The sequence below is a fragment of the Typopeltis vanoorti genome, chromosome 6 (assembly GCF_054136105.1).
Source record: "Typopeltis vanoorti isolate ZY-2024b chromosome 6, IOZ_Tvanoo_1.0, whole genome shotgun sequence".
NCBI classification, from domain to species: Eukaryota; Metazoa; Arthropoda; class Arachnida; order Uropygi; family Thelyphonidae; genus Typopeltis; species Typopeltis vanoorti.
The window spans coordinates 96868299-97012477 of record NC_143554.1 but is presented as its reverse complement, the minus strand read 5'-3'; the positions used below and the strand labels follow the sequence as shown (position 1 = coordinate 97012477).

The 144179-nt window shown below is 35.1% G+C and overlaps 2 protein-coding genes across 2 annotated transcripts in view; both read right to left on the bottom strand.

Annotated features, from left to right (window-relative positions):
- LOC150105731 (uncharacterized) overlaps positions 1 to 45569 on the bottom strand; it is a 58744-nt gene extending 13175 nt beyond the window's left edge. Inside the window, exons 1-3 of the mRNA XM_090394326.1 lie at positions 45258 to 45569; positions 9729 to 10765; positions 4553 to 4979 (exon numbers count right to left, since the gene is read on the bottom strand). Coding sequence (XP_090250452.1) covers positions 4553 to 4979; positions 9729 to 10765; positions 45258 to 45345 — 1552 coding nt within the window. The 5' untranslated portion in view covers positions 45346 to 45569. The remainder of the gene's footprint in view (positions 1 to 4552; positions 4980 to 9728; positions 10766 to 45257) is intronic.
- A 28101-nt stretch (positions 45570 to 73670) lies between these two features.
- LOC150105730 (proton channel OtopLc-like) lies at positions 73671 to 143401 on the bottom strand. The gene is made up of 7 exons (XM_090394323.1): positions 142856 to 143401; positions 105291 to 105598; positions 105067 to 105190; positions 99024 to 99222; positions 96570 to 96724; positions 92867 to 93083; positions 73671 to 75956 (listed from the first exon to the last, which is right to left on the bottom strand). Exons 2-7 carry the CDS (start codon positions 105572 to 105574, stop codon positions 74983 to 74985), a joined length of 1953 nt encoding a protein of 650 aa, XP_090250449.1. The 5' UTR covers positions 105575 to 105598; positions 142856 to 143401; the 3' UTR covers positions 73671 to 74982.
- Positions 143402 to 144179: the final 778 nt, after the last annotated feature.

The following is a 144179-nucleotide window of genomic DNA, read 5'->3' as shown; positions in this document are numbered from 1 at the left end:
TATATTTTTCTATGATCTGTCTAAGGCAAAGGATCTTATCTCTGGTGCCCTTACCTTTCCTAAAACCTGCTTGTTCCTCGGGCAATTCTGCCTCAATCCTATTTACTACTTACTACTACCTACACATCTAAATGTTCCGTTAGAAATTAATTTTCTTCATGAAAAATGATAGGAGGAAAACTTCTGGATTTGGGACGCGCACACACTCTGTTCCGTAATTAGTAAACATCCCTATTAATGCTTGTGTAATACATTATATAAATATATATTATACATTATGTATATTATAAATATATATTATACATTATGTATATTATAAATATATATTATACATTACATTATTCATATTATACATTACATTATTCATATTATACATTACATTATGTATATTATAAATACTATATATATTATAAATGTATATTATACAGTACATTACATATATTACGTATAATGTTTATGCAATACATAACATTACTCGGCCAACTAAGTTGGCGGAGTGGTTTGCATATTTAGTGCAGGTTCGAATTTCTCGCTGTGGGTAGGGATGTTTATGGTTGTCTTTAAGTGGGAGATGAATTTTCACCACCCCGCTTATTGGAGTCATGAAATGGCTGAAAAAGTTCCATGTTTGGTTTCTAGAGCAGGGTTTCCATATTATGTAAAAACAAATAACATATCTCCCCCCCAAGAAAATTAATAAAAATAGAAAAAAAAGCATTAGGTTACCGATTTGCAAAGTACTATATATATATTAGGATAACCAAGTTATTTTATAAACTTGGTTATTTTAACTCCTAATCCCAAGTATGCAAACAATTAAATTTGCGCCTGAAACAAAGTTCAAGTCTAAAGATGTTACAACACCAGGGCAACTCAGTGTAAAGGTGGGTAAAGATCTGATCACTATTCTTAGTATTTTCCCATAATGTAAAGCACATCTCACTAGAAGTTGTATACTGCAATGCATTATGGGTGGGGTCTACCCAGACCGGTTTCAACTTTTTTTGAGGTTTCCTCAGTGAGTAGCTAGACCCTAAATACCAAGGTTCTTAAAGTTCTTAAAAGAACTGGGAGATGGACTGAGTCCTTGACTCTTTATCCCGTCATCTGAATGAAGAAAATCTGTGTGGATAAGGTGTTATTGAGCTAAACGCTCTAGTCATGGCTGGATAACGGCAATAGCCGGGCCTCAGTTAAAACTTCATTGGCTGCAGCATTGCCATTTGTTATCCTGGAAGTCCTAAAAACGACTTCTCAAATACCAAGGTTATAGTAATACGGAGCCTTATCAACTTTACCTGTAGAAGTTGCAACAAGGTGTTTTTATTTTTAATAAAAATCTCTGGAGGAGATATAGATGTAATAGATTTTTTAACTTGGGGATATTGTATATTAGGATAACCAAGTTATTTTATAAACTTGGTTATTTTAACTCCTAATCCCAACTATGCAAACAATTAAGTTTGCGCCTGAAACAAAGTTCAAGTCTACAGCTGTTACAACACCAGGGCAACTCATTGTAAAGGTGGGTAAAGCTCTGATCACTGTTCTTAGTATTTTCCCATAATGTAAAGCACATTATGGGAAAGCACATTATATTTACTATAACCTTGGTATTTAGGGTTTAGCTACTCACTGAGGAGACCTCAAAAAAGGTTGAAACCGGTCTGGGTAGTGACCCCACCCATAATGTATTGCAGTATACATCTTCTAGTGAGATGTGCTTTACATTATGGAAAAATAGTAAGAATAGTGATCAGAGCTTTACCCACCTTTACAATGAGTTGCCGTGGTGTTGTAACATCTTTAGACTTGAACTTTGTTTCAGGCGCAAACTTAATTGTTTGCATACTTGGGATTAGGAGTTAAAATAACCAAGTTTATAAAATAACTTGGTTATCCTAATATACAATATCCCCAAGTTAAAAAATCTATTACATATATATATATATATATATTTTTTTTTTTTTTAAATTTATGTTGCTTTTTATCACATTCTTTATGACGTTCTTTATTATGTGACAAGTTTTCATTTTTTTACAGTGATGGTTGCAGTTTGGTATTTGCAAGAACTCATTTTCCTAAAGGAAAGATTATCTGAAGTATGTATTCTTAAAAATTTCAGAATGCATGATAAGTAGTTATTAAAATAAAATTAAAAAGAAACACTATCCTTCCATAAGATGTTTTCAGAGAATGTATACTTTAATTTTCTGTCAACCTACTGAGAGAACTTGCATACACGTATGAACGCAAAGTTAGAAATGAGGGTAGCACAGTAATAGGAGTGTCAAAAAAAAAAAAAAAAAAAAAGATGGTAGTAAATCAAATCGATTGAAAGTAATTGGTAAATTGTGCTTTATTTTACAATTGGTAAATTTATTTTTAGTAACAGTAAAATAAAAGATGACAGTAAGCCAAACTGATTGAAATTAACTGGTAAATCTTTGTATTTTAATTTCCCCAAGAGGTTGCTTGTTTGTGAGGTCCTAAAATTAAAGTAACTAGAATAATCTGCGCGAGAAGGTAACTGTTCCAGCTGGTATTTATTTTATAGTCAAAGTTTTCCTCAAGTTTACTTGTCTGACTATTAATATCAGAATTTCTAATCATAGTAAGTGTACACGACTCTAGATGGAAATTCCAGGACCATTACGGATAGTTATAATCTTAATTTTATCTATAAATATAAGCAGATCTTAATTATGTCTTATGAATAATTAAGATATATTTATTAATAACATAGTGTTAATACCGATAGCTATATCTTTTTTGATTTTGATATCTTAATTATATGAGAGTTAATACTTATATCTTTAATGTTCAAGTCCATTACTGATCTTTTCTTCTGACTGATTAAGTATTAAAATGTCTGAAGTATGTATGTGCGTGTATGCTGAGAACGTAGCCGATAACATAGCTCATTTTGGTCTAGTTTGCAAATTATAAGGAAGACTATTCCTTAAAATTCAATTTTTAAATGAAAAAGTTTTCTAAATAGGGTCACTATTTAATGCCGTAATTTTAAGATCTAGTAATTTTAATTCTAGATCTGAATTTCAACGATTTAATCTTACGTTTTCTTTGTGAACATAACAGTAGTTGAAAAATATAATCTAAGTTTGCAATTCCATCGATAATTATGAAACCATTTTAATTCAGATTTTCTATTGTTTTATTTGAATTTATAATAAAAAAATATATGGTGACATAATCAGCTGTTTTATGCGATGCTAAACAAGCCGCTAATGAATTTTGATAGTTTTTGATACAAGTATTTTGCTGAAGATGACTTTCTTGACTATGACCCTTTTTCTGAGTTTTGGTTCGAAATCATAAGTATGTTTAATACTTTGATATGAAGATGGTGTTTTAGATTCTTAGATATCGTGCTGTTAGCTACTAATATATTAAGCAAATCACAAGCTGACGTGATTTGTTATCATTAGTTAATAAACTTATCTAATTAGCGAAGCAATTAATATGATTTGTATTTTATTGATTGTTCCACCATTCATACACTGTGGTTCTCCTTTATCTTTTTATTTGCATTAAAAAACTTATAAGAACTTGAAAGTTGAGTTAGCCTGTCTTATATGGTAGTGATGATAAGGATATTTTTTACCGAAAACTACAATTTGTTTTACTGCAAAAACAGACAAACAGAGAATATACAGAATGCATATGTAGCAGATTACGTAGGTAGGATTAACTGCCTTTTTATGGTTTCATAGTTACCTATCAATACCATTCATGGATATTAATGGGAATGAGTTCAAGTTCAGTTGGACACTCGATTTCAGGGGATAAATTGCAAATTCATGCATCTAAATGGCTTGTCACAGCCAAGTAACTTGGTTCGACAAGCCATTTAGATGTATAAATTTACAATTTATTTTCTGAAATCGAGCGTTGAATTGAACTGAACTGAAACTCATTTCCATTAATACGCGATTAAGTTTTTCAATGAAAGGTGGACATACCGAATATACTGCATTATAATAGCTTTAATGCAGCATTCTTTGAAACGAAATGGAAGGAAACTAAGTACGTAATCAACAATTACAGCAGTGCTGTACTGAGAAAAGGTTTTAGTAGAAGACTTAAAAGAAAGGGGTAGTGTTTTTTTTTTCTGATGAATAAACTTATAAATAAATACATCGATATTTTTGCGAATTTCTGGTAGAATCCCAGATGAATACTATTTTACGAATAAACATCACTTCTATTCCTATAGAAAATAGGCTACAACAGACAACAATGAAACATCTAATTTCGAATTTCAAATATAGAATGCACAATTGGCTTTTATACGATAGAATCAATTTCTTAAGTGAAACTGAAAGGTTAGACACCCGTTCTATCTAGCAATATTTTATGTTTTTTTTTTTAATTTGAATGAAATAGGGATTAACTCATTATACTTATTTTGTTTGAATTGGGAATGAGGCTCTGTGTTATTGTGATTTTTGAGAGTGTACAGAATTATAGAAATGATTGAAATAAATAAATAATGAAATATATATCGAAAGGTACTAAAATATAGACTTACCACCTAAAAGACGGTTGGAAATAGCTCGATATTTGTAAATCATTTCCAAAGGCTTTATGGCAACTTCATAGATTTTCTTTAACTCCTTCAGAACTGATTGTTCAAATGTTCGTTGCTCTTTCTCGTAAACAGTACCAATTTCATCTAATCCGAGGATTATGTCGATATGATCTCGTTTTCGGTATTCACCTTTTTTAGGTAGAGGAATGAAATAATCGTCTTCTTCTTCCTCTTCTTCTCCTTCTCCCTCTTCTTCATCCTCCTCTTCCTCCTCTTCTTCCTCTTCTTCTTCCACTACTACTTTATCAGTGGTTTTTTCCATTTTCTTTTCTTTAGTTTCTTTGGTTTCGGGCCGCTCAGAGGGTAATTCTTCTTTAGAAAGTTCCTGTGCCACTCTAGCTCCAGAAGGATGGGAGTCATCTCTAGCCTTGCAACAGCACATTTAGGAAACAAAATTGTAAACGAATGTTAACTTTAAATGAAAAAATATAGTCACGTACAAAACATTTTATCTAAGAAACATTTGATTATATACTTATTATTACATTAAATACATTTTACAATAATAAGTAAACGAATAGTTTCTTAACATAAATCATCAACTACCAAGAATAATTTATATTGCCTTGCATTAAAATAAAGTAATTAAAGAATTTCAAAACATGACGTTAAGAATGTTTACATTCCACATTTATTTATCATAATAAGATATGTTTTAGCTATAAGAAAATTTTATACACAAAACTATAACCCACTGTTATTCAAAGTTTCAATTTTTAGGTGCATTTCTCAACACTTCGTAAGCATAAGCATCTAATTAGCAGTGTTGAATTTTTATGTCTACTATAATACAGAATTCTATACGTTTATCATGCATCAGAAAGCATACAAGTGCTACCATAATATCAATCATGCGGTTTGAAAGAATACTTTCATTTATGTACAATGAATTGGTGACCAGATTAATTGAGAAATGTGTGCAGTCATTGAAGCATCTCTGGTTTTCTGCATTCTCAACTTCAATTTTTTTAGAAGCATACGCCATTGCCTCATCACTTAAGACTGTGAAGCGTTTGTATGAGGAGAACAGAAAAAGGTAAGTAAGGTATATGAAAGACTCTCTCTCTCTCTCTCTCTCTATGAATCTGGTTGTTCAGATTATGTAAAATTCACTAAGGACTGTGAGGCGAGTATTATTTATTCTTTACCTGCAGTTTACATATATCTGTAAATACATGTTCTTTGGCCGGTTTTCATATTGTTATGTGGGATAAAAAAAATCCTGTCACTTCTGTACTGAATCTGCTAGCCCATCTCGCTGAAGAGTTGTTATTAATTTTTCTCTCGGTAAAAATCGCCTATCTCTTACTGCGGTGAAACAATTCCTGTTTAACTGTGCAAATACTTTGAATTATGTCAGACTCGATAGTACTTACTGAAGTCATCCTACATATATTGCTATGCTGTATTTCACAGCAAGTTCTTTTGATTTTTATTTATAGGGTATATAATAAAAGGTACGAAACATGTTTTATATAAAAGTCTGTTCGCCTATCTCTGGCTCAATGTATGCTAGGAATTTAGACGAAAAAGTATAAGAGAAAATCTGATTGGCTGAATTAATTAATCAGCTTTCTCATCTTGTTATAACATATGTACATCCTAATTGTAATCTGTAGATATTCGCTTTCATGGTATCTATGACTGCAGACTTTTTTCAACTGTAATTAATCAATCACAAATTAGCATATACGATGTATAAATAGGAAATTAGCATCTTGATTTATATTTCAGTTCTAAAACTTGATCTTGCGAATGGAAAATTATACTAATGTAAATTGAAAATATTTCAGAAACCATTCTCAGTCGCGTGTACCAGGAGAAGATTTTTTTGTTATGTAAAACCTGTTAAGCGCCTCTGCAGTACTCTGGTACAGTACAATCGCCAAGACGTCGTGACGGCGTCACTGCATTTGTTCTTCGTTTGGAAAGACATTATTCGAATCCAGTCCTAGGAAGCGAAGAACGTAGAATGACTTCTCATCAGAAAGTAAGCTAGCTGGTATCACACAAAAGATTCTCCTCCCTTAAACTCAGAAATTTTCATCCTGTAAACTAGAAAAACCGAAACGAACACAAACAATCATCAATATGTATAACATACTAGCCTCGTGGCCTTAGTTGCTTCATCTATAAGAATGGTCAACAAACTAAACTAACTAAACCTCCAAAATGACAAAGTAATGGCGCATTCGAATCATGCTCCTCATTTAACAATTTTATCGTAATAAAGCTGTATAATGCCGTGCTATTAACCTTAATGAATGCGTATATTCCGGAATAGACGTGTGATAACTTTGTAATTACTTTAGTTGATACATTAAAGTAGAAAAAAAATGCTTGTAGGAAGTTACGTCATACATTCAGGCATGCATTCGGTTATGTTATCTATGAATCGCGGAAATATCTTTCTCATACGCTTTCTTACTTTCATCAGATAGTTCAATGCAAGCAAGACTTCTAAAAGTGATATTTTCTTTGTGAATTGAGAGGAGTACTTTAAGTTCTGAAATGCGTATTCGCTTTTCTTCCTTTCCGTGTTGGATTTACTAAAAATAATAAGGACGGAAAATTCACATAGGAAATTTTGATGCATATATATTAAACAAGCATCTTCAGTACAAAAAATGTAACAGAAAATTATACAAATAACAGAAAGATTCTAAAAAAAGCTCTGCTGTTATAGTTAATGGAAGGTAAAAACAAAATCGGCCAACACACGCACACACACACACACACACACACACACACACACACACACACACACACACACACACACACACACACACACACACACACACACACACACACACACACACACACACACACACACACACACACACACACACACACACACTTAATGAAACAAATTAAGAAAGACAGCAGATTGAAAAACTATCTCCTATCAAGGAGATAAACGTCCATTTGACGTTGGGAAATATCTATATCATAGATACCATCGTATCTACGATGGTCTACTGATTCCAGAAATTCAAACTTTCACAAGTTTCCTTGTAAAGACGTTCTATAAGAGACCTGCTCTTGTGAAGAATTTTTTGTCTTATTCTAGTTCTGTAGAGATGACGTGTTCAGCAAGTCCCGATTGTTCAGGCTGATGATGCTCGATGTGAGATTTAGGTTCTTCGCGACGGATCTTCCAGATTGTCCATAATGAGACAAGCCACGGAAGCAAGGAATATGGTAAACACCCTGATGACCAAGTGGAAGACATCTCTCCTTAGGAAATGAGAGAAAGGTAGAGATTTTTCTGACAGGACAAAAAGCCATAAAAGTTTTAAGAGGGTTTAACATTTTTGCAATACGTCCAGAAATTCCTTTCATATAAGGACGTGGATTATGAATGATTTACCCTTCAACAGAAGAGGCAGGGGATTCTGTAGTTGCTGCATGCTTTATTGATGAAGACCACTAAAAGCTAATTGACTTAATGTGTTGATGTAGAAATTTATTCTTTTACAGAAGTTTTTCTCTGTAGAAGTGCATCTGAAGAACATAAAGAATGGAAACGATTAATAGTCTTGATAGTCTCGATTTTTTGACGAGGACGGTCGTGTCATTCCATACGAATATAGTGGCCTGTGTGAGACCTCTTCCGAAATACTGAAAATTGTAGGCTGTCGTCATGTTGACGAAGAATTAGCAGAACCAAAGAACCAAAAGCGCTATTTGGTTGTTTTCTTCTTTTTCTAAAATAAATTGAATTCCGGGATTCTTTAAGATATACACAAGTAGTATGTCTTAGAAAAATGCTGTTGAGAAGATGTCTTTCAAAGTGTTCTATAATGCAGTCTGCAAGAGTTAGAGAAAGAGGACTTCCCATTGCATATTAGTGCATTCAATTTGTTGTTATAGTTTGTTTGTTTTGAAGGTAAAATAACTACAGCGGATAACAATGTCTAAAGATTTAACGATATTAGATGGAAATTCTTGCTAGAGTAATACGATGGTCTGTTATTGCCTATTGCCCACACAGCTACTAAAGTACTAGAGGTTTTGCGACCTTTTGTGTGTGGATCTGACAACATAAAACAGCAACAAAAAATAACGAATGAGATTTATATATATTTATATGAATCCTATCTTCATAGCCTCCAATGGCATGGTTTTTGGACAGCTTATCGGTTTTACAACGGGAAACAGATAAGCGATAAATAGATAAACAGCGGGTTGCGAGAGAAAGAAAGTCCTATCACTTCCGTTAATTTGTTTTCAGTTATAAAGTCCTTGTAGATGTTCTCACATCTTAGGATTAGAATCTAGAGCTTTCCAGCCGAATGGTAATATTACTACAACTTATTGCGATACGGAGACACTTAGTACTTATAATTCTGGATATTAGTAATTCTGACAATTAAAGTACGCCTTTAAATGAAGTCTTGCTTTTGAATAATCTTTCGTAGCTACTGCATTAATTGCTTTTAAGTAATCACAATACAAGAGAACTTCCATAGTTCATAGAAACTTCGTAGAAACCGAAGCCCTTTAGTTGGAAAGACTTGAATTTGAATCCAGTCTAGAATGCGAAGATCCTTTATCAGGGTTTTTCAGCGTAAGGTGTATTAGCCGGTCATGTGGAGCCGACAGGGCTTTTCATTCCGCAATCAGACAAACAGGTCAGGAGAATGTTCAGAATAATGTATATTTAGCATAAGATTAAACTACCTTATCTTATAATTATGACTGTCAATGTCAAATCTGGGCAGATTGTGGGAAGAGCCACGCAGTAACGTTAATCAAAGGCGTTGGTTATTTAATTGGTATTACTGCAGAGCGACAGAAAGTCTGAATATTATATCTGATAATTACGTGTGTCTTGGGCTCAGAGAAACCATAGTTTTCGAGTGGAAAAAAGTCTACCTCCATCCGATACTAATTAACTCCCCTTTCACTTGGAACGAAACTAGTTTGTTCCAAGTGAAAGGTGACGCCATTTTCGCTGTCGTGCCATGTGGAATAGAGATGCACTGTTTTTAAATCAACTGATTTGATATAAACTTTGATATTGAAATCATTCACTTGACTGGATCCCTTTATTTGCATGCATGTCTAGTAAAATCGGAGATAAAATCAAACAATAACATGACGAAAATATTACCTCTGATACTTTGCTCTCTTTAGCAACATTCTCATCCTCAGAAGCCTGTCTAGTTTCATCTTTAAGAACTGGCACATCTTCTTTATCACTTTCACTTTTTTCCTCAACAGATCCAGGCTCTTCCGGTTCTTCATCTTCTTCTTCTTCTTCTTCTTCTTCTCCATTACTTTTTGAATAATGTTCTTCTTCTTCTTCTTCTTCTTCCTCCTCATGTTCGTCGCTCTCATCCTCTTCCTCTTTAGACATATCATTTCCTGCGCTTTCCTCTTCTTGTTCTTCCTCCTCTTCCTCTTCTTCCTCTTCATTCTCCTTAATATTTTCTCTTTCAACACTTTCATCATCATCCTCTTCTTCTTCTTCTTCTTCTTCTTCTTCTTCTTCTTCTCCGTTTGTTTCTTCCACTTCTTCGTCTTCTCCTGCTTCCTCTTCATTTGCAGTAACCGATTCTTCAGGGCTTGAGCTTTCCTCGTCATCCTCCTCCTCCTCCTCCTCTTCTTCTTCCTCCTCTTCTTTGTTTTCAGCTTCTTCATCATTAGCTTCTTCATCATTAGCTTCATCAACATCATCATCTTCTTCTTCATCACCTTCTTCATCCTCATCTTCTTCCTCCTCTGTTTCAGCTGTTTCCGTTTCGTCGTCTTCTTCCTCTTCGTTTTGCTCAGCCATTTTTTCGTTTACTTGTTCTTCATCTGAATCATCAGTTCTTGCTACTTCTTCATCATCATCATCATCAGCTCCTTCTTCTTCCTCTCCCTCCTCTTCCCCTTCCTCATCTTCTTCTTCTTCACCCGTTCTAGTGTCTTCGTTTTCATCGTCCTCTACTTCTGTGGTATCACCCATATGATTTTCATCTTCGTGAGCATCTTCATTTGGTCCTTGAATTGATGATTTGGTTTGATGCGATTCCTGGTCTGTTACTTCGATTTTATCTCCATTGGTCGTCTGCTCCCAGTACTGTTCTAAAGCGGCATCAATATGTACCCGGCATTCTTTGGCTGAAGGATTTTTTGCTGCAGAGGCAGGGCTCTCAGTTTCGCCTGTAATAGAAATATATTTATTATAAATAATATCACATTTTTCCATTTAAAAAATGTTATACATTTGGTTTTTTGGAATGCTTTTCTCTTCAGAACTGTTTTACATATTAGAAATTCCTTAAGTTACTAATGTTGCCAGACTATGTTAACTTACGATCTAATTTATTTTTGATACCCTGTACATCTAATATTAATGCAGAGTTCGACTAGGAAACCAAGAAACTGTCTTAATGAATATCTTTAAATGAAAACAAAATTGCCTAAATTTAATCGCAGGTGATTACAACAATTAAAAAAAGTTATTCTTTCATATCTATCACTTCCTTTACCAAGTTTCGAAACAACTACTAAATCATTTTCTGTGAAGTTGTGTTTTTAAAAAAAGTATTTATTTTTGTCTTCTTGTATGGACTAAAAGATATATGGATTTATTTATTTTATTTATTTATTTTTAATTTTGTGAATAAAAGAAGGCAAACAGGAAGTGGCTAGTAGAGCTAAGCTTTTCTTCGCAACTTTTTTTTCATTGGTGAGATTTTTTGGCACAAACTTTCCAGATGACCAAATTTCAACTGAAAATTAATCTTCCAGTTTAATTTCAGTTTTATATTTATTTATTTAATTTAAGTTGCATTTAATTCGTCTAATTCCTCAGCCACATACGCAGTAAAATCTCACTTTTTACCGTTTTCTTCTCAATGTATGATGTTGTTATCATTATTGCTTACCACCATTAACATTTTCTCTGTATTGAGGAAACAATTTTATATTTAAAACGCAAATCTTCATTTCAGTAATTTCGAACCTTTTCCCTCCCCTAGTTTCATCAAAAATTAATAATGGAACTCTCTTTCAGAACATTTGTTACCAAGTTCTAGGGAAAAAAACTTCTAGAAAACGCATTTTCAATTTTCTGCATTATCTTCAAATCAGCTTTATTGCTGAACAGAATTCAAGAATGTAGGACATATCCCAACCCCCACTTACTAATTCAGTATTATTGCCATACTCAGTAATAATATATGGTGTCGAAAATTATTAAATAATGAATACACTCGACAGCTCTTTTTAGTACTTCTTATACTCTTCTGATTTTATGATGTCTCCTCCCATTGTTTATGATTATACATCTAGAATAATTAAGCGTTAAGAAATGCTTATGAGCTCTCACTTCAAATGGTTTGGACATCATGAGAATGAAATTAGAAAAAAAAAAAAACATTCTTCTTGGTGGAAGAGGAAGACCACGGAAAAGGTGGAGAACCCAGATAAGAGAAGATCTAGAAACGAGAAGCCTGAACTTGCACAGTATTCATGAAGGAAGAATTTGAGAGGATAGAAAGAAATGAAGCGATTTGATCCGCCTAACCTGACATTTTCTTTCGGAACTGTTGTTGCTAAAGAAGAATGCGTTTGCTCGCTTACATTAATATCACTTTTAAAAGTACTTTCTTCCATACAAGAGATTTCATTTCAACATCCTTAGGAACATGTGAATATTATAAAAAAACAAAAGAAAAAAACACGAGTAACTTGCTAACTCCTTTTTTTATTCTCCAAAGGGAAGTAAGCGGGCCACATTAGCCCTAACGTTTTGGAAATCGGTTGGTAGCTGATCTCTGACCTTGCCATGGCTGTAGATGAATGTTTTTATTCAGCACGAAACGAATAGACTAAGGTGACAGAACAATATTGCGTATAACTACTTTGGAATAACTAAATTATGAAAGAATTAAACCAAGAACCAGTAATAGAAAAAATTTAAAAATATAAACATAAATGGACGGAACACGTTCAAAGAATGAAAACAGAAAGATTACCAAAACAAGCCTTAAAGTACAAGCCATTAGGAAAAAGAAAACCAGAACGTCCTCTTAAATGATGACTTCTAAGGCTGGAACAGGCCATGCTAGGCCTAAATCCTCGATACGCATGATGATGATGAAGATGCATATAACTACTGCCGTCTTGTTTTCTTATCCTGAGTAGTATATTATCTGTACATATTATCGTATGTATTTGTTTTGTATGGTCGATATCTTTCGGTTGTTTCGAAAGAAAGACCAGGAATTTTCGTTCAGGACGCAAGAAACTTTTATAAGAGCATTTCAACTAAAGGGGAGCAGTCGACTTATGGAGGTTACAGGTTTCCCTTACAGAAACTCCAGATTTTCACCGTAAAAATAGCATCGACCAGAAGAATACATTTAATTGTTTACAGACGGCTGACCTGGGTGCCCAAGTGGTTATCGTATCCACTCTTCAGCCAAAAGGCTACGGGCATGGATGTTTGTGATGTTCTTCATTCATGCATGCAGATATACACTCTCCCAAGATGGACATGGAAGAATTAAATCGAACCCTCTCCCAATAAGGGGAGATGAAATCCTCCTCAGTAATGAGAGATAGAGACTCACCTTATACCTCAGCCTTATTTACAGATGTAATATACTGGCCTCGTATCCTTATTTGTTTTGGTAGTTATTCAAACCTAGCTGAACTCTGCATTGTTCTTTTGAGATGCAAGATTAAAATCCATAGTATCTCCAAAGCAAACAAATAAATAAACCACTATTTACCTGCTCCAAAGATCGATTAATGCTGGAACCAACTGAAAACAAAAAGGTTTGGGAAAGTTAAGTGTTCCTTTAGTTGCTGATTAGCTAACGTGTTATTCTTATGCCGATTTAGTGTCGTGAAAGGATTTTTCTTCCGCTGTTTTGTGGAAGGAAAAAACTTCAATTTGTGGGAGAGAAAACGCTGCCACCTCCTTAGATCTTCTGACTCATTCACTCATCAGCTAAAATACTTTTATAACGGATCTTCACTCCCAGATGGAATTCAGAGCAGATTATACCAACCATTGAATTCTTTGTTGTAGTCCTTGTCAAACTAACTATATTATTAATCTCTGAAGTAATTTAATTTCATAAAATGATTTTATTAGCATGTAAAGAATATTTCATATATTTCTGAAATAAGCTTTTATTCTTTTCATGAAAAATTGATTTCGATTATCTGGATAGTGATAAATATACTGTATACTTGATTCCAAAACAAAACATAAAAATTCATCAAAGAAAAAAAATACTTCCGTATAAATTTTTAATATTTATTTCACTCACAGGTTCCGATATCGCAATACTAACGAATCACGTAAGTTGTTTTTATGACAATCCATTTCCAATATGTTATTCTATTATTATGTTAATCAATCAATCTCTTTGATTAGCAGAAATTTTTTTACTGAAATTTTCCATAATGCAGATAGGGTTTTCAGTATTCTCTACAAAAGCTGTTCCTTTTCTGTCAACCTTGCTTAAAACTTGCAAAAATATTTTTTTAAATCAATTAACGAGCTCTTCTTAGTGTACGCCATCAAGATGGTGTATACTAAGAAGTTTAGGGCTTCTTAACTCGTTAAATGAGAATTCATTTTTTTCGTTGCCTTTAGACCTTCTGTCACAACATTTTACAGAGCTTTGTAATCTTAAAAATACAGAAATATATCAAGTTCCATCTTTAAAATTTTCTGATAAATTAACTTTTATTTTTATAACTCTATTAATTACATGCCTACATGTAATTAAGCTTGTTTGTTCTCAGCATTTCCTTTGAATCGTTTTGCAATGATTTTGCAAACACTTCCCTTCCTTCTCCTCCTCCTCTTTGACATCAGTTAAGGATGACTCTTCTACAGAATTTGTTGCTGGTGGACGACACAAACCACTAGTGATTTATTAATTATTTTACTTACTATGTAAGACCAGATTAATTACTGAATGAAGTACGTTAAGAAATATTAAGCATTTAGTATTGGGACATTTTGTTTTTGAAGATCGTGTACATGTTTGGGTTTGTTTCCTTTTTCCATGAATCTATGTGCAGATTAATCTTCCCACATTTCCAAAGTAAGGGTGTTGTTATAAGGACGACTTAACAGCTCATGTAATCGCCTCAGATGGTCTTCTGTTAAATCATTCTTTTCTTCTCTTTGGTGGCGTCTTAAATTACGAGTACTAAATTTATCGATTTGTAACATATATTTGTTCCCTTTTTCAAGATACAGCTGTATATTTTTTATGTGCAACTTACTCACCCAAGGTTAGTAACCTATAGTGTACCTATAGTATATTAGTATCGTGGACAGACTAAGGGTTAAATAATCTGCGGCGCTCTAAAGACCAAACATGGTCTTATTTTTCTTTCTTTTTTCTTTTTTTTTTTTCAAGACACTTCAGGTCCTCAATAAGCGTTTTTATATTATGCAGACGTTCTCAAACCAACTATTGCAATCAAGCTGACGTAGTATAAACTCCCAGTTATTTAGAATCGATTATCTCCGTACTAGAATTTTTGACTATATTAGAAAATAAAATACGTACGAGTTGGGAAGAATTAGTTCTTTTCCCTTCCAAAACGCTCGTATGTTGATATTTTAACATTTTCAACAGTATTATCAGTATCCTAGTAGACTACGATCGATTGGCATATGTCTCATGTTTGACAAGATGATGGATATCTGTGCATCGATTTAAAATTTTATTGACTTCTCTGATCTAAGAGAATTGACACAGAATGAGGTTTCGTATTTACTGGAATTTATCATCTCCTTTTTTGTCGTTGCTCATGTTTTGTAATTGCATAAAATCCTTTTAAAAAGCTGAAGAGGATGTGGATATCATATGCTTATGTCAGGATAAGCTAAATTAAAGTCAACCTGAGAAGAAGAAGAAGAAAGTTCTTGATCGGAGATCAAAACATTATCAGTAATAAGGGGGAGTGAAGTAAGATTTATTTTCTGGGCAGTAACAACAAGTCTGTGTTTTGATAGCATTGAGATTTGCTAGATTATCTTTGTCCCACTTGAGAATCCTAAGGAGATCACTGTTTAAGACATTGATTATGAAAGATTTTGAAACTTAAATCATTTGGGTAATGTAGAGTTTCCCAAATAAAGAAGAGCAATGAAGAGTATTGTCATCAGCAAAATGATATGTAGGATTTGAAGTTGAGAGAGAGAGAGAGAGAGAGAGAGAGAGAGAGAGAGAGAGAGAGAGAGAGAGAGAGAGAGAGAGAGAGGAGTGTGTGTGTGTATGTGTGTTATGGATATATGAGTGCGAGTAAGAGGTACAGACTCCTGCGTTACTGCAGTGTTGATGAAAAAAATCAGATGACAGAACCCATCTACCATGACACTCAGTAAAAGACTTTAGAGGACACTGGAAATCCACTTACAAAAAACAAGAGGGGAACCATACGATAGTAGCTTGGTAAGAAAGCTTCAATACGAGACACGACCATATGCTCTGCAAATATCAAGAGAAACTACACGAGTTTCTCGAAATCTTTTTATGGCCTAGGGTAAGGTTAGTTTAGTAGAGAGGTCTGCTCTGGAACGAGAATGCCGGAATCTATATTGGTAATCACTAATTCACTGATGAGTCTCTAGAGTGGGGGTCGCCAAAGTTATTTGTCCGTCGACCCCTTCAAGAGTTTCTTGACTTGTTATCGACCTCCTATATTTTACTATTACGTAATTATAATAGGACAAGCAAAAAAAGACGCTTATGTGAGTTTTTATATTGTTTATTTTATAGTTACAGTGTTTATTGTATGTATAATATAGTATATATTATTATATTACTATTACTACTACTAGTAATTTCACTGGTATTACTAGTAATATTAATAAACTACTGGTATTAATATCACTGGTATTACTACCAGCGCTGCTCAACTCTTCAACATAGAGAAGTTTAGTTCGTGAATGAATAACGATTGAATTATAATATGTATGTTGATGAATTTTAGAACATTAACGCTCACTTGTATGTCGATGCTCAAAAATGAGACTGGGATCGAATACTTGTATCAGTAAATAAGAACCACGCACGTGTTGCAATCTCGCTCCCACTGCGCCGGCCGGCAGGAACCACCAACATCCGTTTATTGGTAAATACGTCATTTTGGCCTACTTGATTCGCCTCAGTAACTATTTTCATGACCTTACTCCATCTTACAGGTCCTATTCATGGACCTGTAAGATGGAGGTACTGATCCCACGATTCACTCTTAATTGCGTTGTCATTACCTCCATGTCTTTTGTCATGGAGGTAATCCAAGTTAACCGAATTAAATATTACCCATACCATGATGTCTTATATTTTTCTGTCGACCCCCAATCGACCCCTGAGCCCGAATCGACCCCTAACAATGTCATATCGACCCCTTTGGCGACCACTGCTCTAGAGTGTGAAGAAGCTAGTTGTTTACGAACTAATCATCACTTTCAGGAGTATGGAAGTGAGGGAAATGGAACGATAGTTTGATGGTTGAATTTATTATTTTTTTAAGGAACCGGTTGGATAAACGCTTGCTTCCATGCTGTTGAGATGTCAGATGAATACGATAGTTTATATAAGCGATACAGGATATATGTTCATTCTAAAGCGCGAGTTTTTAGCAGGAGATTAGTATCAAATTGCGGTGAATTTTTCCGATGTTCTTCTTGCGAAAGATCAGAGGAGACACGCTGTAAAAAGTTCTGGTATTGTAGGAGGCCATCTGCCTTGGTTGTCTCTCTTGGAGATAAAGACTGTATCCTTTTGAATGATGTTACCATATTACCATCCTGATGTGAGACAGGTAAAAACAAGGAAGGATAAAAGTGGTGCTCAACAACTTTAGCTAGTGATTAGAACGCTTGATTGCCAGTTCAGCTAGAGGCAGGGTTATTGCACTTGGCCGTTACGAAGTTTGCTTTGTATTTTGGTGATTTTCTTACACTTGTTTCGGCTGTAGTGTATGCTGAGTGAAATAGGCTGGAGTTTTAGATTTGAGCCATTGAATATGCGCGAGTTTTTATCTTGGACTACTTTTAAACATTTGCTGGAGAACAATGAGTTAGATAGAGGTCGGGGGCTTGCAGTAGAATGAAGGCCCGCATTTCAGTAATCATTATTTTAGTTATTTGGTTAGAGCAGGAATCTGAATTGGGAGAGAGAAAGAAATAATCAGACCATTGATATCAACATCATTGATGTTGATATCTTGCGATCTGTTTTCGATAGTTTACTAACTACAATTATGAAAAAAAAATATTCCCTCTTACCAGATACAGCAGAAATCGCAGATCGCTTCCTAATATAATTATGAATAAAATCATTTTTAAGAATTTGAAGAAAAAAGTTTTATTTGTCAAAAATCTTCAATTTAAAGAAAGACCAATTCTATTCTTTCGAAATTTTGAATTAATAAAGCTATAAAGGATGTTATACGCTAGCCTGATTAACCGACTAGTTACCGTACCAGCTCTGCAAGTAGTTGAGCATGGGTTTAAATCCCGATATGGATGTTGGTGATTGTCATTAGATCGGGGATGAACTACAGTGCCCGATACGAGGCCACCTTCTCGCTCATTGGAGGTTTCAAGTAGCTAGAAAAAAGTTCCATGTTAGGTCTCTAGTGCATGGTTTCTGGACTATGCGAAAAATAAATAAAAAATATAAAAAATAGGGAAAAAAATTAGTCCATCTACTCATGGTAAAAATGTATTACAGGTTCACAAATAAACCTTTCGTCGGTGAGAGCCACATAATAAAATACAATGCTGCCAGTCTTAAAAGAACCTTAGTGAAATATAAATGCAATAGGGCTGCTTTACACAGGAAAAAAATTGAATGTGTAATTTTACTAAGCCTTGTACATCACATTGTATTATGAAGTTTTTTTACAGAAGTCATAATGAAGCAACATCGTTTTATCGGTCTTATTGAATCGTTGGAGAAGAATGCGAGTAAATTTAAGTTTGACCATCCTTTGAATTGCTTAGAATTTCCTCTCTTCGTCAAGTGATCACTGCCTTACATTTTTTTCCCTCTTTACTTTCCTTCCAGTTATGCTAACCTCTGCAACTGTATTCAGTGATTCCACAAGGTTGCAGCGTTGCCCATTTGGCAAAAGAGCAAAACGAGTAGCGTCATTCTAGTCACTGTCATCGGCCAGAAATATTCTAACTCACCTGTAACATAATTTATAATAATTCTCAAAAATAATAGTACTTTTAAAGTGGTGACACATATGGGAGGAATCCACCATTGCACTTTTCATGGCTATAAAACCCTATAGATTCATTACATTATCAGTTTCTTATAATATCTTAATTGTGTTAATTAATAAAATATTCATCGTGACTTGAGAGAAAAAGAAGTATTTCTTATAATGCTTAAGTCTTATCTTTGTGGAGCCAATCAAATCAAAGATAAGACATAAAAGTCCTATCTTTGGATGACTATTATGATAGAAAGCTGGGACACACACCTACTATATTCATGCTGTCTATTTGTCTTTAACATAGCCGTTTCTTTCTGTATGTGAATGGATATTATAGATATATAATATCCATTCCCATTCAGAAATAATTCGTAAATAATAGTCAATGCTGCTACTATATTTCAGAACGCATATACACATTTTTTACCATTATATTGTGTGTAAGTAAACGAAAGAACGCTCACATGAAAACATGAATTAGAACTGTAAAACGAACGGTCAGCATATTTTCATAATGTGTTCTTTCCGTAACCTTCCTTCTCTTGCAGTAACGAATCGTATTATTTAGCCATTCTTTCGAATTTCTTCCCCCCCCCACAAAATATTTATTGCCTACAAAAAGAAAAAACTTGGTTAATAAACTTATTGTGTTCATAATTATTTTTCGCACCACACATACCACTATTAATATATTATTATTTATAAGCATGTTTAATAATTATGTGCTTTAAAATTTCAACTACGGGGCTTAAAAATACCGCGGACATTTAAAAAAAACGGGAAATTTTTATACTGCAAGAAGAAGAATATAAATGAAATAACATTGGATTAAATATACTTATATATCAGGCAAAACGTTGATTGATTCTGCCAGAGAGGCATGTGGTTAGGTTGTGGGCAAGGATAAAAAAATCAGAACTCCCTGGTGGACACAGGAAGTTAAAGAGGCAGTGAAGGAAAAGAAGAAAGCATATCAAAAGTTCCTGGCAAATAAGACAGCTTTTACTCTTACAGAATACAGAGACAAATGTAAGAAAGCTAAACAGTGTGTAAAATAAAACTAGCTAAACAAAAGTCATGGGAGGACTTTGGCAAGAATATAGAAAATAAATATCAAGAAGGTCGCAAAATATTTTGGAGGTTGTTGAAGAAGCTTAGCAATAGAGGAAAGAGTGCTGTAAAAGGAATTAGAGATGATAAAGGTGACATGAAAACAGGAGAAAAAGATATCCTTGAAGTATGGAGTAATTACTTTGAAAAACTGCTAAATGAAACAAGCAGTGATGACAGCACAGTGATAAAAAACACTGACCAGGCATGCAGTCAGGAATACATATCCATACATGAAGTAGAAAAAGCCATCAAAGGCTTGAAATGTGGAAAGGCAGCAGGAGTAGATGATATTCGACCAGAAATGCTGAAGTATGGTGGTATAAGATCTTACACTGGCTGCACTGCATAATTCAGAAAGCCTGGACAGAGGGACGAATTCCCGATGATTGGAGTAGAGCTCTCATAGTACCCATATATAAAAAGGGAAATAAAACTGAATGTGAGAATTACAGAGGTATTTCCCCACTGAGTGTTACTGGCAAGATCTATGCAAGTATACTTGAGAAACGGTTGAGAAGAATTGTGGAAGAAAAGCTTGGTGAAGAACAAGCTGGATTCAGGCCAAATAGAGGCTGTCAGGATCAGATCTTCACTTTACGACAAATAGTCGAGAAAGCATGGGAATATAACAAAGATCTGTATTTAAGTTTTGTCGATTTGGAAAAGGCATATGACAAGGTGCCAAGAAAGAAGCTATTCAATACGCTGCAGTTATATGGTGTCAATAGGGCATTATATCAAGCAATACTTAGTCTTTATTTGAGTTGTAAGTCAGCAGTTAGAATTGAAGGAAGTACAGGAAGATGGTTTAATGTTAAATCTGGTGTGAGACAAGGATGTACATTATCCCCTCTGTTATTCATTATCTATATGGATCATATTATGAAGGAATGTGGTATTAAACCTGATATCAAAATTGGAGATGTTAATGTCAGCTCTTTTCTTTATGCGGATGATTGTTATACTTCTAAATAAATCCGCTACAAGTCTGCAAGATTCTCTGACTAAATTGAATAGCTGTTGTAATAGATATGGTATGAAGGTCAGTAATAAAAAGACAAAGACAATGAAAATAGGCAGAATCATTGAAAATGTCAACTGTGTTGTGAATGGAGAACCTGTGGAACAAGTAAAACATTTCAGCTACTTAGGCACGATTTTTACTGAAGATGGTAAATTAAATATAGAAATAGACAACAGAATCAGCAAAGGTAGTATGGTGGGAAGTCAATTGAATAAATTCATATGGAATAAGAAAGAAATTAGTCGGAACACTAAATTAGCTGTATACAAGACAGTGTTCAAACCAGTTTTAACTTATGGATCTGAGAGCTGGGTCAGAAGTAAAACACTTGATCAAAGACTAGAGACCGCAGATATGAGAGTCCTGAGAAAGATTAGAGGCGTGAACAGATGGCATCAATGGCAATATCATATTAAAAATGAGGATATTAGGAAAGAACTTGACATTGTCAGCATCCAGGAATGCGTTAGCATAGCTAATCTCAGGTGGTATGGTCACTTAAATAGAATGGGAGAGGAAAGATTAGCAAAACAAGTGTTCTCTGCCATTTTGGCAGGAAAACGACCCAGAGGAAGACCAAGATATAGGTGGATTGATACGGTACAAAGTGCCTTAGACGATAGAAATATAAGATCTGATAATGTTGGAGTCTTGACAAGTAACAGACTTATTTGGAGGAAAATTGTAGATAGGAAGTTAGTAATGATGTAATTTTTTCATGTAGTACTGTCATATCCTGTACACCCCTTGAGGGTACATGGCAGGAATTTGATGATGATGATGATAGATCAGGCATCCTAAAGTTAAATGATGAAAAGAAGAGTGAGCTGAAATATATACGATGGAACATTCATTGCCGGCTTAACTCTTGGTATATTCATTTTGAAAACGATAAAAATTAATACCATATGATAAGGTCAACAATTATTAACATATCCATTAAAGTATTAAACACTTGAAAATAAAAATGATATAATAAGTATAATACAATATATTATTATTATTATTATTATTATATTATTATTATCCTATATTAATAATATACTATAAGTATAATAATATACTATAAGTATAATAATATATAGTTCCTCAGTGACCTGACCTCATGTTTAAAGCTCTTTATAGTTGATAACAACCTCTTTCCCCCTACACAAATAAGATTGTTAAACCTATAGTACATTAGAGGCATAGCGTTTTAGGAACAGAGAAAAGAAAGTTAGCGACATTTGTCTTAAGAACTGTAGGTTGTAGTTTGGGGAAATTCTGAAGACCGAAGGTTGTTTCAAAAGTGATAGAGGTATGGAAAAGAGAAAAAAAAATCTGATTAGGCACTCGCAGTCCAATAACAATGCAATGGAGTTGGACCGCATATGCATTGACTAAATTTACTATAATAAATTTACTTTAATCCTTTATCCAAGTGTGAGCAAACAACGTTTGCGCCTGAAAGTATCTTCAGGACTGGGGTAAGGTAGTACAACACCGAGAAAAGTACAACTCGTTGCAAAGATGGAGCAAGCTAACTTGCCCCATCTTTGCAACGAGTTTCCCGGTGTTGTACTACTTTGCCCCAGTCCTGAAGATACTTTTAGGCGCAAACTTTGTTTGCTCACACTTTGATAAGGGATTAAACTAAATTTATTATAGTCTAACCAAGTGAAAAATAAACTTTCAATTAAATTTTACTGTTTTCACTCACAGTTTTTGAGAAATATGTATGTGTAAAGGGCGGGAGGCGAGATCAGTTCAGTTGAATGTTACATTATAATAACTCGGCATTGAAGTTCAGAGTTGTGATTTTTGTTTCTTTCGTTTTATCTTACACTTAATTTCAGAAATATTACAATGTTACAACTGGCCATTGATCCATCTGGTGGTTGGACGATTATTGAAACACTTCTTATTAACAGGAAAATTTAACGAGTAATTATCCTTATTCATCCATTTTATTTATTCCTGTTGATATAAATTAATAGATGTTTAGAATTAAATATAACAATGCAAAAAAAATGAACATACGAGTTTTGAGAGGAGGAAAAATTCTAGATTCTAGAAAAAGAAAAGATAAATCTAGATAAATCAGCGGCAAGACAGTATTCTTAGAAAATGTTAATATAGCATAAATATATACTTTTTTTTCCTTCTTGAGGAAAGAGACCAAACGTTAGTTATATAGTGCTCATTCTCGACACCGCAAGAAGAACTTTATTTATCCTGAAGCAGTGTATTAAGTTTAAGTGTATTATCTTGTGTGCTCTTAAGGTTAAGAGTACACAGTTTATTTATTGACTAAAGATCCACTTAAATTGCAATGCGCTTTCTTGGACACACTTTGCTTCAAGAATATGGATCACTTTCACATTCTTGATGCAAATATAGAAATATCTTCAGGTAAAAATAGAAAGAGATATACAGTAATAGAGATCTTACAGAACAAAAAATTCATTTCATCTTCCTTACTTAAGCAGAGGTGCCTGATATATCAATTACTCAGAAAAATCAGACATAGAACATGCACGATAAAATACATGTCAGTAAGGATCAGTAACACGCGATAATAGCAGCTGTTTATCTTAGTCCCAATCAGTATATTCATCTTCTGGCGATGACGAATTTGGTGTCTGATCAACTGATTTCCAAAAAGTTAGGACTAAAGATGTTGCCTACTCTTTGGTTGTGGGGGGGGGGGGGTCTGTAATTCTGTAATTCAGTATTAGTCAGATCATATTCTATAAAGAGGACTCTGTGGTCGATTATTAAAAGAAAACTTCTATTCTTCGACAAAATTATGAACATTACAAGTTAATCGTGTTTGTTTTTGCTGCTGGGTAAAGAGAAATGTAGTAGCGAAATCAAGTAGAGAAATTTTGAGTTATAAGTGCATTATAATCGACTGTGAAAAGAAAATCATGCATGCTAGAATTAAATATGACATATAGAATAGAATAGAAAAATCATATAAGTATATGTAAATATAATTCTATATCGAAATGCACTATTTTAAAATATTATTCTGGTTAGCAATGTAATTGGTACAATGAATTAAGGTTATTTATTTTTAATGTAGTTGTTATAGTATTGCTACTGGAAGCAATGTTTATGATTTTGGATTGTCCTGTTACCAGTTTTGACTGTGGTTGACGGTTTACAAGAAAACTAACTTGACTCAATAAAAACTACAGAAGTAATCTGACTCACGCACAATGAAACATTAATTTAGAAGCTAAAATAAATTACAATAAAAATTTCCACAGTACATTTTTTCCTATAGCCTATCATTGATTGGCTATACTCAATGATTAAATGATGAGTTACATTATTTCTTTACCATTCCAAGATAAAAGGAACAACCTATATTTTTATTCATCTTGTTAAATTGCAAACTTAAATGTTGAATTCAAAACATTCTAAATTTTTTCAAGTATCATCCGTTTTTAGATGCATTTTGTGATTCGTTAGGTGATTCGTTTTGTTCATCTGTACTCAAGTTATTCTTGGAACTCTCATCACTAGACAGACTTTATTTCTATATTTGGAATCTTCACAAAAATTTGTCTAGTGTTAGGCTCAATGGCCTATCACGGCCAAGTCACTTTGGCGTGGTTGAAACCTAATTAATGCTCTGATTGGGCGGTTCATCCTATCTGCATGGTATCATGGCTATCGATTGCGTACATTCTTCGGGATAGTTTGCATATTTTGCGGATGAAAAACCTCGTGTTTCCGGGATGAACAACAACAACCCTTATACCTCAGTATGAGACCGGCTAACTCACCTTCAGTTGAAAGGCCCTAATAAAGGTTCGTCGCACCTGGACAGAATTCGAATTCGTCATTCTAACAAAAGAGCATTGTCGAAACACTGAGGCTAGGGAGGTGAACTATAATATATCCACCAGTTTCAGTTTGTATTTCAGTCAGAGTTTCATAAACTGTGCTATAATTAAATTGAGACGCTCTTTGTTTTTTTCGTTTTTTTAAGTACCTCTACTAGATTGCTCTCTTTAATATCGCAAATTTGTCAAATAGATGCTCTCTCTCTCTCTCGCGCGCGCGCACGCACGCACACACACACACACACACACACACACACACACACACACACACGCACGCACGCAGGGCCGCGCCAACCCGAGGGGGTGGAAAGGGTGCACCGCATCCGGGCGACAACATTGATATTTTATTTATTGTAGTAAATGCTACATGCAATTTCTTTTAGTTATTTTTTTTAAGGGGCGGCCGATAAAAGTTGCACCCGGGAGGCAAATACCCTTGGCGCGCTCCTGCACACACAATTATAGTTCTCGGGAAAACGACAGAATATCCAATCAGATATTTCCATTTCAAGTTCATGGCTGGTTGATGAACATTTTTTTAAAGTCTGAGATCCAAGACGAACTGATGAACGACTCCCCCCCCCCCCTATCCCCGCAGAATGGATCGTCCGATTTTTCCAGAACTACCACCGGGAGCAGAGCTCTCTCTACTTTACTCTCAGACATCATGATGGTTGTCGTTGAAGCGCACGGTCCAAAATTCCATTCTAAGCAGTCTCATATCTTGCATGTATTATTTTCCTCACTAAAATAGACCATTTTAGTGACAAAATTACTTTAATGAAATTTGATATTTAGGACCTCCATAAAAATTTGGAGTATTTATTTCAAAATTTTGCTTTCAGTCGGACAATTTTAATGGCAGAATTACAAAACAAAATTTTACAATTGTAGACTGTAGATAATTTTGTTTGTTATGGTATTATGTTTTGATATTGGATTTCAGTCAGAGTTTCATTCATTTATTCGAAGAAAATTTTCATCCAATGCTGAATTAGCCAGTTTTAGATGTGTGTGTGTGTGTGTGTGTGTGTGTGTGTGTGTGTGTGTGTGTGTGTGTGTGTGTGTGTGTGAAGATAAAAAGTTCAGGAACTGAACTTTTCATCTTTTAATCATTCTAACTAAAACATCTATAGGTTTAAAACAACTTTAGATCATGTTATTAGCTTTCATCAGCAAGAATATTTTGAAAATACTCGTTTTATATTTGGGTCTTTAATTTGTTATAAAAATTTAATTTGGCGAAGCAGAAAATGTATAAGTAATAAAATATGATAAAAATGAAAAGCTAATTTTATAAAATAGTATTTCTACAATTTTCAAAACAGAAAATTGCATATATGTATAACGGAAATTTAAAATGAATTTAATTCTGCACAGGATACATTCAAATAGAAAAAAATTAAAACGGTGAGATTGTATATAATCATAAGGAAATAATCAATAATGAACATAAAACTTTTATTCACTAAATTAAAAATAAATGTCCATAAATAAAATTATTAGTGGATGTTATATGATTTATAGTATGTTTAAATGGAAATCCATACGATATTCTTCTATTTTATTACTTAAAGTATATAGATTCTAAATAATTATTTAATTATGTTATTTAGAGCATTTATATTCTAAATAATAACATAAACAGAAGAATATAATACTGAATTTCCTTTAAACAAAGAATAAATCATAAAATGACTCTGCCACACACGACCACCACTACTATAAATTTTATTTTTCTTGGTTCTGTGATGTCACGGTGTCACACATCAAGAGATTGTTGTGCCTTCTGGTTGAATAAATGAATGAATTTACAGTTTAAATTCATTCATTTATGCGAAGAACCTTTTCTAGATATTTTCATCCAAAACTGAATTAGTCAGTCTTAAAAGAGAAACTTTCTTTTTCTTCTTCTTCTTTTTTTTTTTCACTTGCAAAAATAGATTATACCAACGAACACACGCTTGTCATTATATCCTTACTCCATCACCTTAAGTGCCTGAACTTTTAGCCTAGGAAGCATTGATTTTTTCATTCATATTTAATTGCTTTTTAATTAAAAGTAGCATATAATTTCATCTGGAAACTTGTATTGACATGTAAATAAGTACGGAACTTATTTCCATGTATGCTGGCAATAATAAATTCAACATATACCACTGTTTAATATACGTTTATTATATCCTCCTAAACGAAGACTTCTGCATATATTTGATGATGTGGAAAGAGAATACCGTAAGATTAAGAGTGAGAGGAGTTATGACATATATAAAGCGCAGGACAGTTACAGAACAGAGTTTTGTACGGAAAGCTGAATCGGAGTACGAAAAACAAATTGGCTGGCATGCTAAAGCCAACTCGAAAGAATTTCATCTCTATGCTGCAAGTAAAAAAAATGAATGTTTAGAAATAACTTTAGTGAGTTCAGACGCCCTTGTGTCAGAAGCAAATGAGATTGCGCAAATAATGAGTACTCAGTTCGTGAAGATCTATCAACCCGGTGTATATAGAATCGCACACAATGCTCTCACCACACTGGTTGAAGAGATAGGGGGTCCATAAGAATAAGGTTCAAGAGCTGTTGCATAAACTGAATATCATTTCAGCAATAGGGCCATATGGAATATAATCACGTGTGCTAAAGGAATGTTCAGCGGATATTGCCTGATCCTTTACATGTTTCTATAATTTGAGTCTCAGGCCAGGAAAGATCCCACAAGAATGGAAAGAATGTATGATAGTTTCGTTGTACAAAGGTGATGCAAAAAACTGATGTATCTAACTACAGACCTGTCAGTATCTCTGGAGTGGTAGTGAAGATTTTAGAGAAGTTGGTAAGAACTCGCATACAGAAATGGGTTGACAGACAAGCTATATTTTCTATAAGATGCCCTGATCATGAAAGGCCGTTGCATAAACTAAATATGAGATTGAAATATATACTATTGGCTTGGATAAGGTGGTTGATAGACAGGTATTACAAAGTGGTATATGAATCTGCTAGATTTCGGGTGACCAGTGGTGTTCCCCAGGGATCAATCGTTGGTCCACTACTATTTAATCTATACATTAATGATATTGGGAAGGACCTCACAAGAGATGCTTAATTGTTTACTGATAATACAAAGATAGGCATGGCGATCAGGGATACTACTGATATACAACACTTGCAAAATGATTTAAATTACTTGGAACAGTGGGAAGTGATAATGGTTGTCAATTAAATGTTAATAAATGTAAAGTTATGCACTTTGGCTTGCTGAGATTTTCAACGGCATATCATATTGTTAGAATTATTACAAGAAATTGTAATTGTAATTGAGGCTAGAGATCTAGGTGTTATGTGGATAGGACGTTGAAGTTCAAAGGTAACATTGCAAAAATTGCAAATACAACTCAGAGGATAATTGCGATGTTGAAATAAACATTGACATGTAAGGATAGGGAAGTAATTTTTCCTGGATATGACTGCACTTGGACTACTGTTTGCAGATTCTGTCTCCTTGGTTCGTAGGGGATAAAGAAACTGTGGAGAGTGCGCAAAAAAGATTAAGAAAGATGATATCAGGATTATGGAATGTAGATTGCAAGAGCAGATTGAGAGTATAGACTTCTGATACTTGTAAAGAGGAGATAGAGGGGTGATATGATAGAGGTCGATAAACTTCTGAAAGGAGTTATAGGTTATCAACTGTCGAACATTTTCGTTATATGGAAGTTAGAAGAGGACAATAAGGCATTTGTGGAATTTAAATTTGTGCGGGGTTAAGAAATGGGTGAGAGCTAGATTTTTTTCTCACTGTATAGTGAGTGAGTGGCACAGTTTGCCTGTCGATGTGGTGAGTGCATCCAATGTGAACGAGTTTAAGAGAAGGTGGGACATCTTGTGCGGGTGATCTATGGCCTCACTCGATGAGTCTTTTCCTCCCTGGAGTTCTATGATGATACTGATGATAATAATAATAATTTTGATATCCTTCCTGTTTCACTTTTTTTCTACTGATTATGCCTCATACGACAAGTTGAAAATCTGTAGCTCATTAGTATCTAATTGAGACAAGAGCTATATAATCTATAACTCGTACTCTAGAAACCAAGTATAGTGCTGTTTTTAAACTTCTTCAGGCTTCCAAATGAACTTCCCTGCTATCGCTCCGTCATTATAAGGTAATAGTTTAACGCCTAAAGACATTCACAAACAACCAAGCAAAAGCAAGATTAGGATTCATCACCTGCAGAAGATGACGCTGTTCATTTGTTTAGTGAATAGCGGGGGAGCTGTTCACTCCGTCAATCAGGCCGGCTGTGAAAATGTAAATGTGACAACTGTAAAAATAAGCACGCGTGAAAATGTCGGAATCAGTCCATGCGTGTTTAAGGGGGAAAAAATAATATATAGAACATGTAGAAAATATTGGCTTGAATACAAAAAAAAAAAAAAATTGATAGACATGACATTTCGATTTCGATGCTTCTGAGTTATGCATTTATGCAGCTAAATTATACAAATTGCATATTTTGTATAATTTAGGTAAATAGTTGCACAATTTAACAATCAAAACTGAAACGTTTCAAAGAATTTAAAAATCTTAAATAGCAAATCCAGGAAATAAATAAATAAAAGCAGAAATTCTTTAATAATAATCTTTGGGAATAATGCTTTGATGCGTGATAATAATGCGCTAATAATTTTTTTTAGCGCTAATAATATTCGGAGATAGATAGATAAACAGAGAATAAAGCAGCCGTTGTTGAAAAACATATCTAAAACTATATTTCATTCCATTTAATCTAATAAAAGCATAGTTCCATAATTTGCAATCTATATAGTCCATAAGAATGGTTTATTTACTCTTGAAAACTATGATTTTGTTTAGTCATTTATAAATTTCGGCCATTCATCGAAAACATAAACAAAATAAATCCGTAAATAAATAAAAACAAATAAATTTTATTATAAATCCGTATAAACAACAAAAAATTATAAATAGATAAATAAAACAAAATAAATAAATAACTTTTAATATAAAATTATTAAAGCACACTGAAAAAAATTCAGATATGAATTTGGAGTTTTAATAAATATATTCTGCCTTGCAATATTCTCTGAAATCAATGTATCCTGCTTGCAATTTATAAATATACACCAAACAAATTAAAACACAAATAAGGCTTCAATTTTAGTTGTGATTCTAGTTACGTGTTCTTTTCGGTTATTTTAAGCCATAAAACGAATTTCATGGAGAATTAAACTATTTTCCCTTTTTAATGGTTATTAATTATGTACTTGTTAACTTTACTATAGTTTGCAAAGAAAGTGGGTTATGGGTATTCTATTTACGGGAGATCCAAAATAACCCTTAGTCAGCGTATACTAGCTCGAAGTTTACAGCCGTGAGCTCGTCATGGTAAGAGTGGCGATATTTTTAAGCGAGACAGATATTAGCAGTGCCAAAAGTTAGCTAAACGTGCCGTCATTTCTAACTACCTACGTTTAAATCACACACGTTCGATATTAAATATCGTTTTTGTTAAAAATTCTGTTAAATAAAATTATTTATTAAGTATTTATATCTCTCTCCGCAGAAATTGTACAGTGCAGACGATATTTTATAAGTGGCGATTTTAAAAGGATGGTATTTAAATAGCTAAAGGATTATTAGAATGATGCATTCGAATTGCTTTTTAACTTTATACATTTATTGGAATTTTTCCAAACAGATAAGTGACTACGAAGAAGCCAAGAAAGTCGGTTAAATTGGAAAAAAAAAAAAAAAAAAAAAGGGCATTTTAGTCAGGCTAGTTTGCTTAGTGGTTAGCGTCTTTACTCTCCAACGAATAGGCCAACCTCACTGTGGCATGGATGTTTCTAGAGAATGTTTCTAGGATCTCTTGAGAATGATTCACAGATTATTTAACGCTTGGCTCACCCAGGGTACATAATGTACTATAGGTTTACAAACTTTTGTTAAAAGAAAGAAAAAAAAAACGACTGTTAACAATGACAAATCATTGCAAACCGTTTCTTCCTTTCGCAATAGCCCGTGGAAGCCATAGGTGCACTTTCAAAACTCATTATGTGATATTCATAACTATGTAAATAAATGCAATGTTTTGAAATAGTGATATTTTGGTATACACTTTATAGTTCTAGATTTTCATTTAAACAATAATAAAAAACGTATCTATATATCCTTGAATTATAACACGCTTAAAATTTAAAATAAACGTTATTAGTAAAAAATGGAGGTAAATTATTTTTAAAAATAAGAAATATAAAAAAAACTAATAAGTAGTTGTCAATATATATATATATATATATATATATATATATATATACTTTGCGTTCAATGATAGTTTCTATACCTAAGAAGTAACATTTTTCACTTGGTGACAGTCTCAGTCTCCTAAATAACTTTCTATTTTAGGCCTGTTTATTTACGAGTCTCAAGTGTTCATCTTACATAGTTCTACTACAGGTCAATCATTTCTAGTGAATCAGTAAAAATTAAACGAGAGATATATAGTGAAAAAGTGATTGGGGGCTGCAGATTTCTATATAACAGTTTTATCTAAAATGGAAGAATTTAATGTATTTTAATGTTTTAATGTATAAGAATTTAATGTTTGTTGACCTTGATACAAGTTAAGTGATCTGTAACAATTTAGGTTTAGTAAAATAATTATCCATTTGATCACTTTGGTAGGCGAATGCAGGTCTTGAAATTCACGCTTGCTCTTGTAATCATTCAGGAAGTGAGAGGTGATTGAAGTCTGATTAGTGGAATAATGAATTACTGACCATTTAAAACTACATATTTAGAAATTTATGTAAATTTAATCATACAAATACAACATTTATTTTACAAAATGATATTCTGTCTTTTTCAATTTAGCTACTTGGATACAAATTATACCTTACGGTTCTTCTTTATGAACTGGTCAATAAGATCCTAAAAAGTTGGTTGTAACTTAATTTTCCCAGCAACACGCACACTTGTAAAGGCTGGCTAAAGCTCACTGGCTAGAGCTACGTTGGTTGCGTATGGCCTGTGTTTAAGAAACAGAGTGAGACGACGTGAATGGCTATGCGCGCGCATGAAATCACAGTGCTGCTGTGAAGATCTGGAAGCTCCTACAACCGAGCAAGCCAAGGTAGCTTTGACTAGACGAGCAAGCATCGGCCTTCGATACACAACTCAAAGCTCAGTTATTGCCGCGCAAACTTAAGACGTCTTCTGTCTACAAAAATAAAAGCCTAAATGGAATGCTTATAAATGCATAAATGCAGAATATCATTTATTAACAAATAAATATTACTTCTTTCTCAATTAATGAGCTTGAGCAGCAAGCATGGAGAATTTGCCCCTGGGCGAATGCCATAGTGCACATGTATTAGTATTAGAAACAATTATAATCATTATTTAATAATAACAAGTACGTCATACTGAAATACACATGCATTGCTGCATATACTTTGATACATGTAAAAGGACTTAATCAAATATTTTTAAAACTCAAACTCTGTTTTATAACAGTATTAATATTTTAACGACTTTTAGTTCATGAATATATTCCTTTTTTTTTTTTTACATGATATTAGGAAACATGAAATGGTGCACAAAATTAGCTGTAATTAAGCAAGTGAGAAAGATTTTTAAGTGATTCGTTTTAAGCGATCATACAGTAGTAACACTGCGATTTGCCAATTCGCAAATCGCAATGTTACGTATGATCAATTAAATTGCAAATATATAATATTGGCGGGCGAAGGGGAACTTGCAGTGTAACTATGAAATATTTTCATTTGCTGCAGCTTTTGTTTTATTTTATAAATTTATTTTTCGGCTAATTATACTGGCTATCGTCATTTCATCCTGGACTCAGTTGTTTTCGTTCCGTGTAACTTGTTTGGAAAAGAGACTTGGATTTAATCCTATCTGTGATTAGAGGACTTTTCTAGGTTATTTTTAACGAGACGTGGTTAACGGATCTTAAACTAAGGCAGGTTTATCTTCCATGAAACTCGAAATTTATCTACTTCTAAAATAGGAATATCTATTGGGCGAACACATTCGTTCGAATTATTCACCTAAGTATTGTCAAAGGCGAGTCTTATCCCGTCAAATTAGGTTTCAAAAGTTCAGTATCTGGCCATAATAAGAGACTACCAAACCTGATACGAGAAAGAAAGGTGAGCTGTTATGATTATGATGATTTCGAATTATTCACCTAAGTATTGTCAAAGGCGAGTCTTATCCCGTCAAATTAGGTTTCAAAATGTTGAAAGTTTATTTTTCACTTGGTTAGAGTATAATAAAATTAGGTGGCACACCATTTGGCAACTGCTATAGGTGGAGATGACCTGCTAATGCTTCTGCCTGGTATCTCCACTTGGGCCTGGCTACCACTGAAGAGACCTCAATAAAGGTCGAAACTAGTCTGGGTAGTGGCCCTTCCCTTAATGCATAACATTAAACATATCCGCAAGGAGATGTGTTTTGCATTATGGGAGATACTGAGTTAGGAGTGTTGGTAGCTTGCTCCACCTTTGCAAGGAGTGCCCTGGTGTTGTACCACCTTACCCTAGTCCTGAAGATACTTTCAGGCGCAAACTTTGTTTGCTCACACTTGGATAAAGGATTAAACTAATTTTATTATAGGTTTCAAAAGTTCAGTATCTGGCCATAATAAGAGACTATCAAACCATACGAGAAAGAAAGGTGAGCTGTTATGATTATGATGACTTGGAAAACTAAGTTTGTTTGTTTGTTTTTTTCTGTAAATAAAGAAAACTTTTTTTCGGAAGTAATTTGACAATTGCATACTTTTTTGTTCACTCATTTTCATTAAAAGATTCACGCCATGTTTTCATATGAAATAAAGGTTATTAATATCTAGAATCATATTAATGAAGTGCAAATACTGTTAATCTAGAATAATTTGTTCGGAGAAAAAAAATAATAATAATTAGTAGACTATTAGAAGCTTATAATCGTTTTCATCAATATATGTTGTTTAGTGTTCAACTGTTATGACTTTATAACTCCTTCCCTTTTCCTGAGGCTTGTAGAAACGACGCGAACATCAGCTGTAATACGCACAGATTCAAAACTCATTCAACTACTTTTCCCTCTTCTTCTTCTTTCATCCTCCCTCTCAGATTTCACTCTTTGAAACACCTGATAATTTTGTTATAATTAATAACACGATAAAATGAATTTTGTAAATTCATTACCATCGACACTAAACAAGTAGCTTCCTTAGCGGTTCACAGATAATTCGATCTGAGATAACCATGGCCAAAATGATTACTTAAACAGCATGCTTCCCAATACATTTTACTTAACCATATCATTGGTAAGTAATTTGAAAGCGGACCGTAATAGAAAAGAAGTTCAAGTAGTTTTCCCCTAAAATAAAGGAAAGAGATTTCAGTGAATAACGTAACATGTTAGCCGTTTACTCAATTTATTTCCATTATTTCTTGCTTGTTATTAACTTCCATCGTTATCATATCGTCACTTTGGTTGACGCATATGTAGAAAGGATATATCTAGACAAGAGGCATATCTAGGACAGAGGAAGAGTACATATGCAGAATCTGCATATGTACTCTTCCTCTGTCCTCCCCACCAGTTTGTTTGCCTCACTGTCTTTGCTTTTCTCTTCCGACATCAAATTTCCATCTTTTAATGACGTCAGCCGCATTGTAGATGTTTTAACTGCACTGTGATTGTGTGCACTGATTGTTAATTACTAGAAGCCTATGATAAATCGTCTCTTAAAGTCAGTTAACACAAATCACTCCATTTCCACTACTGTCACAACTACAGTATTTGGCTTGTATTCCTTGATACCTTACCTTTTCATATGATTGGTTTCACTGGTTTACAGTATTCAATATAAACGAACGTGGATGTAGTGTAGATGTAGGATATTTTTTGCAACATAATGCATATTTAACAGGAAAAACACATATTCTTTGAAGTTTTGTTTTCTATCCATAATTTCTACTGTGAAATATTACAATTGAAAGTTGGTCATAGTGAAATATCATTATAGACAAACACAGATTTAGCCTGAAGTACATAATTTATACTCCCAAGAATAGAGTAATGACAAGAGGATATGGATATCTAACCAGAGCATACATTCTATTATTATAGTTGGTTGCATGAAGGGAAGTAGAATCGGAGAACCGCATGGTATAAATATAGCACGAGACTGTCTTTTATCGTTTCCTTCTGCTTTACTGAATAAGTAAGTGCAGAGCGTGTTGTATTCTGCAAAGCATTCTAGCATTTAATAGGTGTTTGTTTGTTTGTGCTAAATGGTACAAAATTACAATTCTGTATATCCACAAAATGTTAAATATCAGCACAGAAGCAATGACTTTCTTCCCCAGTTATTATCTTGTAAGAAGTAGATTAGACATGACGAGATTGCAGAAAAGCTTGAAGGGAGATAATCTAAGTCTGGAAGTCATAAACTGTTTACTAATATTTAAATGGCATCCTCCCCTCACCCACTCTTAAATGTCTTCACACGTGAAGCAAAGAACTGCAGGACTGGTACTTAGAGAATGACTTTGTTGGAAATAAGGAATTCCTTTTAGCAGTATTTCCAAACTTATGTATCCCCTTAGCTTAGGAATATTTGCATTATTTTGACTTTTAGTACAAACATTTTTTCATTATATGATTTTTAAAAATAACTACCTTAATCAGTATTTTATTTTTCTAGATTTAATTGACTAATGCATTTCAGGATTAAGGTTTTATAAATTTACATAAGTAAGGATAATACATACAAATTAATACATTACATATTTCGAGTAACATAATATAGTACTGTAATTGTAAAAAAAAAAAAAAAAAAATCAGATTTGTATAGTGTAGTGTGTTTGTTTATTGACCTATTGCAATAGTGAGCTGCAATGTTGCTGAAGTTGTTACTTGGATATTACTTCGAATTTTCCTTAGGTGCGTCCGCACTTAGGAAGCCACTAAGAAACTTCAAGGACGATTTGAAATCGGCTTTTCGATTATAGTCAATTTGGAATTCGTGATAAGACCTATTTTTGGATTCCAAACAAAAACAAAATAATATCGCAAGACAAAAAAAAAAAAAAAAAACACGGCTTCATGAATGAACAGCAACAATTTAGGATGTGAAGCAGTGAAATGAAACCCTCAACAACGTTTAGGAGTAACATAGAAGGCAAAAAATCTTCAAACTAGAATGTAGAACCAACTTTAGCAGATAGAATACGTTTCGTCTTCTAGAGCTGGTGACACCAGTATAGGAGAAAGTTACCATTGTTACGAAATACACAGAATGCGTAGTTGATTCAAAACTGGCAGTATGTATAAACTTCTTTTTTTTTTTTTTACCTGATAGCATTAGTTTACCAGCAAGATAAAGGATTTTATTCAACAGCAAAAAGGTATACATGTAGTAGTGTTATAACTATAGACTTCATGCATTGAAGAAATGACATAAAAATAGACTTGCATTTCTTTGAATATTGCGCTTCAAGTCGAAACGATTCTCGCGTGATAACCAACCAACATGCGATAACAAACGAAGCTGTTATTAAGTGGCGAACACGTCATAACAAAATATTAAAATGCTAGGCAAAGAAATGCCCATTGTGATGCTATTGCAACATTGAATTAGTGTGTAACTGTATTTCGCCGTGAAACTTTCTTGTCGACTTTTCATTTGAACTTTCACTAGATTCAAAATTTAAAAAAAAAAGGTCTATAAAATCAATTGAGCCATCGTAGTTTACTCGATAAGGATGGATGATGCCGTTTGGCTGGAAAAACCTGGATTCGAATTTTGTCTTGGACACTAAGAACGATTAAAATGTATTTTAAACAGAAGGTAATTCAGTCGGTCTCATATGGAGGAGACAGGACTTTCCTTCAAGAAAACTTTTTTATTTTACATTTTTTTATCCCTCAAGACAGGACATTTCAGGCAGAGAATACACTCAGTGACTAATGCAGACAGCATTAACATTCCCCCCATCAGAGAATTAACTGGTTTTATAATTAGGCTTCCTAGAAAGGAAGCCTAATTTCTTGGCTGTTGATAGGCCACTGGGTTTAACACGTGAGGGAAAGATGAGAAGAGCTAAAGTATTATATATGTAATTATACACGCATAGTCTTAATAATGAGTGCTTTCAAAGCAAGGATGTATTTATTTTCCCAAAGCGGAAAGATATGTATCTGATATCAAATGTAAAACGTTACTGTTTAGCATTTATATGCTTGTATTTAATAAGCGGGGAACTAAGAATGTGCATCACATAGCCTATCTTTCATCAGATTACACAAAACATTTCCGTTTATAGTATCGTTTTCGTGCCATTCTTGGAGAATGGGACATCTTGGGAGATCTCAGATATCTCATGAGAAGTTCCGTAGGTTTAGGTATATTGGAACTCGGTTTACGTTATGATATATTTGAGATACTGATAATTTGAGCGTGCTAAAGTATAGGATCCTGTGAGCTGATATATATGATGCCCTTTGTTTTGAAGACTTGGATTGGAATCCCATCTAAAACGAATGCAAAGATTTATAAGAGCTTTTCTGTTGAAGGTGAGCTTTTCAGCTATTTAGGTGGCGGGGTTTTCCTCCCGAAAAGTCTTTTTTTTTCTTTTTCTTTTCCATCCTCTGAGACATGCAAACAGGCCAGTGAATATAATTGACAGACATAACAGACTACGATACTATAAGATACGGACGGATAGCCGGTGGTAGACTACAGATAAGATTAATTTCCCTATAGAAGCATTAATTAGGTTTCTATTAAGGCTTGCCAATAGCTGGCCGATGGCAAGCTATTGAACCTAACGCGTAAAGAGAAGAAGATAAAGTTAAAATATTAAGCACACAATAAGCGATGTTTTATTCCAAGATATTGGACAAAAATGAAAGATGTCAGTACGCACGCAGTCTGTGTTTCCAGAATGCAAAGTGTACTCGAACTAACTTCTCATTCTCCTCTTTTATTCCATGCATTTCTTTTCTGAAGAAAAATGCATGGAATAAAAAGGAACTCCTCAACAGGTTTCTTCTTTCTTCCTAGCCACTTGCCCATACACTGCATAGTGATATTAAAAAAATAGCTGATATTAAAAAACAACAACAACTGTATTCTAAGTGAAATATGTCATTGCTATTGCTGTTTACAGCATTGTGATCTGAGCAGTGAGAAACGGAAAGTAGATTTGAAATTTGAAAGTAGAAACGGAAAGTAGTTTGTGACTAATCCAAATTTATGAATAAATGATGTTACAATAGATTTTGTAAAGTTCATATGCACTTAGGATACAAGCGGTGAAAATAATCTCTCAAGTGAGATAATAGAGGAACTTCGGATAATAAGAACTACCAGTTTTTTTTTTTGCCTAAAACTGTCTATATATATATATATATATATATATATATATATACACACACACACACTATATTGACAAAAGTATTTGGACACTTCATGTGTTGTGCAAATTTCGGATCCTACTACATGCCAATATTCATGGGTGTCTGCGTAAGTCTGGTAATAAAAGGTGGAATGTGCTGTATGTTTTACACTGTACTCGATGTCAAGATGCCACGTTCAGCCGAACTGACGGACTTCCAACATGGGATAGCAGTTCAGTGTCACATCAGTGGTCTTTCTATCCGTGACATTGCTACTCGTCTCAGTATACCAAAATCTAACATTGCTTATGTCATTCGTTGATGGAAAGTTGATGGTGCTACCACAGCAGGAAAACGCCCTGGGAAGGCCACCGGCACTCACTGACCGAGATCGAAGAGTTCTGTCTCGGAATGTTCAAGTATCCCGCACATCATCAGCGCAATCAACCTCGAAAATGCTGCAGGGACATCTTTCGGCACTAGAACTGTCCACAGAGAGTTACATGTCTTAGGATACCACGGCAGAGCTGCTGCGAGCGAGCTGATGTGATGGTTGGAAATGGGTTATGTGGAGCAACGAATCATGCTTTCAAATGTTTCACTCTGATGGGCATGTTTGAATCTGCAGATTAACCGGGGAACGGTTCCGGTAGGACTGCATCATCTCAACTGTCAAGTTTGGTGGAGGCTCAGTAATAGTATGGGGTGTTTCAGTTGGATGGAGCTTGGTCCATTGGTGGAGGTGCCCAAAACCATGACATGGCTACCAGGACATGCTGGACAACTTAAAAGTCAAATGTGTTTCCCCAAAGGGATATTCCAAAAATTAAACCCAAATTTATTGCGATTCTGGAGTTAATCGATCTTTGGCACAGTCAAGTAGGGTTTTTTTCTCCTCTCATATATATGTATACATGTACAGTTGCGTCTCTTTTTATACGGTAGATACGTTCCACAGAAAACCGCATATAAAAAATCGCACAAAAAAGACCTAACTTATGTTGAAAAATTAGGGATACGTTCCATAATTTTCTAAAATCACATAAAACCGAAGCAATGAATTAAAATAAACCTAAAATAAATCTAAAACTACATAACAAGAGGTAACTCTCTAAAAAAACCGAGAAATTAACCTCCCTCCAAATAATAATTAAAAAATAAAATAAAATAAATAGACATACCGCCTCTGTAGTGCAGTTGAAAAATAAGTTCCCCCCCCCCCAGGAAGGTCTGGTTTCGAATCCTGTCTTGTACGCGAGAAACCTTTATAATGACATTTTTCAAATGAAGGTTTCCCAGCCAGCCTCACTAGCGAAGATCATAGGATAATAGCTATTAGAATTTACAAATGTAATATTAACTCATAGTCTCAGTTGGTTTAGCTAAATCTGAAACAACTACCCAAAGCAAATAATATTATTTTTGTCTCATAAAATATAAAACAGTGCAAAAAAGTAAAAAAAAAAATGTGTAAAAATTTGAGCCAAGTGCTAAAAGAAGGATAAGGTTGTCGCAATTAGAAGAGGCTACTTTACTGACATTTATAAAATAAATAACCATACCGCCTCCGTAGTGCAGTTGAAAAATAAGTTCCCCCAGAACTTATTTTTCAACTGCACGAATCCTGTCTTGTACGCGAGAAACCTTTATAGTGACATTTTTCAAATGAAGGTTCCACAGCCTTCATTTGAAAGAGCAGTATCAGTAATTTAATAATTACTGATACTGCTCTGTTACTGATGTTATTCCATAAGGTGAGTTAGCCCATGTCATACCGAAGTAGGGGTATTTTTTTATCTCAGAAACTCGAGTTTTTCATCCTGCAGAACACACGCAGTTTACAGACAAAAAATGCTGTTGTTGTAGGCGGTTGTGGCATTGTGTGTAGTTAGTGGATTATGTACAGTGGAGACTTAGAATACTCTCCCTTGATGAGTATTCTAAGAGGGTGAGGTGTAACGCTGATAATCATTATACTATTTTTGTAACTGTAGGATTGCTGAGAGCTGATACATGAAATAGTCTCTTCCATGTTTCATTATGCTACGATTTAGTAATTGCTTTTGTTGAAATGTTTTTGACTAATTACCTGGTTTCACCTTGAAAAGACTACCTAGCTAGAAAAATACGCTAGTGTGAATAAAAAGAACGTTACGATACATACCATATGAAGTCCGTTTTATATCATGTGAGATTTGTCGTAAAACCATATTTTTTTCATTAGACTGCAGTCTTTCTGAACTTTAGAAATGGATATAGTAACTGTTTTAAACCTTATAAACTTTTCTTTATGTAATTGAAAGTTTGTTTCTACCATATTCACGTACAAAGTATTAAAGTTTATCTGTGCACAGAATAAACATTAAAATGTTTATTCTTTGCACAGTATATAATGTATGTAATGAAAATTAGAGTTATCCTGCTCTTTATGAACTCAGTCGTTTTCCTCTGAATTGCCCTGGCATTGAACTGTGAGGATTAGATACCCAATCCCCAAAACGGAAGTGTTTTTTTTTTCTTTATTATAAGGATCTGCTTCCCAGCTGTTTCGCCGGTCATTGGCACACAGCCAGAGGACAAGTAAGCTTTTCCATTCCAGGCATACTAGGCCCTTTAGCGATTAGAGTGAAGCAAAGATGAAAAACACTCAAGAGGGAGCCAGAATGGCCAACTTTTGTTTAACGAAACAAAAGGAAAAAAAAACCATCTTTATTGGATAATAAATGGCTGATTCTCATAACTGAATATCACTCATATCAGCGCTTTTATGTGAATGTGGTAAAGCAAAGTCGTGTAAAAAACGAACTAATAATTGAAGGTTATGTTTCCTTCAAACTTTTATTGTCTTTTAACTTAAAATTAAGGTGAAAAATTTTTGCTCAGCATTTCTTTTTTCATTAATTTATTTCTGAGGTTGAAGTTATTGCACGTTTTGAAATATTTGATGAAGATAATCCTATATGTAGTTTATACCATAATGTTATATGTATTACTTGTATATTAATCATTGATTCTTACCATCTCTGATAAATGGCAACAGAGTTTGACACTCTTTGGTTAAAATTGAAGAAAGAAAAATTGTCAAGATGCTGTTAATTTGCAATGCTGAATAGTTCCATATTTAAATTTAATACCCAAAAGATACCTGAAGCGTGTGTTAAAAGTTCAAACCCTTTCAGCTGGCTTTAGGTTGGTTAGAATTTATGCAGCGACACCTTAAAGTCCGCATTAAGTGCCGATACACCAGGTTGGTCTGTTTTGTGGAATTAGAAGGGGAAAAAATTGTTATTTCTTTGAGACCGGATAACTCCCATAAGATTAAGACCTAGACACGCTTCTCCATCCTCGATAGGATTCCACCCCTATTCTTTTTAACAAAAGGGCTCTTGTCATTCTTACAACTGACAACTGTGCTATTGAGTCGTTTTCTATATATATATGTATATGAAACTGGAAATTTAAATTCTGTCAATTTAGTGAATTGTGTTCAACTGTTAAGAACGGTTACTATTGCATATGGCGCTACTTGTCAACCAAGACGTTCTTACAAAGTAGACGGTATGATAAATCCTTGTATGTCACAAAAATTATTTTTATAAAGACCTTTTGAATTTCTAGAACTATTCATGTTATAGAATAGAATCAAAGAAGTGGTAAATTCTCATATTTGAGAACGAAATGTAATTTTATACTCCAAACAATAAGAGTTTTATTGATTATTATCATAATAAGCCTTTCTTTTTTTTTTTTTTAGAAGAATTATATTCACAAAGCTTGAATGGAATTATACTTTAAACTGCATACTAAAATTAAATAAATATTTAAAACAGCATTCATTTAATATTAATGGCATAATATCTACTGATGTGTAGAGAATACAGGCTCAGATACTATACTTTGAAAATATATGATATTAATATGGAAATATGAAATAATGAAGAAATAATTGAAATCAATCGCCCTGTTACTATGCATAAGCCTGTTTGTAATTTCTGTTTTTCCTTATGAGTAATTTTTTTTTTCTAATAAACAGATGTAAGCATTTTTAATTCAGTAAATCTGCTCGATGAAATGTTGAATTTCTTTAATTATATCTTACGGGTTGGACCATTCTTGGAGCTTCCATAGCTCTGTTGGTTTCGACTGAACCGTTTGGATGGAAAGACCTTAGTTCCAATTCCATTTATGACTCGAAGACTTTTCATCAGCTCTTTTCGGTTAAGGGTGAATTAGCCGGTCTCGTTCGGCGGATTCTTCTCCTGAAACTCTGGTTTTTCATCCCTCAAAACAGGCAAATCAACCTCATGAACACATATCTGCAGACAGAAAATATCGCCCTTATGGGATGCAGTAGAGGAGTGGCAAGCCGATTTCATTAATTCCATTAAATCCGTAATTAAGGAACCCAATTGTCTCGGATGGACGAGAAATGGATGGATTGCAATTCTTCTTTTGATGAAACTTTTTGTTTTATTTACTTGCTTTCAATTTTCGTTGTGCTAATTTTGTAGTTAAGTATTTGAACTGCATATTTTTGAAATTGCGATGTATCACGAGCATATTACAACTTACGTCATAAAAGTAAGACACTTTTGTCTACTCCTCTAACATAGCTGAAAGCACGTGATCGTTGGCTGAAAAGACCTGGATTCGAATTCGGCGCAGGACGCGAGGAACATTTAAAAATACAAGGATCATGCAAGAAGCTCGGGTTTTTTCTTACCCCATGAACAGGCAAAAGTGGCCGGAGAACAAACACACTTAAAATATGCTAACTTCTTGGCCTTAGTTTCTTCTTCAGCCGGTATCATGGGTGAAACTTAAATTTTTACTACTGAAAAACAAAAACTTCCGGAGAATAAATGTAGTTAATATTCATAATAGTGCATTATGCAGTACGAATAGCTAATTTTTTTGGATAATTATATAATTGTATAAAATTATTTACCGCTTTAACTACTAATCTTATAAGTTAAACTGCATTGTAATTTTTTAAATAATATTTTATAAGAATAGTATACTATTTGAAATAACGCCTTCATGAAAGAGAAATATTGTATTCATAATTTAAATGTTGTAGCCTATTCTGCTTTCTCTCTGAATGAAGCTTATGATACATTGAGCGAAATATATAGGAATAATAAATTCTAGTTAGTTTTTTCTTAATCGTGTGAATCCATTATTTAAAATATTATACTATGTCTCTATTAAACGTGTTGTAACTGATTATGTAAGAATATTAAATGCATCAGACTGAGTGACTATTAAAGTGACATCCAAAAAAAATGGTAGTTGGAGTGACCACAGAGTATCTCAATTGTGTGGTTAGAAGGACAAGGCTACAAGCGTCCTTTGGTTGAAAAGATCCAGGTTCGATTTCATTTCGTGTGAGGAATCTTTATAAGGACCTTTTTCAGTTGAAGATTAATTAACTATTTTCATATGGAGACAGTATGTGCTTTTCGTCCGGAAAAAACGGATTATTATTTTTTTTCTTTGAAGAAGACCAAGAAAATTGACCTAAAACATGCAATTAATAGAAATATTCATTTAATGGATGAAAGGTTTGGCACCTACAGTGAGTGCCGGCACTCCATGGAGGTGTCATGTGAATGTTAATAATAATAATAATAATAATAATGAAATTAATGTGCGACCTACCGATAGTGTATACATATATTTGTGTATCTGAAGATTGTTAAACAAATAAGTGGGCCGACCGACAAACTCAAAAACTGTACTTCTGGAATTATTATTTTTGATAAACGTGTAAAAATGATCAGCGTAGAATTTCTCGTTTTATGATGCTTTTAATCATGTAAATGATTTTGATAATTTAAATGATTGTATAAGATAAATAGCATTCTCTATTTATGTCATGTAAATAGATATTTCTAATTTGCTTGAAATGTTTATTATAAATAATTGTTATCTGCTTATTAGTTCTGAGGTAAAGGTAATACAATCAAGGACTTTCGTATGTATAAAACAGAATATCATGATTAATATTATATTGGTCAATATTTAGGATCATAGCATAAGATTATAATTATAAGAATATTTACGTTCATTGTAGTAAAATCTATAAATCAGTAGATATTTATTTATCTATTTTATCTCGGTTGTCGTGTTAATTTACACGCATTGATCAGGTAGGCATTATTAAAACCAAAGGCTGGTTTGCCTTTGGTTCAAAGGATGAAATTCACGAAACTCTCATATGTAAACACTAAAAACAAACTAGAATAATCAACGTTTATAATCTACGTGAGCTTTTATATATTCTTATAGAATTAAATTTCTTCATTTACATGCATAATCTTTCAAAATGATTTCTTTTCTTTTGCTCCAATAATACCACATGTATACCGATGCCTAATTTTTTTTATAATATCCATATATTCACTATATATCAAAACACATCAATTATATATATTGCTGATAAAAATATATGTCATTTTTTTTTTGGAAAGTTGGTTTGGTCAGTGATAACAATCTATTTCAGAAATTGCCAGTATATCCTTGCGCTTGGTTAGGTTATACAATTTTACAACCTAATAAAATTGTAGAAATGATGATAAAATTCAAGCTTTCGGAACTGTTTTTTTTGCAGCTATGTATATTACTAACTGGATAACCATTGATGTAACGAATTACATATGATAAAAGAATCGCTCCTCGTATGTAAAATAAATAAATTTTGAATACCTGATACATCATATGATATTTAGAAATTTTTCCCGGTTTGATGGATGCTATGGTATTTTATGTACAATATGCTACTAATTTCCTTATTTATTTTTTAGGCTTATCATTACTTGGCATGATGCAATAAAGAACACCCTTTGTTTATTTATTATGCATATTTTATACTTCGCTGTGGTGAACCGAACAAATTGTTTTATTAAAGTCTTCAAGGTCATTAGCCTCACATGGCTGAATTTGTGGGATCGGTTTCACTTTGAAACAGTTTGTAAGTTGTGACGTCACCGTTAAGAGTAAGATATTAACAATCAACTTACATTTTGTGCAGATTCCATGTGGAACAATTAATAACACCAGTAACAGCAACCTGCGATAACACAGAGAGCTCATGCCTATGACAGCCATCTTGAACCATCAACGGCGGGTAAAGAAAGCACTTGGAACCACCCCACCACGACACCGTGGCACTCTCCAAAATACACGTGAGACTTACTAATGTCTATATAGGGGAGGAATCAACTACTCCATCGAAGTTAGTGTCTTGCTTACCCTCCCCTTCACGTGCTTCGTCTTTTCCTCTGATGACGATGAGGAGCAAGTGCAGAAGGATCTACCACCCTCCGCATCTTTAGCCAACTCTCCGTACATCGTTATCGTCATGTAGTTATTTATTCTTTGGCTTGTGCCTCTACGCTTCCCTATTGTACGTTATTCTCGACTTTGCTCAGGGGTGTAATACTAATTATTTCCGTCCGAATTTATTTGTCCATCCTCCCTCTTAGAGTTCAAATGGATTCATCCTAGACGTCACAAGTGCACGCGGAAGCCGAAGCACGAGAATGACTGCCAGAAATAACACGACAGTCCCATATGATACCCAACCATATAAGGCACCTTGGGAAAATGGTCCGGTCCATAGAATAGCTATACGTTCCTACACGAGCTGTGAGGGGTTTGTCACGGGCACTGTCACCTTGGCAGAAGTCCCGTCGTGCCAGTTGGCGGAAGCTCACGGAAATGTCGTTCGTAGTGGAATAGCGAATGAAACCGTTCCCGCAGCGTTACGGTTATCAGGAATGTCTTTAAACCTCAAGTTCACTAATCTTTCGAGTAGTACAAAGGGCGCATATCCTTATTGTTTTAATTAAGGATGTAAATTTTCATTTAACGGACTAAAGGGTATTTGCAGATTATTGCAGCATAAAAAGTGATCTGTTGAGCATCTTCTTTCTCTCTTTTTATTATAAAAGAGAAGAAGGGCGAACATGATTCGCCTTTTCTAAATATTTCTGACATGAGCTTTAAATAGGATTATTTAAATTTTAGTGGATGCACACAGTCTAATTTCCCATGTGTAAAGTAGGTCAGTTACTCAGGAGAGACATAATACAGTTAATTTTTTTTTTTTTTTGGTTCACGAAAAATTATAAAGTTTATCATATCGAATACATTTCAAGGTTATGAATATTATATTTGCATACATGAAAATAGTGTGACATTTTTGTTTCCTTTCGTGGTGTAATGTTTGCATTTTACGAGGGAACACTGTAAAACTTATGTATGTCAACAGGTGTATGATGTGTAAATCGAGCTTTAGATGCATATGCAAACTACTGATGTTTTTTTTTTTAAAAAAACATTTTAAATATATTTTTTTTTAAAAATGCATAAATAAACCAATTCTTTTGTACACACACACACTTCCTGGTTAAAGGCTTATAAATCCTATCGCTTTTCATCAGATCGGCTCAATAGCAATTTCTGCAAATTAGAAGACATCTGAGGTTCTCGTATATTGTCTTCGTGTTCTAAAGAAGGAATTCTCAAAGCCTTATGCATGCTAATTATCTTATTGTTATCTTTTTACCTCAGATCATTTCTATATTGTTCCATAAGCAACATAACTGAATAATTAAATGTATTACACTGTCTTTCTGTTTAGTCTTATTAGTGTTTCAAATAAGGCAATGGAAAAATTAAGATAACTTAAGAATTAATACTTTTTCCGTGGGTAAAGAGGAAAATAATATCAAAACTGACTATAATGTCATGAGAAGAATTATTGAATAGACAGAGAAAAACTGCAAAGTATACCCTATTTGATCACAAAAGAAACGAAAAAATTATGAAAGAATTAAACCAAGAACCAGTAATAGAAAAAAATTAAAAAATATAAACATAAATGGATGGAACACGTTCAGAGAATGAAAACGGAAAGATTACCAAAACAAGTCTTAAAGTACAAGCCATTAGGAAAAAGAAATCCAGGACGTCCTCTTAAACGATTCAACGATGACTTCTAAGGTCGGAACAGGGCATGCTAGGCCTAATGCATATCATCATCATGCATTTAATCATTAATGCATCATCATGCATTTAATCATTAATGCATCATCATGCATCATTAATGCATATTTCATCATGCATGTCATGATGAAACATCATCATGATATGCATGATGATGATGATGATGACAAAAAGCGTCATTAATTCACCTTAATACTAACCTAAACTATAACCTCTCTGATTGTTATCCCTCAGCCATTCAATTTTCATATGCATGTCATACCTGCGTAAACATGCTCAACAACACAACGGTACTCTGAGTGTCTGCAAATGTCAGAAATCCGTTTGCAACATAATTTAAGTTCTCTTATAATGTATATTTTGTAATGTACATTACAAGAGAACAACATAATATTGTTCTCTTGTAATGTATATTTTGTATTTCTGTTTTCATGTTATGCACCCAATGAAGTCTTCTAGGAAGACCAAACTAATTGTGCATTAAATAGTTTTTTTTCCCCATTTTGTTATTCCTCGGCTTTCACTAATGTTAGTTTCTTCAGTTATATCATATAGCCGTGTAAATCCTTTGCATCAAATATGTATATATATCCGATAGCCTAAATATTTGTGAAAAAAAGGGAAACTAAATATAGGCAATAGTAGTCGTTTCCCACTTCATGATACTCAGTAATATAGGTCGGTAAGTCTCCAGAAGGTCGCTTAGCTCGTTGATGAGACTCGCGGAATTTAAAGGATTAAATAGAACACGTCTTCCTGCTACACGTGTCTCTCAGGTACGCATTCAATTGTTGACAAATGTGCTTTCGTCTCTTCCACCGATCTCCACAACTGATGGCAAGCCAGATTTTTTTTTTTTTAAAGTCTTCTGCTTAACCTGATAAACAGTCCTTGTGTGTTATAACAGTACGAACTTTATAAGTCACATAGCATTGTACATTTACGTAAACATTTTTAGAATTAGAACTTTTTATATACCATGCTTTTTGTAAGTATTTTTGAAAGTTTCTCTTCTCTTCTTTTCTTTTGAAGCATTTTTTCGGTGAAAACTGATTTCATACGGCTCTTGTAAAATATTTTACATTTAATTTCAATGAAAAAGGAAATTTTCATTTCGTTTTTCCTACATTAACTGTTCAGGCAATTATTATACAGTTGTCTATCAGTAAATTCAAAATCAGTTAGCTACTAATTTGTTTTGAATATTTGCTTCATTTTCTAATTTTAATTTCTAATTTTCTTCCAGAACGTAAGACGGGCAGTAAATATTTTGAACACTAAAGTTCGAAATAATTTTCGCTGTTAATCAAAAGTCGAATTCTACACATTTATGGCGTGTTTGAAATATTTGAAAATTATTATTATATTTACCTTTTTATTTTACCTTCTAAATTATATTATAAATTATATTTATTTTAAAATTCTAAGTTATTATCTACAACACCCAAACGAAGTAGTTCCAGATGATCAGCTCTCCTGGCGTTGTCCGAAGAACAGCGCATCACTGGTTAGAAACACATCCTGTTAATAATGAAAAATAGCACAATTTTGAAGCTTTTTTTTTAGCCTGAAGGCTGAGTTATTCTATCACTAACGAATAAAAACATTAAAAACATTGTAGCAGGTTTTTTAATGCACATTAGGCAAACCGACTGGTAAAGAAATTGTTGACAAAACATAAATAGACTCATCTCGTGGCCTTGGTTGCTTCGCTATTAATTCTAAATAAATAAAAATAGCAAATAACCTACAGAGGTTACATTTTGTTTCATTCCCATATGCAGGCAATTAGAATCCAATTTTCCTTTCAAGTAAACTTTTTTCTCTCCTCTAGTGCATGTCTCATAGCATCACAGATTTTATAGCCGATAATACATTTTTAAATATTATTTTTGGTTGCTAAACCTAGAGCTGATTCGAATCAGTCACCTAGGCGCGTTCTACCTCAGATGTCTAGATGGTATTCGAGTGCTGTATTCTCTCTCATACATGATCATATGTCCAATATTCTGTACCTAATTCAAATCCTCCCTCGGGGGAGCCTGAAACCCCTAGACAGCACATCCCAAGGTGGTGGATGGGGGAAATATATGAGTGGTAGGAGGTAATGAAATATCTTCCTCGGACCACAGTCAACAGCAGCGTCTGATCCATAGTAGCCTGCTACAAAGAGCGTTTGTATCCCATGTTAGGGTGGCTGAAAGAACCATTAAGGTTGGTCCGATGAGTGTCGATACGCTGAATGTAAAAACAGAACACTATTAAAATTTGGTGTAATATGAAAGTGCAACATACCGGCTCGGATGTCGCCCGGATAAACAAGGTCCGCGTACCTAACTGAGCGATCAGGGTTGGATCGACAAGTTAGCTACCAAAATAAGTACAATAAAATTAAAAACAGCAAGAGACAAGTTATCAATAGGAACATGCACATGTCCGTACTTTATGGGCTCCTGGAAAGTTACACTTACTTTTCAAGGAGATGAAGCGATACTCATGTGATATCCTTGGACTAGGAAATGGAAGAATCATCTGGTCAGGAAATAATATAAAACATGAGGTAGGAGTTGAATTTCTTCTCTTTTAAATAGGAAGTGAAGCATTATTAGGATACAAACCAGTAAATGAAAGAATAATGATGGCAACATTTGCATCAAGACCATTTAACATCACAGCGATTCAAGTCTATCACCCACATTAGAAAGTATTCAAGAAGAAATAGGGTTATTCTACAGAACTTGGAAATAACCTTGAACTCAGTACCAAAGGAAGTTATTCTAATTATTGGAGGAGATTGGATAAGAAAGAAAATGTGACTATCGAGAAAGTAATGATAGAAGAGAAAGAATGCTTGAATTTGCTTTGAAGCATGACATGGTAATTTGCAACACACAATGCCAGCAAAAAAGACTGCAGGAAGTAGAAATGGCGGTCAACAGATGGAAGAACTAAGAATATGCTAGACATGCTATTCATAATCAAGAGATGGGACACATCGGTTCAGCAGCGTCGAACATTTCAAGGAACAGAGGTGGAACAGGATCATAGCTTAGTGATTGCCAATATCAAGTTGAAACTCAAGGGACAAGTGAAGGTGCAGTCAAAGAGATATGAGTACGCTAAGCGAGGAAATTACACGGAAAGTATACAGGGAAGTGCTCAAGGAAGAACTGAAATCCATTACGGAAAAGGAACTGGAAGAAAGAAACAACAAAGTAGTGTGTGCAACCAAAAAAAAAAAAAAAAACAGTGATACAAATGGTCCCAGAGACAGAAAAACCAAAGAAGAGGTGGATCTCATAGGAAATATTAAAGATAATTCAAGAAAAAAGAGCATTGACGATTAGGAGAGAGAGATATCTGTGGAAATTCAAGAACAGTAGAGCAAAATGCAATGAAGTGAAGAAGGCGGTTAGGAGAGACAAATCAAAATGGCTAGAGGAACAGTGTAAGATATCAATAAATATTATGGTGAATATGGAACAACAGAAGTGTATAAGATGATCAGAAACGTCAACAAGAAATAGAGTCCAAACAGAGAACCATAAAAAATGAAAATAGTGAAATCTTGATGAACACAGAAGAAATAGGAGAGAGAGATGGAGAAGATACAGATCAGAGTTATATAAAGACACAGGGGATGTTGAGGTTTAAAAAAGTTAATTGGTGAATTGAGGGAAATATCACCACAGAGGAAGAAAAGTCAATATCACCACTGAGAGATGAAGTTGTAAAGGCAGTAAAACATCACATAAACCATACAAAACAGCCCTGGAATGATGAGATCACTGGACAGATATTGAAACATAGTGGCAAAGTGACGAACTGTATACCAGTTGTGTAACATAGCATGGGACAAAGAAAAGTACCAAAAGAATGTACAAGATCAATTCCTGTAACCATTCACAAAAAATTAACCAAAATGGCCTTCAAAAATAACTACAGAATAATTGCTGTAACGATTTCGTATTTATGATTATATTAACAGAGAGAATAACGAAACTAATGGAAGAAAATCTGTGAGATGAGCAAGCAGGATTTAGAAGAGACAGAAGTATTGTGCACCAAATATTAATGTTAAGTTTATTTATGGAGAAAGCTCTACGTAAAAATAAAAACGTTTATAACTGTTTTGTTGACTTTCATATAGAATTCGACAGTATAGATGAGAAAGTGGCATGGACTCTATACTTGAATCCTACGGAGTGGACAGGAACTTGATATGTCTCTTGCAGAACATTAATAACAATGCAGAGGCTGCTATGAGAGAAGAAATAGGAAAATCGTTCCGGAAAATAAGAGGCATGAGAAGGAGACCCAATATCCTCAAGCATCTTTATTCATGCTTTTAGAAAGAATAATGAATGTCATAATACACTGGTGTCCAAAATCTAAGAACGAATTACCTTTATATGAAAAACTTTTGACTACAGCTAAATGTGGACATAAATTCATTGCCAGCATACTAATAAATTATGTTACGCAAAAAACGGGAAAAAACGGTTATAAATTTCGTACAAATTAAATTGCAATACGTTTTGGGCAAAAGGTACAAATTTCCAAGGACGTAGTTAAGGAATTAATATACAGTGCTTACGAAAATTATACGGAGAGGCGATAGCGGAGTATAAGTTCTTTTCGCTATACCCTTTGCTATTTATTTGATCTCGCTACTCACTGATGAAGCCTCAATGCTGAAACCAGTCTGAGTAGTGACCTCCTACCATAATGTAATAACAGCATACATTTCCTAGGAAATGTGTTTTTACATTATGGAAAATACCTAGAATAGCGATCAGAACTTTACCACCTTTGCTGCGAATTGCCCGAGATTGTACTACGTAATAGGACTACTTGCATTAGCTCACGCTAGTAATCGCCGATAGTTTCATAGTTTACTATATTCGGCATGAAACTCTCTGATTCCAATCTTTGAATTTCTTATTCGGTTTTAAAACAATGTGGGATTTAATATACCCTTAAATTAAATAATGCTTATATCGCCGAAATGAAGCCTACTGGCTCTTTATATTTAAGTAACTTAATGGTTGCACCTTTTTGACAACTCGTATAGCGGAGTATATAAGTTCTTTTCGCTATACCCTTTGGTATTAATTTGGTCCAGCTACTCACTGATGAAGCCTCAAAAAAGGCTGAAACCGGTGAGGGGCTATTATGAGTTCGCTCTCTTAAGGTTTTTGCCTTAAGGGAGCAATTTGAGTCTCCGGGGAAAGTGTTTTCCGGCACGGCCTGGTGAGGGGCTTTGTCGGTGAATGCATTTCTTCGGAATATGAGCGGTTGTGCTCGGTGGTGGTGAGTGGAAGGCCATCACTGAGTGGACCAACGCAGAGATGGACGGTCTTTTGTCCACAATTGAGTGGCCTAGTGATCGTCCGAATTTTTAAAGACGGTTTTACTTATTCATAAGGCTGAAACTGGTGAGATTGTTAATATGAGTTCGCTCTCTTAAGGTTTTTGCCTTGTGGGAGCAATGGGAGCAATTTGAGTCTCCGGGGAAAGTGTTTTCCGGCAATGCCCGGTGAGGGGCTTTGTCGGTGAATGCTTTTCTTCGGAATATGAGCGGTTCTGCTCGGTGGTAGTGGTGGTGGGTGACAGGCCATCTCTGAGTGGAGCCAACGCTGAGATGAACCGTCTTTCGCCCACAATTGAGTGGCCTAGGGATCGTCCGAATTTTTAGAGATGGCTTTACTTATTCATAAGGCTGAAACCGGCCTGGGTAGTGACCTCCCATCTTAATGTAATAACAGCATTCATTTCCTAGGAAATGTGTTTTTACATTTGGAAAATACCAAGAATAGCGATCAGAACTTTACCACCTTTGCTGCGAGTTGCCCGAGACTGTACTACGTACTAGGACTACTTGCATTAGCTCACGCTAGTAATCGCCGATACTTTTATAGTTTACTATATTCGCCATGAAACTCTCTAATTGCAATCTTTGAGTTTCTTATTCGGTTTTAAAACAATGTGGGATTTAATATCCCCTTAATTTAAATAATACTTTTTTTATCTTTTCTCAGATATCGTTTCCGCTGACGCACAATGTATTCTTCCAAAGTTTCGCAGCATTTGGATTACTAGGTGGCGTTCCACAAGGCCATAAACAGAGATACTTTAATTTCTATCACCCTGTAATTAATAGAATGAGGTAAAGTTTAATATTTTACCATGAAACGTTTTATGCTAAAACCAAGTGTAGGCTCCCAACGGCTTTGGATTCAATTATAATAAAAATGATGTTATCTCACAAGAATGCTATTACCAAACATATCTTTTTTGTTTGTTTATTTGTGGTATCTGCATTATTTAGTTTTCTTGAAGACCGTCACTTTACTGATTTTGTCAATTTTCTTGAACAGATGGCCACTTATGCACTTTTAAAACCTTGACACTACTACTAGTAATAATATAGTTATACAATAACAAATAACATGCCTGGAAAAGGAGTGTCGTGGGTTCGATTCCCGTCGCCGACGTGAGGAACTTACGGATCTTTCTCAGACACAGCCAAGTTAGCCGGTCTGGGGCGTGGACTGCAGGGTTTTTCTTCATAGTTTATCTGGGGCTTTTCCTTCTGCAAGCTAGCAAATTGGCCCCGTGAACACACACGCATCTACAGACATAGGACACATCGAGAGGCAGAGGGCCAGCCACCTTACCCTCAGGACGGGTTTGGCTTAAAAGGGCTAAGGATAGCCCGTAACAGGCCACTAGGCCCAATACGTGAAGAAAAGAAGAAGAAGAATAACGAATTAATAAGCCTTCTTCAGAATTGGATTTAGTCTTGTGCCTTATATTTAAATATGGTATACCCGGCTACTCTAAAAAGTAATGCTGTAAACAATATTGTTACAAGTTAAATCATGAGACAGCAGGGCTTTTCTCCCCAGTTTATCTGCTGGAGCTTTTCCTCCCGCAAGCAGGCAAGATTAATCGAGTGGCGCGGATATTATTATTATTTTTTCATTCACTGCAACAAGATTTCAGCACATCCCTTAAGAGTATTGGATAGACACCTCGCATCTCGAATTTTTCGCTATAGCAGTTGCATCACTTGTTTCAAGCATTAATATACCAGCTGTCATATCATGAAAAACTCAGATAATCTGATTTAAAATCAAAATCTCAACAAAGAAACAGAAATAGTTAGTATTAATATTGTACACACATTCATTTATATTTATTGTATATGATTCTAGACTGTTATTTATTTTTTCTCTACATTATTCTTTATTTCCTACTAGGGGGCCCCCTCACCCCGCACCCCCGTGTTCCGGACTGGTAGGCCAGTTCTCCTTGACTTCTGATGCATCGAATTTCGAAAACTCGAAAGGAGGTTCCTCCCCTGACTCGAATTTCGAAAACTCGAAAGGAGGTTCCTCCCCTGACTCGAATTTCGAAGACTCGAAAGGGGTATTCCGCCCCCCCCCCCGCCCCCCGCACCTACGGCGCCCAACCCCCCCGAGTTCCGGACCGGTAGGCTGGTTCGCCCCTGAGTTTCAAAACGTTTCAAATAACTTGAAAAAAACTACAGTTAAACGTTACACAAAAAGGCTAATCATTTTATATATATAGGGTAGATAATTCATCTGTCAGTTTTATTATATGCAGTCATTATTGTCTGTGGTAAGATCTTTACATATTTCCCCACACTCAAAAAAATATTCTGCTTTCCTAAATATGAGATTTTCACTACTACTACTACTACGTTCGTGTAAATATTGCAAGTCGTGTGTCGTTATTTTTTGCATCGACGCCACCTGTGCTATTTTTGGTACATTACCCCCCCCCCCTCCAGTTTTTTTTCTGTCTTTGATGGGCCTTTGTAAAGCATCCATTACTTCCGTTTGGAAGCACTTTTTTTTTTTTACTTCTAATATTCTAATTTGAACTTCATAGTAATTCATAAGATACTCTAAAATGTATTTTATTCGAAGTAAAACAAAGTTATTTCTTATTAATATTTCTACGAAGTTGTGGATAAGTAATTATGGGAAGGGTGATTCATTTTTGGATATATACCTTAATTTGAGTAGTCATATCAGCAACTTTTAATAATACTGGTGTACTTATAAATAAAAGAGATAGATAAATTTCATAATTATATAATTCATTATTTAATTAAGCACTCATTATTGTATCTAGATTAGCCACTGTGTAAAGCAGTAGAAGCCAACATCAACTGATAATTTCAAATAATTTTAGATTTACGTGTAAACGTATTTTACTTGAGGCGTTGTTTCTTTCTTAAAGAGGTTGAGAGACTTGCGGTTGTCTATTTTTATCTCTTGAGCGTAACTTGTCTGCACTGTTAACGTAGAATCTCAACCATTTAATCGTATTCTCAGTTAAAAAAATAAGTCGCATTCTTGGCTCTCTTTGACTGATCTTGTAAAACACCTGTCAAGCTTTACACTTTTTTTTCTACACGGAGTAGATAATCATGAAGTCAGTTTAACAGTTTTCTGAGACCCTTTATATCAGTTATTCTTATAATTGTGTTTTTTCAGTGAATTATTTAAATATTTTAAAACGTTTAATCGCTTTTCACTTCTTTTATGATTTTGTCTATTGGATATCCGATATCTTGGTTATTGGATATCCGATATCTTGCACATAACGCGAAGTAAATCCCTTAACCTTATTAATGTTAGAAAGGCATTATAAAAAGTGGCAGGTCAATTTATAAATTAAAAAAAAAAAACTCCTTGAAAAGTATAAATATACTTTTATATATATAAATATGCCCCTGAAACTTGAAGGGCATAACTTTGAACAGTTTATGAGATTTTACGATGAAGTTATCAAGCTAAAATTTCTACCGGTGATTACGTTTAGTAGTCTTCTACACATTTAGGTCGATTAATTGGTTTCAGGTGGAGGGGACAGGACTTTTAATGCAAGACACTCCGATTTGCAATTGACAGATCAGTTAGCTATATTGTATGTGGTCACACCAAATACATTTTATTTTTAAAATCTGTGCAGGAATTTTGTGGCGTGCGAAACAGATTGTAGGACCGAGTTCTTAAGAGATGAATAGAATAAGATGAAGGAAAGAATGTGACCGAGTCTCAAAACAAAATGCATCTTCTGTGTGCATGGCAGTTATAGCAACAAAATAAAGAAACATTTATCCGATTTTAGTTACTTTATCTTTGTTATTCAGTCTCATTATATACGAGAGAAACTTGTATGTATGTTTTGTGCTATGGGCCAGCTAAACAGCTTTAATAAGTTCTGGGCTGATTAATAGCTTTAATAAGCTAGAGCTTATTAACCGAAAGAGCTTTATTTCTAACTGTTAACTTGCGGATGTTTAAATGATGTTGGAGGTCTGGTTATTATATGCCATTTTAAAAATTTTGGAATATTAATTATTTGTAGCAATTTCGTTTTGTGTTTTATAATTATAAATACAAGTGTATTACTGACCTCATTTGACTGTTTGCACCAATTTATCATTTCTGGTATTGTTATATTTCTGTTTTCGCAGTGAAGAAATTTTATCATGGGAAAAATGGCTAAATTTTTTGTCTAAAAAAGAATCCAGAAATTCTTGTTTAGAAAATACAGCAAATTACGAATCGAAATTTGTGTTTTCATATGCTACTAGCGTAAGCTTCTCTTAATTTTATAGTTTTCACTGTTCATTATTTTGGAATGACATATTCTTGTAATTGATAAACTTTTATATTTTCCGGCTATCTGTAGCCTCATGGTAACATTGATGATGTTGGGAGGGGGGGAATAAAAAAATCTAGATTCGATTGTAGTCATGAAGTAAGTATACAAGAACTTTAGCCATATCCCAGTTAGTCAATCGGATTATCCCGAATTCAGTACAAGTACTTTTTTTTTTCCCTCACAGAAACTCTATTTTCAACCATGCAACTCAGTGTCATCAGTTGTGTACTCATGATATACTGCCTAGGAACAATTTGCGCCTATGACAAAGGATAAAGACTAGCTTCCAGTAGATTTCCTAAAAAGGAGTACTATCATTTACGAACTCTTTGGCGAATACAAAGCTGTTAAAGGAGTTATTTCTTGATTCTGCTTTTCCTATATATATGCAACATTCTCAAAAAAAATCTTGACACCCATCATGAACAAGGTAAGTTAGAAGTATGTTAGAAGAAATAGATATGTAAATGTGCAAAAATATATTCAGAGATATCACAAACATCAAGAATTAATGAGTGGCTTGAGAAAAGGGTGATTGTTGAGTTATTTTTTAAAAATAGGTTCTAATCAGTAGTAATTTCGATAAAGAAACAAGAGTTTTGTTGCGTGTGAGTTCATCTGGTTGGTTCTGTAACTTCAGGAAATGAAAATAAATCTTTTTATGAAGAGTATGAAGTAAAATGTTTTTCATGTATAGATTTGATCAACACAGAAAAATGAAGGTTGCGTAGTATCAGCAGTAATTCGAACTCACAAATTTGTTATAATAATTGATGTAAATGTGGTGCCATCTATTGGACATTCGAAGAACTCTTTGAAAACAATGTCCATTTAATGTTGTTTACTAGCATAGTATAGAGTCTCTTATTAGAAAAATAAAACCTCGATCCGTTTCTTTTCAGATGCCTTCAGATGAAATTGATTTTTTGTTGTACATGTTATCTGACCGGTTTGTGTGTGCTTGCAGAGAATGAAGAAAATCGCATTACGGTTAATGGCGACTGATTATATCAGTCGCCATTAATAGGTCAGAAATAGGTCAGAAATCCCTGAAATAGGTCAGAAATCCCTGGGTCATACCAGAGGCTTTTGAGAGAGAGAGAAAGAGAGAGATCTTCTGTAAATCGCTCTCCAGCCAAAGGTTGCGGTTTCGAATCCCACCATGGGCATGGATGTTTGTGATTGTCTGTGAAAATACTAGTGGTGGTGGCCGGCGGTAGATGACATTGGTGTAGATGATGAAGGTAATTGTGATTGGTGGAGTGGTGGAGACGGAAAGTTGTAGAGGAGGTGCCCTCCCTCTATAAGTCTTTGGACTCCCTGGAGGTGTTACGTAATAATAATAATAATAAAAATTAAACCCCAGACTTCTTTCGTTGCCACACATTTAACTTTCTGGTGTGTGTGTGTGTGTGTGTGTGTGTGTGTGTGTGTGTGTGTGTGTGTGTGTGTGTGTGTGTGTGTGTGTGTGTGTGCGCGTGTGTGTGTGTGTGTGTGTGCGCGCGCGTGCGTGCGTGCGTGCGTGCGTGCGTGTGTGTGTGTGTGAAACTTTGAACGGAGAATGATAATGGGAACTTGAAAATATCTCGAAAAGTCCCTGCTAGGATGGCCGTGTAGAACATTACCTCGGTAGAGGATAATGGGATAAACAGAAAGCATTGTTTTCCGTTTGGTAAATGGCCTGAGGAAAAGACCCAGAGGAAGAATAAGAAAAACAATGCTAGGTGACATGCTGAATGGAGACAGGTACATAACCTTGAAAGAGATGGCTCAGAACAGAAGAGAGTGAAAGGAAAGTTTCTGCTACTAAAAGAAGAACCTGCTGAATTGCTGAATACTGAAGAAGAAGAAGAAGAAGAAGAAGATATGGCGTGAAACAATTAATGCGGTCACTAATATGCTACGAATGGGTTAGCGATGTGCAATATATAGCCTCTCTGAGTCCGGCCAACCCCACCTTCCCACGGTGTGGCCTATTTTCATAAATTCGACTAGAGCATCCGTAGCTCAGTCGGTATAGGCGAAGCCCTTTGGTCGGAAAGACTTGGGTTCGATTCCCGTCCATGACTTGAGGAACCTTTATCTGGTCTCTTTCGACGAAAGATGAGTTAGCCGGTCTCATGCTGAGATAGGGTTTTTTTTCACCCGGAAACTCGCGTTTTTCGTCTCCCAGAACAGGCAAACCGGCCCCGTGAACACACTTGGATCTACCTTCATAAATACTTAACTCCCCATGAGGGGGGGGGGCTCAACTCGCCCCAATAGGGACAGGGGAGAAAAGGGAGGAAACTCCATACGAATAAATAAATAAATAAATTCGACTCTGATGATCTTCTCTTTCTAGTTGGAGGAAATGCCATCTTGATTCCTGTAGTAGCTGACTTTCATTGATCCATGGATACTGAACCCCCCCCCCCTCGCTTTGCTTAGTCAAGAGGCCCTGAAGTGGAACTGTTTATGTTTGGTTCCCAGAGCAAGATTTTTACTTTCTACCCTCTTTCTTCATCTTGCATGTGCTGTAGTTGATAGCCTCATGCTGAACACACTGTAGAACCCTTTCCCCGAGTTTCACGTACAGCAGTAAAACAGGCTGGCCGCTGGATAACACAGGGACCGAACGCAATGCTACCAACAGGAAGCTTCCCGATCAAATAGCAAACAATCCTGCTTCCACTTGCTCTACCAAGTCGTGTCTTGAGAAGTTTTAGCATAGTGACGTGCAGGGACCACGTAGTGGTGGAGAATAAAAACTGGGTGCTCTTTCTCTCTTTTTCATTGTGAGAGATCTGCCTATGGATCCTTCACCTTCACTATATGTCCATACTCTTCAGCTGTTCCTTACCATTAAACAACACTGAAAGACAACGCAAGAAATTTTATTAGACTGCGTATCAAATCTTTCTCCAAAAAAAAAAAAAAAAACCGCCAAAATATATATTTACCCCTCAAAAAAAAAAATAAATAAAATAAATAAAATAAAATAAAAATAAGAAACAACAAAAATTCAAGCAAAAATCAACCAAATCCCATTAAGACATTCATATTCATTTCACCAACATTTATCATCTTAACACAAATCTCACCACTTGTAGACATCCAGACCAAATCTACTATTTGGTTTGGATATCTACAACCCAAGTCACCAGCCCCACCCCTCTACTGTCCACCCCGAACAGAGGTGGACTGAACAATAAGATCGCTTTTTTCCCCCTAACTTCAGTGTTCACAACTCAGAATGGCGTCTCTTCTTTAGTTTCACCGATCAAGCTTGCAAAGCAGCTGAGATATTTGCTGTCATTAACAATCTTTCATATTGTCCACTTGCATACCAGAATATTCGATAGTTCTCTCGATAGATTCCCTGCAGATGTAGCTCTCTTTGTAATTCAGATCATAACCATAACTATATTCAGGTATCAGCAGAACATCCTTCTTTAACCCACTCTCAGCCTTCTTTCTTTGACACTACGGTAGCAAATGGGATGAGCTGGGAGATTTCTTTTACGTTCTCGTGTTGGGCTGCCTACTGATTTTGCTCTTCGGATCAATACACCTGCTCAAACCAAATGACTGAAATAATTATTATTTGAATGGAGACTTTCATTCCTCATTCCAAAAGTACAGACAACTTTTGAAAACCTTGGTTTCCAACAAGCGTGACAAATTAGTTCAAGAAAGGAATTCTGCATCTCGCAAGCGGCTCAAAACCAGAACTCTTGTATCACCTTGCACGATTGTGCTAATCAGTCAGAAAAAAGGATCATCAGCCAGTAACAATCTGACTTGCTTCTTCCTATTCAAATGGCAGTCGAGTCTTCTGATCCCACTCTATTAGGCGCAACTTCTGTCTATCCGTGTTTCCCTCCTCTATCTCACATCCAGATAATACCATTATAACATCACTCAAAGACTGTCTTTGAAAAATTAGAAGAATCCTGAACAGCTTGGATACCAACAGTCTTCTAGTCCGGTATTACCCATTTGTGCCTAACATTTGTGCTCTTGAACAATACCCATTACGTATCGTCTTTGAATCTCTCATGCTCATCTTGCATCTACCCTTCAGCATGAAAAAAAAGTTTTCTTTTTTTGTGGAGAACATTTCGCATAAAAAAAGTTCCGATTCCTGATGACATGGCCGACTCGTCTTCAGCTGAAAGAAGCCCTTATAATGGTTCTTTGACGGAATCAAACCGTAAGAATTTATCATGGAACTGCAAGAATTCATTATGGCATCGTGTCTACAATATTGTCGAGTCGATGTCACAGCGGATTGAGACTTCTGAAGGGCTTTTAGTCCTTCAGAAGTCTCTATGAATTTAACGATGTTTTTCTTAATTCAGGATCACTATTAAATTTTGTCGAGTTAACTTTAATTCTGGTTTCAATCGGATCACTTGTAGTGGCAAAATTAAGCAAAATGAAATTATATTTCATTTTGCTTAATTTGTCTACATAAACTGCTAACTACTACATAAACTACATTTCTAAATTGTCTACATAAACTACTAACTATGATGCTGTCTAAAAGAGGATAATTCATCTTATTGGAGAATGACCCCCCCCCCCTCTTTTTTTCTCACATACGCTTCAGAAACTGTCTCATAGACCGCCTTTTTCTGCATTGTGTCTTATCTGCAGGTACTTCTATGGACGCTATTCATTCAGCATCCATCGTCCCTCCACCCATTTCTGCTAAAGCTTGAATAAAACAATCAGTAGATGATCAACACCCATTTATAGTTCAACTGCTAACCCATCGAACCTGCTACTACTACCATTCATCTTTTATTGCATCTACCTCTGTTCTCTGAAACAGCCTATTTCCTGAAGTTTTCTCCAAAGTTGCCTCAGCAAATTTTTGTAGGTATTCCAAATATCGAATTTCAGTGAAATCCGTTCCTTCAGAGCTGAGAAAAACTCATGTACCGCGAATAAAACAAATTTAATAGAAGCTCATTTTCAAACTGCCCAAATAATGAAGTGAACCCTGTCTTCGTTTGGTCAAGCTTGAGTTCTCGTTGATTTTTCAAATGATTTCTCTGGAGCAACCTGTTGATCGAATCCAAACTTTGGTAGATTTTCAAAATTATCTATGTATATAATATATAAATGAAGCATATAAAAATACGGGGAAGTTTAGGATAGTGTTATCAGACAGAAGTAAGGAGAGAACGTTCAGTTTATTACAACTAATTTCACTTAACAATCAGTTTCAAAGTACATATTGGCATCTTCCCCCCCCCCCCAAGAAACACCCCACTCAAACCACCATTCATTTTCAAAGAAGTTGCAAGATCCTCAGTGTAGATAGCTGGTCCAGGATTTCTACGATTGCTGAATACTGAAAAATCCACTATCCCTCATTTCAATTTGAAATTAATACTGATTTAGAGCCGTATATTATGCAAACCCGACATGGTTGGTTAGCTAGAATTTTAACTTACCATAGAGAATATCTTCTGAGCCTCCTTACGTTAGTATGCGTTAACAGTAATTTTGGTGGAAAAATCTGGGTTCCAATTCCGTCTACGATGGGAAGAACTTTTTTTATGAAAAGTTTTCCGGCAGTAGGTGAGTTAAGTTTTGTACGAAGGTAAACGGTTTTTTTTTTCATTAAACTTTAGTTTTTTTTAAATTTTTTTAAAATTTTATCCTGCAGGGAAAAAGCATGTATACATGATTATAAAGAATATCTTTCTATGCAATTTATATTAATTTCGTTGCTGTTTAAATAATTGTTTTTGAATTTTGCATTAAAATATACTCCGCCCTCAATTGAAGAATGCACAGTATTATTTGGATCCGAATCAACATGCTTTTAACTGTCTATAACAAATTATTTATATATAGTTTCTGACTTAATTCCAAGACAAATACAACTTTTATGTAAATCTCTTAGCCTTGTTTGAATTGGAAGAACAATCGCGTTGTAAAATGTTGAGTATATTGGCGAGCAAGTTCTGTTTAGATTTGTCTTATGCAGTACCTCAGTAGAGTAATCGTTCTCCATTGATTGGGTAGCGAATCGGTGTCTTTTGTGATAATTCATGCAGATTTATTATCCACTCATCGGTGTATATACATATATTTGTTAACCTTCATCTTAGGAGATTAAGCATTTTTACTAGTGATTATTACTTTGTTTTTCATAGTTGTATTTAAAAACAAGCACGAAATATTAGAGCAAAACTACACGAACATTTGACATTCATTTTAAAAGTTCTAAATTGATAGAAAAAAATCGAAAAGCGTTTAAATTTTTTTTTCGAATAGAAAAATTTGAAAATAAGAATTTGAATAGGTAAATATACAAAGTAGCTTTTTTTAGTTAGTAGAATGAACGGATATTAATTCTTGTGATCTTTGAGAAAGAGTTTCTGAACTATAGGAGGGTGGTCTGAAAAGTTCTCGGCCTAACAATGAAAAAACGAATTCATAATTTGAAAATTATTTTTATTTTTGAACATAATCTTCCTTAAGACTAATACATTTATTCCAGCGATGCTCCAGCGCCATTATCTTGTCCCTGTAGTGGTTCTCAGTAAGATCTGCAAAATATCCCTCTATAGCTGCAATCACTCTTGATTCGAAGAAAAACGCTGACCAGTGAGGAAGAATTTTAGTTTTGGGAAGAGACAGAAGTCAGAGGGAGCCAAATCTGGTGAATACGGTGGATTCCAACAATTCATGGTGCAGATCCCTTAATTTTCCCATTGCCAAAACACTTTTGTGGGCAGGTGCATTGTCCTGATGAAAGATGGTTTTTTTTTCTTCTGCAAACTGGGTCTTTTCTCATAAATTTTCTCGTCTAGTCTGGTTAAGATCGAAATAATATTCCCCGGTTATTGTTTTACCCTTCTCAAGATAATTAATAAAAAAAATGCTTTTAGCATCCCAAATCACCGATGCCATGACTTTCTTGGTGATGGAATGGACTTTGTCTTCTTTGGCGCTAAACAACTGGCTTCTGTTCGCTGTTTTGACTGCTGTTTGGATTCGGGTGTGTAATTCTGAACCCAAGTCTCATCCATAGTAATAAATCGACGCACAAAATCAGTTTTATTTTTGTTAAAACGCTCCAAGCACTGTTGAGAGATTTTCATGCAAGTGCGTTTTTGATCATCTGTGAGCAAACGCGGTACCCATCTTGCGCAGAGCTTTTTCATTTGCAGTTCTTCATACAGAATATATCCTAAACGTTCTTTTGAAATGCATATAGTCTCAGTAATTTCACGCACTTTGACTCGCTGGTCATCCAATACCGTGCACTTGATCAATCGTGCACTTGATCAATGTTTTCTGGTGTTGTTACACTTTTTGGACGACCTTCACGTGGATCATCTTCAAGGCTGGTACGGCCACGTTTAAACTCGGCAGTCCATTTCTTAATTGTTGTAAACGAAGGAGAAGAGTGCCCATAAACGTTTATGAACTTCGCATGAATTTCTTTTGGCGTTAAACCTTCTTTTACAATAAATTTTATAACCGCACGATACTCAATTTTATCTATTTCAAGCGATACAGACAACACGTTTGCTTCAACAGCTGTATATAACAAACTACCTGACAGATTGACTTGCGATTTCGCACGGATACTTATGAGAGATATACCATTTAGAAAAAAATCTTGCAGATAGTATTGCCATCTATTGTCGAGGCCGAGAACGTTTCAGACCGCCCTCGTAACTTAAATTGCATATTTATTCTATTCATTATTAAATTATGCACTGAGTTCTAAAGCATATACTGTATCGCAATTCGCTTTTATCTGTTATGCTACTTTCAAACAATTCAGATATGAATCACACTGGCATAACCGAATTATAGCCACTGTTACAAGGGCAGAGAACCCGGCATACCGTAGTGTAACGGTACGTGTAATACTGTATCCTAACATATTGTAGTTTGGGTATATGCTTGTGCAAACCAGACTGTCAAAGTACCACCATGTGAAAAGGTTATATTATGAATGTCTGAAGTGTGGATCTCTAAACAGTTGGATGCCTCTGTCTCTGACACGATGGTTGCTTACTTCTCATAGTGATTAAACGTGCGGGTGTGTGTGTATATACAGAATAGCACCAAAAAAAAAAAAACGAACTCATCTTATAGTGAACCAAGAATGCAACACTTCGTACGGATCCCACTCTTGCATGGAGTTCTAGAGCCGAAAGTTCCCAACATATTCTCTCTCTCTCTCTCTCTCTCTCTCTCTCTCCTCGCTGAAGATTAAAAACGGCTATTATGGTGTCAGTAATATGCTACATACTAGTTGCTTCAGTTGACTTATCATGCAGTACAAAGAGTTCAATAACAATATTCCAGATGATAAAGCGCCATGCTCTTTCATGGGATTCCGCAGTCTGAATCCTCACAAAATCCTCTCATGACTGAAGATCGTTGAAAACGGTGTGTGTTGTGTAGTTGCATTTAAGATACTAGAGAGTTGAATAAAGATGTGCTGGCCAGACGAGTTGTAGTTCCGTGTTGCACCACGCCTATGGATGTATATGCATGTCATGTGGTGTAAACAACACGAGTCGATGGATGTATATGTTTCCATCATTCAGGCCGGCAGAAACGGTATCATATCATGGGGACATGTTTTGCTGATCAGATCAATGTGTGGTGTGGCAGCTTGTAGCAGATCACGTGCATTTTTGCCATGTTACACCTACTACCGGAGACAGTCTTCATGACTATAATGCGCCATACTATAATTAATTGGCTCGAAGATGACATCAGGTATATGAACCCTCTTTAACGGCCGGCGATTCCCCGGATTTCAGCACATTAGAATATGTGTAAAATGGTTTGGAATGTTCTGTGGACATACCTTCCTCCAGCCAGGAACTATGGATTATCAGATATCATGGTTCCAGATTCACACTGAAGTCACATTAGACGGCAAGAGGAATCACTATCAGAGTGGGTATATATAGGTCATTATCTAAGAGAAAGTAGTCCATCGCGATATTATGCAGCTTTTTTATGCGCATCCTACCCACGAGAGGTTGTAAACCCATCATGCATTAGCACCAGGGGCGGGCAAGTATGAGATAATCTGAAAACTCTGTTCTAAGGACTATATATGAGTATGATGGAATTCTTTCAAGCTGCAAGGTCTCACTCCAGGAGATGAAAGTAATCTACCTCGTAAAGAGATTCACAAAGATTCACTCTACAGTAGGATTCAAACCTACATCACGGTGGTTGGCGAGTGGAGAAGCTCTCCACTTGACCAGCCAGGTAGTCATAATTCAGTGTTATGTCACAATATAATAAGCTCGATATTGGTCTTTTGTGTATGCACAATGCAGTTCCTGTATCAAAGAATCTCAAAATTTATAGAGGATAGATTGTTCCACTGAAGGCAAGATAATCAATCTTATATGGGAGACAGCATGGTTTTTCTGCTAGAAATCAGACAAACCGTCTGGAGTGGAATATGTGTAGATTGCTGAATTATAGAGGGCAGTAGAAGTGAGTCGTTAGTATAACCTTCTGCGATGAGTCCTGGCACTCTCTGAGGGTAAGAAGAAATAATAATAATCCACAGTAGGGGTTTCAGAAATAGCGTATGTAATTAACAGTAATGTTTCAATCAACTTTTTTCTTCCTCGCTCTTGTGTTACTTCCTCCTTAAAATAGACATAACGATTGGAAAACACACGCATACTTAACGTATATAATATATTGTCCTTGTAGCCTTAGTTACATGGGCAGTAATTACAGCACTAAAACAGAAACTTCGGAATTGAACACAATTTCGACACGATAAAATATCTTCTTAATAAAAAATAAAAAATAAATCAGCTAACGCCTTTTTTATTCCCTTATAGGGAGTAGGCGAGGCCTTTATACCATATCTAGTTTTGGGAGACTGAGTGGGCAGTTCAATCTCCACCGGTAACCAATCAGAGATAGCTGGCCAATGTCTATCACTAATTATAGCAGCCACCGATGAAGAGGCTGGCAAACAAGTGCTGCCATCTCTTGATACCTAACCCTAACATGATATGTCACTGTCTGAAATAATGTGGGTACTACGGTCGATTTTCTTGAGTTTACGGGAGAAAAAACCCGCTTGCCCGTGCCAGAGATCGACTAACTCGAGAACCGGTCGAAGAAAGGCTTAGAAAAAGTTCATCCAGTCGGCGACTAGACTTGAACTTAAGTCAAATTTCTAGCGACCAAGCGCAGAGGACGCAAGCGCCACTTTCACTGAACTACACAGGTCTGATGAAAAATATCTTCTTGATTAATATAATCCTTGATAAACTCTATGACTGTTAGAAACATTAAACATTCCCATTCGATAAACGCATTTAAATTGGCATAGTCCACAAAAATATTCACTTTTCTTAACACCCCTTATCCATTGAACTGAATAACATCAGAGGCGCTGTGATTAAATTTCAACTTGTATTCATTGAATACAATTAAGTACGGACACCACAAATATTTCGTTAACTATTACCACAGATTCAGATCTTTGGTAATAGTTAACGAATGCAGATGTCCCATTTCGTTCTTGTAATTTCGTGGAAACTTGTATAATGTCTGTTCTTTTCGTCTTCTTCGGAGTACATTATCACGAAACATGCGTGGGGCGAGCATCATTTTTCGATTTTAGTATATACGAGGATTGTTTGAAAAGTTTGGTAAAAAAAATAAATTAAGCAAATTTTTGGAAAAAAAATCACCTTTATTTCTCAACATGGTGTCCATCGAGGTCTACACATTTCTTCCAGCGAATTTCCAATTTTTTCATCCCATCTAAAAAGCAGGATTTGTCACATTGTGCAAAATAGTCATTGACGGCCTTGATGACATCCTCGTTTGAAGAAAAGTTTCTCCCACCGAGGCAAATTTTCAAGTTTGGGAACAAGAAGTCAGACGAGGCCAAGTCCGGCCAATACGGTGGATGTGGAACCAATTCGAACCTCAATTCGTGCTATTTTGCCATTCCATTGCGACGCCTAATGTGTGGGATGTCTTGAAGAAAGAGCACTTTTTTTTGCGCCAATCTTGGCTGTTTTTTTTTCAGTTCTTCTTTTAAACGGTCCAACAATGACGCATAATAGACTCCTGTTTTTGTCTTACTATTTTCCAAATAGTGTATCATGATAATTCCTTGGGAATCCCCCAAAAAGTAGCCATCACCTTCCCAGCTGACAAAACTGTCTTCGCTTTTTTTTCGGTACTCTTTCACCGGTCATTGTCCACTGTTTTGAGTGCTGCTTGGACTGAAGTGTGTAGTGGTGAATCCAATTTTCGTCTACAGTCACGAATCGACGCAAAGAATCCTGCGAATTGCGATTTAACACTGCGTTGAAATGCCTTTTCGCATGCGTTTTTTGATCGAAGGAAAAAGCTTTTTGAAGGAAAAAGCTGTGTGCGCGATCCCAGCTAGTGGGATCGCCCACACAGCTTTTTCATGTGCAATGTTTCGTGCAGGATATTATACACCGGTTCAGTTGAGATGCCTACAATCTCAACAATCTCACGTACTTTCACTCAGCAGTCTTCTATTACGATACCATTGATTTTGTCAATCATTTCCTTCGTAGTGACCTCAGTCGAGCGTCCTTCATCTTCGATGGACTTACGACCATGTTTAAACCCATTTATCCAAAAATAAATAGTCTTTAATGCTGGTGCATAGAGTCCTCATGAACTGTATCTTTAAACTCGGCTTTGATCTGCGCGGCCGTCCACTTCTTCAAATAAAAGTGTTTTATCATTGCACGAAACTCTTTTTTCTCAATTTTTATGAAAAATGCGAACACGGTCATTTTAAATGTTTGCCAAACGAGAATTACGCGTTGCACGTGGCTAAAATTTGTCAGAGGTCAGGCAAAAGATGATAAGTGCCGACACTGGTATGAATGAACGAATTATGTCGCTCTGTTGGAAATTTACCAAACTTTTCAAACAACCCTATGTAGGCAGCTCAGTTTTGCATATGTTGATAACAATTATATCGTAGCACTATTAACAGATGAACTCTCGAAACCTGTTATATTTCTACTAGCAGAACAAAATATACAGTTGGGTGCTGCTATAGACCAGGTGATGGAATAGATGGTGGAGATAATATGCATAAGCAAATAGAAGAGATGTGCAGACATAGATATGCAGACTTTAGGGAGACAGTTGAGTGTATGAATGTGTGTAATTTGCCCGAGCGAGTGCGAAGGACAACAAATCAGAATGGGATAGTTAGTATAAGGTATGAAAATAAGGATGGGACAAATGGGCTTCTGTAATTCTAATGACAGAAGTATTAGGAACAAGAAGGAAAAGGAAGAATTTTTGGCCTTGATTAGCACTTCCAGGCCACAGGTTATTGGCATTAGTGAAACATGGCTGACAGAAGATTATATAGCTAGTGGGATTGAATGTGAGGGTTAAGGTGTGTTCAGGAGTGACAGGGAGAATAAAATGCGGGAGGAGTGTTATTGATGATAGCTGATAAGCTGCAACCAAGGAGAATAGAAGTGGAACTGCAGGATAGAAAAAATAGCACACTTGAGGCTATTTGGTGTGAGATTGAGACTAGCAGAACAAAATATACAGTTGGATGCTGCTATAGACCAGGTGATGGAATAGATGGTGGAGATAGTATGCATAAGCAAATAGAAAAAATGAGTGGAAGGATGGTAATTATTATGGGAGATTTCAACTATGGTAACATTGATTGGAAGGAGGAGAGGACACATGGGAGGAAGGTATTGGATTTAATGCGGTTATTAAGGGATCACTATCTGCCACGGCATGTAATGGAAAATACTAGGGGTCAGAGAGTGCTTGACCTAGTAATTGCATCTGAGAATTTATCATTGCACGTTGGTGGTCATTCGTTATGACCACGTTGGTGGTCATAACGAATATGACCACGTTGCCTCCTATTGGTAAGAGCGATCATAGGGTCTTGACTTGGGAGGTGGCTAAAGGTGTGGAATTTACAATTAAGACAGGGTACATGTGGAATTATCGGGCTGGTAAGTATGACAAGCGTAGGAGTTTGATTGATTCAGTGCCATGGCATGTAAAACTGCAAGGGCTGGATGTTGATAGTGCATGGAAGGCGGTTAAGAAGTGTCTGCAGGAGGCAATGTTTACTGGGCAAGAGTGTGGTTAGCAAGGGTGTTAGAGCTAGATTTTTTACTTGGAGAGTGGTGAATGAGTGGAATAAGCTGTCAGAGTCTGTTGTGGGTGCCATGACTCTGAATGAGTTCAAGGCGAGGTATGATAGACACTGTGTGAATGTCGAATAGTTGTTCTTGACATGATGCTAGGGCCTCCCTCGATGAGTCTATCGACTCCTTAAAGTTACCTGTAATAATAATAATAATAGTATTAATAATAATAGTTACCGGCAAAGTGTGAAAAGCAGGCATTCTATAGAATGCCCAGGCGTTTTTTGGCAAAGTATGAAATGTCTGTTTTTTTTTTTTTTAATATTTTACGTACTTTCCCTAGGCATTGTACAGAATACCTAGGCATTATATAGAATGACAAATAATATTTCGGTTATGTTTTCATTTTGAAGTTTTAAATTTTGCCGCCATGGGAAGGTTAGGTTAGGTGCTGGCGGTTGTTATGAGTGTGACAGACGATGGTTTTTTCCGACTTGGAACTGCTGAAGGAATTTTAAACCAACTCTATGCCAGATCATTTTCACTTTATGTCTCAAGGACTTACTGAGAGTTGGTAACGTTCTGGAATGGCATTTTGAATTGCATTTAACTGCCTTTTTCATACAAAAGCACTTCAAATTTTGGCACTTGGTCTTGCAAGTACACCTCATGAACCCTTTGCCGCTACCTGTGGACCGAGTGAAGCGGCTGACCGGAGAGCTATTTCGTGGTCAGGAACGTCTCCAACTCTCAGTAAGTCCTTGAGACATAAAGTGAATTGTGATCTGGCATAGAGTTGGTTTAAAATTCCTTCAGTAGTTCCAAGTCGGTAAAAAACAATCGTCTGTCACACTGATAACAACTGCCAGCACTAACCTAACCTAACCTAACCTCCCCATGGCGACAAAATTTAAAACTTCAAAATGAAAATATAGCCGAAATAGTATTTGCCATTCTATAGAATTTTTCTGTATATGTTTTTCTTCTTTTTCTATATATGTTACCGGCAAAGTGTGAAATTCTATAGAATTTCACACTTTGCCGGTAACATATATATAGAACTACAGATAAAAAGAATGGTTAGTTTAGGTTGTTGAAATGAGTGCCAAGGCGACGGTGGCCACGAGACTATTCGGCTTGCCTATTTCTCGGGAGAAACAATCCAAGTTTTGGAGAGGAAAACCTTGCTAGCTCCGTATGAGACCGACTAATTTGCCTTCAGCTGGACAGCTTTCATGAATGTTGTTGTCTTCCAACTAAAGGGCGTCGTCGCTGTTGAGTGAGCCAGAAGGAACTATATATGTATATGTATAGTAGCGGATAATAATTATACACGGTCGTTCTGGACACGAAATTTGTTCTCGTTTTTTCATGAAATTTGATCTGATAGCTTTTTTTTGTTATGTTATCCCTTTTTTTTATGTTTTGCCGCCATGAAATTTTTAGACTCAGAGACTTAACATATGTAAAGACTCAGAGTATGAGTCTTTACATATGTTTATATTTATGATAGCTCGAAAAGAACATTATGGTTATAGTTATGCTATTTAAGTAAAGGGTATAAAAATCCCTTATTGTTTTTCAGCCAGTATGCGAAACTCTAAGATCGAAAACTACGATGTAAACGTTTCATGCCGACGAACTGTTGGCGGATGCAGGCGTAAGTGAACACTTGGTAGTGCCACACCAAGGCAACTCGATGCAAAGGTGGAGCAAGCTCCCTCACTATTCTTGATATTTTCTCATAATGTAAAAACACACAGCTCCTAGGAGATGTAGTACTGCTTTACATTATGAGGAGAGGTCACTACCCAGACCGGTTTCAACCTTATGAATAAGTAAAACCGTCTCTAAAAATTCGGACGATCCCTAGGTCACTCAATCGTGGGCGAAAGACCGTCCATCTCAGTTGGCTCCACTCAGTGATGGCCTTCCACCCACATGCACCGAGCAGAACCGCTCAAATTCCGAAGAAAAGCATTCACCGACAAAAGTGTTCTCCGGCACGACCCCTCACCGGGCCGTGCCGGAGAACACTTTCCCATGAGACTCAAATTGCTCCCTTAAGAGAGCGAACTCATAATAGCCCCCACCGGGTCAGCCGTATGAGTAAGTAAAGCCGTCCCTAAAAATTCGGACGATCCCTAGGCCACTCAATCGTGGGCGAAAGACCGTCCATCTCAGCGTTGGCTCCACTCAGTGATGGCCTTCCACCCACACGCCACCACCGAGCAGAACCGCTCAAATTCCGAAGAAAATCATTCACCGACAAAGCCCCTCAGCGGGCCGTGCCGGAGAACACTTTCCCCGGAGGCTCAAATTGCTCCCTTAAAGCAAAAACCCCAAGGGAGCGAACTCATAATAGCCCCCACCGGGTCAGCCTTTTTTGAGGCTTCATCAGTGAGTAGCTAGACCTAGAGGATATCAAAGTTTAAGTGAAAAGAACTTACATACCTTCGCTATACGAATGCCAGAAAGGTGTGCCACTATATTATATTATAACATATTATAACTAAGATGAAAAGCCAAACGGCTATTTTTCTGGCGAGCTTGATAAGTAAAGGGGATAAAAATCCCTTATTGTTTTTCAGCCAGTATGCGAAACTCTAAGATCGAAAACTACGATCTAAACGTTTCATGCCGACGAATTGTCGGCGAATCCAAGCGTAAGTGAACACTTGGCATTCGTATAGCGAAGGTATGTAAGTTCTTTTCACTTAAACTTTGATATCATCTAGGTCTAGCTACTCGCTGATGAGACCTCAAAAAAGGTTGAAACCGATCTAAGTGGTGACCTCTCCTCATAATCTCCTCATAATGTAAAGCAGTACTACATCTCCTAGGAGCTGTGTGTTTTTACATTATGAGAAAATATCAAGAATAGTGAGGGAGCTTGCTCCACCTTTGCATCGAGTTGCCTTGGTGTGGCACTACCAAGTGTTCACTTACGCCTGCATCCGCCAACAGTTCGTCGGCATGAAACGTTTACATCGTAGTTTTCGATCTTAGAGTTTCGCATACTGGCTGAAAAACAATAAGGGATTTTTATACCCTTTACTTATCAAGCTCGCCAGAAAAAATAGCCGTTTGGCTTTTCATCTTAGTTATGCTATTTTTCCTTTCCCCCCCCCCTTTTATGTATAGTCTTGGCTCTTTGCCGATGGCATTGTTTTATCAAGCTGTGGCCTAGACAGTGCTTTCCGTCGTAAAATGCTGGCAAACACAAACGCTTTCTCTAAATTTTATTTTTTTCGATGTTAGGGTTTAATGAATTCGGACGAGTTAAAGAATTCTGATATTTTTGCCTACTCTGCGTAAAATTGGATCTGTCTGAATGATATCTAAAAGCATAATTCGAATATAAATTAGGCTAGTAATTACTTTTACTTTATTGATAATAGATCTTGGACAATAATGATACTCATCACTCATTTTCCTTTCATTTAAAATCTAATTCAATATGAACTTGCATCAGATTAAAAAATAAGTTTTGCATTGGTGTAAAATTTTGATTTCACTTTCTAAATGTGTCTAGTGAATCGGTTCTTATTAATCAGAACACACCACTGAATAATTAGAATTTTTATTGTTCATTTGATTCTGACATATTAATGCTTAGGACAACAATATTTGTAATGTGCTACATAAATATAATGGAATTTTATACAAGATACACATATTTAAGCATAATCACTTTGAAGCTTAAAGTACAAAATAATTCCTTTACTAATTCATACTGAAGTAATATAAGATGGAAGTGTCAATACTTCATAACAGTTGATAAGTGATCTAATAAAAACTTGTAGAAACGTAACGTGCTATTATAATGAACAGACAATCTATAACGAATGACAATTACAAGAGTTGTTTCTAAAACTTTCCTAAAAAATACATCAGCTGCTGCAGTATCTCTCAAGCGGAAATTGTTTGCTGGAAAATATATATTTGACGTGCCTGATCAACATGTATCGAGCTGTATATTATTATTTCGAGTTATATTGTGAAATCTGACACTGTAACAAACCTGGAAGCGGAGGCGGGGGGGGGGTGACTTCTGCTGTGCTATTTACTTTCGTTTTTGTTGATAACAGACCAAAGTATTGATGCGACCTATCATTTTATAGGTGTCTTATCAGTTCTTTACACTAATTTTTCTTCCATTACTATATGTCTGTTTTCCGCTATAGTTCACTGTTGTAGTAATGATTTAGGAACTCTAGATCTCCCAAATTTACGAGATGAAATACTGTTGAAACACATCATTGCTGTATTAATTCTTTCATTAAATTGCTACTTCTTTTCGGATAATTTTAGCAAATTCTCTCGTTATATTTACACATTGCATATATTCCAAAATTGTCTTGTTGCTAAATAGAGATATGAGTAACTTATTATGAGGAATGTCTATTTGCACAATATTTAAGTGCAACTAGCATACTTCACCGAGAGTCGGTATTAGGATGCAGTTTGAAAGTTCTCCTGTATTAAAATAAAAATCTTTGTAGGTAAACAGCCACTTCTGATAGCCGATACCAAACTTCCTTCTCATTTATGTGTTTTAATACTTCAAAGTCAACTTACATTTTATTCATCGAAATATTTCCAGTTTTTGTCCGATCGAGATGAATTGCAATCATGAATAGTTGTCATAGAATAATTATGTTGGTTGGCTGCAGCTAGATAACACTTACCAAGCCATTGATTTTTCGAAAGGTTTTTCTTGTGTGAGGTCTTAAAAGATAAAATTATCTTTTAGCTGTCATATACTGTAACCTCACGAACAGTTTGTTTTAAAGAAGTTAAAAAGGCCAAAAATACAAAGAAAATCACAAAAACACATACGCAAACAGCGAGCTTATAAATTTATTGTCTAGTAGAGTTAGCGAGTACTCTCCATATTATAAGATGTTTTCCATATCTCCATTAAGAATACAGAGGAGTGGAATCTGTAGAACACCACTAATGGTAACACAATCCTTGATATTAGTCCCCATGGAAGGGCTCCAAAGAAATGAAGCTGAAGTTGACTTGAAACATGATTCTGATCTGTAAAAGACTCCGTAATCCACAGAACGAGATTGCTGAAAGCTAAGAAAGTGACAACTTGTCTGCCAGGCCTGGAGCTCTGATGGTCGCAGCAATAACTACAGCATTTTTGCGACACTTGATGGAAAAATATAGATTGTACAATGGACTGCATTATTACTAGGGCTCCATCAATAAATACCACTAAATATCGGGTGTTGAACAAGTCGCTTGCTCCAACAACTAGGGAACAGGTGCCGTAAACAAACACTGCAGCTACTCCTATATTTTGCAGTACCATATGAAGCTCTTGTTGTCTATTTGAATGAGGACACATTTGTTGTATTTTGCATAAACCCAAAAGTATTCCGAGTATAGATATAGCCAATATACCCCCATGTACGGTTACCATAATCAATAACGTTTCCATTTTAAGATTCTTGTTATTGATTAGCAAGAAAAAAAGGATTAAAACGACAATGCCTACAGCTAGCACCAAAAGCCCCAGAAATAAACCTTTACTAGATCCTTTGCAATCCACTTTCCTTCCTTCTTTAGGTTTTTTGGCAATTGCGTTTTCGGTTCTTCTATGAGGTGACCATGATCCGGACTTTCTTGAAATCCTTTGGTAGCGATGGTTCATACAATCCCAAAGGACATAATTCACCGCCGCTCCAACTAGACTGTATTGAACAATAAAAGGAAGAATAAAAGGCAGTGATTTATCCCATACAGTACCTATCGTTGTATTTTGAAAACACTGACGAAGCATCAAAATACCTTCCATTTTCTCATCTTCCTGTTCTAGCCACCAACAATTTGGAGAAACTGCAACAAATGTAAAGATATATTATGTCAATTCCAAAAGAACCATTACAATAAATATATTTATAGTTTAAATCTCCAGTTTAAATATCGATACTTCTGTATATTAATCCAGTGGTATAGCGATGTTTATTTTTTTTTATTTGGGAGAGGGAGCTGACCTAAAACCTTTTTTGAAGTATTGATATTTTATATCGAGAATTGTTTGTTATCAGAGTCTAATAACAATATAATTTTTGAGCTTTTAAAGATTTAAGGAAGTTATTCCAATCAGAACGGAAACCTATTCATATCATATACCTTATTGACTTATTTTATTGAAAATTTTATGTTGTCACCATCGTAATAAAGAAATAATATAAACTAAATAAGAAGCAGTAAAAGATATTTAATTAGTAAATAATGATACATTATAAGTAGTCTCTCTTTCTCTCTCTCTCTCACTTTCTCTCTCTCTCTCTCTCTGCTATGTACAGGGTGGCCATAAAATAACTTTCCCTCTTTGGAGGCATCTGTAGCTAAAGCAATAAACGGAATGAGACCAAATTTAATATTGAGACTTTTGAAAGCATGGGGAGATGATTTCAGCGAAAAAAATATTTAGTACTAAAAGTCGCCGAAAATTTTGCCCTTTTTGGGAAAACCAAACAGATAATTACATTAAAGGTAGATAAAATGGAATAATAACATTTAGACGTTGTAAGCGACAACCGCTTTACTCATTCCAGTTGGATATGTGACGCGTTACGATGATAATAAGAATAATAATAATTAAACTAAAACAACAACTTGTGAGAGACACAGAAATTAATGTAGTGATTGAACTGACAGGAAATAATATTTTATTCATCAGAATCAGGATCCCCTGGACCACATACACGATTTTCAATGTGCGTCTGTTACTGTCTCTTCTTGCACTGCTTTCCGTCCTCTGCCAGGTCTAACTCCTAGTGATCCAGTTTCTTCAAACTTCTTAATCATAGCTCTCAGTGCTACAGCTGACATAGGACCTGTACGCAAGTTATGAAGCCTTCTAAATTCCTGAAGGGCCGGTACGGTTGCACTGTTTAAGGTAAAAACAACTTAACAAGTAAAGCACGCTGAGGCAAGGTAGGACGCATATCGGGCATAATTCGTGTCATGCAAATAACTGCCTGAACGTTCCAAATCCCTTTTTAAGTGTAATTGGTGGTGCCGCTCTCACGTACGCACAGTAAAATTTGCATAATCCTTTTTACCTGCGTTTACTGCAAATATTTGACTGCTTTCGGTCCCTCAAGCGCCAAAATTTCTCCTATTGGCGATTTTTGGTACTAAATGTTTTTCTCGCGGAATTCATCTCCCCATGCTTTCTAAAGTCTCAATATAAAATGTGGTCTCATTCCGTGTATTAGTTTTAGCTACACATACCTCCAAAGATGGAAAGTTAATTTATGGCCATCCTGTACATATAAATATTCACATCAAAATGATGGGATAGGACGGGACTATCTATATTTCACATGCAATAGGAAGTAAAGAAATGATTAAACTCACAGGCCAAAACTACTTTTGCCCTGCGAGTAAGTTATTATGTAGAATGACATCATGAAGATGAATGAAATTTCGTCTTTGAGGCTATGGAAGAAACATGATACTATTTTTTTTATAGTTTTTCTTTATTCACTGGATAGCAATTTAAAAGTTGTCTACGCGGTTAGCCTAGTTAGTGGCTTTGCGCTTCGCAACCATATGCCTGGGGAAGGAGTGTCCTATGTTCGATTCTCGTCGACGACGTGAGGAGTTTAAGGATCTTCCTCAACCATAGCTAAGTTAGCCGGTCTTGGGCGTGGACAGCAGGGTTTTTTCCGCCAGTTTATCTGGGGTTTTTCACCCCGCAAGCAGGCAAACCGGCCCCGTGAACACAAATGTATTACAGTCAGGAATACAATCAGGCCTATGGCTGACGAATCAGCCATAGGCCTGATTCGTCAGCTATGCTGGTCCCGCGCACGGATAAAATTTGGGGGAATTGAGATGGTGCCGTTCCTTCTTGTAAAAGGGACTCAAGGCGTTGTATCATCATATGAAACTAACTAATTTAAAAGTTCTCTGAACAAATCAGTAGGGCACAGTATATTAAAGATATTAATTAAAGTAGATGGATCTTAGTAATTTATATTTCATAGTGTATATTGTGTATTTAATTGTAAAGTCCTTAGTTATAATTTGATGAATAAACAATACCTTTCATTTTATATTATGAAACCAAGATAATAATACTTCTTTTTGATGACACTTCTGTTGTAGTTAACAGAAGATTTATATGTTATGCGCGATTTTAAGAGGGAGTTTATTTTTCGTGATCGTTTGTGATAAAGCCGAGTGAGTATAAAAATCGGAAATTAGCGCTGTGTATTTTACAGTAATTAATGTAAAGGTCCAAAGTATGTTTTGCAAGTTTTGTACTGTTTTAAAAGAACTGAAATATAATAATAAATAATAGAAGAATAACAGAAGAATTTAATAGAAGAATAATTCAGTAGTATGTCATAAAATTATTAAAATATAGAAATTAAATTAAGAAGGGGTGGGAAATACGCGAAGAATAACGATGTTATATGGAGGGAATGCAACAAATGAAATTAGATGTAACATCTGGTGAGTAATAACATGTCCTGAGTACGCTTCTCGACAAAATTAACAAAACACTTTGAAAATGGGATGTAACTCGTGCAGTCTGAGATGAATTAGGACAGGTATAAGTTACATTGTAATTGGAGTATATATGAATTAGATCATATGAATATATATGAATCAAAAAAAGATCACATTACAGCAATCGACATAATATGCTCAAAAATATTGTCAATACGGCGTATGATTTCCTCTAACGGCTAAATATACCTGACGGCGGTTGACCATGGTCAATATAAGGGTGTCTGTGAGATTCTGTAGCAACGAATTAGTAGAATATATCTCCACTGGATATAACTGGCACCAATACACGGAGGCTGTCTTCCTTGACATAGCCAGTGCATTTGATAAAATCTAGCATTTTGGACTGCTACATAAAATGATCTCAGCTGGAATACCACTGGAAATGGTACAACTAATCAAATCATACCTTTCCGACAGGCATATGCAAATCAAGATCAAAGGCGCAGTATCAGCTCAGAAACGTCTCACGGCTGGAGTCCCACAAGGATCATTACCAGATCCGACTCTGTTTTCCATAAACATGGCTGATATCCCTCACAATCCATTGTCATCCCTCTACGCAGATGATACAGCGGTATTAACCAGATCTCTAAAACCACACACACAGCCATCAAAAAACTACAAGAAAACATACTACAGATTGAGAAGTGGTTCTCTAAATGGAGACTACAAGTAAACCCCCAGAAGAGCATAGCCATACTATTCACCAGAAGACCGATGCTTCCCAAAGAGCACATCCTCCTATTCAACACAAAAATCCCCTGGAAAACAGAAGTCAAATACCTTGGTGTACTACTAGACAGAAGGCTAACTTTCAATTCTCATATCAAGGCTCTCTGTGCAAAGGCATCAAAAACCATTGCTCAACTCTATCCTCTAATCAACAGGAACAGTAAACTAAACACCAGAATCAAACTGCTTATCTACAAACCGATGGTCCGCACTATACCCACTTATGCTTCTCCAGCCTGGAGTCATCCCGCTGATACTAACATTCTAAAATTACAACGAGTACAGAATAAATGCCTTCGTATGATCCTAAACGCCCCATGGTTCATTAGAACTGTGCAGCTCCATCGAGACACAGATGTCCCGTACATATACTTTTCTGCAAACTACAGCAACAAAGTTCTTCAAAAAACATCTGCACACCCCAGTGAACTGGTTCAACTAGCTATAAATTACGATGCCACAGACTGTTTCAAATACAAAAGACCCAAAGCCATACTAATCCCCCCCTCCGACATTTAACCTCCAAGCCCGCCCAGGGCGAGCAGTTAGCTCACAAACATTTCCATCACTGTTTCCATGTCAGATAGGGGGAACATGAAAAGCGCTTTGCTTCACCCTTAGAGTCAGAAATGTTAATCGTTAATCTGTAGCAACGAATCTTTTTTTCTTCCACCAGAGAACAAAGAACCCGAGGCAGTGACTGTCGGCGTGCAATGCGATGCTCAACGGCGTCTCTCACATGCTCGATTGCGTTTAGGTCTGGTGATCGTGCTGGCCACGGCAATCGTTGGATAATAATAAATAAGTAAACGGAACCCTATGTGCTACAAAGCTGCACATTGGGTTCCAGGATCTGTTCTTAGTACCTCTGCGATACCTCTACGATATCTCTATTAAAAACATGAAGAGAGGTGCGGCCGTAGATCATTATTCCGTCTCAGTCATTATTCCGCACGAGTACTACCTCCGTCGTAAATGTCCATTTCTCTTATGTTTGAAGAAATGTTACTGCATTCCTCGTTCTCTCCAGATCACACAACGTCTAGAATCCGTTTGTAGGCTAAAACCGGAACTTATCAGAATCTCTTTCTATCTCTTTATCAGAGAGCAGAACTGTAACTTATTTGTCAGGGCTCCAAGTTACATGTCAATGGCACTATTTTCTCCCAGCACTGCGGTGGTTAACGGAATACAGAACACAGGATTCGGTGCTACGAACTGAATCCTGTGTTTTATGCTTAATACAAAACACATAATTCTGTTTTGTGTTTTACATTTAATATAAAATATAGAACTGTGTGTTTTGCATTTAATACAAAGCCTGTATTGTTTTGTATATTTAATACAAAATTAATGCAAAATACTGTCTTTTGTATTAAGACGCTTCTATTCAAGACGCTTCTATTTAAGTTCTATGCACTCTATTTAAGTGCATAGCACTTAAATAGAGCCTTTAACATATTCTGGTAATGTTTTCACCAGAATATGTTACCCCAGTAAGTTCAAGAAACAATTGGTGACAGGACATTGTATATTTTCCATCTTGCTGTTAGAGCCAGATAGCTGTCTTGTTCCGGATGAGATAGCCCTCTGGCGATCTTAGCCAGCTCTTCTTGTAATGGTTCCTGTCTCGTGAAACTGAGCTCCATAGTTCCAAGACAAACGATACTTTTTGACGCATTAAGCTAACGTGTCACCTTCACCTGCGACTGGCTCGGCCTCAATTCGTTCAATGGCCCGCCATCTCGAAGACTAAATTTTGATGAGTGACCATATCACTTCATTCAACGAGAATGAAGTGATGTAGTCGCAAGCCTTGCTTTATTTTAGTGATAAGTAATTTGAATTGTGTAAGGACCTATTGATTAGTAAAACAATTTCTATTAGATACTCGGAATTTCGATGCCAGAATGCTTACGATATCATTCGCCTTCGGAAACATTGTTAAAAATAAATATCCATGAAAAGCATTTTGTTTTGCTAAATTTGTCGAGCAGTGTAATCGAAGTTTTACTCCTTAGCCTTACTTGAAAAGTGGCATAAAAATGAGGTTTTAATCTCCTCACATCCCTTTACTTATTAGGACGGTGGTAGGTTATATATGGAAAAGTAACTTGGTTACCGATATTTATTAATTGTAATTATGGCAGAATCAGCTGAAGCTATGAAACTTGCATATTATGCCTATTAATTGTACTGTTTTCTGGTAAGTTTGCCTATTTTGTATGTTGGCGTCATGTAAACCTACTTCAGGTAATAATAGGAATGGTTAATCCATTTCCATATCTGTCAATGCATGTGCTATGTGTTTTCTAGCAGGATGAGAACCCTAGTTTCAGAGAGGGGAAAAAACACGCTCCCCTACGAACCACTGACTTCCCATTCAAAGGGCATAGTCACTAGTGATTGTGCTATGAAGTCGTTCTGAAGTATGTCTTCTTTTTTATGTGATCTTATGCATAAAATAATTATTTTTTATGTGAATCCAACCTATATGTAGTGTAAGCCTGTCATACATTTTGTACCAGGGTAGTTAAACAAGGAATTCTGCTCTAGCGATTAGATAATAATATTTCAAACCACTTTTCAAGCTTCCAGTAATCAGGATAGTAACCTCTCACCAAAAGATGCAAATCGTCTGCTAATTAACCACGTTCACAAACATCCATGCCGCAGTGAGATTCTAACTCACAGCCTCTTGGAAAGCGAAGATGCTGTCCATTCGGTTAACCAGACTGGCTATTAACCGATCATAAAACTATATAAGAAATATAGTTTTATGATCGGTTAATCGGTTTTTAAGAAATATAAGAAATAGATAATTGTTATTATCTATTTCTTAAAGCCAAAAATATTATGGATTGTATCTTTAAGCATGTACAAAATTACGTAACGCTTTTTTTTTCTAGCTCTCCCCTTCCGACTCTGCCTCAAATTATCATATTATGTCATGCCACCAAGAATCGTTAACTCTCTTAATGGAGAGCTCAGAAATGAGAAAGCAGAAGCAACCTTTAAGAGAGGGAATTAAGAATATTTCTTGCAGCCATAAATGAAGCCGAAACATTGCTTATTTTTACCGATAAGCACAAATGAAGTTCAGCTTTTTCGATGTACATGTATATATTTATTATTATTAAATAACTATTTCATTTACAAAACAGATATATCATTACGATAGAGGATAATAATTATTAAGTTTTTATAATTAAATTGTTATTATTAAATTGAATACTCAAGAAAAGACACTGTCTACTCAAAATAAATATATATACACGATAACACATGAATCTTGGGCGGATCATTTGATCCTTTACACTCATACTTTAGCACAGCAGAGTATACACCAACGTGTAATGCGGTAATCAGTACAGAATTTTGTAGGAAAAAAGCAAAATATATTTGTAAATGAATATACGTAAATGTGATGTAAAATGTAAACCTAATGTTAAAAAGCAATATAAGTAGTACAGAGTTTGTGTAACAAGATATGTTACAGGTTCCTCAAATATTATTTTGTTTATTAAAAGTATTATATATTAACTATTAAGAGTATTAAATTATTATTATTATTTTATAATGACATACCGGCCATTGAATTAGAAACCTTTATGCAGATTTACGTAAACGTCACTTCACAGCGTATATGCAAAATCATTACTTGGTCAAGTGCGTCACCACGTGTTGTAGGCAACTATTTAAGAATGCTGCTGGTCAGTAATCGTCAATAGTGTTCATCACAATGGGAAAAACAAAAGATCTTTCTGAGTTCGATAGAGGGCTTATTGTGGGCGCCCATCTGGCTGGAGCCCCGATTTTGAAAACAGAGGAGCTGACTGGTTTCTCAAAAAGGTGAGATATCCCAGGCGCTTGATCAGTGGAAAAATAACCCACATTGCTTGTCTAAGAGGCGTAACTGTGTAGCCTCAAGATGATCTGTCAAGAAAGATCGCCGTTGTCGGAGAGAAGGTTTATAAGCAGAAACAGAATTTCCTGTGTGAAGCAATTGACCACACCATTTAGTGAAGGCTGTTCCCTACCCCATATCTCACCGAACTATGCGCAGGGAATTGAAGAAGATCGATTGGTAGTCTCATGCCTATACGGAATCCAGTGATTTCTGCGAAGAACCGGCAAGTTCTTCTACAGTAGTGTCAGGAACTCCATAATACACACTAGAAGACTGGAAAAATTCCATGTGATCTGATGAGTCACAGTACACCTTGTTCTATACCGACGCTAGGCAAAGAGTTTGGCGGGAGCCACATGAAGCAATGAAACTAGCTTTCCTTGTTTTCTTTTAGTGTGTTACACGGTGATCAGCATTCATTTTTGAAATTATGGATTCTACAACCGTGTTAAAATAACTATTTTTATACCATGTAATACTAAAAGAAAGGATTATGATAATTCATGGAGATTCGACCCACAAGCGATGCAATCAATACGGTAAGCTAAAGAATCAGATTTCTAATTTGATCAATCAACTGGCTTTTTTTTTAAACGATGTAGGGACAGCAATATCATTCAAAATTTCATCAGGCTAAAAAGAAAATTCACCTCAGCAAAAGCGTAACGTATATACTTCCACATGGAGAAATCACTTCTCAAAAAACAAATCCAAGCTTCCAGAAAGAAGTTAGCCGCTACACAAAACCAGCTACAAAAGGAAAAAACGGAACTTTCAAGCTACGTAAACGCAGATATCTGGATGATCCTGGAAAATATTACTGACAACACGGCGAGCCACATCCTCCAAACGAAGAAAGAAAATCTAATTTCCAAATTCCAAAGACTAAAAGATAGAAAGAACCAGCCGCCATATTCAAATTTCTCCACGATGAACAATAACAACCAACCTGAAGCAAGAAACAACAAGAGCCACCAATCACCGACAGGTAACAATAACGTAGTTAACTATCCGACCACGCTTTAAACAAAGACGAAATCTCGATACTTAACAAAGGTTTAAATTATGCCATAGCACCCAAATCGATAAACAAATTTGAATTTATTTGTAATATTGAAAGGGGCCTAAGATTCATCCCAAATAACATAGCAGAAAAAATACGTTTAGAAAACGCCAGCATTTTAAATCATAACAAAACAATAACAAGCAACCTAACTCAACACGAAATAACAGCGATAAAATCACTAAAGTCAAATCCGAACATCTTAATAACCAGAGCAGATAAAGGAAGTGCCACCGTTATCTTAAACCGAACCACTTATGCGGAAAAAATGAATCTGCTGGTTTCAGACAATAACACATACAAATTAGTTAACTATAATCCAACTAATAGAATCCAAAAGAATACAGAGAATCTACTTAAGTCAATTACCACATAGCCCAAAGATACGCTTAGCCAAAAAATTAGCGGCACAACTCAAGGAGTTGGTAGGTCATTCCCCCTCCTATATCAAAAACATACAACACTTCATAAATCATCAAAGACATTACATTAGAAAATGATGATCTATTAGTCAGTTTTGACGTCTCTGCCCTCTTTACGAATGTCTCAATCAATGACACAGTTCTTCTTTTACAGAACAAATTTCCTCCAGATATCACGGCGCTCTTTGCTCATGCATTACATTCTGGTTATTTTGTATGGCAAAACGCTTTCTACCTACAAAAAGAAGGCACAGCCATGGGCTCGCCATAACCCCCCCCCCCGATTGCTAACTTTTATATGGAACATTTTGAACAACTTGCTCTAGGTTCCTCCCCTTTAAAACCCAAAGTTTGGCTCAGATACGTTGACGATGTTTTCGCGATTTGGTCTCATGGCCGCCAGACACTAGACACGTTCCTTAGTCACCTAAACAAGCAACATAAACGTATACAGTTCACAATTGAGATTGAAAAACATAACACACTGCCGTTTCTAGATACACTTGTCACACGTCTTCCCTCGGGCAATCTTTCCTTCACTGTTTACCGGAAACCGACAACTGGCCAATATATACACATAAACTCCTACCACCACCCAACACAAAAACTAGGTGTCATCAATACTCTAAAAAACAGGGCTCTGTACCAATTTTGTGAAATACATGGACAAGTATTTCACAAAAGCAATAGAAATATATCAGACAAACCTCGTCCAGCTTATACATTTCATATAGTTGAACAACATAAAACATTATACAGTAAGGAAAATTGGTTGCAACCAACTGAAGAACTCCCATTTCCATCTCTCTATTTCACAGAATCAAAAACATAAAAATGCTATGGAATAAATGAATATAACATAGAACTGATGTATGAAATACACTTCAATGTTGTTATTATCTAGCTTAGACATTGCTTTATTAACAGATTTACTGTACTAAAACCATTTTATATGAATACAATTTTTGGTTTATAAAAAAAAAATAAAAAAATAAAAAAAAAGACTCGGTGTCGAGGCTAGCTGGTGAACGGTCGTGCTATCGGAGAGCTCCTGAGAGATTTGTGTTTTTTGTTGATTTATTGGTGTTTTGGATTCAATTTAATGGACTTAAGTGTTTAATTTTGGTATATTATTAGAGCTTTATTAACGTGGTTAGTGTACTAAAGTGTTTTATAACATAATCTATGTCGGAAGTCGCCGCTAGATGAATTCGTAATGAGTAGTGTTCGTGCAAGCTCCAGATAAGATAAGTATCATTTTCAGTTATCGATACAAATTACTTAATATTGTGTAGTTTTGTTTTGTTTGCCTTGCGTATTTTAGTGCGTCTATTTTTGGTGTGTTATAACGTTTAATTTGACAAAACACGTTACAGATAAATATGGCACCTGTGCGTAGGAAAATGGCGGCCAGTAATGAAGGTTCGCCATCGTTATCAAAGAACGGTATCATAAAAGAAATGAGTCAGTGTACTAGCTGTGAAATGTACGCTTTGCGGAGTGCGGTCGGAGTGTGGTTAGATGATGATAAAGGTTTGAATGTGTGTAGAAAATGTAGGGAGAATGCGGAATTGAAGTGTATTTCGGATCGTGAGTGTGATATTTTTGTCAACCTTCAAAATGAAGGAAATAGGGATATGACAAGAAACGGCAAGGTTGTACATGAAAATTGTGAGAGTGTGAATGTAGAAAGTGTGAATGATAGTATAAATGGTTTCTCAGAGAACAAAAAAGATGAGATAGATGCATTGAGTGAGATCGCGTTGTTGAATAGTGCGATAGAAAGAGCAAAACAGCAGCTAGAGTGCATGAACAAAAGTAGACTGAATGAACCAAGCAATAATAAAAGGTATGACAGGAAAAATAGACGTATGAATGTGAACATGAACAAAATGAAGGATAGAGTGCTGTATGGAGACTCGTTAGTACGAGGTGTGTTAGTAGAGGATTTGACAAAATCGTACCAACCTGGTGCGACCATAAAGGACGTAACTGCGTCTATTAGAGAGCAAAAGGAAAGAGTGAAAGAAATGATTGTTGTGGCAGGTACGAATGATTTGAAAGGAGATAAAATGGAAATGATAGAAGACCTGAATGAATTGTTTGAGGTAGCAAAAGAAAAGAGTGAGAGAGTTAGAATGATTAGTCTTTTGCCACGGTATGACAGTGAAATGTTTAAAAGGAGGGCTATAATTGCAAATGACTTTATGCGTGGGTTATGTATGACGAGTGGTGTGGAATTTGTGGATGTGTGGAGTGAGTTTGATGGGCGAAAGGATCTATATAAGATGGATGGCTTGCATTTGAATGGTTACGGTGTAAGAAGACTTGAGAAAGTGTTGCTGAATGTAGTGGATGTGCAAATTCAGGGAAACTAGATTTGTTAGGGGGGAGGAGTAGAGATACAGTCCTTATGGAGGCAGTTGAATGTAAGAATGAATATAATATGCCAGAGCAAATAAGGACAACAAATCTGAGTGGGATAGTTAATATAAGGCATCAAGGTGGGGTAGGGGCTAATGGGGGTCTTAAATTCATGTACACTAATACTAGGAGTATTAGGAACAAGAAGGAAGAGTTTTTGGCCATGGTTGGCACTTCCAGACCACAGGTTATAGGTATTAGTGAAACATGGCTGACTGTAGATGATATAACTAGTGGGATTGAATGTGATGGGTATAGTGTGTTCAGGAATGACAGAGAGAATAAAATGGGGGGAGGAGTATTGCTGATGATAGCTGATGAGCTCCAGCCAAGGAGAATAGAAGTTGAATTGCAGGATAGAGAAAAGAGCACATTTGAGGCCATTTGGTGTGAGATTGTGGCTAGCAGAACTAAATATACAATTGGGTGCTGCTATAGACCAGGTGATGGAAAAGATGGTGGTGACAGTATGCACAAGCAAATAGAAGAAATGGGTGGAAGGAGGGTGATTATTATGGGAGATTTCAACTATGGTCGCATTGATTGGAGTGAGGAGAGGACACACGGGAGGAAGGAACTGGATTTTATGCGGTTATTAAGGGATAACTATCTGCGACAGCATGTAATGGAAAATACTAGGGGTCAGAGAGTACTTGACCTAGTAATTACATCTGAGGATTTGGCTGTAACAAATATGACCACATTGCCACCAATCGGTGAGAGTGATCATAGGGTCTTAACTTGGGAGGTGGCTAAAGGTGTAGAATTTTCAATTAAGACAGGGTACATGTGGAATTATCGGGCGGGAAAGTATGACAAGCTTAGGAGTTTGATTGGTTCAGTGCCATGGCATGTACAACTGCAAAGACTAGAAGTTGATAGTGCATGGGAGGTAGTTAAGAAGTGCTTGCATGAAGCAATGGCTGACTGTATACCTAGAGTCCGAATAATAAATCAAGTAGGGGTTAAATGGATGAATAACACCATTAAGCTTGAGTTGCAAAAAAAGAAACAACTATGGAGGGAATTTAAGGAGAAGGGTGACCGGCAGGCACATGAACGGTATAAAGCGCAGGCCAGAAGGTTGACGAGTGTGGTAAGAAAAGCAAAAAAGGATTATGAAAGAACATTGGCCATGCAGGCTAAAGAGAATCCTAAACAGTTTTTTAGATATGTAGCAAGTAAAAGAAAAAATGTACATGGCAGATTGATTTTAAAGAATGCCGATGGTAGGGAGGTAACTGAATCAGTTGAGATAGTTGAGTTACTGAGTGAGCACTTTGCAAAAGTATATCATCCAGGTGGTGACATTGCAGAAACGAATAAACCAGTAGATTATACGGGAATTGTGGTTAATGAAGTGGAGGTGAGTAGTCTATTGCATAACCTCAATGTCAATACATCTGTGGGATTGGATGGTATACCAGCTCGTGTTGTACGAGAAGCAGCTAAAGAATTGTCAGTACCCTTGACCATTTTGTTTAATTTGAGTCTCGGGTCTGGGTTAGTCCCGAGCGGGTGGAAAGAGGGGAAAATAGTTCCACTGCATAAAGGTGGTTCCAAGACTACTGTTGTAAATTACCGACCGATTAGCATATCAGGAATCATTGTCAAGGTCTTAGAGAAAATAGTCAAGAGGAAAATACAAGATTGGATAGAAGAAAATGGGATACTGTATCGGGGACAGCATGGTTTTGTGAAGGGTAGGTCATGCCTCAGTAACTTGCTCACGTATTATAACACAGTGACGGCTGAACTGGATAAGGGTAATGGGTTTACGGTGATTCTACTGGACCTTGCCAAGGCCTTTGACAGGATTCCACATGGAATTCTAATCAGTAAATTGCAGCATATGGGAATGGACATAGGGTTGGTGAGATGGATAGGAGGGTGGTTGACGGAGAGATATCAGAGAGTGGTTTACTCGGGAGTAGAGTCCACAAGACGGCCTGTGACTAGTGGTGTGCCACAAGGATCTGTTCTTGGACCACTGCTGTTTAATTTGTTCATAAATGATATAGGAAATGATCTGAGAGGAACAGTACATTTGTTTGCGGATGATGCGAAGTTGGGTAGGGCAATAGTGAATGCAGATGACGTCAAAATTTTGCAGGATGATTTGGATAGATTGGAGGTCTGGGCTAAGGAGAATGGATGTCAGTTTAATGTGGCAAAATGTAAGGTTATGCATTTTGGGATGAAAAGATTGGCGGCAGTTTACTGCATTGGTGGAACCCTGCTCCAGGAAATTGATGAGGCACGAGATTTAGGAGTGTTGGTGGATAAGGAATTGAAATTTAGGGGACACATTGCAAAAGTGACCAAAATAGCTCATCAAATCACTTGGTTGCTGAAGAATACGTTGACAAGCAGAGACAAGCAGGTTATTGTTCCTCTCTATCGAGCCTTGATAAGACCCCATCTAGACTACTGTGCTCAGATTTGGTCACCTAGGTTTCTTCTTGATGGGGAGGAGGTGGAGAGGATCCAGAGGCGAGTGACCAAGATGATAGCAGGTCTGTGGAATGAACCGTATGAGAACAGGTTGAGGATTTGTGGGTTGCAAAAATTGGTTGATAGGCAGAGGAGGGGAGATATGATTGAGACATTCAAATTACTGAAGGGTTTCTATAAAATTAATTCAGAAGATATTTTTGAGAACAGGGCTGGTTGTGGGAGGACTAGGGGACATCCATGGAAACTGGGAAAAAGTGTGGTTAGTAAAGGTGTTAGAGCTGGGTTCTTTACTTTTAGAGTAGTGAATGAGTGGAATGCGCTCCCTGAGTCTGTAGTGGATGCTGTGACAGTGAATGAGTTTAAGGCGAGGTATGATAGATACTGTATGAATGTCAGATAGTTGTGATGAATATGATTTGGGGCCTCCCTCGATGAGTCTAATGACTCCCTGGAGTTGCCCGTAATAATAGTAATAATAGTAATAATACAGTTCACAATTGAGATTGAAAAACATAACACACTGCCGTTTCTAGATACACTTGTCACACGTCTTCCCTCGGGCAATCTTTCCTTCACTGTTTACCGGAAACCGACAACTGGCCAATATATACACATAAACTCCTACGACCACCCAACACAAAAACTAGGTGTCATCAATACTCTAAAAAACAGGGCTCTGAAACAGGCACTGAAAAACGAATTTAAAGTGATCAGTAATACTTTTAAAAAAAATGGATATAGCCAAAACACTATTAACAAGATTATCTACAAGATCTCAATAAAAAACAAAGACCAGACTACAGTAAAACTATAACCATTTCCTACATTAAAGGGACATCAGACAAAATAAACAGAGTACTACAAAAATACAACCTCAAAGCCACCTTTAAACCTCCTACAAAATTAAAAAGCTTACTCAACTCATCCAAAGGCCCAAGACCCACTCGCTCCGCTGGCCCACCCTGGAGTATACCGTATTTACTGCACCTGCAACATACCATAGATAGGAGAAACAGGACGTACAATTCCGATCAGACAAAAAGAACATAAACGACACATCAAATATAATAATTATGGTGAAGCTGGCCTTTCTGATCATGCTCTGAACACCTTAGATAGAATTGACTGGAAAAGCATTAGTTGTCTACATCACACCAAAACATGGTATGAACGCAAATTTAAGGAAGATTGTGAGATCATTATCAACCACCCCAATCTAAACAATAATGATGGCCGAAAAATCCCATACATATGGAAGGCATATATTCGTCCCACGAATCCTTCCTCTCTAAGAACAACTATAAACAGGACTCTAGAAAATCCAGGATCCTAAATATAAAATAAGAACTTTAATACTGAAAAATAGGACATCACTGTTAAGGAGAAAAAAATCTGTAAGGACGTTTATTCATGTTGTAATTTATAAATAATTTTTTTTTGTTTTTTTTTAATCAAAAATAACAATTATAATAATAGAAATAGGACATCACTGTTACTGGAAGGAAAACCACCTGTAAGCAAGAATGTTTATTCATGTAATCAAAAATTAAATTAGCTTGATGTAATTTTTTATTTTTTATTTTTTATTTTTTTTCACTAGAGGTCATGCCAGTGAGTAGCATGTGATCAAATCATTGTTTCTCTAGCCTACGGTTTGAAATGTAACGCAGCTTGTCTTGTATATTTATGTATGCTCCAGACGATGATCTTGATATGAAGATCGAAACGTCGGGATAATAAAAAAAAGTTATTTTAACACGGTTGTAGAATCCATAATTTCAAATATGGATAGCTTTCCTTGTAAACACAACTCAAGGTTCTCGAGGTGGTGTCATGGTGTGGGGTATGTTCTGCTGCTATGGAACGGGTTCCCTGATATTGCTGGAAGGTTGGGTGTCTTCCAAGGAATATCTGAACAGTATTGCCAATGAAGTCTATCTTGCAATGGTGACTTTTTATCTAGCAGATAACAGTTGTTTCATGAACGACAATGCTACTGTCCATTGCGCAAGAATTATTCAGCAGGGGTTCAAAGAGCATGACAGCGACTTCCACCGTCTTCTCTGGTTACCACAAAGCTTGGATCAGAACCATATTGAGAATGCTTGGAACATGTTAGAAAAAACAGATCTGGGAGCAAAGACCTCTTCTGTTAAATCTGAGCCAGTTAAAGAACTGCCTGGTATGTTGTAGACGTAGATGCAATCCAACAACTTGTGGAATCTAGGCCAAACCACATATGTGCTGTAATTCGGGTTAAAGGAGGTCCAATAGGGTATTAAATAAAAGTTTCCAATTGAGTAGCTGGCATGTGTATAATAATATATAATAATTCTTTTCATAAATTTTTATATAAATAATATATAAGTATATAAATAATATATATAATTTTATATAAAGTTTATATATAAAAAGATATTAGTGGTTTATAACGTCCACAGAATGTTTAAATAGTCGTTCTAGCGCATATAATATACCGCACTCGGTTTATGGTATACTCATATTTATCAAAAGCTTCAAATTTATTCTGAATACGCTGCGATGTTCTCATTTTCTTAGTCAGCACAATTAAATTGCTATCATTACTTTCATCTGATCATGAATAAATACTCCGGGACTTAGTTTTTTGAGTTGTGTTTAGAAAAAAACAACAACATATTTTGCATGTCCTTACTAAAGTACCAACGTGTTAATAGTATGAATGCTTCTTTCTTTCTTTTTGTGTTATTTACTTTTGTGTTATGTAAATATATAGTTTTTATTTCTTTATCAAATGTAGTACCGAACAAGAACTTGCTAATATTCAAATTTACTAAAAAAATTAACGATAAAATCCAGTTGGTGTTGTAAGGAGTAAAATTTGAAAACAAAACTGCCACTGCCGCATTATAATACTAAAAGCATTATAATTTAGTAATTTTTACAGTATTTGTTGCAGAAAAAAAAATTCACGCCGGTATAATCCATATAAAAGTTAAGATTTTTTGCACTGTATTACTAATTTTAAAATCGTTTTGTACCAGATGTTTATTTTTGAGGGACTAGAGGACTTTTAAGCTTTATTTTGAAAAACTTGGTAATAACGATAATTATCCTGGTACGCCAGGTCAATGAGATACCATTAGTTATGTACAAAGCGAAAATTAAATAATTGTATTTATTTAAATTTATTAAATACATAAGTAAAGAATTTGTTGTTACTTACACTGGACGCTGTGTTGTCCATCAGTGTCAACCGTGTGGACAGTAAGATTGTAGCCGGTAGGTGGCCAGGGTTCGCTGTTATTGAAGAACACATGAGTGGTATCTAACCATTCTTTCGACGTTTCCCATACAACAAGCCTTAACCATACCGCTAAATTAGCAGCCACAAGATGCATTAATGCTACGTGTCGAAACCAACCCAAGTTGTGTACAGCTTTCTAAACAAATTGTAAGAAAAACTATTATAGAAATAGTATTTAGGGATTTTATTTCATAACGTATGATGCTAAATATCCAAAAAATACAAATTTTTGAAGAAATCTTTGCTTTTGGAACAAAGATTTTACGACTTAACAGAACTTGAAATGCCACCAGAGAATTATTGCTCTTTTACAGACGTTTCTAAAATTAATTTCATTTAAATTTCAAAAGGCTCACTTGTCATTGAACTATGCAATCCATATTTTATATGAAGCTCACAAGAATAAAGATCCCAAAATCTTTAACACGGCAGTAGTATGTGTGATCAAGTCGTAAAGGAAAAAGAAGGAGGAGCGCATTTCGTAAGCAATTAAAAGTCGAAGTCCTTGGAGGAAAAGTATTAGGAACGCTGTTCAAAAGAACAAAAATATGAAGAGGAGGATGAGAAGTTCTTTCGGTAAATTTGCAGCTGAATCATGTAAAGGAATGATGGTTTCCAGTTCAGTGGAAAGCATCTATGCAAAAGGAGTAAGACCTGGGAAGGGGGAAGGACTGGTAGAAAGCATTGCAATGAGTCTCTCTCTCTCTCTCTCTCTGTGTGTGTGAGAGAGAGAGAGAGAGAGCTTTTTTTTTTTGAGCACCTCGTTTGTTATTCCTTTTTCTCAGCATTATCATCGATGTCTTTAGTGTGATTTGAATTCACATCCTGTTGGTTAAAAAAACGCGGCTTTATCCACTTGGATAACCAGGTCTGCAAGCATAGCAATAAAGAAAATAATTTCTTCATAACAATAGTGGTTATAATGGAAAGATGATAATTTTTTCATCTATTGTTAAATGATATTTCAATATATTTAATATCATTCATTTTAATAATGTTCTTTCTCTTTCCTTTTCTCCTTCATCCATCCATAACTTGACGAATAGATATTGAGAATTCGCTTCGAATTTTAAATATATCATGTGGCGTAATTGAAAAAAAAATTACATAACAAGAAGTGTGTGTGATTGTGTGCGATTAATGGCCATAACCTTGAAAAATATTATCCAATCAAAGTAACCTTTATTCCATTTTTCTGACCAGTACTTGGTTGGCTTCTAAATGTTATGGTCAAGGTCCTTTTTGATTCTTTCAGAAACAGAAATCAGATTTATTTCTGTATATATTGAGGATAAATTGGGGATTTAAATTTTCTTCTCTAATAAAAAAATCTCAAACGATTTGTTAATTTCTCACTGTAAGCCAATATATTGTACACTGGTTTACATTGATAAACGAGCAAACCATTTGTGATTGTTTTTTCTTAGAGAAGAGAACTTAAATCCTCAATTTATTTTCCGTACATGTTCATTACTTTACACTCCAATATTGTGAGCATATTATATAATATCCTTATTCTTATTCTAATATTCTAAATATATAAATTCATTTTATACTAATGCTCTCTGGAAATCATCGTCAGCATATGAAAAGTTGAATTATATTATTTTCCATCTTGTGAAACACTGCTGGGTACATAGGTAAATCTAAAATGCCTGACGCCATAGCTTTCACAGAGCACCTCCTGAGATTGTTGCCTAGATGTGGGATTTCGGGAGTTCTAATTATTCTCAATAGTTAAATGTTCACCAGTTATATAATCAACGTTGCTTGCAGTCTCCTCCACAATGAATGTGGTAAAGGTTCATAGCCTACAGCCACACGAGCTCATTATGGCTTGATACTCATTATACACGATCGTGTTCATTGCACTGGCATCCACTGACAAAATAAAATCATGAGTTATAGAAAGCGTCGCTCATCCCTTTATATAGTTCTCTATAGGCGGTATCAGTTTCCTGACAGAATCCAGGGAATTGAACAAGGAGCGGGGCATACATGATTAACGAATACAGCTTCGGTTTAGACCTTAATCATAATCTTCAACGGTTCAAAACAGTTATCCTCCATTAGCGGCTCGATATAATTAGCAATGCATACCAGTAATGTTGTTATTACTGGTCGCTTTTATGATATTCAAGTGTTTGGTATTTTTCTTCTAGAAACTAGATTGTCATGGCAAAATGATATATTTTACTTTTAAAATAGCCGAAAATATTGCATTTTCATAAAGGTCACATTCTTTAATAAATTTAGTTTAATTCTTTATCCAAGTGTGTGCAAACAAAGTTTGCGCCTGAAAGTATCTTCAGGACTGGGGTAAAATGGTACAACACCGGTCGACTCCTTGCAAAGGCGGAGCAAGCTACCAACACTCCTATCTCAATATCTCCCATGCGCAAACTTTGTTTGCACACACTTGGATAAAGGATTAAACTAAATTTATTATAGTGTGACCATATGAAAAATAAACTTTCAACATCTTTCTCTAAATCCAGAGTAATTTAATAAAAAAGGTGGCACACCGTTTGGCAGCTCCTATAGGAGGAGATGACCTTGCTAATGCCTTGGTATCTCCACTTGGGCCTGGCTCCCACTGAAGAGACCTCAATAAAGGTCGAAACTAGTTTGAGTAGTGGTCCTTCCCTTAATGCATAACATTATACATATCTGCAAGGGAGATGTATTTTGCATTATAGGAGATACTGAGATAGGAGTGTTGGTAGCTTGCTCCACCTTTGCAAGGAGTCGCCCGGTGTTGTACCACTTTACCCCCGTCCTGAAGATGAAGATACTTTCAGGCGCAAACTTTTTTGCACACACTTGGATAAAGGATTAAACTAAATTTATTATAGTCTGACCAAGTGAAAAATAAACTTTCAACGTCACATTCTTTACTTTTTGTTATTTTTAATGAAAGAATGATGAAATGTGATTTAGGTTTTTCGTGCCACAAGACTTGTCCCTTTTACGCGGGAAACCCCTGTAATAATATTGATAAAAACATTTTCCAACAATGGAATAGTTAACGTTTATGACAAAATCAGTATAGTAAATGAGTAGGTATATTAACATATTTATAAGAAAATTATAAACGGAAATACATTTTGAAACACACATAATGAAAAAAATAATTGATTAAAATCATACTAAAAATCAAATTTATTATTACAGAATGTTTGGAGCTCCAGATCGTATTAAGAAGACAGACAATGTACAGAGATAATTCTAGGCGTGAATCTATATTGACGTAAATCTATAATCTTTCTTTTCAATTTCACAAACTTCTTTTTGTGAAAAAATGCTGAAAGACGTAAACTAACGTTGTGTGGAAATATTTCTTATTAACGTCTTCTAACAAAACAGCCTTATCTCCAGTTCTAAGTTTTCGTTACAGTGTAATGAGCTACACTGTTAAATAATAATCTGATGCGTGTATCACATGCGAGTAACCTAAATTAAAAGTAGCCAAGCTTTCTTAGTTTCGTTTTCTTATTTATTACAGATAAATAATAAAATTTTAGATTATATGAGTGATCTAGAGTTAGCGATATAAAGTTCTTCTCGCTACAAGTCCAAGTTGCAAATATGTGATCTAAACCAGATGACATCAATTACTAACCTGGGCATTTATTGAAAGAAAGTGCATCTGCATAAATGTAAATAATGCCTGGAGAATTGGCTGGAAGAAGTTCAATTTGTCCATACAAGGCTCATCCATGGTGAAAAGCGTCGCTATTTCTAAACCTATGCAGATCAGGGTACCCAGGCCAAATACTGCAAAATAAATCAAGAAATATTTATAAAGTAGATAATGCACACACACACACACACACGCACGCACGCACGCACACACACACACACACACACACACACACACACACACACACACACACACACACACACACACACACACACACACACACACACACACACACACACACACACACACACAATCATTCATATGGATTTGTCTGACGAATCAAAGCTTCATAGTTTTTGTTTTCCATTAGAATTTTCTTATTTTTCTTTATAATTAGATTTTCTATTAGAAGGTTTCTAATAGGAAATTCTTTTGCACAAGACTGGCTGGATTCTGTGTTTCGGGAAGCTATAACATGGTGGACAAAACCAGATTTGTGTAATTTCTAGTATTTTATATAATTAACGAATTTATTTCTTTGACTTTATATTACAAATACTGATTTAAAATACGAACAGCTTTGTTTTACTCGTTACTTTCATTGTTATTTCGTTCTAATTGAAATCATTGCGATTTTAGTTTTTTTCATTTCTACTGAAAAGGACCATGAAATATGGTGTTACAAATTTGCATTCCATTATTTAGAAAGCAAATCGCACTTCCGCTGCGAAATAAATCCTAACTTTTCAACGAAAACATTTATATTTATGTAAAGGAATTGTGTTTTGAATAATGTACAGTTTAATGACAGCTTCACGAAGGATATACAGTTGAATGAAGCACGAAGGTACAAATTAAATGAACTTTTAACTGACTTAGTAGCTCACACTGCCAGACATAATCAATAACAACTTTCTAGAAGTGTCTCTCATTTCGGAATGAAATGTTGTTTTTCGCATGTGCATGGTGTATTTAAGATTTTAACTTAATATTGCTCATCGGGAAGGTGATTTGTAACAGAAAATTAAAAGCCACTCAATTTGCATTAAACTTTCAGCACAGTAATTGGATTTTCTGGCAGACTAACAGTGGTGGTGGTTTTTCCCTTTCATTCGTTTCCGACTCTAAGTGACTTTGTAGGCATTGCCCACAAAGTGTTCTTGGTGAGATTTTTTATAGGGTAGTTAACCATTGCCCCCCCCCCCTAATTTTATCCGAGCTCGGGACTGGCCTACGGCTGGGACGTATTCATGAGTGTAATCCATGTGTGTTTGTTTTTGGGTTCGATTCCTGTTGGTGACGTGAGGAACCTTTATCTGGTCTCTTTCGACGAAAGGTGAGTTAGCCGGTCTCATACGGAGGTAGGAGTTTTTTCATCCGGAAACTAGGGTTTTTTCGTCGAAAGAGACCAGATAAAGGTTCCTTCACCAACGGGAATCGAACACAAGTTTTTCCGACCAAAGGGCGCCGTCTATACTGACTGAGCTACGGAGGCTCACACTAAACAGTAATATATAAAAAATATATAAAAAATTACCTTCTTACTATCTTATATACAAACGACTCTGGAAATGAATGACTTTTTTTTTTTTTTTTTTTACGATGATCCTTATTTATAAGACAATGGCAAAGTGTGTATACTTTCATAACGCAAGAATTTTCCTGTTAAACAGAATGCATAACCGCGTAAGTCAGAAGATCAAAATAGCTGAGATAAGAGTATTTCATATCGTATATGTGACTGGATTAAGAAGAACAACACATAGAAGTCGTAAAATTACTCATTCAGATTCATCATCAGCATCATATCATCCGGATAGTTTGAAAATGAACTGCCAGCTGGATTAAGGAATTGTACTCTGCTGATGTTACAACTCCCACCTTTGTATAAGTTTTCCCTTCACAGAAATAACTGAGAAATACCAGTATAGTAATGTTTCTGCAGCTTGTCGCAATCATGTTGTTGATGTTTTTGCAAACAAAATGGCTTCGCTATCAAAAAGAGACGCATAATATTTCCTGACAATAAAACATAAATACGAATATTTGCAGCATATTTTCATTTTTCGAGAAAGCGCAGTGTACTGGATTTTATATGCGTGTTTTAAATTTCTCGCTCTTTGCAAAATATTTTGGAGTAGGAAAACATTAAGATTTCAATGCTGATTGCATCTATCACTTTTCTTAAATTATATGAAATTGTATCACTCGTTGGTAAAGCACGTTATATTTAATGCAGTAGTACCAAAATCTTCTATTAGAATCTCTTGATTTAATAAATGAAAAACTTCACACTTTCACTTGTTTCACTCGAATTAAACATAAAATTTATTTTCAGTAAAAATGGATTCAATTTTGTTTGCAAGGATAAAATTATTACAATTACAGCTTGGTGTATTTTGATATGTCACTACACCAATATTGAAGCGTTACCTAATGCTCCCACTCGGAAGAATATGCTGACCGTAGGCCACTGATAACTGGGTTTTCTCATTACAGTACACGACTCTGGATCTTCTTCGTCCATTTCTTCTAGTTCCGAAACTCCTGGACATTTTTGTAGAAGCAGGCTAAGATATACGCAAATTAGGCAGAGAGCAGCGCCACCTATTAGGTAAGTGAATAAATAACCCTATATAAAAGAAAATAAAAGCAGTGTAATGTTATAACAGTGTTTTTAATGGCTTTTATTGTACTAAAAATAATACATTCAAATTAGAATGAGTACAACTAAATGATTCACTTGGCAAATTTGCATAATTAAAGACACATAATAAAATATTTGCTGCTATATTTGAAAAATGAAAATCTATACTTTGTTATATATCCAAAATGGAACGAACCATTCTGAGAAGAATAAATGCAAAAAGGTATGCTCGTTTTTTGTTATGCTGTGCTCTGGTTTCTCGCCAGATAAGTACACGACAATTGTTTGGACGTAACTTGTTATAACAGTCAGCTGTCATCAGTCCATTCATCTGCATTACTCTCAGTTCCTTCTGTTAGACACAGATGGATACATTCAGAGAACAAGCAGACGTTCATTATGTCTATAATTTCTAAGTTTGATGTTTCAAAGTGCAATATCCACGAATGGATCATATATGAAAATAATATATTCAGGAAAATTCATTAAATCACGAATGTATTGATTGAGTAAATACATTTACTAAATCATTTTATAAATTATTTCCTTTGTGTGCGTTAATCTTAAAATTTAGATAATTTCATAGAGATATTCTTCAGGTATTAAATGTACGATGTAAATTGAGTTTAAAACTCGATTCTTCAGAAACAACAGTTTTATGCCTTTACCGAAAACACAGATATAGAACTGCCTATGTTTTCTATTTGACAAAATTTTCAGTTGGAGCTCTCATACTTTTTCTGTTCTTGTATAGAATCTCACTAATTCGGTGTTTTTGTTGCAATTATCATATACTTATAACCATTGATGATGTAAAGTAAAAAAAAAACAAAAAACGAAATCGAATGCACAATATGCATTGCTCAAATCAGGAGTATGTAAATCGTGAAATGTTCAAGTACAAAGCAGAGATATCAAAATTAAAAATCAGTTGGAATGTACTTTTTATCCTGCCAATGATTAATGGTGCACCTGTTATTTCTATTGAACATTTGCCTTTCATTTCGATTTTTCCTTTAAGACATACTGAATTTAAATTCCTCCTATTATTTGGGTTACCTTTATACTTCATTACATAATACACATAAGAGTCCTTAAATTTCTACGCTCATCACTAATCTTCAAGATTATAAAAGAAAAAAAAAACATATAAAAATAACCATAAAAATTGGCAAAAGTATTGAACCGCTATGCAGGACGTCTTACAAGGCAGAGTAATTCACATTTAATATATTGAACGTATATATTTATCAAGGGAGAATATTCCGGATGTGCTATTTGTGCACACCCACGAAATAACATTATCATCGATATTATATTTTCATTTATTCCTGTTAAAGACTCCCCTCATTGTTTCCTGGCTTCATGTGATTCCTAAAATTAAACACAATATATTAATGCTTAATGAGAGGACACTCTTCGACGCGTAAACATTGCTTCACATTCACGTTAATATCGTGAATGTGCAGTCACAAATACAGACACCTTTGAGCCCTTTAAACTAGCGCTTCCCAAACTGTGGGCCGCGGCCCCCTTGGGAGCCGTAGGTTTAGTTGAGGGGTCGTGAAATAATGAAAACACATTTAAAATGTTTTAAGACTATGTAGATATTTTTAATCTTAAAAGAAACGTATTTAGTTTTTATTATTTATTATTTCTTTTTTGTTATTTTTTATATTTTAATGGAAAAAATCACAGATTGGTTCACAAATTTTGCTTTCTGCGTATTTGGGCGCTTAATGAATATTAGTAAATATGTGCTTATGCATATGTTTCATTTCAAAGGTAAGAAGCACAAAAAAGCTTACAAACGCAAAATCTTGTGCCCATTTAAAACGGCCAAGTTTTTCGCGCTTTAAATTAATGTTTCATTGCTGGTGTACACAGGTGCAGCGATGCGCGGGAAAGAATTACGCTTGGTGTGTATCTTTTGTATTGAATATAAATACAATAAATATTATAATAATATATGACTGTGACTGTATTAGGATTTTTTTTTGTGTGGAGACCGTGAAATCTTTTAATTTTCCCAAAGGGGACCTTGACATTCATAAGTTTGGGAAACACTGCTTTAAACAGACGTACAGATGACGAAGCATGTCAAATCCGTAGCCTTCCAGTGGTTTTAAATGGCCCAGAAGGCAAGACAGGGTACGCGGCAAGAAAATAGCACCCGGAAGTTGTTAGTTGCTGTGATTGGTTATCGTGTGAAGCAATCCAATTGAACGCTGTTTATGACACCGATATAGACAATTTTTTTTAATATATATTTATAATTTCTATAAATAATTTATAGCTTTTTTTGCACACATTTACAATGGGAAACAGTGTTGACGATATACTGAATGTCCCGTTTTCTGCCAGAGCTTTTGCAGATTGTATGATTATAGTCGAATGAGGTTGGAACCTGTTTTGTTATAAGTATAATGAGTTATTTCAGCCTTTCTTTGGTTCAGTCGGGAAAAATAATAATTTCCCAAATGATTACTTTTTCCGATTTCTGTGCGTATTATATGGCTATATTTAAAAATCATATCAAATTCAAATTATCCGTGTCCCACTTTAGTATTTGTCAATGATAATCTAATCTCACCACGAAGCGTAAACCTTTTGTGCATCTCACATAAACGGCGCTCATGAAGCATAGCTATTGTTCATTTGACCATTATTCTTTCCATATTTAAAATTATATTAATTGGAAAAAAATTAAAGTATTTTAAAGACATTCAAAGTTAGCCTACAATTAATTGCATTGGACCAATTAAGATGAACGCTGATGCGCTATGTACTCTTAAAACTTTTATACATCAATAAAAATGTAATCATACGGTCAAATTGACGTGAATTTTGCAGCGCGGTGCCATAAGCCACACAACAGCGCACCCAAACTAAATTGGGACGCGACGCCACTGATATTTATATATATTAACAATGCGCAAAAGATTTCTGAAATCCTTTATTTAACCGAAGAATCCATTATATCTTCATTAATCAAATTATTTTTATTCAAAATGCATTTATATTTTGAAAGTTTTTACTTTACCAAAAGAAAAAGTACTGCATGTAGGAAGTAGTGTTGCTCTCAGTGGCTGCCGGTAAAAATTTTAAGTGGGGATGCTGCATATACAAAAAAAAAAAAAAAAAAAAAAAAAAAAAAAACTTTTTTTTCCTAATCAGTAAGGAATTTATTAATAAATAAATTTACATATTAAAAATTGCTTTATTAACAATATTTCATCCTCACCACGAACAAACCAATAATAAAAGTTTCCTATCAATAGCAATGACAAGTGCAAACGAATATCGGCGTTAGATGGCAGTGCATTTGTTTCGTGTAACGATAATTGAAAAAATATAATTCTTTTCATATTTTCAACAGTGACACTCGTCATAATTCAGCCTTGTATCTATAATATATAAATAATTATATGTTATTTTAACAAAATAAAATAAGATTTACAAAAAAAATAGTTCACTACGAACACGTGCCAATAATAAACGTTTATTATCTCATTATCATTACTCTGCCCAGATTTGGTCACCTAGGTTTCTTCTTGATGGGGAGGAGGTGGAGAGGATCCAGAGGCGAGTGACCAAGATGATAGCAGATCTATGGAATGAACCTTATGAGAACAGGTTGAAGATTTGTGGGTTGCAGAAATTGGTTGATAGGCGGAAAAGGAGAGATATGATTGAGACATTTAAATTGCTGAAGGGTTTCTATAGGATTAATTCAGGGGATATTTTTGAGATCAGGACTGGTGGTGGGAGAACTAGGGGACATCTATGGAAGCTGGGCAAGAGTGTGGTTAGCAAGGGTGTTAGAGCTGGGTTCTTTACTTTTAGAGTGGTAAATGAGTGGAATAAGCTGCCAGAGTCTGTTGTGGGTGATTCTGAATGACTCTGAATGAGTTCAAGGCGAGATATGATAGACACTGTGTGAATGTCGAATAGTTGCTCTTGACATGATGCTAGGGCCTCTCTCGATGAGTCTATCGACTCCTTAAAGTTGCCTGTAATAATAATAATAATAATAATAATAATAATAATAATAATAATAATAATAATAATAATAGTTACCGGCAAAGTGTGAAAAGCAGGCATTCTCTAGAATGCCTAGGCGTTTTTTGGCAAAGTATAAAATGTCTGGGTTTTTTTAAAATATTTTACGTACTTTCCCTAGGCATTGTACAGAATACCTAGGCATTATATAGAATGACAAATAATATTTCGGTTATGTTTTCATTTTGAAGTTTTAAATTTTGCCGCCATGGGAAGGTTAGGTTAGGTGCTGGCGGTTGTTATGAGTGTGACAGACGATGGTTTTTTCCGACTTGGAACTGCTGAAGGAATTTTAAACCAACTCTATGCCGGATCATTTTCATTTTATGTCTCAAGGACTTACTCAGAATTGGTGACGTTCTGGAAAGGTATGATAGATACTGTGAGAATGTCGAATAGTTGTGTTGACATGATGCTTAGGGCCGCCCTCGATGAGTCTAAGTACTCCCTGGAGTCGCCCGCAATAATAGTAATAATAGTAATAATAATATTATCTCACAGAAATAACGAGCGCAGGCATAAGATACATTGCCCAAGTGGCAGACACTGCCCAAGCAGCAGTGTATCTAATGACGTACGTGCAACGACAGCAAACGAATATCGGAGTTAGATCGCAGTGCCTTTGTTTCGTGTAACGATAATTGAAAAAATATTATTCTTTTCATATTTTCAACAGTGACACTCGTTATAATTCAGCCTTGTATCCATAATAAATTAATAATTATATGTTATTTTAACAAAATAAAATAAGATTTACAAAAAATAGTTCACCAGGCACACACACCAATAATACACGTTTCATATCTCAGAGAAATAAGGCGCGTAAGCTTACTAAAAATACACTGCCGTTTGAACAGTTACAATTGGGAATGACGTAACGTGCAATGACAAGAAAAAAAATATCGGCGTTAGATCGCAGTGCATTTATTTCGTAATCTAAAGCGTTAATCGAACAATTCCAATTATTAACTATTCAATCAATGTCGAAACATAAGCTGTAACCTTTAACATGTTGTACTGCATTTATATAATGTTGTAAGCATTGTTATTATTTATAAACAGAAACAAAATTTAATTTTTTCATTTTTTCCTTGGGGGTGCTGCAGTGTCGCAGTGCTTATGTACGGGTCGCCACTGGTTGTTCTGTGAAAGTACGTTCCTTACGATCAAACGCAATACACCTGAAAAGTTTTGGTTATTACGATTGTCGACTGCTTATTAGTTTGTCAGTTGGTAGGACTGACTAAATTGAGTGTATAGGAGGTCAAAAAACTTAACATAATTGTAATGGTTCAATTCCTTAAATTGTCAGATAGTTTTATTTAAGTTTAAAAATTACTTGTCGCCATGCGTTACTTGCCGGAAGGAAAAAAATGTTTTTTTTTTTTAAATCATGTCTGTGATATGAGGAATTTTATAAACCTTTTTTTTTCAGACAAAGCTAGGTTACTAGTTCTTAACCGGTGATGACGAAAATGTTTCAATTTTCGGCAACTCGGTGTTTCTTCCAGGAAAACTACCTTCTGTTAGCCCTAGAAGACTAAATGGGATTAGTAGTCGCGTTCATATCGTGGTGTCTTGAGGTAAAACGTTATATAGGCAATAATAATTCCTACACGAATTTATGACGTGCAGGAATTAAACATATACATCATATAAGGACATTATGTAATTATACATGTATATATCTCGATATTTGATATGTTTTGATTAATATTGTTTTGATATGTTTTGGTTGATAATGTAATTGTAGATAGTTTTACTTACGTGATAAAATAAGAGAGGAACCTGATTCTGTAGGATTTCTGTACAGACCAGCACGCCTGCTGCAGAAACTAGAAGTTTGGCATATAGACCACTGAGCATGTGAAGCGTGCCCTTGATATTTGACCTGAGAGACAAAAAATAGTAATGTTTTCCGTGTTAGTAATATTAAACTACAGCCATCTGTTTTCTGTTTACCACTGGCATTTTACTTAAGGCTTTCTTACCTAAAACTGCCCTCAGTGTTAGTCACCTTTTCTTTCTTTTCCTTCTTATTACGAATCGTGTCTGTTTCATCTTCTGAAAGATCATCCGTTTGCCCTCTGGAAGGATGGTCTTCAATGGGTCGAGGTGGTGGGATCAGTGACAACGGTGGGGGTGGAAGTGGAGGAGGCGGAGTGGGAGGTGTTTCCTCTGGAGGAAGTTGGGGAGCATCGGCACCTGGGAGTGATCTTTGATAAGCTAACAATTTTACATTGTTGTTTTCCAATGCGTTGTTTTGGTCATCCATCTTGCAGCCTTCTCATAGAGCTTCCTAATAATGTAGCAATGAAAAATATAAATAATTTGGTCTTGGTTGAAGAAATATATTTTAAATTCATGAGGTATTATTAAAATAATATTTCAAATCATTCGTTTTGAACTTTTGGAATTGTTTTGAATAATTCAAAAAGTCGTAATTATCGATGTAATTTTGCAAGATGATGGAAACGGGTTTCTTGCATTTCTGATCTCCATTAATCGCATTTTTAACTAATATTCGCTTATGTAAAATGAAATCTTTCTTGGATTTTTTTTAAATTCCTAGTTACCATAGTCATTAAAAACAATACAGCATAACACCGAGATTTAAGACTCTGAGCTGCTTCTGTATTTTAATTGATGTTATTTGGATAGCAGTAAAACGTTTTAGGAAACTCTTTGTTAGATTGGGATGGATTTGCAGAGAGCTATAATCATGTCCTTAATGGAGAGCCAATATAGCTCAGTTGGTATCGATGGAGTCCTTTGGTTGGAAAAGGTCCGGGTTCGAATCCCCCCTCTAAGTTGCGAAGAACCTTTATCAGGTCTTTTCAATCAAATTTGAGTTAGTCGGTCTCATTGGGGAAAAAGTTTTCCTCTTAAACTCAGGTTTTTTATCCCTCAAAACAGGCAAACCTGCCTCGTGATGAACACACACATATCTACCGACAAGGAAGGCAACGTGAAAACACCTTGTTGTAAATAATTCCCTATTACGTTGAGCAAATACACACAATGTTAAGTTAGTAAAGTTAGTGCATGAAAGATCTTGAAAAATGATATGGTTCTCAGGTCTCTCTCTCTCTCTCTCTCTCTCTCCCTACCTATCTACCCACTTATCTTCTCATAAGAAGGTTAGCATCGATAAAATAGCTATCATTAACACAACGGAAAAATTACAAATGGTGGCAGAAAGAAGTGCGTCTCAAAAAATTCGCCAAAATCACTCCAAAAACTTGGAGCTTTTTTTTTAAGTTAGCAAAAGGCTCGGACAAAAAAGCTCTCTCTCTCTCTCTCTCTCTCTCTCTCTCTCTCTCTCTCTCACACACACACACACACACACACACATGCATACATAACAAAGCTCAGAGGTACAGCATCAATTTTTTTCTTTTTATGAAAATCCGGCGATCAAAGGTTGAAGACACTATGTCACTTTAGTACCGTGGATGAGTTGAGGATTACAATAACTAGTGATCAGACATGGTCTTTTTTTTTTTTTTTTTTCAAGCTACGGCTTGAAGTCATACTGCATGATGAATCATCTACTACCTTAAATTACACTTACAAACTTCTATGTCATAGTAACTTTCAAACCTACAGCCTGTAGATTTGAAAACGGAGTCATTATCCAATCGGCCATCCAGATCCCATCTTTGTTTTTGAATCTGCCGTTTCATTGTTGTCCCCACTGATGCGAAAGAAATGAATAGACGCCTGGATTCTTTCCTTGGAAAGGAAAATTTCTGTCTTCTGTCTTACATTGTTTTTCTTTATTCTGCTAACCGATATGACTGCAGTGTTGTATACAAATATCAGCCATATCTGTTAATTAATAGTAGATGAAATAATGTACCTTTGAAGATATTTGATAAATAATACAATACCATCCCCCCCCCGCCCCAGAAAATAAGCTTAACAGAACAATCAAATAACATCTACATGCGATCGTTATGAATGAGTTAGGTTGGAATTAAGGCCGAAAACAACAATGAGGCAGTATATTTATGTGTTTATTGATTGTATTCATTTGGCAGGTTTTCCAGTTTACAAGGAATATGAGTATACTTTCCAGGAAGAAAATTTATACCTCCTCTGAGACAGATGCTGTAAAAGACGGGTTAACTTAACTTAATTCATACGTCTTTCCAGCTATTGGATCGAACGCAAAGACCCCCCCCCCACACACCTCCTCCATTCTTATAAGGACTTTTTAATGACTTTTATATAAAGACTTTCGAAATGTGTGATTGTGTGATATCATATTAGATCATTATGTATAAACTTCAGGTGTTGTATTCCCATATACATTCACCTGAGGATTAGCTAATTTGATTACTTTGCGTAATTTTAAATATCTCAATAAAGCTATAGGTAAGCAGGAAGCAATATAGGATTAATAGCATTTAATTGTTATTTAAGGTGGGAGTTTAAATTTAGAGCCTGTGCTGATTAATCGGAAACGTTGTTATTTTTTGTTTTTACATTTCTATAAAAATGTATATTATAATTTTTAAAGTAATTTCTATAGAAAGAGGAAAGATCTCTCCAGTATAATTATATTACCAACATATGTTCGCTGTATGTGAATTACAAGTATTTTAGTGTCCACTCTATATCCATCGACAGTGCTAATAGATGGCGCCACAACCTGATCATTTTATATGTAACCTAGGTCAATAGGAGAGGACTAGATGCTATATCCGCTGCAGATGAAGGGTGCATCTGCCGGCACTCAGAGTGTTATTGATAACAAAGAATAAAAATAAAAAAAAAGAAAAGAATATTTTGATCACTTGCATTTAATTCATCTCCAAGTTGTTACTTGTGGTCAAACTTTTCTTTACGACAGTTATATGATGTGCAGCATTGTTATAATAGAAAGCTGATCTTCTAGCATTACTGTTAACGCTACCTTATTTTCTGCACGATCTGACCGATCTTTCACGAGAAAGAGATCAGTAGAAGAGAGATTAGTCTGCAAACTCTCTCTCTCTCTCTCTCTCTCTCTCTCTCTCTCTCTCTCTCTCTCTCTCTCTCTCTCTCTCTCTCGCTCTCTCCCTCTCTCTCCCTTTCCCTAAGCCCTTATTCTATATTTCTCTATACCATTTAGCCGACCTGGTGTTGGCCGAGTGGTTAGCGTATCTACTCTTCAGCCAAGAGACCGTGGATTCAAATCCCTTTAGGGACATAGATGTTTGTGATTGTCCTATTAACTCTGTGAAAAGTGCATCTGCTGCTCTACCACTTCTAGCAGAAGGCTTCACTCCCAAAACCCAATGAGGTATGGGAATGACCATACGGGTCAAATTGATGCCACGTGTGAATAACTAGTTAACTGTGCTACCTAAATTTACCATGTGATTCAGCATTTTAAATTATTTTTAAAACGAAGATATTCTCTATCGCTTTTATTTCAGTTTTTTATAGATCACCTGAAAAGAGTCCAATCTAATTAATGATTAATATGGATATTCTACATTAATCACAGAGAATATCTTGGATACCTTTGAAGAAATACTGCGAAAAAGTTTATCTGCATTATGTGATAACTTGTAGTGAAGTCAGCAGATTTTATTATGTACGTAGCTATTCGTATGTAGCTACTTGCGAAGATAATGCACGTGTAAGCGTATCTCTCTTTGCTGATTACGTATGGCTCGAAATTACCGGTTATAATTCCGGTCGAAATTCCAAACAAATCTTTTGTTCCGACTGGCTACTCCGAAATAAAATATACATTCTGCTAGTATAACTTGAGTGGTAAATTTTCTAGATGATATCAGTTCTTTGGACGAGTCATCCTCATCCTTCTAAAAGAACCGATATCATTTAACAATTTTTCAGTTCTCAGAATGATTCGGGATGACGTTACAAATTTGGGATAGTGGACAAGGAAATAAAGATTAAACTTTGGTGTGAAGTATAATGTCGCTTGGTAAGAGGATAGGTTTAAATTGGATACAAAGAATTAGGGATCAAAGCTAAATGACTGGGAATAGAACTTCACATATGGGATGTGTAGAAACTACGGGGGGGGGGACTTCTGGTATAATATGCAATATCGTTTTCGTGGTTTATCGCATTGCTAAATATCACCTGGACACTGAACGAACAAGGATAAGTGTTCGTTTATTGGCTTAAACAAAAAAAAAATGATGGTATTCTTCTGCGTTAAGATAGGCATAAGAAATATTAGTGGAAAAGAAGTGAAAGAATAAGAAGAATTAGAGAAGTAATATCAACATAATTGGTGTCTGAAAGACCAGATGAAATGCTTTTAAATAAAATCACATCGTGTTATATTCAGGCAGTAATGAAAAGTAAAGAAAGGAGCAGCTATGGTATTCAACACTAAACAGAAGGATAATCTTCTTGAATGGCAGGCAATATCAATAGAATGATATGGACAAATATAAACGTGAGGAACTGGAAAATAAGACTATTTGTTTCCGTGTCTGAAGTTCTACTAAGGTAGAAGTGGAGGAATTTTTCGAGTCATTATCATTACAGAAGACAGCTGATACAAAGAAAAAGGAAAAGTTGGTTCTTGTTAAAGATATAAACAACAGAGTAGAAATGAATACTAGACGTATAGAAATATTTTTGGAAAAAATAGAGAAAAGTGCAAAGCTGTTAAGAACGGTAAGTACTTGCTGGATTTCTGTTCAGGAGATGGATTAGTTATAACTACCATGTTCCAACATAAAGATATGCAGAAATTCACATGAAGAGAAAACATAAGAAATAAGAAAAGTCATATGGATTATGCTATTGTTGATATGATATCTTCTTGCGGATTCTGGACACAAGAGTACATGGGATTTGAAATTAGAAGTGATTATCATTTTGTCTTGATCAGGATAAAATTGAATTTACATTGAAAAGAAACGTGTGTATACAAGCATTTTGCAATGTAATGACATTGTCTGTAAGGATTAAAAAATCAGAACTCCATGGCGGAATCAGCAAGTAAAGAGGCAGTCATAGAAAAGAGAAAAAAAAACGTATTGAAAATATAAAAGTTGTAGACCTCAGATATGAAAGTTCTGATAAAAATTAGGGGAATTAACAGAGTGCATGAATGCAGAATGATTACAAATGAGATTATTATACTCGTATATGAAATTCACATTGTTAGCATTCAGCAATATATGAGCTAAGTAACCTAATACATCACCTAAACCATACCACAGGAAAGAAAAGATATAAAGAATGAAAAAAAAAATAGCTATTTGTTTCCAGGACAGCAGGAAAAAGACCCGGAGCAAGCTCTGGATCTTTTTTCCCCTGCTGTCCTGCCCAAGATCTAGATGGATTGATACAATAAGAAGCGCAAAACAAGACCAAAATATAAAATCTGACAATACTGGAGTCTTGACAGTAAGCAGATTCATTTGGAGGAAAAATTGGCGATAGAAAGTTAGTAATAATACCGGCCTGGTTGGCCGAGTGGTTAGCATATCCGCTCTCCAGCCAAAAAAAGGCTGCGGGTTCGAATCCCGTCGTGGGCATGGATGTTTGTGATTGTCTGTGAAAATATTAGTGGTGGTGGACAGTAGATGGCGTTGGTGTAGATGATACGGTTGGTGGATGACAGGTGGATGAGGTTGATTGGTGGAGACGGAGAGTTGTAGAGTATGTGCCCTCCCTCGATGAGTCTTTGGACTCCCTGGAGGTGTCAAATAATAATAATAAAATTATTATATCGAAAATCATCGAAAAGAGCTTTATTAAAGTTAGAAATAAGCTAAAACGAAAATTTGTCCAATTAGTCAACTGTCTCCTCCCTTCTTCGTCCTCCACCACATCGACAAACTGGTGGTTAGTTTCCGGCTGCCCCCCCCCCCTCTCTCTCTCTCGCGAGAAAGTAACATATTTTATCTAAAGATCGTGACTATTATGTTACTCCGCAAACAGTACCAATTATGGATTTCTTTTACTCCACCCAAAACAACTTGCGTAATATTATTCCAGACGCGGCCAATAGAGCATCTGAAAACTTCCGTTTTGAAACCTTTTATATTCTAATCTGACTTATTCTGAACTTAAAGAAAACATAAAAGAACAATCATTTTTTCATTAGAAATTTACAAGAGGAAAACAATAATAGTTCAAGATAGGATAAAATGCTGCAGGAAGCTTACTTCGCTGTTTCGTCCTTCCTTAAGTCACTTCAACAGACTGAACAAAATCATATGCGAAGTTTTCCTGTTTGGATGCTGACTTTTATTTTAGAAAAATAACTAAAAACCTACCATGGACATTTTCCAAGGTTGTATCTTTCCATGATTCCCTTGAGGACGTTTGGTTAAGAATTGTAGTAGAATGCATCAGTTGTGTTGAGTTACAAGCTTCCTAAACAACTTTACAAATCTGTTGCTATATAAATAATGATCTAAATTATAAAAAACAAGATTCCAAATCTTCGTCTTAGCTTTATGGACATATTGCTCATTATGAATATAGGTCGACATTTTGATTTCTTAATTCATTCGTCTATTTTACTTATCAGAAGAAATTTTACCAGCAAATAAAAGTTCGAATTTTATCTAAGATGTGAAGAACCTTTATTAGAGATTTTCAGCTAAAAGTAATTTATCCGGTTCCATATGTAGGTGGTAGTGATTTTCCTCCCAACAAACCGGACAGAAAATTCACACGCTTTTTACAGACAAAATTACATTACTACAAATAGCAATATTTGCTTTTAAGAATTGATTCAAAAAGTATAAGTCCTACAGAAGCAACACCAGGGTATCCGTTTCAAAGGCCATGGTTCAAATCCTTTCATGATTAAAAGTTATTTTGCCTTTAGATTTCGTTTTATTTTTAAATTTCATCATCTTGCTTAGGAATGCTGGTTACTAAGAGCGCGTATTGATCATATAAAAAATATGAAGATTTTTATAAGCTCTGATCGTTTCATTAAAGACTCCATGTGTTAGAATAAGCTTTCAAATTATTTTATCTTCATATTCATGATAGGAAAAAAAAAGTTAATCCACTAGATAAATTTAAATTAATGTATTTCTAAGAAAAGATTGATATGCTACACTGCCCAAGAACCTCTGAATGGGAAAGATATGGACATAATATGTCGCGACTACATCCTGATAGTTAATGTATGTTATCGAGTTATCCTTTTTTTTTTTTTTTTTTTTTTTTTGTAGAGGATATTTGTGTCATGTTTCATTCGAGTATCGGTGGTGGGGAAGAACAGCTGTGTTTTTATTCAAAAGAAAAAAGCTCCGCGATTTGTGTATTAACTGAACTGCCATATATAAGGCTCGCGTAAAACGTTGCACTACTCTGTACTGCTTTCTCTTAAAGTTTTGATTAAAAGAACTCAGAAATGCATTACCAGCAAACTTAATTCTAGCCTATTAAATATGGTACGATGTATAGTTAGCGCAGTGATTGTAACAAAATTCATTTTACCTGAAATTTTCATTTAATTCGGTCCTTTCTAATAATTATTCTCTTAATGATGGACTCATTTTCAATTTATAATTTGTATCAAGAATTTTGCATCTTAATACAAATTATATATATTAAGCTGCCTAAACCATCTTAATTTGTATTAAGATGGTTTAGGCAGCATTTTCCTCTGTATTATATTACCATCGACTTTTTAGATGCATTCGTAGTTTAACATACACTCCAAGTTTAACATGCCGTGCTTCCATACTGATTTGCATTATGTTTTCTACGGTTTTTTAAAGTACCAACGTTTCCGTTTCACTCTCCACTAAGTTGTCAGCTTGCTCATAAATTGATCGACATGGGCTACTGACAAACATCTCACCAGCAGTTTCAAAGCTTTCATCACAAACGAGTTATCTTTGAATTTTTCTTTGCGCATTTTCAAACGTTTAGTTGTCTGTAACAAATTTTTTGCGCACCATAAAAAAACTCCTGTACTACTGTGTCATAAATTTGCTTTTTTTACATTACGCTGCTACCCACGCACACACACGCTGTACGTTACTGGTGTTAACAAATAAGGTAATTAGACAGAATTTTCAGTGATTTGTTATTATATTGTACCAGATAGTTATCATTCATTCCTTCCTGAAGCTGTGGCAACTACAGAATTCAAGACCAGCCATCTTTGGCATTATTAAAAGATGGAAACCCAAGAAATACTCAGAACGATGGCATAAACTGACCGAAAGGACTTTGAGAGAAAAGAGAGAGAGAGAGAGAGAGAGAACTGAAGGTGTTGTATGTTCCTTCGTCGTGTATGTTCCTTCGTAATAAAATTAGATATTCTTTACCAATTTACAGACATTTTTATGGATCAGCAACTGGGCGAAATTGTGTTTTACTTCCGAGAAGTAAACATAAGAAATGTTCCTACCTTTGGATAGAAACATTTTTACCATCGGTATACTAAACATTTTTCCCTATTTTTTTTTTTTTTTATTAATGTTATATATTTTTGTATTTTTTTTTAATTTATTTTTTAAATAATTCAGAAACTCTTCTCTAGAGAACAAACACAGAACATTTTAACCACTTCAGGTCTCTAGAAAGTGGAGTGGTGGTCTTACCTCGGGCAGTAAAATTCACATCCACCTAAAATTTATTTATTTATGAAATACGTTTGTATGAAAGAGGGCGGAGGAGAAATACCATGTAAAAATAGAAAATTCAACAATAAAATCACTTGTTTTACTACACCGTACTCAATTGTTACCGTACTGAATTTTACTAAATAACACTTGGAAAAAATATTTTACTGAATCACTAACACTAAATAACACTAAATCTTGCGAACTGCAAAGTATCCTGCTTACAATAGGTGAACCATAGACTGATTATTTATTGCTACAAAAGTTTTTTAATCAGCGATTGGAACAAGACTTATGTAGCTCTCTAAGTTGTCTAATGTGTGAATTCATCCACGACCATAACCCACAGAGATGGCAATAAATCACTGCATGTAGATGTCAAGTTTAAGTGAATTTAACGAAAGAATTGGTGAGGCTTAGTAAGTATCCGTGACCTGGTTTCCTGAAGAGCTTCGCCTGTTTGAAACTATTTCACAACTACTTCACAATATTCGAAGGCCAGAAATAAATGTGCCATTATTGCATACAGTAGAGTTAGTGGGTAATTCATTGTTTATTGGCCATTTTCAGACTACACTAAACATTGATACTTTGAAGTGATTAGAAGAATACATTTAAAATATTGACATTTCTAAACTATAATCAGAATACCAATCTTAGTGTCAAAAATATTTGATTATACACTTTTGAAGTTTGATCCATGGGAATGAATAAACGCTTCGTATCATCAAAACGAATACAGGACGAACAGAGAAAGAAGTTGGTAGATGCAGCCAGTTATATTGCGCATTTTGTAAAATCAAAAAAAAAAAAAAAAAAAATCTAAAAACAAAGGCAAATTAGTTGGCGCAAATAATGCAGTGCAAAACATTTCCGATTTAAGTAGAACAATTATCTTAAGATTACATTTTTATGAAACTTACTCCTTAATGATATTATGTCATTCACTAAACTAGAATGTATAGAATGTATAACAGTAGACTGAATATTTTATTGTGGAAACACGAAGTAATTTGGTTATCCAAGTAACAGAATTACCAGATACAATATGGAAATTTATATTTCTCTCTCACTCCCCAACCACAACACGTGCACAACATGTGCATAAATATTTTAAATTATGTAAATGCTAAGTGTAATAGGTGTAATAAACATACTAACTAATAATAAATTCCAAAAAACTACTTCTTCAGGATCTATATGCGACTTAATAAAAGTTTGAATTCAATGTGTCTTGGATTCTACTAATGCCTGGAATAATCTGAAGCATGTACTATAGTAGATGGGATAGCTTGAAACAATCCTCCAGTAACCTATAGTAATAATGATTCTCATGCTTCATTGAATGTAGAGAATTCGAATAGTACTCGGATATTACAACTACAAACCATAACACATAGATTCTGAATTGAGTCAGCAATTCAATAAATGGAGGATGCAAAGTGAACATAACTGATAGCATGTTTGCTGGGTGCTATCATGGTCCCGTAACCGTTTAGTCAAATTTTGCAGAACCGATAGAGGCAACGATTTCCTTGAGGAGAAAAATGTAGATGTAGAATTGTGGGATGTATATAATGCAAATATTAGTTAAATACAAGTACGTGGTATGTAGAAAATGCAGTCTCTTCAGAGATAGAAGCCCGATTTAAGAGTTATCTTCACTCTCTTATTCATCTCCACCAGTCTGTATATAGCGAAGGTAACGCGTGAAGGATCACTATCTTGCTTATTAGAGGCCCAATAAGCAAGATGGTGGTTTTTACACTGGACGAGGAAATTTTTCTCCCACTTGAGGACATGCACAAATATAATATTCATGCCCAAGGTGGAAATCGAATCCGAAGCCTGTTAGTTGGACACTTCTTGGACACGAGTGCTGTCCACTCGATTAACCAGTTTGGTCAACTCAGTGTACCGACTTTATCGGCATGAGATATGAGGAGTATATATATATGTTATGCATATATATATATATATATATATATGTTATATATATATATATGTCTGGTAAAATACTTATGAGCTCTGTATCACTAAATCTTTGTATTTCTAGCCTAGCTCCCACTGATGAGACCTCAATAAAGGTCGAAACCTGTCTGGGTAGTGGCCTCTTGCCTTTAATACAAAACATCATACATCTCTTTCTTGGAGATGTGTTTTGGCATTAAGGGTAAATATAAAGATTAGTGATCGGAGCTTATGCCACCTTTGCCACGAGTTGCCCTGGTCCTACACTACCTGTAGGATCAGCTAGACTTGCATCACTTGCAGGCGCAAACTTGACTTATTTGTCTGTTTGCTTACTTGGGAAATGGAGTAAAACCAGGTTTAAAAAATTGCTTGGTATTCTTAACATTTATTATACCCAAGGTAAAATACTTTCTACATATATATATATATATATATATATATATATATATATATATATATATATATATATATATATATATATATATATAACACATATATATATATATATATATATGAACATATCCCAACCCCGAGTTAACAGTAGTAGTCACATATATCCGTTTTCTGTATATATATATAGAAAAATTCGATTTTTCTAGAGGAAAACACGTCCGTACTTCATAATGAAGTTTGCTAACTCACTTTCAGTAGAAAACCCATCATAAAGATTCCTATTGTCCTAGACTGGATTTGAACCAAAGCATTAGTTGTCAAGGTTATTATTAGTTGTTAATAATTTATTAACTGAGAGGGTTATGTATTTGCCTATCTAAGCCACCCTACCTTTCTGCCATGTAATGTACATATTCAACTAACACCCATAATAGTCTGATTGATGCAGTTAAGTAAATAAATTATATATTTTAATGAAACATCAAAACATTTAAAAATGTTTTTATCAGATTGTTGACTTCAGGCGAATCCATTTGGATTTTACGATTCTCTGCAGAAAGCACAAGCCTATGCAGCTGTTGTAACGATATTTTAATGACCTTATGGTTATTCAACTCCTTTGGTATTATCTTCTCTGTGATTAATCGAGGTATGTTGCATATTTTTCTTTTTGAAGGCATGCTTCTGATTATATTGCAAAATATGTCAGATACACGTATACTGCTTGGAAAGAAGTCACCGGACACCACAGTGTATGGAACAAACAGCCATGGTGTCCATCTTAATAAAATGTAAGCCCTCTTTTCGCTGCGATGATTGCAGTAATACTACGGTGCATGCTTTCCACAAGCGTACGAAAGCAATCAATGGGAATTTTGGACCATTCCTCTGTAGGAATGTAATGAGGTTCGGGACTTGTGGGAAGGACGTCCCTTGACCCCACCCGACGATCGAGTTCATCCCATAGATGTTCAATAGGGTTGAGATCAGAATTCTGCGAAGGAAAGTCAAGTATGGCGACGTTCACGTCCATAAACCAACAGCAGCCTTATGACGGTGCATTGTTCTGCTTCAACAGACAATGGTCATTTCCTTAGAAATGTCACAAAATAGGAAGCAGTGCATTATCCAGAATGTTCACATATCCCCTTGGAGTTCAATGTTCATGGCACAAACATAGGTCCTAGGTCAAACCAGAAAAAAAAAAAGAACAATGCCATCACACCGACACCTCCGAATTTCATAGTTGAGGTTACGCACTCCGGTAAGAGACGTTCACTGAGCATCCCTCAAATGCACACCCGTCCATCTGATTGGTAGAGGGTATAGCGTGATTTGTTGCTCCATAATACAGATTTCGAAGCTTCCACGTCCTACTGTACACGTTCTTTGCACCACTGAAGACGACGCTGCATGTTGGTTCGGATAATGTTGAGCTTGCATATTGCAGTCCTACCATGGAAACCCAGTTATGAAAGTCGGTTCTGAATGTTTTTGTGCAGATTAGTGTTCCAGTCGATGTCCAGAACTCGCATTCGGCCGACGAATGGAGATTTTTACATATTATTCTTCGTAGCACCCTATGGTCACGTTCAGTGAGTGTGGTGAGTCGTCCACTGCGGGTAGTACTTTGCAGTTGACTCCCTACGTTTCCATCTCAGTGTGGTATCGCTGATTGGTGACCTGGGATGGTCCAATTCGTTAACAGTTTGCCGAGCAGATATGCCTGCAACATGGCATCCTATCACATCGCCTCTTTCAAACTTTGTTAATTCCTTCTCTCAGCCATTTCACTCGGACACAGTTACACTGACTTGGAAGCATTGTATTCCTAGAATTTATACCGGATACAAAACACGTGACTCGTTACATGGCTCGATGTGATGTTTCTTTGTATTTGTGGAGCATTCAGGTTCTGTTTACACATTGTAATCACTGCGTTTCTGCAGCCTTTCGAAAAATACCCTCTTATCTTCATAGCTGCTGAAAGTTTGCTAATTGAAAATAAATAAATTTTATGTCAATCTTGAACAAAAAAGAAATAACTTGTTAATGTATGCTTTGTTTGAAGAAACGGATGTTACAGTTCTCATAGAAAGCGGTGTTGGGAAAGTCGTTTCAAATTACAGAAGTAGGTGAAATGAAATAGTGGAAGAGAAGTTGGTTCCTTCATGTTCGGAGTTGGAGAGTGACCACGTGTTTACAGAATTCAGGGAAAGTGAAGGAATAGTGGTGGTGGCCATTTCAGAAATACTTGAAACAGCGCTCAGGAAACAGACGCATAAAAAGACGCATAAGTCAGAAACAGAACATCTGTGAGACAGTGACTGGAGTGACTCTGTGAGAGAAGGATCATTAGTTAACCGAATGGATCTTTTTAAGGACCAAGAATGTATCTATTTGGATGTCAGTGATTATCTGGTTAATCAGCGACCATCAGTATGGTTTACTGCTGATGATTTCTCCATTATGTTTGATGGACCTAAGTTGAATTCATTGAGACGACAGTAGATTGATGACTGGCTTTTGTCTGCTTTCTTTGGGATGGACAGCATCAGTGGCGGCTCGTGGCCTGAAATCGGGGAGGTGCTGCAACTTTCAAAATATACATGCACACTGTAAGTACAGTATATACGTATTTGGATAAAATATCAAAATTATGGTAAAAATTTAAAAAAAATTCAACATGAAAAAATATTGTTTATTATCGATAAAATTATACAGTTTGATATAATTCAAAATTACTTAAAAATAAAATATATTCTTCTTGTTTTGTTTCATGAAAAAATGTTGTTTATTATCGATAAAATTATATAGTTTAGTATAATTCAAAAATGGAGCCTGTGTAGCTCAGTAGATGTACCGTTCCCACACGACGGCTCGGCCGCACGAAGGAAGACTTGATTTCGAGTCTAGTCGGCGACTAGAGGAAATTTTTGTAATCTTTTTTTGACCGGTTCCCGAGTTAGTCGATCTCTGGCACTGGCAAGCGGGTTTTTTCTCCCAGAAACTCGGGTTTTTCGTCTCGTAAACTCAAGAAAATCGACCGTAGAACCCACATTATTTCAGACATTAAATACGAGTGTATTTAATGTCTGAAATAGGGTTAGGGACCACGAGATGGCGGCACTTGTTGAGCCTTCACTCTTCACTGCGTGCTGCTTAATTAGTGATAGCCTTGGGCCAGCTATCTTTGATTGGGTACCTGTGGAGATTAAACTGCCCACTCAGTCTGCAAAAGTTAGATAGGGCTAAAAAACGGCCTTGCCTACTCTCTATATATACGGGAATAAAAAGGCGTTAGCTGATTTTTTTTTATAATTCAAAATTACCTAAAAATAAAATCCATTCCTTTAATTGTAATTAAAGGAATGGATTTACAAGTTTTGGACATTACAATTAAATCCTTTAATTGTAATGTCCAAATATTTAAAGAGACGGAGTAAACACGATAAGCACTACGAACACTCTGCTACTGGCGCAAACTGCATATAAACACCAGTAGAACTGCGCGACGGACAGTGCCGCATTACGCTAATAGCTCGCATCTCACTATGACGTGCATATGCTTGCGCGCTTAGCAATATGACATTGTGGTAAACACAGTGCTGTTAGTCCTTCGTTCTCCTAAGTGCTACAAGATGGATTTTTATTATTTTTTATACAAAATAAGAGAATTGTATAGGATTGTTGATGATAAAATTAAATATTACAAGCAAATATAAATAAATTTCCGCAGTGCCTATGCACGAGCCGCCCCTGGACAGCATATAATCATATTAGCATTTTGCAGGGTCGAATGCCAGAGGTATGAAAGATCGTAAAGATGATATAAAATGGGAGTTAATTCTGGAGCACAAGTTTTAAGCACAATGTGAGGAGGATACTATTAGTACCAAAATATTTCTTAGCCAATCCATTCATGATTCTTCTGTCTTTCTGTCAAAAGACTGGAGGATATGCAGAGCAATTCTTGGTAAAGTGTATGTTTGTGGGAAGGAAGTGGTTTTGGGTGATGTTACAATAGTATCATATGGATATGAGAACTGGAAGCATTGACGGATAGAAGTTGCGACTAATGATCATGGTGAGGATCCACAAAACTCGGCTATCACTTCAAGAAGAAGAAGAAAGGCAAGTTTTCTGCATTTGGCTCATTCAAAGTCTGATTTGGATTTGCTGATGATTTTTTGTATGTGTTGCGTACAGCCTAGGCTGAGTGCGATGCTGGAGTTTTGGTTTCAATCCATTTGTTAAATTCTTTTCTTGAACTGCTTATATATATATATATATATATATATATATATATAACATATATATATATATATATGAATTATATATATACATATAAGCAGTTCAAGAAAAGAATATCTCTACTAATATCTATACATATCTCTACTGTTCTAATAACGATTAGAACAGTAGAGAAATATCAGAATCCCTTCCAACTTGATTCATGGAAGATCCATGGAATTAGAGAAGGGAATCCAGTCAGTTGTGAATATTAAGTCCCCAACGAAGACGACCTCGCAGAATATTTGGAATTTGGATAAATAAGCTCAAAAAATAAATAAATAAAAATAAAAAACGGTCCAAATGGATATCAGAATTTGGCGTACAATTGAGACAGCAAGTGAATGTTGCTGAATGTGGAAATTTCAAGTTAGATCAGATCAGAACATAAAGAGAGGATCCAAGATTTTCCATTTTCTGACACAACATGTCAGATTAGACAAATGTGTCGTTTTCGCCCTAGTAGAGGAAAGAATAATGCGGAGTAGTTTGGAAGGTTGAAGTGGATGATATGAACTGCGGATGTCAATCGACATTCTTTTAAAAACAAAAGTGTTGTTTAGGTCTCAGAGTTGTGAATAGTGCTGCATTTCGTTTATTAAAGTTAATTTCTCTAATGTTAGAGACATTAGAGAAATTTTTTTTTGTATTTTTTAAATATTTTTGTTGAGTTTTGCTGTTTTGGTTATTTGTGACATTGTATCTGTTTTTAGTGGATTTTTTTTTATCTGCAGTGTTATCAAAATTACTTATGATGATGTGCATGGTTAATTTTTAATTAGTTATGTTATTCGTGTTACTAGATGATATAATTGCGAGTGTGAATGTTTAAAACCATGTTCTTACAGGGTGAGGATCGCTTGTCTTCTCCTAGCATAGCATCAACTTCTACATAAATTCCTAAAAGTAGAGCAGTAATGCTCAATCAAGTAGCATAAAATGTAAATAAAGCTTCTAATTATAGCAATAGAAGGAGTGGTTACTCATGCTACCACCAGTACAATATTCCTGCTTGCTAACTGATGCTATAGTTGACTGTCGAGTCTGTATTTTAGTAAGGATCCTGCACCAAATTCCATGAAACTCTTTGAATTCGAAGTTTTAGAGAGAAAGCATGACGATACTTTTTGTTGTACACTGCAAACCGATTTCAACCATAAGACATTCTGCTGTTATCAGCGCTTCTCGAGAAGAACTGATAAAAATTTTTATTAAAGCAATGTGTATTGAAAACATTACACTTATACAAATTTTTGGTTAGTCTGTTTTATTTACCTTCATGATAGTGGCAGCCTTTGAATGATATCAAAGAGTGAAAGGGATCGTCTGTTTGGAATTATGGTTTAAAAAATGGAAATGAATAACTACATAATACTCAAAAATCTACATTTCGGGAGTTTTATAATTAAATAAAAATATTCTGAAATCACTAATGCAATGATACTCAAATACTTTAAGCTGAAGCCACTCAGAATCAATGCATTAATTTTATCCGTTACTTTTAATATAAATAATACTCTAGTATTAAAAAATGACATAATATTTTTTAAATGAATGAATGGGTGAATGAATGAGTGAATAAATAAATACGTGCATGTGTTGTTATTTATTTATTTAAAATTATGTTTTAAATGAATTATTAATTATTATTACTACTATTGAATTAGTAATGCTTATTTTTTGTTTAGTAAACGTTTATTAAATTACGCTTTAAAGTTATATACACAATCAAAGAAAGGGACAAAATCTTTTAAAAACTTGCAGTAACCTTTGAAAAGACGCACATGGAACTCAGTTTAGAAAACTGAACGGAGAGAAAGCGGCAGCCACTTTCTTTTTGTGTGTTTATTTTTCTGAAAATATAATTCGATATAACATAATTCTTAGCCCACCGGAGCTCAAATGTTACGATATATTTGCAAACTTTCGCCTGATTTACATAAAAACCGAGTATTTTCAGTTAAAAAAGAGTTTCTCGTAAATGAATGGGAGAGAGAGAGAGAGAGAGAGAGATTTTTGTCAACACACAGCACTGTGCGTATAATGTACTAATTTGGTTAATGATACTTATCAGTTACATTAGGCTAATGACCTGTCTAATTGGATAAAACTGTGAGATGTGACATCATACTAGAATTTGGGTCAATAAAGAATTATCTTATTAAATTGTCATTTGTAGTGCAAAGACACTGTGTTTACTTCTTGACTGAGCAGGAAGCGCAATGCATTACTTGCGTGTTTATAACAATCTTCAAGAATGAATATAAGCCAGTTAATTGTGTGCATAAAAATACCTATTTGGTGTGTTATCAGTGCCTCCTTCTTTTGTCGGTATTGATTACATATCATCTATCAACTTTTTCTCAAACAAAACAAAACGCTACAATTTGTCGCTGTAAATGAACTCCATAGTTGAAACCAAACAGTAGAAAAATGCGTTAACACTGGTCACCATCAGTAATGGAAATTATAATTCATTTTAATGAATCATAATTTCAACATTCAGAATACTGTAATTACATTAACCACTATGAAATTACAGTCTTCTGAATGTCTGCCAAATATGTCAACAATGTATTTGGCATATTTTACACTTATTTTTTTTTAATGTGGCACCTACGAAGTTATGAGTCTGTCTTACATTTAATTCTGTTGAAGAGCTAAGGAGCACATAATTCAGGAATCCTGATTTAGAAAACACACGTACTTTTAAGACACCCAAGGTCTCCAATAAGCAGAGTGATGGGCTCACGTTGGGACGAACACTGTTACCTTAAAGACTGACAAATATCCATGCCACAATGGGATCCAAACCCGCATCCAGTTCGTTCGAAATTACAAGCGCTGATTACTTCTATCAACCAGTGTATCAAATAAATTGAAAATATTGGGCTTCTCTATAGATCCCAATTAGGATAATGCACTTTTTACATTAATGGTAGCTGGAGGTTAGATCACATATTATTATTCGTTTGCTAAACTGATAGAAACGTCTTTATTCTTTGCGTGGTCCGGTCTGCATTGTCAAACTACTATCTCGTTTTTTTATGGGAACAAAAATTAATGGCATAATAATATGTGGGAAGTAAGGAATGGAGCGATATGTATCATTTTGACCGAGGTCGTGTTGTTTTTAGCGCTCTCCCGGATGCAGCTTATCTAGTACCACATCAACATAATATGCTTCATTCTTTGCGATTGTGAGAGACAGGATGGTTGAGCACAAAGGAATGATGAGTGACACATGCCTCCTCGTGTCTGTCCAGGCACCTTGACTTTGTCGTCTATTTTCTTTTTTCTTTTCCTCCCTTTTTTTTGTCGTTTTTTTTTTTTTTTTCACTTTGAACAGTGCTATTCTGAACCTTTGTCATCATGGCTTACATCGATGACCTCTGTTGACTCATCATTTTGTGTAATATCATCATAACCGTCTCTGATAAATATTATCTACTACTACAACTACGGTCATATCCCAGCATATGGTGTTTTTTTTATACTAGGAATTAATTAGTCTTCAACTACCACGACGTGAGTTTCATGAACATAGTTATACCTCAATTTATGATAGCCTGCATGCAGTCTGTTTCCTTTAATTTTGTTTCATTTGGCACGAATGTGCACCAAGCACCATTGCTTCAACTCAGTGATTAATAATAAAATATACATTTCACAGTTTTCTTTTGCTTCTTCATATTGAAATATAGCACAAAAATATAAAAATGAAAAACATTGTTAGTTCAAGAGCAAATTTCAGACAATGACTAAAGTTCGTATTATTATTATTATTGATTCTTCGATTAACTAGATATTTCATTTTTAAATTTAATGTTTGAAATAATTACTACTTCGTAACGCTATAACAAAACACAAGTGCTGCATTTATCAGAATATAAACATGTTTAAGACATGAGTTGCAATGAAGAGAAATTGAGGAATACTTCATTTGTATGCCTTCAGTGGATTGCATGATAATTTCCTACCTATAATCCGTAATCATCAAGGATTTTAGACAGGAAATATTTTCATAAAACATTTTGTAATACAGCTTACAACATTTCCGCCACACATCAATAAAGTTCTCTTAAATGTAATAAAATCTCATATCCCTGAAGACTTTCTTCTGAGTAGTTGCTAACTTTCTTGAGTACATCATTTGAAATACCATAATTCCAAGAACGAGTGCACTGATTTTTTATTACAAGTGGTATTCCACAGAAAGAATATCTGAAGCTTTATAGCCAGTGATAGATAATTTTCTAAGGCTCACTTCAGAGAATTAATATACGAGCGGAGGATTCTAGGAAATGATATCCCAAGCCTGTTAATTATAATAGCAGCGTGTTATGAACAAGGAAAACGTTTTTTTTTCTTTCCCTTGGGTATTTTTTATCTGCTTCCATCCTCCCTCCTTTCTGTTGTATCATATAAACAGAATGTATTTCATTAAATAAATTTTGCTTAACAGTTTGCGTATATTATCAATTATTGAACGAATTTAATATAATTTGTATAACGAATATATTATAAATTCTGCAATTTCAGTTAATTATTATTTTAGTATTACGTTTACGGCTATTATAGCCTATTTTTGTTTAGGAGTGTCCCTTATTTTAAATACATTGGCTTTTTTATTCAAGAAAAATTATTATTTTATTTTATTTTATTTTTTTCAATTCTCATTATTGTAAGTATAATGCATTACAGCATAACTGTGCATAAAAACTTTCGATATTTCACTTCCTCATACATGAGCAATCATAAAAAGTTGGACCGAAGCCAAAATTTTATAAGGGTTTTTGCAAGCGAAGAATACAGCTTCTTCGATATCAGAAAAGGATGCAAAAAAAAAAAGTAAATAAATAAATTGACTAAAGAAAACTTCTCCTTGGTAAGCAAATAGATAAAGCGAATCTTTGAATGTTGCCGAGATGAATGTTATTATATTCAATACCCAGTTTATATCAACTAACTTTCTTCTCTTTAATGTTTTCGAAATAATTTCCAATATGGATTCTCCATAATAATCATAATTGAAGTCATGTTTACTTCTTTCAGTTTTGATATTTTTAATGCGTTCAAGGAATATCGACATTAACAATAATCCCAACAGAACATTTGTCTGTAATTTATTATTTATATTAGTTTTCCTTTCCATTCAACTGCAGGACAAAAATTTATGCGGTATAAAATATCACCGTTGTAAGATATCTTGTACTCCTTCCGGAAATGCTGGGTGCAGTTGCGCACTGATGAAATATGAGAAGAGCGAACAGTACAAAGACTTCTGTGTGCCAGATGTTCCGATTCTGTACTTTGAAGGAAAGTCGTAAACTTTGGTTAGTTGAATATTTCGTTACAAATGTACGGAGTCCTTATCGATTTCCAAGAGTCGATTTTTTCAAGGATCAAATATGATCCTTGGTCATCAGAGGGTGCTCAAGGATTAAATATGATTAACTCTAGGTGGTTTTCTTTTTTTTTTTTTTTGCTTCCAGGTTACTTTTGTAATTAATTTTATTTCCCCACTGCAGTAGTCTCAGCTATTGGGAGCACGTTCCTGTTGGTAAGAGAAGCCGAAACATGTTTTACATTTTTGATTTGTAAACAATAAATACAAAATTAATCTCGTTCCAACAGTTTGATCACTCATAGTTTTGCAGCACATAGTGCGTGGGAGTTAATATTGAAAAAAATTGAAAAAGTATGCACTTCATACTTTTACAGTGCTAATTACTTATCGCTTTCCTAGATATTCTGCATTTGTTTTTCTCTAATTTTGAGTCCTAGTTAGAACATCTTATGTTATTTTAGTTAGCAACAAATTTCGTGTACTCTAGCCAACTGTGATATTTTCATGTTCAATCCTGGAAGACTAAGGTTCCCAAATATTTTTTTTCAGGCTAGCATACCCTCTCTAGGGAAGTTATTTTAATTTTCACGCTCCCTCCTTGAATAATTATAAATATATTTATCATAAATTTTACTATTAAAATATAAATTTGGTCTCTAGAGGGATGTTCATATTTTTAAAACATATTAAAATTCAACAAAAATAGAAAAAAAGCCTAACTAAAAAAATCCCTACTAAAAAAAATGCTAACACACTATAGGTTTACAACCTTTCGTGGTGGAAGTCATGTAAAAATTATGAAACTTAAATTTTATAATTACTTTTATAATACTCTAATTCACGTAGTACTAGAATTGCGTCTGATGGAATTGTGATAATTTTGAAAAAAGTGTCCTACTTAGAACGACTTTATTGACTATATTCACAGTTAATTTATTTCAAAATCTTGTTGTCGAGATGTTTGATATAACTTGTTGGGTCAGCTGTTAATGTATCACACACATGATTAGCAGTCACTAAACATGTGAAATCAAGGTAAATATGATTCATATTATTTTCCTGAATTTCATTTTTTTTGTTCCATCGTTTAATGGTTGTTCAACGGTTGATTTCACTTACATCAAAATCTTATTCAGTGTACAATTGTTCATGATAAAAATATTTACATATAATATAATTCGAACCCAGGTCTTTTCAGCGAAAAGGAACTGCTGATTGAATTGAGATGGTGCTGTACTTCCCTATAAAAAGGGCCTCACGGCTGTTGTATCATCATATGCTAAATAAATATATAAATAAATAGTGATTAGAATAGAAGAAACAAAAAGAAATATATTAATATTCTATTCACTAGCTAGTGACTCTGAAGATATAATGATTGATACTTCTTACTTTTAAAATACATTGCAGTTTGTATAATGCCCAAACTTCATATGTCCATTGCACGTATGAAGTTTTAATTAAATAATATAGAGGACAATCAGAGAGCTCCAAACCAACACATTAAAACTAAGTAGATTTTTTAATAATTATTTAATAATAAATAATTATTTACTATTAAATAATCTTTTTAAGTGAGTTTTTCCGTTATTAATTTCGTATTTATATGTCTACTCACGGTTTGCCATTATTGAAACTTTTATAAATTTATTTCTGAGAAATATGGAAGAATTCATTATGCACAGAGTTTTTTTTAAAAAAATGTAAATAATTACTGCTGAGTAATAAAATTTTATATATGAAGAGATTTTTGCCACTGTAATTTTTAAAATCTCGCTGCCATAGAATTTAATTTATGGGCGAACTTTCCTTGCTCTTTAAGAAATGTCCAAAATATTGTGGGACATGATAATTCATTCAATTTTCGTACGATAGTTTAAGTGAGTAGAGAAAATGACTAATGGAAAGTTGCGGATCATGTTAACGATATCACTACGGGTATTTAAGCATTTAAGCTGGTCACCCTAGAAGCAACACCAACAAGAAGAAAATGCGTAGAGATGCGCTGAACGAAATGGAGTGCAAAACAAAAATATGAAATTCTTAAAAAATTTGAAACCTGTTGATATTCCATTATGATTTAGGTGGTCTGAATATTCTGTATCTTAATATAGCATTTCATATATTTAAACCAACCAAGTAAATATTGCCTATATTCAAGCAGCATGTACAGGTGTTTCAGGAGGAATTTGCCAAACTAAGACATTGATTTCTTCGTGATTTTAAGCAAAAATTTGATATCAACATGGATCATTTTTTCTACCAATATTTAGTATATTATTTGAAAGAAAAAAGGAAATAGAATATAAAAATAAATGATAAATACTTATTTTAGAATTAGCAGCTGCATAAATTATAAAAAGCAATTATTTTAAGAACTCGTCAAAAAGCAATCCCATATAAAGGTTGCTCAAAATATCTGCTTTCTGCATGGATATATATTTTCGTTCGTCGTAATAACGCTTCTGTTGTTCTCACTATTGTTGATTGGTCCTTTCACATGTAGTTTGCAGTGTTAAACATTTTTCTGATGAGGTGCATATCGTTAATCTTTTGTGCTTATACTAACGGTGTAAAGCTTAAGGTTTAAGGACGACAGATTCAGCTAGCCAAGAATAAACACGCAACTCGTCAATGAAACCGAACCGTCAGTTCGGTTGATAGTTCAGATAATCGGAAATACGGTTCAAAACGAGTGTGTTTATATACGCTATCACGTAAATCTCCAAAAGACTAGCAGCTAATTTTGTAGAAAATCAAACTATTTTTCCCTACTGAGACGATCATTGATCACTTATGAGCCGATTAATTAATTTTTCGTCCATTTACTGAAAACAGGCGCTAAAAATTTGTTTCAACTGGTATATGAAGATTTTCAGCACATGAATGTTTATTACAAGTATTATTCACTCCACTTAGAGTAAACAACGTTGCATCACCCGTCAATAAAATGTACTTGTACTTATCGGGATTTGAGTACTCAACAACAAAAATTTACTTGGCTCACGATCTGTCTCTTGAGATTTGTACTTCTTACAAATAACATTAATGTAAATGCAATTTTGCAAATTTGTGTCGTGTTGTTCATGCAATTTATTTTGAACTTCATGATTAATGTCACATTCAGATATAACGTACGATCCAGTTTCTGCAAACATCAATGCACATCAATAGTCTCTGGGAAATGGCCTATATTCCTCAATAGCAACGCTCACGTTCCCGTTACAAAAACCGTAAATGAATCGGATGGCTGTGTAGTATTCTTTTGAAAACTTACCCAGTATCATTTCAATAAAAGCAGCAGTTAAACACGTTCAAGCCACAAATAGTGCGCGACACGTTTACGTGATTGCATGAATTGATCAGGTTATGTATATAGTCGGACAGCTGTGCAATTAACTAGTGGCTGAATCTTGAAATGACCATACTTGTTGTTCTTTCTGCATCGAATCATGTTGATATAATTTTTTTTCGTTTGAAATTACTCAAGAAATCAACCCCTGAAGTTTTGCAGATGCCTTCTACGATACTCGTCTGGAAAGCAGTGAATTCTATGTTTTGTAACATGATGTACGTTCTGCCTTATTCTCCTAAGAAATCTGTTTTCCTCTTCGTAACACTTACACTTTTTGAATCTTATTTAAAGAGTAAAATTTATGATCATATGATCTTTTGGGTTGTTCAAATGATCCCCATAACAATCCCCACATAAACTACGTTTCATGTGGGGATTGTTATGGGGGATCATTTGGTATTATTATGGCAATTTAACGATCATTTCGGGATTGTTATGGCACATTTTTTCTCATTTTTTTCGTGAATCTACCGGAAGCACCAACCAAAATAAATACAGCAAACATTCAAGAGAAATTCATATTTGTATACAACTCAGATTTACATTTTTTGAAAACCAAAAAATTTTGAATTTTGAAAGCTGTACGGATGAAAAGCATGCATTTTCCTCTTAACATTAATCCACAAAATAAACTCTAGACTTAATCGATGCAGAAAGAATGACATGATTTCATAATCATGTACATGATAAACATTATCATGTGTTTATCATAGAGTCACAGAATGAACTTATAACTTACATGAATTACATGCACTTGATTAACGTAATGCCTCCAGTATATTGTATTCATTGGATTACAATTTAAACGTTATGTGGACCGCTCAATAAAGTAAACTAAAATAAAATAAGAGATCATTATTAAATTACCACTCATTATTTTATGACACATGGCCCATAAGCTAATTACAAATAATATACATGAGGAAAGGGGAAAAGTGAGATGTAATGGTAAGAACAGAAGTGAGATATGTAAGAACAAGCGAAAGCAGAAAAGAAGAAGAAAAATCATGGTGTAGAATGAGAGTTAAAGAAGCAGTTAAGTCAAAAAATAACGCTTTTCTAATTCGTAAACGCTAGATCAGATGCTGATAGAACTGATAACGAAAGAAAGAGCCATGTAAAAAATTGAAATAAAATAAGATTATTGAAGAGGAAAAGATAACAAGCTGGCTTGAATTTATACATAAGTTAAAGGAAGATATAGGAACAAGAAAATACGAATTAATGCAAAATACAAGGAGCAATGAAGAGTCATGTTTTTAATACACGAATATGAAAATTTTGTTGATGGAAATAAAAGACTGATCAGTAAACGATGAATGATTTAGAACGCTGCTTTCAGTCGAACAGTGTCGGCAATTTTTAAGAAAGTTTCTGGAGCGATTTTACCAAACGAATTTGTTTCTGGAATTTGTCAACAGGTTGCTCTCTGGATGAGAATAAGCTCTCCAAAGAGAAAGCTTGGCTTTTAGGCTGCTAAGGATGTTGATTTTCACTGACTTATAGCTCTCTGCTTTCTTACTGACGTATTTTCTTGTTATTCGCAGAGTAATATTGAAATCGAAGTAGTGATGTATGACATTGAAATCTCCTCATTCTTTGCCACTAAATTTCTTCTGAAGCTTGCAGAAAAAATGAAACTGCTCACTGATCTACTCTTATTCCCATATGGAATCTTTATAACAATTTTGGAACCGCCTGCTATTATCAGGGATGTAGTTAGAGAATTATCAGAAGAGATTTGCATGTTTCTTTAAACTTCTCTCGCCACTCATGCTTGTCACCACTTATATATTAAATTCTTTCTTGAATTGGTAGAATGCCTATGGTTCTATTCTGTCGGAAAGAGAAAAGTCCTGGACTAGATTGGTATTTTTTTTTCCAGGACTCGAGGAATACTTATACAGACTTTGCAATGGAAATTCTAGTTGTTTCTCTTACAAAATAGACTGGCTGTAGAAGAACACACCCAGTTATCACTTAGGAGGATCCTCCGTATCTCAGTTACTATAGAAAGTCCTTGACGTAAAGACCTGGGTTCGATTCCCGTCCGTGACGTGAGGAACCTTTATCTGGTCTCTTTCGATAAAAGGTGAGTTAGTTGGTCTCATACGGAGGTAGGGAATTTTTTCACCGGAAACTTTCCAACTATTCTGGGACTTCGCAATTGTAACTCGAGGATAAGGTGGTTAACCCTATGCTTCCCAGTGTGTCGTATGTCTGTAGATGTGTGTGTGTTCACGGGGCCGGTTTGACTGTTCTGGAGGACGAAAAACCCCGAGTTTCCGGGTGAAAAAAACCCCTACCACCGTATGAGACCGGCTAACTCACTTTTTGTCGAAAGAGACTAGATAAAGGTTCCTCACGTCACTGACGGGAATCGAACCCAGGTCTTCCCGACCGAAGGGCTTCGTCTATATCGACTGAGTTACGGAGGCTCTAGCCATACAGCTATGGCTGGGTCCAGAGCCCGGATAAAATGGGGTGGGGGATTTAGATGATACCGTACCTCCCCGTAAAAGGGGGCCTCACAGTCGTTCTATCATCATACGCTGAATAAATAAATAAATCACTCAGGATATATTCTTCATATACCCTTAGTTATATGTATAAATAACTAAGGGTTATGTATAAATAATCCTTAGTTATTTATACATATATAAATAAATGTAAAATAATTTATCATTTCGAAAGTAATATTTTTTTCTGTCAATATAATCTTATAAGCGTACAAAAAAAAGAGAGAAGTGTGTTTTTGGAGACCCAGAAGGAAACTGCAACTCGCATTTCTTAGAAGAATGGAATGGAATCAAAACACTTGCAAACCAGATTACTTTTATAAAGTAAGTTTTGAGTTTACTTGCCGAGAGATTCCTCATTGTACGTGAAGTCCAGTTTGAACTTCGTTACAAAAGCAAAGTAAAAAAAAAAAAAAACTGTTTGTTTGAAATGTTGACTTTTCGTAATCCCTTTTCCGAATACGATAGAGCCAGCAAGCCTTACGCAATAAGTTTTGTTATCGCAAGGATATAAATTATCAAAGTGTGAGTTTACAAACACAAGAGAGCTATTATTCAGCAAAGGAGGAGAAGAAATTTTTATATATATGAAACGACTCAAGTTTCTGCTAATTTTCATGCTAGTACACTTCATTTCTGTTTAGCGGCGCCATAAGCGACTTCAAGCGACCTTCGTTAGAATTACCGTTTTTTTGCATCCTGAGGAATTCCATCCTGTTGGTTACTTCCTAATTCAGTGTCCAGGGTCAACGGGAAGCCTGAAAGTAGTCCTTGGCCTACTGACCTTGACAACCCTACCTTCAGTTATTTAATTCGACTGCTATAGTAGAGCACTCTGCCATAACTTGAAGCAACAGATATCGAAAAACTTCCTTAGTTGAGCTGTTAGATGACAATAATAGTTGTCATAATATGAAGTGAAAGTAATGAATCATTCTAGAATAGGTTACGTCAAACATAAGAACACTTTCTGCCTTTTGACTTAAAAGCAGGTGTTGTCTGTGCCAAATTGCACAAAACTATAGAACAAAAGTTTCTACTGTTCTATAAAAGCATATTTGTAAATATTACTGTATAAACATTGCTGCATTTTTGCCAATTCTAATTGCATTTTATTAAGTTTAAGACGTCTAATAGAATTTTGAATTAGAAGTCGAAAGAGTCAGAAGTAATTTAATAATACAGTAAAATTTGTTGACCTCGACCTACAATTACATGCCATCAGTGCAATACAAGCAGCAATGAGAAATTTAGAGCTATTACTGGTTAAGAATACTTTCTAATATCGCAGGACTTTAGTGATTTGTAAAATTGCCAAAACTAATCCGCCAGTTCCTATTTTTATACATCATCAGTGGAGAAATCTTCATAAAAACTGGTTCATATCATTCGAAGAAATGTAAAAAGGGAATAATCTAAAGTTTTTCGGCGTTTATGTTATCATTTTTATTTTGTGCAGGTTCATTATACATATTTGTAGCTGATCTTTACATCAAATTTAAGAGCTTGGTTTTGAGAATGAAATGATATATCATTAATAGTGATAAAAGAAAGGCCTAAGCGTCATGTATAAGAGCTGATCGCTTTTAAACCTTTCACGGCTATAAATTAACAAATTAAAATATGTTATTAAATAGGATATTCACCGAAAAACATTTCTGAATTTACTGAAATATAAAGAGCCGATAGGCTTCATTTCGGCAATATAAACATTATTCAAATTAAGGGGATATTAAATCCCACATTGTTTTAAAACCGAATAAGAAACTCAAAGATTGGAATCAGAGAGTTTCATGCCGAATATAGTAAACTATAAAAGTATCGACGGTTACTAGCGTGAGCTAATGCAAGTAGTCCTAGTACGTAGTACAATCTCAGGCAACTCGTTGTAAAGGTGGGGAAAGTTCTGATCGCTAATCTTGGTGTTTTCCATAATGTAAAAACACATTTCCTAGGAAATGTATGCTGTTATTACATTATGGAGGGAGGTCACTACCCAGACTGGTTTCAGCCTTTTTTGAGGCTTCATCAGTGAGTAGCTAGACCAAATAGATACCAAAGGGTATAGCGAAAAGAACTTCTATACTCTGCTATACGAGTTGTCAAACAAGTAGTGACCTCCCACCATAATGTAATAACAGCATACATTTCCTGGGAAATGTGTTTTTACATTATGGAAAATACCAAGTTTAGCATGATTTCCTGGGAAATGTGTTTTTACATTATGGAAAATACCAAGTTTAGCGATCAGAACTTTCCCCACCTTTGCAACGAGTTGCTTGAGATTGTACTACGTACTAGGACTACTTGCATTAGCTCACGCTAGTAACCGCCGATACTTTTATAGTTTACTATATTCGGCATGAAACTCTCTGATTCCAATCTTTGAGTTTCTTATTCGGTTTTAAAACAATGTGGGATTTAATATTCCCTTAATTTGAATAATTTCTGAATTTCTTTATCTGAAAAATGATGTCCTATCTGATGCACTTTTGTGAGATTTTATATTTTAATATTTAATACCGAACACAATAACCAGGCCAAGGCAGTATAAAGTTTCGAAAATAGGAGGACATGTGCAAAACATTCATATGAAAATATGGAAAAGCAAAAATATAATACAAGAATATTTATTTTATTTATTTCGTATGATGATACAACGACTGTGAGCCCCTTTTACGGGGAAGTATGGCACCATCACAAATTCCCCCCCTTCCCATTTTTATCCGGGATCGGGACCGGCATAGCTGACGAATCAGGCCTATGGCTGGAAGGGACCGTCCTAAGTATTCTGGATGTAATCCGTGTGTGTTCACGGGGCTGGTTTGCCTGTTCTGGGGGAAGAAAAACTCGAATTTCCGAATGAGAGAAAAAAAAAAAAAAACTACTTCATATGAGACCGGCTAAATGCCTTTCGTCGACAGACCAGATAGAGGTTCCATGGATGGGAATCGAAACCTGGTCTTTCACACCAAAATAATTCGTCTACACCGACTGAGCTGCGGAGGCTCCACAAGACTACCCCTACACCGGTGTATTAAGCCACAGAGAAAGAATAACATTTAAAATTAAAACAAAAATAAACTCCTAAAAGTATACATGGACAGTCATCTGGACGTTTCTAATAATCCGTCGTTGAATTATGACGGGAAAATAAAGAATACCTGGAAATAATTTCTAAAAATAAAAAAAAAACACATTGATATTTAAGTTTTTTTTTTTTTTTAATTAGAATGCGCGGCTAAATCACCTGAGTAATTTTTCTTTAAGAGTTCGGACGTGTACATAAGGAAAAACATTCCAAAATTCTGCTCAGAATGTTGTGAGGGAGTGTATTACCTCATATTTGACTGTTTCAAAAAAGGTTAAGTCTAGTGACATCGCTCTCGAAAAAGTGTTGGATTGGGTATTTTGAATTACGTCAGAAGCAATTAAGGCTTGTCTAGAGCAGGCCAGATTATCCGACCATAACCTGTACACGGTACCATATTTGCAGCAGGTTTACAGCCTTTCATGGATGAGATTCATTCAAACAAATTAAAATGTGTTATTAAATATGATACAAACAAAATAATAATAATAATAATAATAATAATAATAATAATGATACTAATAATAAATAGGTCTAAATCAGTATATAGTTTGCGTTTAGTGAACTGTTTTAAGCTTTATGGAAACATGCTAAGTTGCGGTTGGGATTCATTCAATGAAATACAATATTGAAAACAAACAATTCTACATGAACAAACCCAGAAAATAAATCTCGGATACAACCTCTTGCAGTGCAAGGATTTAAGATCTCTTTCTATTCATAGCTCAATGTCCCTTTTTTTTTTTTAATTTTATGGTTAACATAATTCATGTAAAAATACCCACAAAAATAAAAGGATAAATTGTACATAACGCCCATTATTCCTTAAGTGGATTAGATACAATAAATGGCGTTTCGATTGTTCAAGCTTGAAAAGCTTTCATTCTTTGTCTGTAGAGTTTCCGGATTAAATAACCCTTGCCTATTCTTGGTACTAATGTGCCGTAGGTTTGGGTAGGATTCGCATGCAAACAAGAAAAAAAAAAATGTTGTAGTGTTGCAACGATGCCCAATCAGGGCAACAACCTGGATTCATAGTTTTTGTTATAAACACAAAAATGCGTTCCACTTAAAAAAATTTAAAACTTTGAATCCCCCGTTCATTCCCAATCTCGGGTATCTTTTCAATTCTGTAAAGTTTTACGAATCCAGCCATTGGAATGGAGCTAAAAGTGGTCCCTGACTCTATGTAAATCGGCTGTCATTGTCATAGCGTATAACAGTATTATCTATCCGGTAGACGGCGTGAGACCTGAGACCTTTACACCAGTTATATAATATACGGTAACTTTAAATCTGAGAAGTGATTCTCTCTCTCTAATTCATTTTAAGGGATACTGGTATATTGCCAAGTTTATCTGTATTTTTCTTGTAAGTTGTACTAACCGTCAAAATGATATATGTGAAAAACTGTTTACGTTGCACTTGTTCACGATGATTCCTGAAAATTCTTCAATATTGTATTTGCATAGCCACCTGAATTAAAAATTGATATAGAGACAAGTATTAATATTATTCATTATATTGTTGTATATCAAACATTTTGCTATTTGGATATATCAAATTTTTTTTCATGAATTCTCATATAGCTGCGACGTGGCATTTTCTCGTGTAAATGTCTTAAAACTCGAACACGACAAATTATCTTTAACATAATACGCAAGGTGTATTTTTTATGTTAAAGATTTTAAAAAATGATGACAAATCGCAAGCTTGAATCAGATCATTTATTTGTAATTCTACGAAATTGAAAAAAAAAATAAATTAAGATTTATCATTGTGATATAGTATCATTTTAAGATCACTATGCATTTTGATGTAATTTTGTGTCTGTGTGTCTTACTGATGTAGGATTTTTCTTCTGATAAATATTCTCATCAAAATAACCAGATTCAGGAACGTTTTATCGCACTCTCTGCTCAGTTAAAAAAAGGCATAAGCGTTACAAGGTCATAACAGTTAGTTTCAGTGCAAAACATAATTGATAAATGACTCCCACTTCTAAAAGTAAATTTATAAATTGTCTCCATCTACAAAAAAGCGGATTAACTGGTGTAAGCTGTTGTATAAGATTAAAAAAAAAATGTCAGCAACGCACAAAAGACCATCAATTTTTTTATGCATTTCCTCCCAAGAAAAATAGTACACCTATAATATATTATACCGTGGGCAGGCTAAGGATTCTCTTTATCATTATTGTTTTATTTGATTTATTTAAAAAAAAAAATTTTACGTAATACAGAAACCTTGCTCTCTTAAACAGTAGTGCTTGATGGGAATGGATTGCCTTTGAGGGTCGTGAGCGCAGGTAGTATGAATGAATTCAAGTAGATATAGATATGACAGGTGATGTGACTGATATGGCCTCCCTTAATGAGTCCCTGACTTTCTGGAGCTCTGGTAACATAATAATAATAACAGGCTACATCTGATGAGTATTCGATCTTACAGTAAGACGTTTCGAAAAGGAGTCTATGAGATACAAATCATGCCCTCAAGGAATAATGTGTAGCTAAGCCTATGACTTAAGAGATGTATCCAAAGTTAATAACTGGCACCATAGAGACGTACTTAGAGAATTTGATTGTCTCAGACCAATCGAACTCCGCTGAAGCTTAGCACATCATCAACTCATGGAAACTGGGTTTACCTGAATTCTTTGCTGAAATTGCTGCTGATATCCACCCTAGTCTGGATAACAGCAGCGATGTGGATTGTTGAGACTTGGAATAAAAAAAAATACTATCAGCAGGTGAATCCAGATTTCCGCTGATAAACTATAAACTTATACTATATATTTAAGCATTCATATTTCACAGTACAGATTACGTTATTGTGTTGCTCTTTTGCCTTAAAGGCGGTGGTTAATTCACCTCTTATTTTCGCCAGATCTATCTGTCAGTGGTTTGAACAACTCTAGAGAAATATCAAAAGCCTTTCCTGGCCCATATCGCCAGTAACAACCTTAACAGCTACGATTTAATGTTTGCCTGAATATAATTTAGGGTAATCTGAAGCCACTCCTGTAACAATATATAATATCCTGCATTAACTTTAGTAATGGATATTCCACAGATTATTCATCTGAATTAAGGCACGTGGAAGGTTGTGTAATAGTGAGTTAAGATTCTTGATGTTTTGGCTGGGTAATCTATATTGCTTCTGGGGGAAAAAAATGAAACTCTAAAATGTTTTACAAATCGTTCCAGGCATCTTCGCTTTCTGGATATTTAAAAACACTGCAAATCTGAAAGTTGTCCATCGGAAGAATGTTGTTCTCACATTCAGGGTGATAATTAGAAAGGTCTCTAGAAAATGTCACAAAACAAAAGTAAGTAATTATATTGATTAATTATCAGCTTCTCACTCAAAGTTAAAACGTCGTTTTCTCAGACGTAATGATATATTTACATTAACTAAACCCATAAATAAGATGTATTTTTTGTTGTGGAGAACATAAACAGGTATTTTTCTGATGCAAACTAAAGCTTGCTGATCTATACCCGATAATACATGTTGCTGTATGTGATAACTGCTTATAAATTCCCTGATGTGCTTCTTTTTCCGGCAGTATTCCTATTGATTAACATTTTTGTTCTGATAGTGGACTTAACGGCAATTTTAACTTTTCATTCTCCCGCTACTGATATTAAATACGCACTATAGTTTTACAATAATTCGTAGGTAGGGCTGACATCAAAAATTGTAATTTTTTAATGTCATTCCCCCTCCACGAAAGATTTGGAAACATATATAGTACATTTACTATCGTGGGTGGATTAAACTAATCTATGAACCTCCCTCTATAGAAATCAAACATGGAACATTTTGAAGCGTTCAGGCTTCCAATAAGTTGAGTTAGTTTCACGCCCTTTGCTTTTTTCACTGAATAGATAAGTGGCAGACTTGCAAGAACACTGCGTGTGTATAACAGGTTCTACTTCGAGCTGAGAAAAAGTGCCGCAGTGGCCTTCAAGATTTAATGCTTGCTTTCGAAGAGAAAACCATGAGCAGAACTCAAACATGGATTAGTTTGTAAACGAACAAAAACCCTTCGAAAATTGGTGCCGATCAGAGAATTTGTTGGAAAGCAAACTCAGTACTATCTCAGATAATAGTTGGGAAATCTCATTTGGGATATGCCAATGCATTTTGACAGGAGCAGGAATTTTCAACAAAAGGGCTATAGCTATGGCTGATATTCCATACCTTTATTATTCCTAAATACTGCTACTTTTTTTTTTCTGAAGTGAAGTTGACACAAAAAGAAAAAAATAAAGATTCGGCGATGTTATTATTTTAAAAAATCACTGACTATACTGTAGATAGCAACACAGGAATTCTGCAAAGATTTTTAGGCAGTATTATTTGGGCTTGCTGTTTATCAAATTGTAAGGAAATTACTTTGGAGGGGCATGGAATTCAGGTAAATGCCATTATCTTAGAGGAGGAAAAAATACAATTAGGAACATTTTCTGATCATACAATCTTTATTTATCTGATTGCATTAAATTCTATTGGCTTCTTTAATTGGAAATTTCTGACTAATGATCAATTCTAAAGAACATTATCATCTTATATATAGATTTGTTTTAATATATATATATATATCCAACATTACTTTGGACAATTTCAAAAAATATTAACCTGCGAACTTAGTAATTTCAGCTACTACTATTATGTGTTTAATGTCTGTGTATTCAGTAGACCTAACAGGACGGTTGCATTCTCTAATTTTTATGATTTTTAATAATTTACTGTGCAGTTTTTGAGACTTCTAAAAAAATTGAATTACGTGTTTAGTATCCATACTCAAACGCTTTTACGAACTTGACTTTCCATGTAGAATACGGAAAGGAAGAAAAAAAAATTCTAAACTATGCATGCTTAGACTAGTTATTTTAAGCAAACAGGAAGCATACGTATATCTGATGTAATGCCAAGTTTATTTTACTATAAATACTTGGTTATATTGGATAAAGTATAACAAGTTAGAACGGAATTATTACGTCCTGTTGAAACTGCGGTTATCGATGAAGTCAACAATCCAATAAATTCATCCAATGAACGACGTTGAAAGCTGTAATTTTGATTAGACTTATTCAGGGTTTATTCCAATTCGAAAATTACTCCTTTCCGGCGACCTTGACACCACTTCTCTATGAAAATATAGCTTGCTTAATAGAAAAATTAATGTTGTATTTCAAAAAAAAAAAAGTGTAATTTCTCGATTGATACTACTTTTTCCATAAACACAGACAAGGACATGAATTTAATGTGCATAACTAGAATGTAAAAACCATTTCACCTCATTCACGCATGCACACGCGCACACAATCTTTTCTGAATCCTGAATCAGTGATATTTCCAATAGAATTACTTCCGTATACAACTTTTCTAAGTAAAGTATACATATTAACATATCGTTATACATCTTAAATCAGCAAACAATATTTCCTTTGAGACGCCTCCCTATACAGACAAATATTGAAAGGCCGTGCGTGGTCTTACATTAACTCCGATACTAGTGGGCGGTACATTAATATACTGGAATGCTTACAGTCACACTTTGTAACTGCTAACTAACTACTGTCACCAGAGGGCAGCAGATGCTGCGGCTATTACAATAATTTGATTTAACTTATGCTTTAACTTTAGAGTCAAAATAGCAAAACAACACAAGTAAAATCAAGATTAATATATTATAAATTTTACAAAAAAAAAAAAAAAAAAAAAAAGCTAATTCCTCATGCATTCTGTCTTCTAATTTAACCCCTCTATTTTATTTTTATTCATGACGTAATTTACGCTGCTCCCATAGATAAACCATTGTAGAAAATTGTATATCAAATGAAAACAGAAAGCAAAGAATATTCCTATTAACCTTGGACTTTAATATGAAGTCTAATCAAGTTTTGATTTCCTCAGCGCAAGGCTTCGTGATGTAGTGTGTAGAAATTGTTTGTATAGAAAATTCCATGTCTCGTTATTGTTGCTATCGCATTTCGTGATATCTGAAAGTCAGGAGCAAGCATTGTGCTTTAATTTTTGTAAAAGAATCGATAAAATAGCAACCAAAATACACAAATGAATGCAACAATTGATGATAATATAACGAATCGCCCGAGTTTTGCATGGCTTAGCCATTTAAAGATGGACGGACATAAGCAATCCATCTTTAAAAATAACGAACATCTGTTTTTAGGACGAACGTTCCTTCGACTGATAGATAAGAATTACAGGTTGGCTGAAGTGGGTAGTTTAGTGCGAAACAGCAGAAAAGTGACCGTTCATGAACTCCTGAACAGGTAGAAATTCTTTGTGGTGTATATTGAGCCGAAAACAGTAGAATTCAGTTGTTGTGTAAACTTTAATGGGTGCTCCTGTACTGAACAGTCAAACCTACCACTGTTGTGCCAAAAACTGTATAGATATGACTGCGTCTTATTATAGTACTTCTGGGGTGCCAATAGCTTGGCATCCTCAGTGACCGTTGGTCATGGGACCATGTGACTTTTTCCTTTAAAACATCGAGAGAGGGAAAAAGGTTTATTATCATTGAACCCAGCTAAACAAAACAATGAGAGAACTTTTAGAGATTTTAGAAACTGCATTTGAAAGATACTTGTGCAAAAACCCTGGATCAAATGCATTTTTTGAAATAAATTTACTTTGAAGGCGATTTTGAAGATAATCATCAGATTATGTAAATACAGTATTTTGATTTACGCAGTAAATCAAAATGTTGGATTTACTTTTTAATCTTACCTCGTATATGGAAGATATGGGAATATACGTCGTATATGTTTATGTAGGATATGGAAATGCATTTTGTTTCAAAAGTTACAGATGGAATGAATGGAAAGGAAGAGAAGCTATTCGGTGAGTTTTATGCTGGTAAAAATTTGAAAGATAGAAAAAAAAAAAACATATAGATGCCAATTTCGATATTCGTGCAACAAAACCTCACGCAGCACTTACTAGTGAAAAATGGTCAATGGTATTAATTGTAATTTAATTATATAGCCTAAATCTGCAAAAGATATTTTAAAGAAGAATGACAATAGGAGTTGTGCAGAATTAACAATAGTCAGAAAGGAAGAAATTATGCCTTTGACACACACGCGCGAGCGCAACTGCTCTTTTTGGAAAGAATGTATCATTGTATCTTTATGGTGTAAAGATACAGTGATAGATTATTTCTAGAAACAAAAGTTACTGTGCTGCACAATTGCTACTTTCCTAAAATTTTTGGTGCTTATTATAGTTTGTAAGGAGATGGGGAATAATGTATTTGCAGGTATGAAACACGATCTCTCATTACCGAAACAATATTAAAAAAAATCGAAGGACAGTACATTAAGGAATAAGTATACAGCGCATTAATTCTCCTAGATATATATATATATATATACGGAAATATATTTCAAACAGTTAACAAATTACTTAATAACATATCTAAATATTAACTTATTTGCTTAACAACTGTTCATTTCCATAAGTAAAGGAAAGGTGCGCGTGCACACACACACACACATAGTTCGAGGTTTCGAGAATCCAAAATTTCAAAAATCGAAACAAAATTTCATTATGCACTTAATTCTATATTAAAAACTAGATAATCATCGAGAAGTGTTGTTAGTTGTTGTTAGAAACGGAATTTTCACAAAGAAAATAATCGTGAATTTTTTTTATTTCATGCTGATGGGAGTAGCATTCAGATAAAAGCGAAAATAGTTTGTAATTCTTAATTCGCCATCACCTACAAAAATAATGACGCATTAAATTGTGATTATCTTTAATGCATTTGGAGATTGGTTTATGAGATCAAATATTCAAATGATATATTTTGCGAAAAATAAATTAACAATTTAGGAATAATTTCTTTCTTTGTAAAACTGAAACTATCAGAGATGCTAATAATTTTTGCCAAAAAGTAAAAAAGTTATGAATTTAGTGGTTGATTATAATTATGCGTCCTAGCCTATATACCCTTACCTGTAGGCATCGCTACATTCTCTTCTGATAAATCCAGGATGTACCCTTCATGGCGAGAAGTATCGGCATCCACACCCACATTAACACCGTCTTATCCCATGTCTCGTTTCTCCGTAGTAGTTCTTTTGTTGGGACACTAGGCGCGCGCACACTCACACTGCATGGATGAAAAGGCCCGCCAGCTTCTTTGCACACAAAATACACACTCATGCAGACCAGTGTGGCCTATCCTAGCACAGTAAGAGCTGTCATCGTTTTTGCTTTGGGGAGAACGTAGTTGATATAGAGTGGGCGGGCAACGTGGTGTGTATCATTCAGCCTTTTCATCCACTACTGGGCTGTGGTCAGTTGACAATTGATAGAAGCATCTCCCTCCTCGGGATACTAAGCATGCTGGGAAAATGAACCCGTCTTCCCCCTTTCTTTCTAGAGGGCGCAGTCGTAAAAGAACGACAAATACAAACATAAACGATGTTACGTCATTAATTTTTGCTGATGAGATAATTTGATCCTTAGTAGGACGACATGCAATCGAGCGACTGTAATATCCTCAGTTCTGCTCGCTACAACACTTGTTTATTCACCACTGACGAGCGAAGGGAACGCAACAGGGGAGGGAGGATCTTTTTACATCCCATCTGGTAGTGGTGGCGGTTAGTAGCGGCATAAGCTGAACGCCGCACATAAGATTAATGTTTCTTTGACGTCACTTGAATCATTGTACAAATTTTTCTTTAATTCCGTTCGTGGTAAAAGAGTTTCTAAACTGGCTCATAATCTGATTAAAGTCTGATGCGTATTTTTTCTCTGAATTCTTCATAAGATACTACAAAGTATAAATCTGTAGCTCACATTGTACGAAGAATGATATTATTTCCTCCAGTTTCTATTTATAACACATACAATTATTATGCAAGGTTATCCATCAGTCTCAAGATTTGTTCTCGCTATCTGAAACGTGTTTTACATCAGTCAATCAAGCAACAATTATTTGTAATAAAAGCAGTTAATATGGAATGGAACTACATACTTGAATTCATCCAGACTTTTTTTGGCTGCCATTTTACGCATTATCCGGATATGTAAACAATGCAGTAATAAAAATAAACAAAATAATTACTATTAACTTTGCTAAAAGGCTGCTGCTGCTAGTACCTAAAAAATTTCTGTCCATATAAACATAATGCTGTCGTTTTAAAGAATTCCCTATATACTTTTTGAATTTTCTCTCCTTCTTCTGATTGTTTTTACATAAAAACATAAGACCAAGAAAATGTCTTAGAAAGTAATTTTTAACAATGCTACACTGCGGAATATAAAATGA

Coding starts and splice junctions, on each gene's coding strand:
- LOC150105730 (XM_090394323.1), bottom strand. CDS start 105,574: ATGGATGACCAAAACAACGCATTGGAAAACAACAATGTAAAATTGTTA. Junction 96,725..99,023: donor CTTCCGAGTGGGAGCATTAG/GTAACGCTTCAA, acceptor TTTATTTTGCAG/TATTTGGCCTGGGTACCCTG. Junction 93,084..96,569: donor TTCTTTCAATAAATGCCCAG/GTTAGTAATTGA, acceptor CAATTTGTTTAG/AAAGCTGTACACAACTTGGG.